Raw genomic sequence first — 121,896 nt, 5'->3', positions numbered from 1 at the left:
AATGTGGGGGAATATGGGGAGGTGTCAGCGGAATGAGGAGGGAGAGGAGGAATGTGGGAGAATACAGGGAGGTGTAGGCGGAATGGGAAGGGAGAGGAGGAATGTGTGAGAATATGGGGAGATGGAGGCGGAATGGGGAGGGAGAGGAGGAATGTGGGAGAATATGGGGAGGTGTCGGCGGAATGAGGAGGCAGAGGAGGAATGTGGGAGAATATGGGGAGGTGTCGGCGGAATGCGGAGAGAGAGGAGGAATGTGGGAGGAATGTGGGAGAATATGGGGAGGTGTAGGCGGAATGGGGAGGGAGAGGAGGAATGTGGGAGAATACGGGGAGGTGGAGGTGCAATGGGGAGAGAGAGGAGGAATGCGGGAGAATATGGGGAGGTGTAGCGGAATTGGGAGGGAGAGGAGGAATGTGGGAGAATATGGGGAGGTGTAGGCGGAATGGGGAGGGAGACGAGGAATGTGGGAGAATACGGGGAGGTGTAGGCGGAATGAGGAGGGAGAGGAGGAATGTGTGAGAATATTGGGAGGTGTAGGTGGAATGGGGAGGGAGAGGAGGAATGTGGGAGGAATGTGTGAGAATATGGGGAGGTGGAGAGGGAATGGGGAGGGAGAGGAGGAATGTGGGAGGAATGTGGGAGAATATGGGGAGATGGAGAGGGAATGGGGAGGGAGAGAGCGTCAGGGATCAGGGAGTGGGCGGGGCCTCAGCGTCGGCCTGACCCCGCCCTCCGCCCGTTACCAATTGGTTGACAGCCGCAGCGTTGCAGCCAATAAGCGAGCTCAATATTGGGTTGCCAAGGTTTGAAGCGTCAATGGCGGCGGAGGTGGAGACATCGCTGGAGAGAATGAGAGAGGAAGACAGATAGAGACGGGGGAAAAGAGAGTGTGGGACAAAGAGGAAAAGGAAGAGGAGAGGACCCGGGACATTTGACGGATATCGTGCGAAAAGCAGCTGATCTTTGTCCCTTGATGTTGATTGGATGATTCATCCGGTGGATACATTTCGATTGGTGGGTTAACATGTCAATCATGGATGATGCTGGGCCTAAACCTTGGAGCGATTGTTTAAAACAACCAGAATAACTAAAATAAAGAAACTTTAAACATCGCTGGATTTGATACCTTAATTCTACTTTTCTGTCGACAGATGCTGGTTGACCTACTGAGTTTCTCCATTTGTTTTCATCCCTCACTATCCCCATCAGACACTCCCAGGATAACAGCACGGGGACTAAATACGGAGTTCATCAACCTTTACTTTGGAGGGATATGGGTTGGCTGGTGGGACTAGATTGGCTTGGGATATCTGGTCGGTATGGACAGGTTGGGCTGAAGGGTCTGTTTTCATGCTGTACATCTCTATGACTCTATTCTTTGGCACAGTGTTGAGGTTTCAGTTTCAATCAAATACTCCCAGGACAGGGACAGCACTGAAACAGTGAATTGCATTGATTTATTAAAATAGAAATTGCTGGACAAACACGGCAGGGCTGATAGTATCTGTGGAGAGAAATCAGTGTTGACGTTTCATGATAAGTGACCCTTCCACAGAACTGATTGCATTGATTATTAGATATAATTATTGGGTAACGAGATTAAAGCGTAATGGGAAGAAAACAGGAACAGGCTGCAAAGATGGATGATAGGCGTGATCGTATTGAACAAGGGAGCAATATGAAACGCCAAATGGCCTACTTCTCCTATTTTGTTAGAGTCTGAGTCAGAAATGTACAGCAAGGAAACAGACCGTCCAGATATTTCTATTGACCTTATTTATGCAGATGCACAAGTATGGGTGGCACGGTGGCACAGTGGGCAGCACTGCTGCCTCGCAGCACCAGGGACCCGGGTTCAATTCCCGCCTCAGGCGACTGACTGTGTGGAGTTTGCACGTTCTCCCCGTGTCTGCGTGGGTTTCCTCCGGGTGCTCCGGTTTCCTCCCACTGTCCAAAGATGTGCAGGTCAGGTGAATTGGCCATGCTAAATTGCCCAGAGTGTTAGGTAAGGGGTAAATGTAGGGGTATGGGTGGGTTACGCTTCGGCGGGGCGGTGTGGACTTGTTGGGCCGAAGGGCCTGTTTCCACACTGTAAGTAATCTAATCTAATCTAATCTAATCTAAACCACACATCAGTTTATGACATTGCCTCTACTCACAACATTTCAAAGAATCAAAAGAAGCATGAAGAAAATCTTTTCTTTTACACAGAGAGTCTCTGGAGTGAACTACCTGAGAGTTTGGTGGAGGCAAATTCACGCAGGGCTTTGGAATTGAATAAATATTTGAAAAGTTTTGCACACCTGTGTGGAAATGGGATTAGCTAAATTGTGTTGGAAAGAGATGGCACTCATACAAATGGCTTCCTGCCTTGAAACTATTAGATTCAAAATATTTTATATAGCATATTTGACGTTTATAAGGAACTGAGAGTTCCAAAACCCTGCCTATCCTGAAAACCTTTGAGTAGGAATGAAAGGACAAGTAATGTCTATTTGAGTTAACCCTCGCCAATATCTCTTAGAGTTTGCAAGTTTAAAAATATGTTTTGATAGTTTCATCTGAGGGTATGACTCTCTGGTTCATTGGGTGCTTTACCCGAAATCTGTTTATAGTTTGTGTTGCCAGAAAAATGGAAGTAATGTGTGATATCAAAGAGTTTGATTGCTCTCTGCAGCGCTACACTTGGCTGAGTTTGCAACCTGTTCATAGCTTGATATCCTTTCTTTGCAGGGAGATGGCTGAGCTGCATATTATCGGACAGATTGTTGGAGCAAGTGGTTTCCCGCACAAAAGCCTGTTTTGTAAATGGGGGCTGCAGACAGGTAAGACCCTTGCTTAGGTGTGTGGAGGATGTTGGAGAACGTAGTGTACTGCATTTAATTTTTTACCTTGTCCTTTCATGAGATGGGGGTGTCATTGTCAAGGCCAGCAGTTTGTATCCCATCCCTAATTGCCCTTGACTGAGTGACTTGCTAGAGCCATTTTAGAGGGCAGTTAAGAGTTAATGACATTGCTGTTGGCCTGGAAACAGAAGTAGGCCAGATGGATTATTAATAGATGATCGTTTCATAGTCACCATCACTAATGATTAGTTTTACATTCCAAATTTATTAATGGAATTTAAACTCCATCGGCTGCTGTGATGGGATTTGAAACCATGTCCTAGATGGGGATGCTCTAGATTACGGGTTCGGCATTGCTATTGCTAGCATCTCCCTGCCAAACTGCATGTCGTGGTGGAGAAAGTGAGGATTTTATATGTTTCTGTGAGATCCCATCTCATTCTTCTAAATCCCAGTGAGTACAAGCCCAGTTGATCCAGTCTTTCCTCAGGTGTCAGCCCTGCCATCCCAGGAATCAGGCTGGTGAACCTTCGCTGGACTCCCTCAATAACCAGAATGTCCTTCCTCAGACTAGGAGACCAAAACTGCACCGAAAACCCAAGGCGTGGCCTCACCATGCCCTGTACAACTTACAGCAAGACATCCTCCCTGCAGGATTCCTGAAGAAGGGCTTATGCCCGAAACGTCGATTCTCCTGTTCCCTGGATGCCGCCTGACCTGCTGCGCTGTTCCAGCAACACATTTTCAGCTGCATGTCTTGGTGGCATAGCAGGGGTGCTGGGGATTTGCTGTGCTTGATTCCTGTTGGAGCCGTGGGTTTAATATGATTTTGTTCAGTAAAGGACATTAGTGTGAACCAATGGACTTACATGACCATGCGTTATAGTAGTCATGGAGATTGTTATTGACGCTAGCTTTATGTTTTGCGATTTATTAGCTCTAGCCTGTTTAATTTTTCAATAAGGAGAAAGTGAAGACTGCAGATGCTGGAGAATCAGAGTCGAAAAAGGGTGGTGCTGGAAAAGTATAGCAGGTCAGGCGGCATCCGAGGAGCAGGACAGTCGATGTTTCGGGCATAAGTGCTTCATTAGGAATTGAGCGGAACTGTCTCAGTTTCTCATTGTGTCAAGTCAGGTGCTTTCTAGACGAACTCATCAAGATCATTTAGAAGGATTAGTCTACAATTCTGTTATTGTCGGTTACCACGATAATTAAAGGTCTTTTCTTGTTCAGCAGGGAGAGATCTGCACAGTATGGTAATGCCACTGGGCTAAGATGCCATAGACCCAGGCTACCGCTTTGGGGACTCTGTTTGAAATTCTATCATGACAGTTTGTGAAGCTTGAATCATTTAATGAATCTGGAATATAAAAATCATCAGTATAATGCTGATTACTGTAATTGTAGCCATGACAATTATCCATCATGGATTGTTGTAAAAACTCAGTTGGTTCGGACTAGTTCTAAAGAAGAGTCATCCCAGTCTCAAAATATTAACTCCACTTCTGCCTCTACAGATGTGGCCAGACCTGCTGAGTTTCTCCAGCACTCTGTGTTTCGTTCACTAGTGTCTCAGGGAAGGAAATTTGCATCTTTGGCTGACCTACACATGACTCCACAGCAATGTGGTTGACTCTTAACTGCCCTCCGAAGTGGCTTGGCAACCCACTCAGTTTAAGGGCAGTTAGGGTTGGGCAATAAACGTTAACCTTGCCAGTGGCACCCACATCCCATGAATGATCAAAAAAAAAGTTAAGTAATTCCAATTCTCTCATTAACCAACATCTTTTTCTTTTGTAAAGCAGATTACTGGATTTATTGTCTCCTTTCTTCCCCCATCCCATGGTTACAGGCTGTGCTTGGAAGCTACTTTCTGGCTTAAGAGAAGGACAAACACAAGTGGACAACCCTGTAATCCAGGACATGGCCTACTGGTCACATCCTATTGATGTACATTATGCGACCAAAGGTCTCCAAGGTAACTACAATGTGCTCTAGTCTTATTAAGCTATACACTTCTTCCTCTGGGTTACTAGTCCAGTGACATTGCTCCTATGCCATCACCACCTCTAAAGATAAAGCGATTGAGGGGGGCAAGGCCATGGAGGAACTTGAAAAAAAAATTGAGAATTTTAAATTCAATACATTGTTTGACTAGGAGCCAAATTAGGTGAAGGAGCACAGGGGTGAGGCCAGAAACTCACCTTGCAGTAAAGTAAGACACCAAATGCCAAACAATCTCATTTAGTCTTTGTTGCCAGTAGCTGGGAATCAGAATTTGAAGCAGGCTTCAATTTTCCTAATGCTTAACCAGTTTCTGCTACCTTACAGGATGTCAGAAAAAGAGTCTGAGAACTGAACAGTAATAGAGGAGTTGAGAGAAGTGCTGGTGATTAGAGCTGGATGTTATTGGTGCATGATGTAGATGAGAAATAAGAGGCTTAGCAAGCTGCTTAGTCCAAGGGCAGTCAGGAATGATGCTGACCTTGCCAGTGATGCTCACATCCCAAAAACCCAAAAATAAAATCCCTGTTTCAGGGAGTAACCTGGGGTTCTTTACCTGGCATTATCCTACTTGTTGACCTTGTTCTATACCTGCTGTCTATTTTACAGACATCCTAGATTATTGTAGTCTAGACTATCTGTGCTTTTGTTCCTGGAATGGGATTTGAACCTTCAACCTTCCAACTTTAATGTGTGTGTTAGCACCGTGTCAAGGATGAGTGGTACTTGGTATCAGGACAGGGATTATCTTGCAGCCAACGTAAAGTTTTACCGTGTATGAAATCAGTGGCTGAAGAGCTGGTTAAGTTGTGTTTCTCTCTCTCGCTTTTGCTCACACACACACTTCTGGGTCCTCTCTGTTTCTGTCTAGTTGTAAAAAGAGCCAGAATTTCTGCACTGAAAATTAATAACCTGAATAGGAGCAGGAGTAAGCAATGTTTCCCCTCGAATCTTACTTTATTCCTTAAGTTCATGGCTGACCTACCACATCAGCTCCAGTTTCTTGTTTTAGCCTAATACCCTTTGATTCCCTCAGTGTCAAAAGATACATCTACTCAACCATAACAATGTTCAGTGACTGAACACTGGTGCTTTTAAAAAAAATTATAACTAATTGACAAATTTTAACTATGAAACAGCAATGACTTCATCATGTTGCTTCAAGATTTGTCTCTTAACCTTTGCAGGTTCAGTGGTGCCAGCAGGAAAAGGAGCCAGGACTGTAAACCTAATTAAACTTGTCACCTTCTATAACTAAATGGAGGTTAATGGGCTTTTGTGCTTTGTTCAGATTGCCTGAGAGAAAGTTTGTAATTATCGGCACTTTTTTTGGTTACAAATTCCAAAAGCACAGAAAGGATATTAATTAAAGGAAACATATAACAAGAGAGGCTTTCACTGAGTCTGGAACTTTGAAGTTTAGGTCTTTGTCTGTTCTTGTAACTATATCGAGGTGATACAATTACTTGGGTAAAAAAGGAATGCCTGTGGTTTGAAAAGGAAAACTGCGGGGAAATTAATCAAAATTGATGGGTATCTTGTGGAATGCTGCTGTAGAAAAGGAGGCCATACAACCCATCTTGTTAATGCTGGTTAGTTGGTCCCACTTTGCTTGCTCTTACCTCATAGTTTGGCATACATTTCCTTTTAGGGCTGACGTCCGATTCTCTTTGCATATTGTTGAACTTACCTCCACCCTTCCAGGCTGAGTTCCAGATGACAGCAACTCATTTTTTAAAACAGTAGAGCCTCTTTCTATTGTTTAACTTCTATGCCAGCGATTGAAGAACAGTGTTCTTTGGTTACTGACCCACATTTTTTAAAATAAAAAAGCGTGGGAATTGGGCATCACTGGCAAGGCAATCATTTCAAACAAAAAAAAAACAAGAATTATGGAAAGAATTCCTGTACTTTTCAAAGCAAGCTACAAGCACATACCGAATGTGCTATTTACATGGTTGTTTGCTCAAATAGTGAGGGAATCAGGTTGCAGATCAACTGGCGACTGGTTGTGTATAGGATGAGGTTCATCTGGCAGCAAGTAGCTGATTGGTTTGTGCAGTGGTGATCAGATGACAAACATGATTTGGAGATGCCGTTGTCGGACTGGGGTGTACAAGGTTAAAAATCACACAACATCAGTTTATAGTCCAACAGGTTTATTTGGCAGCACTAGCTTTCGGAGCTATGCTCCTTCAGGTGGTTGTGGAGTATAAGATCGTAAGACACAGAATTTATAGCAAAAGTTTACAGTGTGATGAAACTAAAATTATACATTGAAAAAGACATGGATTGTTTGTTAAATCTCTCACCTTTTAGAATGAACATGAAAGAACTGAAACCAACATTTTTAAAATCGATGACAAAGGCCTTCTACCCACCAAAAATTGTGTGACTGGCTTCCAGGAAGCTGAATAGCTTGTGGATGTGAATGAGATAGCCAGAAGCCTCAGACCTCTGGAAGGATGGAAATGTCCTTGTCCCTGTAGTTTAAAAAAAGCCTAAAGCCTGAAGAAAGTCAGTTTATCTTGCCCCACAAGTTGCTGTAAGCTTATGCTTTGAACTCGAAGTCAGAAACTTTGTAAATTGTGAACCAGTTGCTCTGTGCCTGCAAGTACCTGAAGAAGAGGTCAAGGAGTAGCAAGTCCTGACAGGCCAAAAGGAAAATCTGAATAAATCTCATGAACAGGAACTATTGAGCTGCCTTCTCAGTTTTCCCCTCCACCCATAACAACTTTTTTTTTTGTCTGGGATGAGGTTTGTAAGTGTTTTAGAGTTTTAACTGATAAAATTGGCACAGTGATTAGCACAGCTGCCTCACAGCACCAGAGACCCGGGTTCAATTCCCCCTTCAGATGACTGTGTGGAGTTTGCACATTCTCCCCGTGTCTGCGTGAGTTTCCTCCGGGTGCTCCGGTTTCTTCCCACAGTCCAAAAATGTGCAGGTTAGGTGCATTGGCCATGCTAAATTGCCCGTAGTGTTTGGTGAAGGGGTGAATTTAGGTGGAGGGGTGAATGTAGGGGAATGAGTCTGGGTGGACTTGTTGGGCCGAAGGGCCTGTTTCCACACTGAAGGTAATCTAATCTAATAAAATTATTTGTTGACCTGTTTACCTGTAACAATAATTTCTTTATTTAAAATAAATAGGAATTCTTGTTAAGAACTTCTTGACTTGAAAACTTGATTTCATGCTTTCTGTCAATCTAGGTTTAAAAGGCAGGTTAATTTGATATTTAACAGTTCGTATTTAACTTTTCTGACAATTCTCAGAAAAATGGCGCTTGATTTCTACTGGTTACCACCATACTGAAAGATTTACTTCCCTAAAGGACATGAATGAACTGGATGGGCTTTTACAACATTCAATAATAGTCATCTCTAAAATTAATGTTCAGTATGTTGAAATTCCAGATTGTATTAATTGAATTGAAACTTCACCAGCCCTGAGTATTTTGTTTTTGAAAGAATCAGCAATCAAGATTGAGACAATTATTTTATATTCCAGATTTGTTAACAGAGTTTAAACTAAACCAGTGCAGTGTTGGGATTTGAACCCCTGATCCCAGACCTTTATTATCCAGTGCCATTACCACTGTACTATTGTCTCATCTGTTCTGTTCAAGTTGATATCCTGATGAGGTGCAAGCGTCTGGTACTGCAAAGGTCGTGTCCAAAATGGCAGTGTCTCTTTTAGATGCTGCATAATGTACTGAGTGTGTCTGGCATTCTACGTTTCAGCTTCAGCTTTGTAAGGTCCGTCATTCCCACACCCTACTTTCAGTATGGTGTCTCCATTTTTGTTTGTTTCCAATATCATCACTTTTTGAAAATCTGGTTCTGCTGGTGTCTGTGTAGTTTTTTTTTAGCAAGTAACTGAGCCACCCAGGCCCAGAGGATTCGTGACTCTCAAGGTCTGATCTTCTTGTGTGTGTGGGTCACCCATTTTGTCAGTTGGACCTGCTGCAGTTGACTTCAGTGCCCAGGGTTGAAAAATCAGCCTGGGCCTGCTGCTGATCACCATCCTCCACATTCTCTGCTGAAATGTCAGGTAGATTGGCCCTGTGTTCTCTGGAATTTAGAGAAATGAGAAATTATCTCATTGGAACATCTAAAACTCTAGGACCGCATCCAAGAAGCCAATTTTTTCCCTACTGTGATGAGTTTAGAACTACGGGTCATGGTCTTAGATTGAGGGTTAGCCATTTTGGACTGAGATGAGATATTTCCACTCTTGGAGGTTTGAACTCCTTGGCATTTCTCTTTGGCCGAGGATTGTGGCACCTTGGTTCATCAGTGTATTTGGGACAGAAATGATAGAATTTTGGGCACTCGAAGACCTGACAGATTTAGGGTTTGGGTGGGAAAATAGAATATTAGTCATGATCTTACTGAAAGATGAGGCAGGTTTGAGGTCCAAATAGCCCCGTCTTGCTCCTACATCATATGTGATTGAATGCGATTCTCCTAATCGTGGCGGAATGGTTTCCTGACTGTGGGTACAAAGGGTGTCCAGTACATTTGGCTTGTATCTTTGTAAATCGGGAAAGGAAGAAGGGGAAGTCATGCCTTCACAGCAGTATTAATAATTCTTGCCTCCAACCAGCAAATCAAACTCATTCTGTCCCTATCTTTTGCACCAGGCTGGCCCAAACTGTACATGCAGGTCTGGCACCAGGATTCATTTGGCAGGAACGAGCTGTGTGGCTATGGTTTCTGCCACATCCCCAGCAGCCCAGGTACTCACGATATCCAGTGCGTCACCTGGCGGCCCCTGGGCACCTGGCAGGAACAGCTCTCCCAGATGTTTGTGGGCGGCGGTCCCCAGCTGAAACATAGTGACCTCATTTACACCGGGGCTGATCGCTATCGACTCCAAACCATGGCCATGGGCAAGGTCCACCTCCAGCTCAGCATCATTCTCCGTAATTTTGACCAGTATGGTGTGGAGTACTGAATGGATTGTCAAGGGACAGACTTCGTGGTGAACGGTGACTGGTGATCTTCAGTCCTCTCTCTGACTTTTTCCACCTCTTTCCTCATGCCTTCCAGAAGTTTCTGTCACCTTGGACTGCATGCAGAATTCCTGTTGCACATATTTGTCAGGCTCCAGCTTAGTCTTTTCTCCCTGCATTTATAAACAGGAATTGTCTGTATATCTTCCCAATGTGGGCTTGATGTCGGTTATCATTCCAACCTGATGACTGACTTGCATGGTAACATTGTGTTGGTGTTTTTCCCATTGGATACACTTCGTGCTGCAGCACATCAAGTTTATATATTTGGAAGATGTCACTTTTAAAATGTGGACAGTGATGGTGAAGTCTTAATCCTGTGATTTTATGAAAGCAGAGATGGCCATTTGTCAGCTATGCAGACTGGAATGTCAAGCTCCATGCAGAACCTGTGTTTGATTGCTGATATTGAGAGGGACCATAGCTTGTGTGGTATGGTTACCACTGGGTTAGGGGGTTTAGTGTGGGGATGGGGGCTAACAGTTCTTTTCGGGATTACTGGCAATCGTCTCTACTTGAAGAATGTCCAAGCAAAGACAGTGGAATGGGTAAGAGGTTGTGGGTTTGAATCCTTCTTTGGTCAAATTATTTAGTTATTCATTATTCTGACATCATTCAGAAACTGTCCCCCAGTGAGAGTCAGCTTCTTCAGGATTATTCATCCTAGTGAGAGTCAATCCCTTCAGGATTAACATCCCAATGAGAGCCAGCCCCTTCAGTAACTGTCTCCCCGTGAGAGCCAGCCCCTTTGTGAACTGTATCCCAATGAGAGTCAGCCCCTTCAGGAACTGTCCTCCAGTGAGAGCCAGCACCTTCAGGAACTGTAGCCCAGTAAGTGTCAGCATCTATGGAATGGATTGCAATGGGGAGTAAATATGGAACTGATGTAAAATGACTGACTATTGCCGTTCCAAACTAACACCCAAATAAGTCTCCATATGTGTCTTAGGAAGCTGATTAATTATCTTTGATTACATGATACTATAAAGCTTTTCTGAACAGAAATGTATTATTCTGCTTCGACTGCAAAACTAACTTATTGAAAGAGCAATGTGCATTTTATATAACTCAAGCCAATAAATCAATCGATTAATTTTTAAAACTTATTGAAAAATTAATTTCTTAAATCTGCTGTCCCTTTTTGAACATGGTTCAGACTGATGATTTGGAAGCTTCACTCTGCTGGTAATAAGTAAACATGGTAGGAAGTTTGACAATAGTTCCTGCTTAGTGGTAGGTGTGTTGTGTGAAATTACCTCTTTAATGCAAGATCAATTAGTGTCCTCATTTTTGAAATGGAAAGTCTCAAAGATACAACAAGTTGTGCTAATAGCAGAATATTGTGTACAGAACATAAGAACTAAGACCAGGTGTAGGTAATTCAATCCCTCTGGCTCTGTCAGTTGATCTCACTTCAGCTTTAATTCCACTTTTGTGCCCGCTTCCCATAACCCTTCAACCCATTACTAATTTAAAATCTTTCTATTTCCTCCTTAAATGTATTCAATATCCAGCATCTTGGGGTAGTGAATTTCACAGACTGACAACCCTTTGAGAGAAGTAATTTCTTCTCTTCTATGTTATAAATCTGTTACCCCTTATCCTGAAAATTATGTCCTCTCATTCTAGACTCATGAGAAAAAATCCTCTCCATATCTACTTCCCTTTAGCATCTGGTATATCTCAATTAGACCTCTCATTCTTTTAAATATAGGCCTAAACTGCCCAATCTCTCTTCACAAGAGCAATGGGGAAAGGGAAATAAATGTTACCCAGTCTATGGTGCCCACATTCCACAAATTAAAAATAAGACAATCTAGTGAATCATCTCTGAACTGCTCCCAGTGCAATTATATCCCTACTCAAGGATTATTGCAATACTCCAGGTGAATTTTAGTCTGTGTAGGAGTTTGAATGTTCATCAAACTTGAGTTACACCTGTTCTGGGAGAACTTGACTCTGTGTGATAGCAACTCAGCAGCCCACTTTACACCTCTCCCTGTTTTTAATTCTGCCGGATTTGTTTAGCAATCACCTGTTAGGTGCGTTCACCAATCCAGTTCTTCAGAGCCAAAATCTGTACTGATAATCCAGTGCCATACTGCTGTACTGTTACAGGTGCCATATTTTGAATGAGATGTTAAGCCAAAAGGATGTAAAAGATCCCAAGGCATTATTTCAAAGAGGAGCTGGGGGTTACCTCCAATGTCATGGCAAATAGTTATTCCTCAATCAACATCCCAAAACCAAAATATCTCATCATTATTATACTACTGTTTGTGGGAGCTTGTGTGCATATTGACTGCAGTATTTCCTACATTACAACAGTGACTATACTTCTAAAGTACTTTATTAGCTGTAAAGCTCTTTGGGACATAGTGATTTACAAAAAGCACAATAGAAATGCAAGTCCTGCTGGGGTTCTTGTGGTGCAGTCACTGTGTCTCTACTTCTGAGCTAGGAGCCCTGGGTTCAAGTGTCACCCCTGCTTTAGTAACATTTCTGAATGGGCTAATTAGTAAAATATCTAGAAAAACCAAGTCCTTTGTTTTACTCCCTGCGATTTTGATGCAGGAAGTCCAATGGCACACAAGGGGGCAGTCACACACCACAAATCAGTGGATTTTAGCCCCTTTCTATAACATGCCGTTTCCAAATACTGCATGCAGAAAGCGACCTGCACTTACCCGTCTGTATTTGCACTCTTTGCAGTGGTAATAATGTACCTCTTATACAAGTTACAAGAGAAACAAATCAATGAAGTAACTTTTTGAAACATAGTTGCTGTTGGAATGTTGTATTTCTGTTTGTAGCCCACTTTGAGCTATTACTGTTCTTGCCCTCTATTTTTCATAGAATCCTTACAGTAGGAAGCAGGCTCTTCAGTCCATCAAGTCGACACTGAACCTCCAAAGAGCATCCTACCCCATCCCTATAACCCTGTATTTCCCTTAGCTAACCTACCTGGCCTGCACATCCATGGTTAACATAGGCAATTTAGCATGGCCAGTCCACCTAACCTGCATATCTTGGACTTTGGGAGCCAACTAGAGCACCTGGAGGAAACCCATGCAGACGTGGGGAGAATGTGCAAACTCCTTACAGACAATAGTCCAAGGCTGGAATCAAATCCAGGTCACTGGGGTTGTGAGGCAGTAGTGTTAACCACTGAGCCATTGTGCCGTCCCACAGCCATTGCTGTAAATGTACCCTTGCCTCGTGTTAGAGTCATGTGGAAAGGTTTCTCTATATCATGGAGTTGCATTTTATCTCAGATTCTGGTCAGTCTAGTCTCTGTTTCAAATTCTGATGGGTCTCAACAGAGTATGCACTGAGAGACTGTTCTCTTTAGCACTGAGGTGAGGAGAAATTCCTTCATTCAGAGGGTTGTGAATCTTTGGCCTCTCATGGAACCAAGGGATATGGGGAGAGGGGGGGAAGGTAGACCTAAGCTGAGGATGTCATTATTTATGGAATGGTGAGATTTTTGTTCTCTCTAAGGATCCCTTTTGAGGATCCTTCAACGATACCTTCCAAACCTGCACTTAATGCCGTTTTAGAAGGGCAGCTGATACAAGGGAACACAAGCACCTACAAGTTCCCCTCTAAGCTACGTACCATAATAATTTGTAAATGTAATTGCTGTTCTTCACTGACTCTGGATCAAAATACTGCAATACTCTCTTTAACTGCACTGTAGGTGTCAATAAGCTACACAAACTGGAATGTGATTCATTGCCAACCTCTCTGGGGCAAATTGTAGTGGACAAGAAATGCTGACCTATCAAGCAATACCCACATGCCATGCATGGATAATATAACGGGAATGTGAAATTGAAGACAATATCAGCCCGATTGTATTGAATGGGGAAGCAAGCTTGGCAGTCAAATGGTCTACTGCTCTCTTATGTTCTAGTATTTGGTTCCCAGCATTTTAACAGCACAAACTGTAGGTGGTGCACGGGTTACATATAGCAGCTGTATACCTTGCAGCTCCCCTGAAGTTAGCACTTGTTTTAGCCAAACATGTGGGAATGCAATGATCACACTGGGGAAAATCTCGAAATGGATGGCTGTTTAGAGCATGCAGAACTAAGTTTTGCTCTGGAGTATCTACAGTTTTAGCTGCTGGCTTTCTGATTACTGTTTTTGGAAAATGTTTACAATGATTCCAGCCATTCCTCTCAATTCATGCATTCTCCACCCGCTCCTTCTAATAAGTTGATGCTGGTTCTTGTGTCCTGTGTTGAACTTGAGTTGCATGGTTTTTTCAGATTTTTCAAACCTATGTTTGGTGGCATCTAACTAATAATACGGCCTTAGAAATTCCACCTCACTTTCCACATTTGAAGGGCTCCTTAAATCCCACCTCTCTGACTAAGCTCATGATCACTTGTCCTAATATCTCCCCCTTTAGCTTACTGTCAGTTTATTGGACTAGACCTCTTATGGTGCAGTGGGTAAGGACCCCAACTCTGTGCCAGAGATGTAAGAATCGAGTCCCACTCCAGGACTTGGTGCCCTCGGAAAGTATGTTCTAGTTGGGGCCAAACAGATTGGTTAACAAGCTGCAAATTGTTCTGATGCATTAATGGCAGATTTCTCCCCACCCCCACCCTCCTCTAGCTTATCTCTCCACGCTTCAGGCTCTCTGCCTTTATTCCTGATGAAGGACTTTTGCCCAAAACGTCGATTTCACTGCTCCTTGGATGCTGCCTGAACTGCTGTGCTCTTCCAGCACCACTAATCCAGAATCTGGTTTCCAGCATCTGCAGTCATTGTTTTTACCTCTGGAGAGTTTCCTGGTTAGTCATAATCGTGTTGTAGCCTCTGTGTAAAAACAACCTCACGTTAAAAGACTCTACTGTAAATGCTTATTGTAGGCTGCACTCTGTAGCATGCCTCTTCCTCGTATGAAGGGACTGTCAGAAGATATCTGACTGATTATGCTTTTGTGAAATGCCAAGGGGCATTTGTCAATATTAAGAGCATGAAATGCAAATAGCTAACGGCTGATTCAAGCATTCTGTCTTTTGCTCATTTCATGCCCTTGTTGCTGCCTTGCGTGCTTGGCCTTCTTACACGACTTGATTTTCTCCAGCTATCTATAATATATTAAAAATATTGTATATTGCACACGCTCCTTCCTGTATTGTCTCACGCTTCCTGTCACTGTCACAATCTCTCAAGTAACACTCCCAGTTTACTTGTTAACACCTCCATTTGTTATGTGGTGAGTCACAGGATATACTGTTACCTGTGAATAATGCCTGAGTTGATCTACTGGTAATATGGGGAAAAATTAGTTTTCAAGGAGTCAGCCTAGATTGTAGACTGGGTAAGGTTTGGTAATTCTGTGGGCAATGGCCTATGCCTCTGGAGTCAGATTTACTCAAATGCCGATGCTACAAGTTGAACATTCAATCCAAAGCACCGGTTATAAAGGCTTGAAATGCTGCTGACTGTATGTTCCAAATGATGCTTGTCTCTAGGCAAAATAATGTAACATTTGTTAATATGGTTTGGAAAATAAAATGAGGACAGAGGGCATCTCCATATTGTGTTTCCAAAGACTCATGGCCTTTTTGAATAACAGGGTGATATTCCATTTCAGTGTAGACTGATGAGCAAAATTGATGACGGGCGGCACAGTGGTTAGCACTGCTGCCTCACAGCGCCAGAGACCCAGGTTCAATTCCCGCCTCAGGCGACTGACTGTGTGGAGTTTACACATTCTCCCCGTGTCTGCGTGGGTTTCCTCCAGGTGCTCTGGTTTCCTCCCACAGTCCAAAAATGTGCAGGTTAGGTGAATTGGCCATGCTAAATTGCCCGTAGTGTTAGGTGAAGGAGTAAATGTAGGGGAATGGGTCTGGGCGGGTTGCGCTTCGGCGGATTGGTGTGGACTTGCTGGCCCGAAGGGCCTGTTTCCACACTGTAAGTAATCTAATAAAAAAAAGCTTCTTGCTGTTTAATTACAAACTTCTGATGAGTCTGGTGCAATTGATACTCACTTTTCAGTTGCTGTTGGTCTGCAACAGAATTTAGTTGCCCTTATTTCTATCCACATGACTCTATTAAGATCATTAGGTCTAGGTGCAGGAGTAGACAATTTCAGCCTCTTGAGCCTGCTTCCCCAATTAATATGATAATGGCTGAGCTCATCTTGGCCTCAACTCCATTTTCCTGCCCTCTCCCATAACCCTTTAACCTGTAACTAATTAAACATCTGTATATTTCCTCATCAAATTTATTCACAATTCCGTATCTACCATGCTTTGTGGTAGTGAATTCCGGACATTCATGACACTTTGAGAGAAGTAATTCCTGTTTTAAATCTGCCATCCCTTAGCGGAAAAATATGACGTCTTGTTCAAGATATTCCTACAAGAGGAAACATCATTCTGCACTTACTTTGTCAATCCCTTTAAGCACCTTATACACCTCAATTATATCTCCTCACATTCTTCTAAACCCTGGCAAGTACAGACCTAAACTGCTCAATTTCTCCTCAAAGGTCAATCTTTCCATCTCTAAAACTAATCTAATGAACCTCTAAAATGGACTAGAAGTTGAAGAATTGGAGGATGGTAAGTTAAAGAAATGAAAAATTGCTTCACTTGCACATCAGAAGATACTTTTCTGAGGTTGAGATAAATTTCTGGAACCGCATCTGAACATGCACTGACCCTATCCTGGGTATGTTTGATGGAGACGATGTCGTGGAAATTTTCCTTTGAAAGTTTACTGAGTATTTGATAAGGACAGTGTTGAAGGAGCTTTGCTTTCAGTTAAAAAGAGTAGAGGACTCTTTATTCCAAATCTAATCCCATGCAGTCCCTATCCTCTGAATGTTTGATGGTTTAAAAGAGTAGAGGGAGCTCTACTCTGTATCTAGCCCTGTACTGACCTGACCCCGGGCTCACCAGTCCTGGGAATGGGTGATGGTGACGGTGAGGAGGGAGGTTTACTTTTCATTTAAAAATGTTGAACAACTTTTACTCTGTGCTGTGCCTGTCTTGGGAGTATTTGAGGCCAACACTTTTGAGGGAGCTTTACTATCAGTTTACTTTGAGTTTAAAAGAGTAGAGAGTACTTTAGCCTGTACCTAACCCAGTGCTGCTGCTGCCGAGAGAGTGTTTAATGAGGACAGTGTAAAGGGAGATTTACTCTATATCTAACCCTGAGCTATTGCTGCCCTTGAGAGCGTTTGATGTTGCTGTATGGTTTCCAAAGTAGACCATGGACATTAATCACATTTATCAACAGCAAATCAATTGACAACGGAAAAGGAACCACGAAACAATGTACTGCAAGGTCACTGAACCAGCCAAGCCAATCCCTCCTGTATGTTAACTTTCTAAGCAAGCCGATCCCTCTCGTACATAGAATGTATCTTGAAGCCCTTGATTCATTATGATTAACAACATACAACCTTTTCCCTTTATTTGTTTGTATTTAATTAATGTGTACTCTTGAAGAAAATAAGTTTTTACTGATAGTTTGATATTCACTTTCCGGATGCTACATAGATGGTCAGTGCTATGACACTCAGTCCTGTTTTTTTTAAACACACCCACAAACAGTGCTGTGACACTCAGTCCTTTTTACACGCATAGCTAGTGCTGTGCCATTTAGACCTGTTTTTCATACATTCACACACACACGCCATCAGTGTGGGAACAATCAGTTCTCTATTACACACGAACAGTCAATGCTGGGACACTCAGCCTTATACACATACAGTCAGTGGGACACCCAATACTATGTCACATATGTGGTCAGAATTGTACCCCCAGTCCTGTCTCACACACGGTAGTCAATGCTGGGACACTCAATCCTACTAGACACAATCAGTGTCAGGTCACTCAGTCCTGTCAAACACACAGTCAGTGTTGGGACTCCCAGTCCTGTTGCAAACACGAAACATAAGATTGAAAGCTGAATGTGTTTTTCTTCAACATGAACAAAATACTGTCCACAGACAGCAAGTGCAAGGATTGCACTAGTCTATTAATTGAATACGCTGCATAGTAAGGGCACTATGACCTAAACTGGTATTTTATAGGGTGAGGAGGACAGATATGTGGCAGACAGGTCCATGCCCATGGGATCAAGGATGCCTTGCTTCCAGTCTGGTTGATTGGGTTCTGAGATGGGTGCTAAATCCAACGTGAGATCTGCAGACTCTGCTACATATAGTCAGGTAGGTGAGTCATTTGGAGTCATTTCACTTCTGCCGTTCCTGATGAAGTCTTTGTGATCATCCCAGTTGAACCTTCTCCATTTCATTCATTCACAAGCTAGGGTCTCTTGTGAGTAAGAGGGGATATTTGTCCTCCTCAGGGAACCTTTGAGCATGTCCCTGAAGTGTTTCTGCTGTCCTCCAGAGAGTTTCCTTCCAAGAGCAAATTTTGAGTGGATTTGTTGCTTTGGGAGCCATGGTGTCAGACCTAAGAATACCTAATGATGCTGATTCTTTCCTGATTGGTGCCTCAATACTGAGAAAGGTGTATTTGGAGAGACCTGTGAAAGTGCCACTGGTGGGCTCTGCCAAGGCCAAGTTGTTTAAAACATATAGAGAGTGGATGCTACTGCTACCCAATACACCAAGTCCTTAATCTGTGGTGTGAGATCCTGGTCCTTTAATAGTCTTCTGCTCAGTCAGCTGACACTTAAACTGCAAAATTCCAGCAATGATTTGTTTTGACTTATTCGTGTGATGTGGGCGTACCTAGCTAGGCTGGCATTTATTGTCAAGTCCAAAGGATAATTAAGAGTCAACCATATTCCTGTGGATCTGGAGTTGCATATAGGCCAAACCAGATAAGAATGGAAAATTTCTTTCCCTATGGATGAGATTTTAACAGCAATCAACATTTATTTCATGATTGCCATTAAGCAATTTATTCCACATTTATTTAAGTTCAAATTTCACCATCCTCCATTGTGGGAATTGAACCCATGATCCCAGAACATTAGACAGATTAGCTGCATCTGATGCTAACCCAATGACATTACTACTACATCATTGTCATTTGTTATCTAATTTGTCATCTATGTGTCTAATCCCATTCTGTACCTGTCCTGGGAGTGTTTAATATTGATACCCCGGTCCAACACTGAAATGCTATCCACTCTGCCACTCCATTATTTTGCAGAGTAAATTTGTTTGAAAAATATATTGCTAGTGTTGGTTCAGTTCATAAGTGAAACCAGTAGCAGACATACAGGAGTTGAGTTGAAAGTGGCAGAAATAGTCTGTGATAATGAAATGGGTGATGTTGGAAAGCCCCTCATTACGTGAGGAGTCAGGAGTTTCAAAATAATTTGGGAGCATTAATTGGGAGGCACCTCCTGCTTCTGAATTTGTTCCGTGTCTGTTCAAAAACCACAAGTGAATCTCTGAGTTGGATCAGCAGCTTACCGGCAGCCAGAGCTCCTCATTACAGCAACCTTCCTGGAACATTCAAGAATATCGTGGAGAAATGGGGGGAAAGCAGGAGCGGGAGTATGTGAATCTTGACGTCTTCTGATGCATGCAATAGACAGTGGCATATTTTGAACCATCTGGTGGGGGTGGGAGTAGTTATGGAGGCATTTGTTACCCACAGGAAGATCCCTTAAACCGCATTAGGCTGTGAGTGACTGGCTACTCTAATCCAATGTTGTTCAAGGGATGAATATAAGCCTGTTTTGGGGCGGTGATTTTCACTTCTGTTCAGAGTGGACGACTGAGGTTTCCTGATTCTACAAACTCTGACCCATTTTCTGTGAAGTCAGTGTGGGTGAGGGTGAACTCATTCACAATTGTTAGGACAGTTACAGTATGAGGAGCAAAGCTTGCTCTAATATGATCTCCATTCAACACTCCCAGGACAGGGACAGTATGGGGTTAGATACAGAATAAAGCACCCACTCCTCTCTTAAACTGAAGGTAAAGTTTCATCTATATTGTCCCCAACAAACACTCAATGGTCAGGGACAGCATGGGGTTAGATATAGATGAAAGCTCTCTACAATGTTCCCCAAATGCTCCCAGGCCAAGTACAGCATGGGAGTACAATGCAGAAGTGATTTCATTGATTTTAATGTCTCATATAAAGAACAAGTCTCAATGGGGTGCACTCTCCACACTGCACAAGGGGCTCAGAGGGTGAGATATAATAATCAAGGATTTATCTGCCATCTCAGGTGATGTAAAATATCCCATGGCATGTTCTCAGGAAGCAGCAAGAACGTTCTCCTAGTTTTTTTAGGCCAATAGCTCAAAACAGATCATCTGCTCACTCTTACTGCTGTTTGTGGGAGCTTGCTGTGCACAAATCGACAACCGCGTTACCTATATTACACCGGGGGTGGCTGCACCTCAAAAATAAGAACTTAATTAGTTGTCGATCGTCCTGAGCTTGTGAAAGGCGCAGCAGCAATGTTGAATGTTCACTGACTGTTAACATGTAGCACTGGGCAGTCGTTAAAGTTGCTAAAAAGTAAAGGAAATACAGTCATTTGTGTAGAGAGAGACTGCTGGGCTCAGCAGTGCTGAGTCGCTTCCTGCCCTCCCTTCTCTGATCTGAGGGGCCTGTTTTGAGTCCAGCTTAGTCCCGGGTCCATTGCAGATTTAGGAGCTGCCTGAACACCCTTGTAGGTTGCAGAGTGTGTGGACTGGAGACGCATCACTGTTACGGGACATATCTACTGACTGAGCAGATCAGGCAAGCATCCGAGGAGGGAGAGAAGAGTTCAGATCTTCTATCAGAAAACAGATCAGTCTTTTCGACTAGCTGTCCGGAAGATTGTGTTTTTTTTAAAAAACAACATTATTGCTTCTGTACCGTTGAAGGAAATAATTTACAAATATTCTGAAATAGAGACGTTCTAAGTCAACCACAGCTGTTACACCACACCTATTTCCTGGGAGGAGTTACAGACCCGTAAGGCTTTATAAAGTCTCAACTTCTTGCCCACAACAGTTTCGAGTCCCCGGCACCAGTCTGTGACCTCTCGGGTGTGTGTGTGTGTTTTTTAAACTAACAAAACGCCGAGGCAACATTGAAAGAAGGTAGAAAAGAAAGTATCCCTTTTTTTGTATATCTCAAGTGCGTCTCAAAGTAAATCAAAACAGCAACAAAGTTGCATTTGCCTGAATTGCTTGGGATGAGATCGGAAGGTACTGGTTATAAGCCATCTCTATTTCAGCGAGTTTGAAGCCTGTTCCTCATTTCATCCTGGAAGCAATTAATGAAGATCTGATTTGCTGCTCTAGTTTGAACTTGTTTTTGGACTGCATCAATTATTTCTTTCCCCTTGAACTGCCGTTATAAACGTAACTGGTCAATTCTGAGCAAGCCCCAAGGTTTCACTGAGAAATTATATTTGTTCATAAAACTATAGGAAGTTTGACACTTTCTGCTGCCAAGTTCAACGGATGAGCTCCAGAACAAAAAAGATGCAGCTCCGGGTTCTTCTCAACCTGCTCCTTCTGTGGGACATTCTGCCCGTCGCGCTCTCCCTCTCCACTTGCAAGACCATCGACATAGAGCAGATCCGGAAGAAGAGAATCGAAGCTATCCGGGGCCAGATCCTCAGCAAACTCAAAATGTCCAGTCCTCCCAAGGCCGAGCAAGTGACAGTGACCAACGAGGTCATGGTTCTGTACAACAGCACCAAGGAGCTCCTGGGTGACCTGGTCAAGGAGCAGCAGCAGGTAACCACTGCGACTCAGTCAGACTATTATGCCAAAGAGGTGCACCGCTTTGACACTTTGGAGGTCAACTCAGGAAGCCGAGGAGGTCAAGGTAAGTGCCCCTTAACCACAGCATTCCAACATCCTTAGAATCTACATTAGCGCCTACTCCTTGGCAAATACCAGACCGAGTTCAGAGAGAAAAAACAATGCTGGGAATATTCAGATCTGGCAATAGCGCATCTTGAACTCCATTCTCTCCAACTGCCTGCTGAGTATTTCAAGTATTTTCTGACGTCCGTTTCCAACCCCGCGCCCATTTCAGCATCCGCGGTGTGTTTTTGATTTGGGATTGGGAGACCACAATGATGCATGTAAAAGGCTACAGGTACCCGGGGAAAGATTGGGAGCGTGTGCCACAGGTAACAGGGCTCATCCCACACGCTCGGGACCAACACCCCCCTCCCCATTTCCTTACGCCGGCCCCAGGCGCGAATGGCGGTCGTTTATTCGACTACAGGAGGCATCGCAGCCCGATCCCTCTATCTCCAACCCAGACGCATTTCGCAGCAAGCGATTCCGGGGAGGGGACGGTGGGTGACACTCTTCTTCCCCCGTCCCTTCCACACCCATCCTTTTCCTCTCAGTTCAGCTTTCTATTACGCCGTCCCACCCCCTCCATGACTCTGGCAATTCCCTCTCTTCCCCTACCCCCCACCTCTCGCCGAAATCAGCTACTCTTCCCACCATTGCCCGCCTCAGACCTCTCGAACAGAGGTTCAGTCCGACTTCAGATCCCAGAAAAGGAACATTAATTTTCACATACTCCAAATGGAAAGCTGTCCACGGCTGTTAAAGGCATTGTCCTTGAGCGACCCAGCCCCCCTAAACTCCCATCCGCTACATAACTGACTGGGACTGCAGGTTTACAGCTTCAGAAACAGAGGGCATATTCTCCTTTAGAATAATACAAATCCCTTTCTTAAAAAAAATGGTATGAGTTTTGCTGGTAAAACCAGAATTTGTTGCCGGTCCCAAATTGCTTTTGAACAAAGTAGTTTGTTTAGACATTTCAGTGGGCTATTATGAGTCAACCACAATACTGTTGATCTGGAGTCACATGTAGATCAGGCCAGGTTAGGACAGCAGATCGCCTTCCCTGAAGGGCATTAGTGAATCAGATGAGTCTTTATGACAATCAACAATGGTTATAAAATTGCCACTGGCTAGCTTTATATTCCAGAATTTATGCATTGAATTTAAATGTCAGAAATTTCTTCGCCCTGAGAGTGGTGAAACCATGGAATTCAGTGCCACAGAAAGCAGTTGAAGCCAAAACATTGAATATTTTCAAGAAGGAAATTTTTAGGGCTCAAGGGAGTGAAATAAGCAGGAGAAGGGGACTAAGTTGGATCAACCAGGATCATACAGAATGGCAGAGCAGGCTCAAATGCTGAACAGACAAGGGAGGCGCTGTGGCAGTTTGGCGCACTGACCTCTACACTGCTGAAGCACAGACACCTCCTCCTACTGCCTCCTCGACCACGACCTCACCTCCCATCACCAAACCATCACCTCCCAGATCATCCACAACTTCATCACCTCTGGAGATCCCCCATCCAAAGCCTCCAACCTCATCGTCCGCGAACCTCACATCGCCCAATTCTACCTCCTAACAAAGGTTCACAAACCTGATTTCCCCAGTCGACTCATTGTCTCAGCCTGCTCCTGTCCCACTGAACTCATCTCTGCCTACTTTGACATTGTCCTGTCCACCTTAGTCCAGGAACTCCCCACCTATGTTTGGGACACCACCTATGTCCTTCACCAAGACTTTCATTTCCCCAGCCCCCTACACCTTATCTTCACAATGGACATCCAGTCCCTCTACACATCTATCTGCCATGATGAATTTCTTCCTTTCACGCTGTCCAAACCAGTACCCTTCCACCAACACCCTCATCCTCCTGACTGAAATGGTCCTCACCCTTAACAACTTCTCCTTTTAATCTTCCGACTTCCTCCAAACCAAAGGGGTAGCCATGGGCACCCACATGGGCCCCAGCTATGCCTGCCTCTTTTTCGGGTACATGGAACAATCCATCTTCGCAACTACACTGGCACCATCCCTCACCTTTTTCACCGCTACATCAGTGACTGTATCGGCATTACCTTATGCTCCCACAAGGAGGTTGAACAGTTCCTCAACTTCACTAACACCTTTCACCCTGACCTCAAATTCACCTGGACCATCTTGGACACCTCCCTCCCCTTCCTGGACCTCTCCATCTCCATCTCTGGCAATTGATTAACCACGAACATCTACTGCAAACCCACAGACTCCCACAGCTACCTGGACTATACCTCCTCCTATCCTGCCTCCTGTAAAAATGCCATCCCTTATTCCCAATTCCCCCATCTCCGCTACATCTGTTCCCAGGATGACCAATTCCACTATAGCAAATCCCAGAAGACCACAGTTTCCCCTCCCATGTGATTGATGATGCCCTCCAGCACATTTCCTCCACTTCCCGCACCTCACCCCTCTTGAACCTCACCCCTCCCAATGCAACAAGGACAGAAACCCCCCCTGGTCCTCACCTTCCATCCCACCAACCTCCGTTGCATCATCTTCTGCCAACTACAAACAGATCCCACTACCAGGGCCATATTTCCCTCACCACTCCTATCAGTGTTTCGGAGGGACCATTCCCTCCACAACTCCCTTGTCAGATCCATGCCCCCCACCAGCCCTCACCCCATTCCAGGCACCTTCCCTTGCCACCGCAGGAAGTGTAAAACCTGCGCTCCCACCTCACCTCTGTCCAAGGCCCCAAAGGATCCTTCCACATCCGACAGAAATTTACCTGTACGTCCACTAATACCATCTCCTCTACACTGGAGAGACAGGACGCCAACGTGCGGATCATTTCCAAGAACATCTCCAGGACACCAGCACCAACTAACCCCACATCCCTCTGGCTGAACACTTCAACTCCCCCTCCCACTCCAACAAGGACATGCAGGTGCTGGGCCTCCTCGATTGCTGAACCCTAACTACCAGATGCTAGGAGGAAGAACACCTCATCTTTCACCTTGGAACCTTGCAACCACACGGGATTCATGTGAATTTCACCAGTTTCCTCATTTTACCTTCTCCCACCTTATCCCAGTTCCAAGCCTCCAACTCGACACTTCCAACTCTTGACCTCCCTTCTATCTGCTCCACCCTCCTCTCCAACCCTCCACCATCTACCTATTGCAATCTCAGCCACCTTCCCCCTACTGCACCACCTTCCCATTTATCTCTCAGCCTCCCTCCCCCAGCCCAGAAGCCTCATTCCTGATGAAGCGCTTATGCCCGAAACGTCAATTCTCCTGCTCCTCAGATGCTGCCTGACCTGCTGTGCTTTTCCAGCACCACACTCTCGACTGTGATCTCCAGCATCTGCAGTCCTCACTTTCTCCTCCTTTGACACCAGCTACCTTGGCAGGATTTAAACCAACATTTCTCCCGGAGAATTTGCTGGGGGTGGAATGGACTTTAGATTATTAGTCCAGCAACATTACCACTGTGCCACCATTTCCCTACCAATTTGCAATCAGACTGAATCCTATCGGAATTAGCAGTGTTGTTCGAAATCTGCAGGGATCAATATTTGTTTGAGCCCAGGGCTTAAAACCATTTTAAAACATCCAACCACCGCTTGCAAAAAGGTGATATGATTTGACAGGTTGGGGTTTTTTTCTGGATCTGTGGTACTGGCAATGAGCCTGAGGCATTCACATTATCAGTAATTCCCGAGACATGCACCTGCAGTTTCTGCTGTGAGTGTTCAGTTGCCAGTTTCAACTTCCAGTATCACTCCACTGGGAATTCTCAAACAACTTAAGTAATTGCCCAGAATTTTGGTGCCAGATGTTAAGTATCAGCTGTGACTCAGCAATGACCCTTAGCCAAGGACCAGAGAGTCATTGAGTTTTACAGCAGAGAAAGAAGCTCTTTAGCCCATCATGTCCGTCGATCACCTATCTACTCTAGTCCTGAAAATCTGTGAGATTATGTCCCACTTGAGAACAGAAGTCGAGGCTAATCCTGTCAGAGGTGTCATCTTTTGGATGAGGCATTAAATGGAATCCCAGTCTGCCCTTTGGGAGAATGTAAAAGACCCGAGGGGCCATTTAGAATAAGAGCAGAGGGGAGGTTCTCCCCTGGAATACTAAGCAATATTTACCCTTTAATAAATACTGCCATTATTATATTACAGTTATTACAGTTTGTGGGAGTTTGTTGTGTCCAAATTAGATGCTGAGTTAAGACTACATAAGTCCTTTACTGCCTGTAAAGTATTTTGGAACATCCTGTGGTTCTGAAAGGTGCTGTATTAATGCAAGTCTCTATTTCCTTTTGCATATAAAATGTTAGGGAAAATTGAACTGGTCTTTTTCTAACAGCAACAAGAACTTGCATTTATAAAGCAGCCTTATCATAGTACATCCTGCCCACCACTCAAGATGAAGCTCCTTCTTATGGTTCAGAGAGTGACACAACTCTCCTGCACTAAATCGAGTGTTTTAAATGACTCCTAGGCATTTCATTGATCAAATCTGTTTTTAGACTGAGGTACTTCCACATCTCCAGTGATTGGTGAGAGAAATGAAACACATTTACAAATTATAGCTGAGAAATTAGCCATTCTACCTATCAGGTTCACACCAATGTTTTTGCTCCTGAGGAGCTTCCTCTACGCCCCTCATCATCTGACCCCATCAGCATATGCTATTCATTTCTCCAGTGAGTATTGCTTTAGCTTCCTGTTTAATGCATCGAAAATCTTGACTACTCCATTGGGAGTGCAATCCATTCTCCCAGAACTTGGATTGGCTGAGCCCTTTGCTGTGTTTTATTGGTTAGTGAGGGATGAAACAGGACGCAGAAGCATATTAGGAGGAGCTAGTTGTTTGGAAACAGGAAGGATTGCACTTAGTCACATCTGTGAAATGCTGATGGTGAAAAATTCTGGGTGTTTGGCATGAATACATTCAGTGGGTAGGATGAGACTATCTTTTCCCACTGCCCTTGGCATCTCTGTGCTGAATGGTCAGATAAGGGTGGCAGAGCCATTTCAGACCTGGCCCGTAATTTGGCAATTCGGGGAATCTGCTCTCAAAAAAAAATTTGTATTGTGTTTATATAGCACCTGACACCAAGTCACATCAGGATATATAAGGGAAAATGTCTAAAAGTTTGGGGTAGATTTTAAAGACTGTCTTAAAGGAGGAGAGATGGAGTGGTTTAAGGAGGAAAGTTCAGAGCTTGCGACTACTGATAGGCGAGGGCTGAATGGAAGGTTATAAGGGTGAGAGCAAGTTTTAAGTTGGAGGATTGCAGAAATCTGGGAAAATTGTAAGGTTGGAGGAGGTTACAGACGGAGAGACAGAGATGAGGCTGTGGAGGTATTCAAATATAGGTGCACAAATTTAAAATTGTGAACTGCCGATCTGCTGTTTTTCTGTGGAATTTGGAATGGCAGCTGCCTCGGATGAGGATGTTTTGTATAAACATGCATTACATCGAACAGCTTGGGACAATCAGCGATGATCTTATGAAATGTATTTGTGTACATAAGGTATGACATTCCAAACATTCAGTAACTGCTCCAAGTGAACTGTAACTGAATCCTGCAGCTGGTGATAGTATGCGGGCATGACTGGCATTTAGAAATTTCTGTTTTTATATGTACGTATTAGTGTTTATGCATGCTTCTCCGAGTTTTCTGGGGTTTGGTGCTTGCATGCAGGTCCAGTATCCAATTTACATGGTCACTGCTTAGGTTTGTGAGTACCATCATGTTTATATGTACACGTAGTAGTGTTTGCCTGAGTTTTTAATCAGTGTTTGTGGGAAACGTCATTAATTTGATATGGAGCTGTGGGGAGAGAGTAGTGTTAGTCTGACCCATGCTATATTCTCTCTGAGAATATAGCTCTCTCTGAGAGTTTGATGACTCATTGCAGAGAGAGCTTTATTCTGCATGTAACCCCATGCTGTACTTCCCTGGGATGTTTGACAGAGACAACGTAGAGAAAGCTCAACACTGTAGCTAGACCTGAGAGTGTTTGAAGTGGACAGTGTCGAGGAACCTTTATTCTGTATCTAACCCTATCCTGTACCTATCCTAGGATTGTTTGATGGGGAAAGTTTAGAGGAAGCTTTATTTTCTGCTTTAAAAAAAGCAGAGGATACTTCAATTTAGTAAGTTTCCACTTCCTTGTATAAGTTTCCGTTAACTGTTCATTTGTATTATTTTACAGAGTATTTTAAAAAGAAATACAGGGAGTTTTACTTTCAATTTAAAATAGTAGAGCTTTGCTCTGTATCTAACCCTGATTAATGGGATTCTCCATTCTCTGATAATTCCCTACCTCTTTGTCTCACCTTCAAAGCTACCACCTTTCTCTCTATCACACTTGAAGCACAGACAATGTTAATTTTATCCTCGCAGCCCCCACAGCTTTTTACTTTGTGATATTTGGAGGAAGAGCTTTATCTCTGTCAAAAGCCCCGACCTGCCTGCTCCACCTAACCTCCATTCCGTTTATCCACTCCCAGTCGTATCTAGAGCCATCGACACTGGCACAAAGCCTGAGCTGAGATCATTTCTGCCATGAAAGTTTACGTAACAAAGCTGGTTCAACATTTTTGGCGCACCAATAGTCCTTTGATGTTTCTCTAATGAAATCAAATCTTCACTGAAGCATAATCAGACCAAATTTGACACTGATACTTAAAAGAAGATATAGCAGCAGTGATCAAAGCTTGAAAGAAATACCTCTGCAAGTAGTATCTTTCGCAATTACAGGGTTTTGCAAAGTGTTGCACACAGCAAAATATTTTTTGAAGTAGTCATTTAGTAGTACAGAACTCTTGTGCAATACAAATGTTGGTTTTCCTCTTGAATTGATATTCTTGCTAAGTATCCTGATGAGCGTAAGACAAATGTTTTGATAAAATGTGTCTTTTTTCAACAATATTCAATTTTTGAAGTGTTATACTTTAGGCATGTGGTGGGTATTAAGAAGTTTCTTAAAATAGCAGAGAATGCCCAGTAGTCAGAGATGGCTAGGGTGGGAATTCTGGAGGTTGGGGCCTAGGCAGATGAAGGATTACTCATCAATGAGGGTTGATGGAACTTAGATAAGGGGCAAGGATTGGAGAAAGACTGCAGGACTGAAGATGAGAAGGGATGACAGCCCAGAGGGATTCGAACACAAAAATAAGAATTTGAAGTGATTCTTATTCCCCTTATTTTGATGACCTTTCCTCCCAGACCCGTCGTGCTTGCCAACTCTTCTTGATTGGGTATTTGTACTGGCAACTGTCTGATGAAGGGTGTCAGTCAGTCTTCCCGCTTCAGTGACTTTTGATTCAGTTTGTGACTGATCAGTTTTGTCAGTAAGACTGAGTTGTGTTTCAGGGTGAAGACCCATTCCAGCAGCACAGACCCCTACGTCCCAGTCACCCCTCCTCTCCACAACCTGTTTCCCCCACAGACTCAGTGCAGTGTGAGAGCAGGCAGACCTGTGCCACTCTAAGTAACAAAACCGTGCCGGGGCGGTCTGGTGGTGCAGAAGTAGCATCCCACCCTCTGGGTTTGAAGCTCTGGGTTTGAAATTCCACAGCTGGACTTGTTGCTCATGGAAGGAGTGTTTATGATGTGGTTCAATGGGCTGTTAACGTCCAGCAAATCCTTCCCCAAATAAATAGTTCTGATACAAACACAGAGAATGCTGGAGAAACTCAGCAGGTCTAGTTGATTCTGTGAGTTAATCTTCTGAGTCCAGAATTACTCATCTTCAGAACTGAAGTTGGGAATTGTTTTATATAGTTTTGATAGAGGCAGAGACCATTGCAAAAGACAAAAAGGTTGCAAATGGTGGAGAAGAAAAAGAGATATAAAATGGGTCTAAATTGAGATGTGAAAGGCAGCGAGTGGGTTCTCTCTAAAAGTAAAATAACAAGACAAAAGCAAGATGAGGCAAGTAATTCTGATTCCATATAACCGTCAGTTCATTCTGTAACAAACCACATCCCACATTCTCTGTTCCCCGGACTCTGTGCATTTGTACATTTATTTCTGTTAGGTTGCCATGTCCTTGGCCCCATGCTCCATAAACAGCACAGCTTCTCCTCTGTTAAGATGTTCCTCAAAACCCAAACATTTCGATCATATTTGAAACTGCCTGGGGTAATAATGGGTGTTTTGTTTCTCACAGTCACAAGCTAGGTGGATTAGATTACATTACAGAGTGGAAACAGGCCCTTCGGCCCAACAAGTCCACACCGACCCGCCGAAGCGTAACCCACCCATACCCCTACATTTACCCCTTACCTAACACTACGGACAATTTAGCATGGCCAATTCACCTGACCTGCACATCTTTGGACTGTGGGAGGAAACCGGAGCACCCGGAGGAAACCCACGCAGACACGGGGAGAACGTGCAAACTCCACACAGTCAGTCGCCTGAGGGGGGAATTGAACCCGGGTCTCAGGCGCTGTGAGGCAGCAGTGCTAACCATTGTGCCACTGTGCCGCCCAGTAATATTGCACTAAATCTGGGTTCATTGTGTGAGAAAAAGATGGCGGTCTCAGGAACTGGAGTAGGCCATTCGACCTCCTCCACTATTCTGTAACAATCTACCTCAACTCCACTTTGATTCCCATTTCTATATTCCCAACAGATATGGTGTTAGCCAGATATGGAGTTAACATAGCGCCTGCCATGACACTAGGCTGTCCCAAAGTGCTCCTGAGTCAACAAAAGGCTTTTAAGAAGAACATCCACCGTTAGAATATCAGGGAATCTGCACAGAATGAAAGAATTGTTATGACACTGAAGGAGGCCATTCAGCCCATTGTGTCTGCACTGATTCTGTTACCTCATGCCAATTTCCCTTTTCCCATATCCCTGAATACCATTTCTATTCAAGTTATCATCCAATGCTGCCTTGAATGCCTCAATTAAATCTGCCTACACCACATTTCCAGGCAATGCATTCCAAACCCTAACTATGGCTGACTGAAAAAAGAGTTTTTCACATCATCCTTGTTTTGTTTGCACATCACTTTAAATCTATGCTGTCTCATTCTTTTTTTTTCCTTTTATGAGTGGTAACATCTCCTTCTCTACTCTGTCCAGCTTGCTAATGATTTTGAAAAATTCTGTTGAAACTCCTCTCTGTCTTCTCTCCAACAGTCCCAATTTCTTCAATCTATCTTCATAACTGAAGCTTCCCGTTCCTGGAACCATTCTTGTAGACCTCTTCTGCACTTTGTCTAATGCATTCACATCTTTCTCATACTGTGGCACCCGCAACTGTGCACAATACTCCAGCTGAGGACTAATGAGGATCTTTTACAAGTTCAACATCATCTCCTTACTATTATACTCCATTGCCCCTATGAGTGAGCTGAGAACACCATAGTTCTGAAGAACAGTCATATCCAACTCAAAACGTTAACTGGATTTCTCTCCACAGATATTACCAGATCTGCTGAGTTTGTCTGGTGTACTCTGTGTTTGTTTCAAATTTCCAGCATCCTAAGTATTTTGAATCACAGAATCTCTGCAATGTGGAAGCAGGCCATTCAGCCTATTGTGTCCACACTGATTCTCTGAAGAGTATCCCACTCACATCACCCAATCCTGTAACTCTTCATTTCCCATGGCTAATCCACCTAGCCTGGATACTATGGGTAATTTAGCATGGCTATCCATCTAACCTGTACATCTTTGGATTGTGGGAGGAAATCAGAGCACCCAGAGGAAACCCACGCAGATACGGGGAGAATGTGTAAACTCTACACAAAGGCTGGAATCGAACCCAGGTCCCTGGCGCTGTGAGGTAGCAGTATTAACCACTGAGCCATCATACCGGCTCCTAGACTTTGCTTTTATTTGAGAACACTATCCTGTCTTAAGAATGATCTGTGCACATATACAGCCAGATCCCTTTGTCCTTGCAAGCCCTTTAGAATTGTGCACCCTATTTTTTTTTTCAAAAACTTTAATTTTAAAAAATGCACAGTAAGATCCCAAAAGTGGCATGGTGGCTCAGTGGTTAGCACTGTTGCCTCACAGCACCAGGGTTCCAGGTTCGATTCCAGCCTTGGGCAACTGTCTGTGTGGAGTTTGCACATTCTCCCTGTGTCTGCGTGGGTTTCCTCCCACAATCCAAAGATGAGCAAGTCAGGTGAATTGGCCATGGTAAATTGCCCATAGTGTTAGAGCATTAGTCCGAGGTAAATGGGTCTGGGTGGGTTACTCTTCGGAGAGTCGGTGTAGACTGGTTGGGCCAAAGGGCCTGTTTGCACACTGTAGGGAATCTAATCTAATCAAGCAGCAAATGTAATAAAGGACCACATGAGTTGTGATTGACCAGAGGACAGCCTCCCTACAGTGTGGAAACAGGTTATTTGGCCCAACAAGTCAACACACACTTTCCGGACAGCATCCCACCCAGACGCATTCCCCTACTCTATCCCTGTAACCCTACATTTCCCATGGCTGAACCACCTAACTTGCACATCCCTGAACACCATGGGCAATTTAGCATGGCCAATCCACCTTAACCTGCACATCTTTGGACTGTGGGAGGAAGCTAGAGCACCTGGAGGAAACCCACAGAGACAAGGGGAGAATGTGCAACTCCACACAAATAGTCGCCTGCAGCTGGAATTGAACCCAGGTCCCTGGCGCTGTGAGGCAGCAGTGCTAACCCTTTGTAGAGGAGTGTAGAGTGAATATCCCTACTCGTTCTCCCTCATCCATACAACTGGAAGTGTAGATAGGATCACAGTTACATTAACACAGATGCTGGAGACCTGAAATTAAAAAAAAAGCTGGAGAAACTCAGCAGGTCTGGCAGTATCTGTGGAGTGAGAAATAGAATTAATATTTCAAGGCTGATGTCATTCTTCAGAACTGAGCCACAAGACGTGGCCAGAGCTGCAGAGTTTTTCCTGCATTTGCTGTGTTAATCCTAGTTTAACACCTTATTTTCGGGTGAAATACTTTGGGACAGTATTTAAGTAATTTGAGATGTGTAATTTGTGGAGGGTGCACAGAGGAGGAACAGGTAATTTTGGAACAAACTTTCCCAAAAGTTCCCCTCCACTGGGACTTTTCCCACCTCACGTCTTCTGTTTTTTGTCGACTGATTGCTAAATTGTATGATCACTGAGCCGTTTATCACGTGGCCATCAGTACAGGAGAACAGCAGCTAGGTTGACCTTGTCCTGCAAATTCCAAAGTTGCTTTGAAGTCACTGATGAGTCACATTATCTGAATTAACTGGAGGATGTTTGTGGATGGATTTGCTGAAACAAAGACAGTCCATGAGGAGATTACAGTTCAGCGCTTGAAGGAATTCATGTTGCTTGATATTCTGCCCACCCACAATGAGGAGTTCCCCAAGAATTCAGACCATCGACGCTGACTGTTCCTTAATGATCAGGGAGCTTTCCCCTACCGATTTCCTCATCTGTTGTTTGGGCACACATACTTGCTTGGTTACGATTCCACCTGCCTTTCTGGCATCTTGCCCATTTGAGATTTAGGAGCAGGAATTGGTCCAGCAGTGCCTCAGGTCTGCTCTGTTATTTGATGAGATCTTGGCTGACCTATCTATTCATATTTACCTGTGATTTCCCTAAGAGTCCCTTGGTTTCTTCTGCCATTTATTTTGCTTTAAAAATGTATACAAATTACCATATAGATATTTTCTAAACAATCTTCTCAGAAATGGTATTATGTACTTCAAGGGCAGGTGGGGTTTAAACCGAGGGCCTCTTGGCTCAGAGGCATGACACTATTGCTCTGCCACAAGGGCCCCTCCGTCGGACACAAAAACTGCAGACAAAAACTGAGTCTGCTCCTTTCTCCATGAAACATCTATGCGCACAGCTTGCCCAGAACTAGTTATACAGCTCTGGCAGATTTTTCTTTCTTCTAGTCCCAGGGCACAGAATGAAAATGGAATTCCTTCCCCCCTGCCACCTCCTTGGTTGGGTAGTGCTTTCAACATTGGGTCACAGGATTGTGGGTCCAGAATCCAATGTAACACTCTAGTACTACATTGTCAGAGGTGCTGCCCTTTGGTTGATGCATCAAACTGTAGGCCCCATTTCAGCTGATTGTCAAATTGTACAACTTTGGGGAAGTGAAGTGAAACAGAATTATCCTGAGCAATATTTATCCATCAACTGACATTCCTAAAACTGTTTATCACTTTGCTGTTTGTTGGATTTTGCTGTGCGCAAATCAATTGCTACAGGTTCTACATCACAACAGTGAGTATCTGCCAAATGTGGCTTCACTGGCTGCTTGTAAAGTGTTTTGGATGGTTTGAAAGGCAAAGTGTCTTGTGTGTTATTTGCTTATGTTTATTTGGAAAAGGATATCATTGTGTTAGAAGCAGTGCAGAGGAAGTTCTCTCAGCTCAGTCTTGAGATGAAGGGATTATCTTGTGGAAAAGGTTTGCAGATTGGACCTTTATCTGATGGAGTTTTGAAGAGCGAGATGACCCTGAGGGGACTCGCTAGGATGGACATTGAGAGGATCCCCTCATGGGAGAGACTGGAACAAAGGAATCACTATTTACAAGGAAGAGGCCCTCACTTTTAAAATGAAGATGAGGAGAGATTCATTTGCATCAGAGGATTCTCTGTCTGTGGAACTCTCTTCCCCTGACAGCAGTGGAGGCTGTGTCATTGAATTTATTCAAGGCTGAGATAGATTTTTGATAGACAATGAAGGCAAGGGTTATGGTGGGGATGAAGACAGGAAGGTGGAGCTGAGACCACAACCAGATCAGCTATGATCTTATTGAATGGTAGAGAGGGCTCGATGGGCCAAGTGACCTCTTCCTCATCCTATCTGCAACGTTTTTACCTCCTCAAACTCTGCTACATTAAATAAGTCAGGACAGACTACAGATTTGGCATGGGAAGGGCCTTGAAATGCTGACCTCAAACCCATGCTGTGAATGGGTGTTCCTCTTGAAATTTATAGATTAATTTATAGATTAATGAGAACTGATCTAGAAAAATCATGAGAATTAACAGTCCAAGAGGAGGTATAAAGGCATCTTTGTAAAATTGCCTGGAGTCATTGGCCAATGTGGAATACATAAGTATTTGTATTGAATGGCAGGAAATTTTAACTTTGAGAAGTTGTGGGGGGGTGGAGTGGTGCAATTCCTAATCAGCAAATTCTCTTGGAATTTTCTGTTTGTGTTCTGCGGCCAGTCAAAAACAGGAGGACAATGAATCAGCTGGTAAATGAGTGACAACTTCTGGGTTTTATTTCTGAAAACTTCTCCTGTTTGCTACCACAGGGGAAGTAGATCATTTTGGGAAATTGCATAGTAGCAACAACAATAGCTTGCATTTGTATAGTGGCCCAACAAGCTGCACAGGAGTAATTATTAATTCAAATTTGACACAATGTCAACCTTGGCATGTACCATATACACATCTCTCTCCCTAACCGCCAGATCTCTCTTGTCCCCTCTACTGCTGATGTCTGGTCAAACTGCTTGTATGGCATCCATTGTTGAACAAACAGGAATTCTTTTGGGTCCCACCCCACATTAGATGAGGAAGAGGTGGGGTAAAGGATTTTCTTTTGGCCAGTCTCCTATCTTCCATAATCTTGACAACATCAAAAACTCGACGGACCATGTCCTAATTTGGCCGCTACAAATCCTTTCACCTGCCACCCATCTAGTCACTGACCTGCTTTGGTTTCTGGACTTGCAAGGGCTCAACTTCAGAAAATTATCACCCTCGTCTTCAAATCTCTGCATCGTCTCAGTGCTTCTCTTCTTTCCCTGTAGCATCCTCTAGCGCAAGTACCCTCTGGCGTCTTGCATACTCCTGCTTTCCATCATTCGTTCAATTGGTGACCCTGCCTTCAATGACTGAGGGAATAAGGTCTGGAAGTCCACTTCTTTTGAGATGCCCCACAAAATAGAACAACTGCTGCCTGCCTTAAGAATAACTTTCATGGCTCAGTGTCTAAAACTATGTTTGCTAATGCTGCTGTGTAATGACTTGGGATGTTTCACTAGGTCACTGGTCCAGATATTTTCTAATCAACCTGTTCAGAGACACTTCCAAAACAAATGGGACTTAAATCTGGGCTTTCTATCCAAGGATATGTTACAATCACTACCATGGTGCAAAAGGGCCCTTGGTACACACCAATTTTTATTTATTCATTAATGGGATGTGGGTGTACCTGACTGCACAGCATTTATTACTGATCCCTAATTGTCTAGAGGGCAGTTAAGAGTCCAGCACACTGCTATGGGTCTAGAGTCATATGTAGGTCAGACCAGGTAAGGATGACATTTTATTCCCCAAAAGAACATTAGTGAACCAGAGGGCTTTATCCTGACAATTGGCAATGGTTTCATGGTCATCAATAAGTTCTTATTTCCAGATTATTATTGGATTCAAATTCCATGATCTGCACGGCAGGATTCCAACCCAGGTCCTCAGAAAATTACTTGGGTCTTCTGATTAATAGTCTAGCAACAATATCACTGGACCATCACCTATCTGATACCTATCTCAGCTGAGATTATTTAAGGATACTGAAATGAGCTTCAATAATGCTGGTTATGACAGATGTCATCAATGGTTGAAAAAATCCATCTCACTCCACTAATGGCTTTTTAAGGGTACTAATTTGCTGTGCTTACCCAGTCTAGTCTGTACATGACTCCGGACCTGCAAAAATGTAGGTGACTCTTGTCTGCCCTGTGAAATGGTCAAGCAAGTGACTCAGTACAAGAGGCCCCCTCTCCACTTTGAAAGCCATCTGCACCATTCAACATGATCATGACTGATCCTCTGTCACAATACATTTCCATCCCATGCCCATATACCTTGAATCCTCAAGAGATCAAAGAGCTATCTATTCCCACATTTATATGCTCAACACTGGAGAACTTAGCATGGCCAATTCAACTGACCTGCACGTCTTTGGATTGTGGGAGGAAACCCACACAGACACGGGGAAATGTGCAAACTCCACACAGACAGTTGACGAGGCGGGAATCGAACGTGTGTCCCTGGCACTGTGAGGCAGCAGTGCGAACCACCGTGCCACTTGCTTGATCATTTCACAGGGCAGTCAAGAGTCACCCACATTTTTGCAGGTCTGGAGTCATGTACAGACCGGACTGGGTAAGCACAGTAAATTAGTACCCTCAAAAGCCGTTAGTGGAGTGAGTTGGATTTTTTCAACCATCGATGACAGCTGTCATAACCAGCATTATTGAAGCTTGCTTTAAATCCCAAATTTATTCATTGAATTTAAATTCCATCAGCTGCTGTGGTGGGATTTGAACCCAAGTTCCAGAGCTTTAGTGTCTAGGTAACCAGTCCAGTGACATTGCCTCATCTCCCCTCCTGAGATTATGGCCTCCCTGTCTCTTGTTCCAGATTTCCCAGCCATGAGGGAACAACACCTTAGTGCCTAACTTGTCAAGTACCTTAAGAATCCTTGTTGCATGGGCTCATGTGGAGGATGAAGACTGTCACAGACCAGTTGGGCATTGGCTTCACCATGAGTTGTAAATTTGAAGTTATTCTCCATAGTCATGTCCTCAGAGGAGATTTGGGGATTGAGAAACTTGTGTTTTTTTTTAATTGAGCTGTCATAAAGTGACTGGAGTGTTTAATCATTGGGTATTTCCATTTCTGATCCTCAATTCAACTCATTGTTCCCTGCTTTCATTGCCTTGCCAGCAGACGTGTGAGAGAAATGTGCCCTGAGTATTCAGGCTCTCAAAAGCCACACACAGCTGGGCCTCTCAAAGTTATCATACGTTACTCTGCTTCCTGTTTCAAAGAGGGGGCTAAAAAAGAAACAGCACTTGGTTTATCATCCACAGCTATTCCCCTTTCACTGAGTGTTCGGAAGCACAGGAAACAAGGCTTTCATTTCGAATGTGCAGTACACAGAGAGAGACCTTTTGCTTGACAATGCTAATGTTGGGGCCTCTCCCACAAAAACCATCCAACTCATTCTTCAATATTTTGTTTTCAAGTTAGCACATAAATTAGGAGAGCATGTCAGAGGTTTTTACAGATTAGTAGGTATAGGCTACTTGATTGCTTGAAACTGCTCAGCTGTTCAATAAGATCCGAGCTGATCTGATTACTCCACGTTCCCACCTACCCCCAATAACCTTTCACCGCCTGCTTATCAATAATGTACCCATGTTTGCCTTAAAAGTATTCAGAGTCTGCTTCTATTGTTTTGTGGAAAAGAGATCCAACAATCCTCTGTGAGAAAGTAATTCACATTTCTGTTTTAATTTGGTGACCCCTTATTTTCAAAACAGTGACCCCTAGTTCTATATCCTCTCTTAAGTGGAAACATCTTTCCAAATCCACAATGTTGATGTATGAACAGCAGGGTTTCCTGAAGTGGGGGGTCAGGATCTCGAGTGGAGCCTTGACCTCTAAGGTAGTATTGTTCACTATGGAATTCTGGCTCTGTTATTAGAGCTGTAACAGCTCCTTCACTGTAACAGGCCCCGAATCTCGCTTTGACAGGGTCCACACCCCATTCTCACAAACTCCACTCACAGCCACTTATTGAATATCTAACCCTTTGTTGAACTTCTCCTGGGAGTGTTTGATGGGGACATGTAGAGGCAGCTTCACTTAAAATTTAAAGGTGGAGAAGGAGCTTTACTCTGGATCTAATATTATGTTGTACCTGTCCTGGAAGTGTTTAATGGTAACAGTGTAGAGGTAGTTTTACACTGTATCTAACCCCATGCTGTACCTGTCTTGGGAGTGTTTGATGGGGACAGTGTAGAAGAAGCTTCACGCTGTAACAAACTGTGAGCTGTACCTAGACTGCTCCACCTGGACAAGATTTGTGTTTCGACCGGTTATTTAACCTATTATATTGAATGGGCAACATAGCTACAGATATGTTATTATTTGGATATTTTGCTGACCTGCTCACTGTGCTTTCATGTAGATGCTGACTCTTTTCACAAAATCTACCAGTTCAACATTTCGTTGAATATTTCCAGTGAATACTCCCTGCACCGAGCTGAGTTCCGACTGTATCGAATGCCCCGGGATGTAGCAGATGTTTCAGAACAGCGGGTGGAACTTTATCAGGTAAATCCCAGGGATGTTCGCGTGTGCTGTACAGGAATCATGGAAAGTCTGTCATCTCTTTACTGTGCCGTGAACATGAAACATTGTCAGGGTCAGACTGCAGTGGAAGCAGTAAATACTGAAGTGGAGTGAGTGACTCCCTTTTACTGTCAGTGCGTTGTGTAGGAGTTGACATTGAGACACTCAAGCGCTGTATGCACGGGACAGGAGCAAGTCAGACCTGTTTACCTGCTGCGTGTTGTACAGGGTCAGGAGCTGGTGGAGTGGTATTGTCATTGGACTGCTGATCCAGAGGCCCAGGCTGAAGCTTTTGTGGGTGGTGGGGGGGTGAAGAACATGGATTCAAAACCGATCACAGCAGCTGGTGGAATTTAAATTCACTTCTTAAATTTGGAAGTAAAAGCCATGATCCTATAGAATGCTGGAGCAGGCTCCAGGGGCCGAATGGCCTACTCCTGCTCCAACATCTCTCATGATTGTGGTCTTAATAGTATCTGTGAAACAATCCTTAATTGTGTGGTTCACTAATGTTCTTCAGGGAAGGAAATCTGCCTACATGTGACTCCAGATGCAGAGCAACATGGTTGAGTCTTAACTACCCTCTAAAACGGGCTAGCAAGCCATTCAGCTGAGAGGTGGGCAACAAATGCTGGCCTTGTTGATGAAGCCTGCATCCAATCAAAGAATACGGAGGAAGAAAGCTGACAGGGAGTCATATATGGAGCATATTGTGTCAGATGATAGTGAGTCAAGGTTAATAAACAAGAAATACATCAGTGGTTTGCCTTTAAATCACATTTAAAATGGTGTGCAAATGAAGGAAGAGTTAAGTTTAAAAAAAATTTTTGCACAGCATATAGTTAGACTATGCAATGCACTGCCTGGAAATATGGTGGAGGCAGATTCAATTGAGGCATTCAAGACAGCACTGGATGATTACTTGGATAAAAATAATGTGCAAAGGTGTGGTGGGGGATAAAGCAGGAGATTGGCATTAGAGTCTAGAGATGTATAGCATGGGAACAGCTTCTTCGGTCCAACTCATCCATGCCGACCAGATATCCTAAATTAATCTAGTCCCATTTGGCAGCATTTGGCCCATATCCCTCTAAACCCTTTCTATCCAAATACTCATCCAGATACCTTGTAATTATTATAATTAAACCAGCCTCCACCACTTGCTCTGTCCGTTCATTCCATATACGCAGCACTCTCTGTGTAAAAAAAAGTTGCCCCTTAGGTCACTTTTATATATTCCCCCTCTCACCTTAAACCTATGCCCTTTAGTTTGGACTCTCCTACCTTGGGGAAAAGACCTTGGCTATTCACCATATCCGTGCCCCTCATAGGTAATGATGCTCATTTAACAATCGGTTGCAGGCAGAATGGCTTCCTTTTGCACTGTAATACTTGTGTGATTTTGTGAATTGTTTGTTTCTCCTGCTAGGTGCTCTGCAGGAGCTCACACTTGGGCTATACTATATCAGACAGAGTGAATTGTTCTCTTACTTTCATTGTGTGATTTTACACAGAGATGCTGACAGTGAGGTGTACATACACATGGCAATGAATTTTCCACTGCCCCTGGCTATTGCTACTCATCACTCAGGTTCCAATAGAGGATTATTATCTGAGTCACAGTTTGTCTTATTTACCTTCTGAGTGATATAATGATCCCTGGGACCTTCCCTTCAGCTCTCTCTGTGTTGAGAACTCTGAATGAGGGACAGGTTGGAACCTGACCAGAGTCTGATGAACGAGGGGCCTCCCTCTCTACTGTCAGACCCATGTGTTGCACTCACAGTAGCTACTCTCAACTGCTGCCGAATTTGGCAATAGTGTCCCACCTCACGCTGGTTTAGTCTTTGGGAGCGGCTGACTAGCTAACACAACATAGAATATAGAACATAGAACATTACAGCGCAGTACAGGCCCTTCGGCCCTCGATCTTGCACTGACCTGTGAAACCAATCAGAAGCCCATCTAACCTACACTATTCCATTCTCATCCAAATGCCTATCCAATGACCATGTAAATGCCCTTAAAGTTGGAGAATCTACTCCTGTTGCAGGCAGTGTGTTCCATGCCCCCACTACTCTGAGTAAAGAAACTACCTCTGACATGTGTCCAATATCTATCACCCCTCAATTTAAAGCTATGTCCCTTCGTGCTAGCCATCACCATTTGAAGAAAAGGGTTCCCACTGCCCACCCTATCTAACCCTCTGATTATCTTATATTTGTCAATTAAGTCACCTCTCAACCTTCTTCTCTCTAATGAAAACAATCACAATTCCCTCAGCCTTTCCTCGTAAGACTTCCCTCCATACCAGGCAACATCCTAATAAATCTCCTCTGAACCCTTTCCAAAACTTCCACGTTCTTCCTATCATGCAGTGACCAGAACTGTACACAATACTCCAAATGTGGCTGCACCAGAGTTTTGTATAGCTGCAGCATGATCTCATGCTTTGAAACTCATTCCCTCTACCAATAAAAGCTAACTCACCGTATGCTTTCTTAACAACCTATCAACCTGAGTGGCAACTTTCAAGGATCTATGTACCTGGACACCGAGATGTCTCTGTTAATCTACACTACCAAGAATCTTACCACTAGCCCAGTGCTCTTTCTTCCTGTTGCTCCTTCCAAAGTGAATCACTCCACACTTTGCCACATTAAACTCCGTTTGCTATATCTCAGCTCACTTCTGCAGCTTATCTATGAACCTCTGTAACCTGCAACATCCTTCAGCACTATCCACAACTTCACCGACCTTAGTATCATCTGCAAATTTACTAACCCATTCTTCTATGCTCTCATCCATGTCACTTATATAAATGACAACAGCAGTGGACCCAAAACAGATCCTTGCAGTACCCCACTAGTAACTGAACTCCAGGATGAATATTTCCCATCAACCACCATCTTCTTTCAGCTGGCTAATATCTGAATCAAACAGTTAAATCACCCTCAATCCCATGCCTCCATATTTTGTGCAATAGCCTACTCTGGGGAACCTTATCAAACCCCAGACTGACATCCACATACACCACATCAACCGCTTTACCTTTAATAAGGGCTTACAGATTGGCCTGTTTCTACATGGGGCATGGGGTTTTTTCCAGTCTTCCCAAAGTTGGCAGAGGATTGAATGCTCATGGTATTTGCTCTCTACCTTTGTTAATGCACTTTGTACCTGTGGCTGCTTCAGTTTCCGGCAACGGGCCCTGTGATTAGAATCTCATAAGCAAGCAATGAGGCCAACTTGTTCGTGGTTACATTGAAATTTGGTTTCAAAGGGAATGAAACCAAACAGTATCAAGATCAGGGACAGGACCGTAGACTCTGTGACCTTTTCTGTACCAGGTATCTTAAACAGCAGGAGCGGCTGTTGCCTTTTGATCTCTGAGACTCAGCTTCAAATGCACTGTTTGCCCATTGGATCATCTGGAAGTTCAGTTTTTCTCTGCTGGGTAAGTGCAGATGCTGAAGAAGCCACCGTGGAGGAAACGTGTTCATTTAAACACAGAAACATAGTATTGGGAGCAATTGGAGCCAGTGGCCCTTTGAGTCTGCTCCACCATTATATATGATTATGGCTAATCATACAACTCAGTATCCTGTTCCTGCTTTCTCCCAGTACCCTTTGAACCCTTTAGCCGTAAGAAATATACTTAATTCATTCTTTAAAAATATTCAATGTTTTGGCATCAACTACTTTCTGTGGCAGAGAATTCCACAGGCTCCCCACTCTCTGGATGAAGGAATTTCTCCTCATTTCAGTCTGAAATGGCTTACTCCATAACCTCAGACTATGACCCTGGTTCTGGACTCCCTAGTCATCGGGAACATCCTTCCTGCCTTTACCTGTCTAGTCCTGTTAGAATTTTATAGGTTTCTATGAATCCCCTTCCTCCCCCAGAGGAAGTGAATATAATCCTAATCGAGAGGACAGGAGCCCATTATCAGAGCCCTTCATGATATTCAAAAGCACTTTGTGGCCAACTAAACACTTTTGATGCATATTCCCTGTTGTCATGGAGGGAACATGACATGTGATTTGGTCACAGCAAGACCCCACAATCAGCATTGTGGTAATGACCAGATCACCAATTTTGCTTTTGATGTTGGATGAAGCTATGACCCCTGAGAGGTCTTCCCTGGTCATCCTCAGAATACCATCACAGGATTTTTTTTTTAATGCCCACTTCAGATGGCCAACTTTGTGTTGGTTCAATAGCATATCTGAAAGACAGGCCTCCAACAGCACAGTGCTGACTATGCCTGACTCAGGTTTTGTGCTCAGGTCAGTGGCATGGGGCTTGAACCCATGACATTCTGGCTCCCAATACAGATGCTACCTGCTCAACTGCAGCTACAGGACTATGTCGTGGGATGTTTGAGGATTATAGTGAGGAGGAAAATTGGCAGACCCACCATCAGAATTGACCTGTGCCATTCCTTGCATGTGAAGATGGTGCACATCACAATATTGCAAATATCTGGTGCCCATGGTGCGGAGGTGACAGGCTGCAATATTTACTCAGGATTGGAGGGGATGGATGGGGGAAGTTCTTAATGAGATCACCAAATGAAAGGACTTTTGAAGCAAATTTCAAAGTCCAAGACCCAGTGTGTCCATACAAAACACTCATCCACTGTGCCTCCAATATATACAGGATAACTGGCAGACACAAGCCCTAGTCTTAGCCATCTCCAACCCTTAGATGGGGAGGCTCCGCGCCCAAGTTCTATTTATAACCTACACAGCACGTCTTGTTAGAATGTGTTCCATGCGCTGTCAGCAATCCCAGAACCATCAGTGTGTCCTCTACAATCCCTCTTGACTTCAGTCGAGCTTCTGTTGATATGGAGAAGCTTTGCACAGAAGCTGTTGGCAAGCATTCCATCTTGGAACAGACTGGGCTTACAAACTGCAAATGTCAATCCAGGAGGGAGATTCCAGGTTTAATCACTTGGCCCATACAAAGTTAGCTGGAACCCAGCTGGGAACAACGCAAGCTGTTTTCATTCATGGATTTAATGCATCACAAAAGACATTTGTTGTGTCTGTGCCAGCCCTTTTGAGAAAGTTATCCAATTTGTACCAATCCCCTCATAAAGCCTGGAAATTATTTTCCCACTTTTTCATGCATTTATCCAATTCCCTTTTGAAAATTATGTTGAAAGTCCTTGTACATCACTCTCTCAGATCTGTAATCTAGATCACAGCAATCCGCTCTAGCAAAACATTTCTCCTCATTTCTTCTCCAATGCTTTTGTCAATGGTCTTAACTTTCTGTCTACTGCTTGGAACATAGGAATGGGCCACTTATCCCCTTGAGCCTGCTCCGCCATTCAACTAGATCATTTAAAAAATATTTATATGCAGTTGTGGTATTGCTGATTGGGCTAGCATTTATTACCCTTGAAAAGATGGCGGTGAGCTGCCTTCATGAACTGCTGCAGTCCATGTGTAAATGTTGGTTAGTGGGTACATAGAACATAGAACATTACAGCCCTCTGTTGCCCTGACCTGTCATACCAATCTGAAGCCCATCTAATTTACACTCTTCCATGTACGTCCATATGCTTGTCCAGTGACGACTTAAATGTACTTAAAAAATAGGCGAATCTACTCCCGTTGTAGGCAATGGTTCGATGTGGATGATTACTGTGATATTGAGTATTTGCATCAGATCTAGATGCAGGTCCTTAGAATTGTAGAAGCTTTGGAAAGATTTGGAAAGACTTCAGTACGGCACCACATTTCTTTCGGCACAGACATAAATATTACAGGAATAAATCATCCCCATTATTAGTCCCAGCTTCATTCCTAAAATATTAGCCTTGAGTCATGAAACAGAAAATTTCAAACACATTTTTAATCATAAATCATTTCATCCACTTTTTATCTGGTAGAAAATGCTGAACTATACAGCAGCTCATTCTGTACTTTGTGCCTAGGGTGTGAAGTTTCAGAATTGAGAACATTTACAAGCAGTCCCTGATTTACGAACACCCGACTTCAGAATGCACATACTTATGAACTTGATCCCTTACAAGGGTATATTAATATTAGTTATAAAGATCCAACATGTGAACATTTCCTCAAATGCATGAATGGCTATTTTATACCATCTTGTATTGTGTTCCAACTTGTGTAAATTCTACTTGCGAACAGACCTAGAAATGGAACCCATTTGCCACACGGGGATTGCCTGTAGATGAATGAGCAGGAGAAGTGGGTGAGAAGCGATGTGCAGGAAGTTTGCCGCACAGAATCACAGTGCAATTCTTGATCAGAATAGAGATCATTTTCCTGTCAAAGTGGCTAGAATTGCTCCAACCCCCAGAATTTGTATTGCTTCCTGCATTTACTGTATTTAGCTAGAGTAAATGATTAAGAAAGCATATGGGAAACTTGCCTTTACTACTTGAGACATAGAGTTTAAGAACAGGAAGGTTATGCTGGAAGTACTGTATATAAAATGTTGAACATGCTACAGCTAGAGTATTGTGTGCATCCTGGAATCCATACTATATGAAGGATGTAATTGCACTGGAGAGGGTGCAGAGGAGAATTACCAGAATGTTCCTGGGCTGGAGAGTTTCAGTTATGAAGAAAGTTTGGATAAATTGGTGCTGTTTTTCTTAGAGGAGGGGAGATTGATTTGAGATGTATAAAATTATGAGGTGCATAGACAGAGTAGACAGGAAGAAACTCTTCCCTTGGTGGAGGGATCAATGACCAGGGCTATAGCAGGAGATTTAGAGGGGATGTGAGGAAAATGGTTTCATCCAGAGTGTGGTGGGTATGTGAAATTCACTGCCTGTAACGGTGGTACAGGTAGAAACCCTCCTAACACTTAAGTATTTAAATGTGCCCTTGCAATGCCAAAGCATATAAGGCTGTAAACCTATAGCTGGAAAATTGGAATAGAATATTAGGTGGTTCTTTTTGACCAGCACAGATTTGAAGGGGTGAGGGGCCTTTTTCTATGCTGTAGATCTCTAAGACTAAATAAGCCCTAATCAGGAAAGATTGCTGCAGTTTCAGTCATGAACGCCGTTTACTGTAGTCCACATTGCAATCTGTAAAATCTATTTAAAAGGCAGCTATGTCATTTGCGTTTTAGCATTTTGTTTGCTGAGTGAAAGATTGCATTCACTGGAATATAGACTGCTGCGAGCATTCAAAGGGCACACAGGATCTGGAAATGGATCTTTAAATCTTGACACTGCTTTACAGAACTCTCCAGTATTGTGCAACCCCAGCAGTTGCCATGAAAACATAAAACATTGTCAGTGGCCATTCAGCCTCTGAAGCTTATTCCATTATTCAATTAGATCATGCCTGATATGTATCGTAACTCATCTACCCAACTTGGCTGTTACTCTTAAATGCCCTTCCTTGGATGAAATTAGAAACCACAGATGTACAAGTATTAGAATATATTTAATTAAGTAATTACAGCTCCAAAGGAAGTCATTTAAGATGGTCTCTGTGGGCCAAATTTCCTCCTTCTGGGCCCTAATGAGTACGTCCAGGAATTGTTGGGTAAAAACGCCATATGCAAAAAATCCATGACATTGGAAGTCTTTTTAAATCTACTGATAGCAAATATTATTAAAATAAGGTGGGGAAACCGTCGAAAGCAACCACAATTGCAAGAATTCTTCACCCAGCATTGCAACTGCTGATAACTTCATCATTCTTAACCAGTTCCAAATGCATCAAGCATAATACTGTTAGTATAAGTTTGAACAAAATAGAAGTGGCATTTCTCATTCTGTGCAACCACAAAGGAAGCTGGTGCACATTTAGTCTTGTTACTGTAAATGACCTGGAGAGGCGCGCTCAGCACTGCAGCACATATTTGTGGCATTTCCTTTGTAACATCCCTCTGTATGTCATGCGATGGTGTAACCCACCAGCATTAACATCACAGAGGATTGTGAGTCAGTCATTCTGCTGTTAAGTTTTTGCATTTAGAATCTAAATACAGGGAAGACTCAGAACCATGAGTTAAAGTTGAGGAAATTAGAAAGCAAAGGCTTGTGAGCGTATATTCATTTTGGTGATGGTCTTTGATGGATAATTGCCCAGAATATATATTTCTTTCAAGAGCTCCATGGGTTCTACTGCGATCCAAGAAGTCCATAGGGCTCTGGTTTAATGTCTCACCTGAAAGACTGAACCTGTGACAGTGATTGCACACACTTCGCATTACGGTGGAATGTCTCAGCCCAGATGTTAACTATTAACCCAAGAAAGAAGGGTAGTCCAGAGACCTTTACAGACAGAATTGCAGGATAACTTTCCAGGGCAGGAATTGGGAGTGACTGTGTGGGAGCATTTGAGGCACAGTTGGATGGGGTTCCAGAGAGGGAATGGATGGAGGAATTTGTCATCCCGGGCTGTGACACTGAGGACAACACTGTCACCTCTCAGTCACAGGTCAATGAGTCAGGTCCTGCCTCAAAGACATGAGCATATCATCTAACTGGACATTCCAGCATAATTGAAAAGAAAAATTTGTATTTGTATAGCTACATACATGACCACTAGACATATCAAAACACTTTGCAACTACTTTGAAGCATAGTTGCCATTAGATTAGATTAGATTTCCTACAGTGTGAAAACAGGCCCTTCGGCCCAACAAGTCCACGCCAACCCTCCGAAGACTAACCCACCCAGGCTCATTTCCCTCTGACTAATGCACCTAACACCATGGGCAATTTGGCACGACCAATTCACCTGACCTGCACATCTTTGGACTGTGGGAGGAAACCAGAGCACCCGGAAGAAACACATGCAGACATGGGGAGAACATGCAAACTCCACATAGACAGTAACCCGAGGCAGGAATCGAACCCAGGCCCCTGGTGCTGTGAGGCAACAGTGCTAACCACTGAGCCACCATGCCATCCCATTATAATGTTGGAAATACAGCAGCCAGTTTTCACACAGTAAGCTCCCACAGTCAGCAATGTGATAGTGATCTGATGATTGAGGGGACACCTGGGAATTACTCCCTTGATCCTCTTTGCAATAGTATCATGGGATCTTGGACATCCACACAAGAAGACAGGTGGAACATTGGTTTTAGAGCCCTTCCAAAAGCTGACACCTGCAGCCATGCAGCATTAACCTGGATGTGTTTGTTCTAGTTCTGAAGTGGGATTTGTTCAGACTCAGAAGCAGGAATGCTACCCACTGAGCCACTGCATGTCATACTGTTTGGAATTATCTTTCAGCTGTTATGTTAGACTGATGTTACACCTCAGCAGATAAAAAAGACCGCAAGATACTTATGGAAGTTCTTACCAATAATTAACTCTCGACCAGCATCAATAAAAAAAGATAACCTAGTTGTGATCAGGCTATTGCTTGTAAAGCTTGCTGCATGCAAATTGAATACAGTGACAACATTTCTGAATTACTTAATTGGCTGCAAAGGTCTTTGGACATTCTGAGATTGTGAACAGCTCTACAGAAGTTCAAGATCTTTCTTTCTCTAAGTGATGTTGACTAATGGATAGAGTTTGCATACCTTGAGTCATAGATCTCGATAGTTGGGTGTGAGGTTATTTTGATGACTGCTGAGTTGTTTATGCTAATTGAAACTCAAGATCTTTTTTTGGGATTGGGACAGGTTGATAACTCAGAGTGGTTTCTCCGTTTATATCAGTTTTGGGAGCTTGTGACCAACAGCGAGCCAGGACTACTGAATTACAAACATAGGAAGTAAGAGGTAGGCCACTCAGCCCCTCAGGGTTGCTCTTCCATTTGATAAGGTCATGGCTGATTTGGTGACTCCATGTTCCTATTCATCCCTGATACCTGTCTACCCCATTGCTTAATGAGAATCTATCCACTTCTGCCTTAAAAACATTCAAGGACTCTGCTTCCACCACCTTCTGAGGAAGTGAGTTGCAAAGACTCAAGACCTGTTAAGAGAAAAAATCGTCCTCACCTCTGTTTTAAATGGAAGACCTCTTATCTTTAAATAGCTGTGATTTTGTCATAAATATCTTCTTTGCATCCCTGTATTGAAAACACCAGGGTGTTATTTATTTAAATAGAAACAAACGAGTATGATTTAATGCTCAAAAATTCATTTGGACCATCTGTTCTATACTAGTTCTATACTTTATGCTTCAATGCTTGAGCCACTTTAATTATTACATATTCTTACATATGTGTAAAACCTTTTCTTCCTTTTTCCCTTGTGTACATAGCAAGCTTCCTTTACATGTTGTTTTGCTATTCACCTCCTTATGATAAGGAGACCCATATCTGACTACTTTCCGAGAACGACTGTTTTCCTGAATTTATTAGTTATTATTATCTTTCATGGCCCCTTCACTTCAGATACCTTCTCCCATGAGTAAAAGCAGGTTTTCTATGCCCACCTCTTCATGATTTTAAGGAACTCTATCAGATCATTCCTTTACAACGGAAAAGGGGTCCCAATCTATTTTTTTTATTTATCATAAGACTGGCTGCCGCCAGCATTTACTGTTTATTTACTGAACTTGTGGTGGTGATGTTCCCATGTATTTGGTGCCCTGTCGTTATATCAGGGTAGAAGTGGCAGGTTTGGAAGGTGTTGTCAGATGAATCTTGGTGAGTTGCTGTACTGCATCTTGTAGATGACAAATCTTATTCAGATCTGTTCAGAAATCAATTTCAAACATTTGTTCATGGGAATGTGAATGTCACTGGCAAGGCCAGCATATGTTCCCTATCCCTAATTGTGCTTGAATTGATTGGCATGCTCAGCCATTTCAGGGGGTAGTTAAAAATCAACCACATCACCGTGGATCTGGAGTCATATGTAGGCCAGACTGGGTAAAGATGGCAGATTTCCCTCCCTGGAGGACATTAATGAACCAGGTGAGTTTTATAACAATCGGCTGTGGCTTCATAGCACTATTACTGAGTTTAACTTTATATTCTAGATCTGTATTAATTATAATTAGTAAGTAATTTAAGTTAAATTCTCCTCTGGCGGAATGTGAACCTATGTACCTCTGATGAACTAGACTGTGACATTACCATTGTGCCACCAACTCCCATTGTCTAATGGATGGGTGATGAAGGGGTTCTATGGCCTTTATGCTACAGACAAGACTATTCTTGATGTTTCCATACTGTTTAACTCAGGTTGATTCACATACCAACACATATCTAGACAACCGCCTGCTGAAAACCAAGGGGGAAGAAGAGTGGATCTCATTTGATGTAACAGAGACAGTGAAAAAGTGGCTGTTGAATAAAGGTAAGAGGAGACAGAGATGAACTCCAGTTTCCGGAGAGAGAATAAAAGAGGGAGCATTATGTTCATACTGTGTATTTCATGACCTCCGCATATGCTGAAACACTTGTTGACAAATGGAGTAATTATTTTGGGGTTAGTCACTGTTATCAAGTAGGACCTGTAGCTATTTTGCACATAGTTGACCTGCTACACTGGCTAGGCTCCTAAATGCTTTACAGTCCCCAGACACTTATAGGAGGAAGAATCCGCTTCTAGTTGATGTTATGACTTTTTTTCCTTAAAGAGAGTGGTCACCAGATTTCAGTGCAGAAAAGATTATTAATCTTGTGGATCCAGCATGAAATGGGTTTGGAGAGTTTCAATGCGTCACTTTCATAGATCACCTGTACTTAACTACAAATTGACAACAAGCCAACATCTCCCCTAGAGTAAGAAAGACCAGCATAGCACATTGTAACATTAAATTCAGTGTGGGATGTGCCTGTGAGATTGGGGAATCAGTAGAAATGATTAGAGCAGAAAAGAGAGAGCTTTGCACTCTAAATAACTCCGTGCTGTCCAGGTCCTGGGAGTGTTTGGGACAGTGTGTATGGAGGTTTACTCTGTATCTAACTGTATCTGCTGTACCTGTGTAGGTATGTTTGATGGGGACAGTGTAGAGGGAGCTTTAATCTATTTTCGACCCTATCTCTGCTGTGGAAGTGTTCGATGAGACAGTCTAGAGAGAGTTTGTGCTGAAATTGGGCATTTAATTGTGTAGAGCTGGCTTTACTCTGTGGTAGTCAATATTGAGAGTTTGTTGCTGGGAAAGCACAGTGGGACAGGCAGCATCCAAGGTGCGGGAGAATCAACATTTCGGGCATAAGCCTTTCATCAGGAATGAGGCTTGTGGGCTGGGGATGAGAGGGGGCTGGGGTTGAAAGGAAGGTAGCTGAGAAAGCAATAGGTGGATGAATGAGAGGGAGAAGGTGATAGGTCGGGGGGGGGGGGGGGGGGAGGAGGAGGTGATGGACAGGTCTGGAGGGCAGTGCCGAGTTGGTGGCTTGGGACTGGGATAATTTGGGCGAAGGAGAAATGAGGAAGCTAGTGAAATTCACATTTATCCTGTGTGGTTGCAGGGTCCCGAGTGCTTTCCCAGCAACACACTCTTGACTCTGATCTCCAGTATCTGCAGTCCTCACTTTCTCCTCTGTGGTAGTCATTAACAGGATATAGAGATATATTAGTTATGTCACTGGTGTAACAGTTCATTTGAAATCTGATTAATGATTTAGTTATAATTTTGTATAAAACACAGGTAACAATAAAATTCATGGTGTGTTGGTTTGTTATTGTAGCCATTTGAAGGAGATGGGACACTGGGGAATCAGAGAAGATAAATAAATGTGTTTTTGCATCTGAAGAATGAGTTTTAAAATTTAAAAAAAGGTCAGGTTTGGTCTCCAACATCTGATGAAGACTTCTGAGCCCTGCACTTTAGACAGAATGTGAAGGAATTAGACCATGTTCAGAAAGGATTTACCAGAATGGTTCCAGGAGTGAGGGACCGGCTGCAAAGAGATGCCACTGTGGGGCAATGACACCATGCTTAATGATCCATGTAGTCCACAGCACCTTCATGAAGGTTCACCAAAGTCATTATGGGATGAAGCTATTGTCTGATGAGGGAAGACTAAGTAGACTGGGCCAGTATTCTCTGGTTCCTGATGAAGGGCTTTTGCCTGAAACGTCGTTTTCGCTGCTCGTTGGATGCTGCCTGAATTGCTGTGCTCTTCCAGCACCACTGATCCAGAACCAGTATTCTCTGGAGTTGAGATGAATGAGAAATGATCTCATTCTCAAATAAGATTCTTTCAGGGATTTACAAGATAGATGCAGGCAGAATGTTTCCCTCTAGGCTGGGTGGCTAGAATCAGAGGAGACAGTCTCAAAAAAAAAAGGAATAGGCCATTTAGGATTGAGCTGAGGAGGAATTTCTTCATTTTGAGGATCTGGAATCTTTCAAATTCTGCACCCCAAAGAGCTGTGGAGGATCCATCATTGAATATGTTCAAGACAAAGATCAATAGATTTCTAGATATTAAAAATAGCTAAGGATATGGGAGAGTGCAGAAAAATGGTATCGAAATAGAAGATTAACTACAATCACATTGAACTCGAGGGGCAGCACGGCTTCTTGTTCTTATTTATTCTGTTTTATGTTCACTCCCAAGCGCAGATGAGGATATTGGCTTAGGAGTCAGGCGTCTTCCAAATCCAAGTGCCATACTCGCATTTAGTGTGTGAATCTCTGTGAGTTAATATGTTCTGTGGTTTGTGTGGATCAATAATGCTAACTAATTCTTGTTTAATCCCTAGGATTTCTGCTTCCCATAGAATGTTAGAAACCCTGTCATTTGAACTAAAAGTTTCCATCTGCTGAGTACAGCTGCAGACTGTGTGATGAAAGAATGTTCATAATACTTTAAATATAAATATTCTGAACCCACAAATCAACCATTTGTCCTTCTGTAGATTCAAGAATTTCCACATATGTGAAAGGTGCACAGGAGCGGATTATCGGATTAGAGTTGAATGACAGCCCCCACTGCAGTGCAGTATTGAGGGAGTGCTGCACTGTCACAGATTCCAACTTTCAAGTGAGACCCTATTTGCCCTTAAATCAGATCTGCATCTAAAAGATCCTGTGGGCAGTTATCGATGAGAAAGAAATGGGGAGAATCCTCTGATGTCCTGGTCAATATTTATCCCAGCAACTGGAATCACTAAAAACAGATTTTCTGAATATGATTTCACTGCTGTTTGTGGGAGCTTGCTGTGTGCACATTAGCTACTGCATTTCCTGGATTACAAAAGTGAATACAATTCATATGCAATCTCCATTTCCTGAGGTTAGAAACAGCACTATACAATACAAGTGCTCTTTATTATTCACCGATAGTTTGGGGTTAATGCTGGAGTTTGATTGAGGGCACCATGTCTTTTTCATAGAGTCATACAGCATGTTAACAGACCCTTTGGTCCATACTAATCCATGCCAACCACATATCCTAACCTGATCCAGTCCCATTTGCCAGCATTTGGCCCATATCCCTCTAAACCCTTCTGATTCATTTATCCATCCAGACGCCTTCTAACTGTTGCAATTGTATCCACCTCCACCATCTCCCCTGGGAGCTCATTCCATACATGCATCATTGGGTGAGAAAGTTGCCCCTCAGGACCCTTTTAAATCTTTCCCCTCTCACCTTAAACCTATGCCCTTTAGTTCTGGACTCCCTTACCCTGAGAAAAAGACCTTGGCTATTCACCCTATTCATGCCCCTTTGTAAACCTCTATAAGGTCACCTCTCAATCTCCAACACTTCAGGGAAAATGTCCCGATCTATTCAGCCTTTACCTATAGTTCAAACCCTCCAATCCAGCAACATCCTTGTAAATCTTTTCTAACAGCACCTTTCCTATAGAAGGGAGACCAGAATTGAATGTGGAAAGTTGCTTCATCTGTGGTACTGGACTATCTTTGATCACCAATAAAGTCTGTACATTTCTGATGAACTCCAGGATGTTGACAGTAGGGAATTCAGTAATGGCAAGGGACAACGGATACAATATCTCTTGTTGGAAATGGTCAATTCTGTGCTACAAACATTACTGACTAATGTGATCCAGTTCTTGCCTAATATGAGTGCAGAGTGCTTCAGTATGTGAGAAGTTACACATGGAACTGAATACTAGTGTGGAATTGTAACGGGATTGATTGCAAAACACCTCAGTTGGTTTACGCTGTTGGCTGTGCTGTAATAATTTTCGTTAAGTGTACATTGTGACCCAAAATAAAATCTTTTATCCAATGAATTTGACTTTCTCTACACAGCGAACAACAGCCTCCTCCCTCACCCTGTCTTTCCTTGCAGAGACTGACCAAAGATTGAAGATCAGCGTCCACTGCTCCTGTGAGTCTTCCAACCTGAAGAAAAGCCTTCAATTGAAATTCTACGGTAATAAGACCATCCAACTGTAATGTAGCTTTGTCCCAGATAATGTGGATCATTTTACTTTTCCAATAAACTGTTACTTTGTTCCTCATAGAGACTAGCAACCTGAACCCTTCAATTAGCTTTCTGTCTGTAACTCATTCCTAGGTATCGGTTATTCCATAAAAAATCTAAACTGAGCGATTAGATTCAAGTCTGTAACACACTCCCAGGTATCTGTTACAATTTATATAAAGCCATCAAATCCTTGATTAGACTGTAGTCTGTAACTCACTCCTGGTTATCTGTTACTTTATATATGGAATCAGGGATGTAGAAAGAGCATGGGAATGGGAACAAGAATGGGGAATGGGAATGGAAATTGGGATAGGGATAGGGCAGGATGTATGATCTCTCAGGAGGATTCCATCACTTTCTTTTGTTTGACAGAGTCACCAAGGGGGGACTTGCAGGCCCTGGCAAAGCGGAACCGGAAGATGGCACACATCCTTATCATGTCCACCCCTTCGACCAGGGCTGACACTCACAGTAGAAGAAAACGGGACCTTGACACAGACTACTGCTTCGCGTAGGTGTCCCTTTAACTATCCGAACAATAGTGATGGTGGTGATGGTGCGTTCAATTCAATCCAAACAGATGGCCACGGCTCCAGTCCCTAGACTCTGCTAGTCCTGGAGTTGGAGAAGGCCAGTCAGCTCCTCAAACCCATTCTGAGAGTGAACTGGATTATACCTGATGTGTTTTTCTATCCCTTGAAACCCTTACCCCCCATTTAAAAAAGTCTCATGTTTGAAAATTGCTGTTGATCATACAGCCCCCTCCTCCTCCTAAACAAAGTTCCAGATCCCAGAATTAGCTGATCTCAGCCCCAACCTGAGGACCACAGTTGGCACTTGTGTTGTAGGGGAGCCAACTGGTAAGTACTACAACAATAATTTGAATTTACATAGCTTCTTTGGTGGAGTACAAACTCCCCAAGGTACTTCACTGCATTATGATTGGATTATATTAAACCTTGTGCTACATGTGGAGAAATTAGTATAAGTGGCTAGAATTTCGAATTGGACAGAGAAAGAAAGAAGGCGCAAAGGTCTGAGAGAATCCCAAGTTTAGGCTCCAGGCTACCAAAGAATTTTTAAATTCAATTCATGCAAGTCCAGCGTTCATTGTTAAGGGGAAAATCAAGAGTCAAACACATTGCTGAGGGTCTAAAGTCACATGTAGTGCCAAACTGGGACAATCATGTAAGGACAGCAGATTTCCTTCCCTAAAAGGCATTAGTGAACCAGGTGGACTTCTATAACAAACAACAGTGGCTACATTGTCACTATTAGACCTGCTTTTCAATACAGAATTGTATTGAGTTCAAATTCATCATCTGTCATGACAGGATTTGAACCATATTTCTTAGGGTTCTGCACTACTAGTCCAGTAACATTACTACTACTGCACCATCACCTTCTCTGAAGCAATGATGGAGCAATGAAAACTGATGATGCACAAAGGGTCAGCAATGGCAGAGTGCAGCAATCTTGGTGGATTGTTGGGTTGGCGGAAGTTTCGGAAATAGGCAGGAGGTGAGGTTTTTTGGATGAGGACTAGATTGAAGAGTCTATCATTCTCAGACCATGCAGTTGATCTGGAGGACGAACTGAGAAAAGCATTTTGCTAAAACCCTCTATAATATGCACCATCATAGGTCTGCTGAGGAGAAGAACTGCTGTGTACGGCGCATGTATATTGATTTCCGAAAGGATCTCAACTGGAAGTGGATCCATGAGCCTAAAGGCTATTATGCAAACTTCTGCATGGGACCCTGTCCATACATATGGAGCTCAGACACCCAGTACAGCACTGTAAGTATCAGGAGAATCTCAAACACATATACACTGATACACTGGAATATCAAAAATAGGAGCAGGATGTTCCATTTTGCCCATCAAGTCTACTCTGCTATTCTTGGCTACGAGAACCTACAAAATTCACACGTACAACAGCTCACTACATCAGTTTTGTTCTGCCTTTAGTGTAATTAATAGCAGCAGTTCCGGTACACAATCCCTTAACACTGTTTCGACAAACACTCCCCCACCGTCATACTCACTCCCCCACACACTCTCTCAACATCATGCTCACTCCCCCGCAGACTTCTCCACAATCACACACAGTGCTCCACACACTCCCCCACCGTCACATTCACTCTGCCACATGCTCCCCCACCGTCACAGCACAGAGCAACATTCCAGTTGGATCTAGGTGATTTTATGGACCTCATTTATTTCCACATATTTTTTGAACATCCACTTAAGATACTCACATGGTTCTGCCCTTCCACAACTTTGAAATGTGACACTGATTCCTTCCAACCTAATAAGTTGAAAAGGTTATCCATACCCACACAATGTTTTCTCATCATTATCTTACAAGTCTCAATGAAATCGCCTGGTGTCAGGTCCAAGTCGATGAGTCCAGCTGGCAATTTTAAATTTGGGAATTAATCCTGAGGCCTCCTCTGCACCCGTTCCAAACTCTTGTGCCTTTTGCAGATAGTGAGAAGAGTGAAATGGGTAATGGTACAATATTTAACTGATGTCCAGCATTTTTGATTGACAATATGACATCTTCAGCCTGCAACAGAAGGCTATAAGCTGGCCTCTGCAAACAGCCACTGCTGTGAACAGGAAGGATGGGCTCATCCTGAAACCTGTAGATAAAATAATGAAGGCTGATTCGAGCTGACTAGGGGTTAGACACTGAGTAGTCAGGCATCTGAAAGGGAAGGCCTGTGGTGAATGGAAATTCCCTATTGATTAATTTCCATTCTGAGCATTCAAAATTATGCTACTCAGAAAGCTTAAACTGCTGAATACTTTATTTTCGATAAAGATTTGGGTTTGAAACCCCTTTTTTAATTATGGCTTTCTCGGGGGAGAGAAGAGGTTTGTTTCAATGCAGAATGATGATGGGTGGTTTATATTCCTTCAATGTGATGGATGGACACACAGAAATCTGTACACACTGGCACAGAGCCACTTGTCCACAATAAAAGGATGCACTGGCACAGAGGCACACATCTACACTGATACATTGAAACATCAAAAATAGGAGCAGGATAAGTCCACTTGGCCCATCAAGTCTGCTCTGCTATTCTGTTCCCTGGATGCTGCCTGACGTGCTGCGCTTTTCCAGCAACACATTTTCAGCTCTGATCTCCAGCATCTGCAGACCTCACTTTCTCCTCTGCTATTCTTGGCTACTTTAATCCAAAACATTTTGCCCAAATTATCCTGTTATCTTTAATATCTTGAACTACGTAGTTAAAAACACATACGCGCACACCCTTACAGAGGGTCATGAACACACTGGCACAGAAACACATAGAGACATTTTTATTTGTGTTGAAAGGAATATTGTGACCATGAGTTGCATAAATCTACCGTGCATGTAGCTTTTATGTGGCTTTGAAACAGAATGATAGGAGTCGAAGCTGAGAGCTAAATGTTAGCAATGATTCAAGTGGAATTTGAAAAAGCAAATGACAGATTGATCTTTGTAACCTTGACATTAGTCTGTCAGCACTTTGGCCTGGATATGTCTAAATTTAACAAGTGCACCAACTTTATACTGCAGATATACGGGGGCTTTCCCCACACTGAAATCCCTAGGAATTTCTTCGACTATCATTATTGTATTTGATTTTCCTTAGCGTAGTCTGTTTGAACCAAACTGCCTTCTGTTTCTGATGGAGCTGGGGTTTTCCAGCTGGTCATGAGCATCTTTCTGTTGCCAGGCACCAGCTTTGATAGCCTGCTGCACAGAAACAGAAGAATGCCATTTAGACACTCCAACATGTTACTCTGTTCACTGAAATCATTGCTCATTTGCACTGTCACTCCCTTTATCTTGTTGGCCCCCTGTTGCTAGATACTCCCCGATCTGACAGACATTTATTGGGATCAGTCTTTAAAGTTTCAATTGTCCCCAGATTTTGGAGGGACAGGGTTCCAGATTCTCATTACTGTGTGAAACGAAATGCTTCCTGATTAACTGCTTAATTCTAAATTTAAAAATTATGCCCAACTCCCAGAACAGGTACAGCAAGAGGTTAAATACAGAATGAAGATCCCTGTACACTTTTGCCATCAAACACTTCCAGGATAGGGAAAACATGAGGGTGGATACAGAGTAAAGGTCTCTGTACACTGTCTCATCACTCTCAGGACAGGAACAGTTTGGGATTGGATACTTAAACTGAAAGTAAAGCTCTCTCTGCACTGGCCCATGAAACGCGCCAAGGATAGGAAAGATGTTAAACTTGAAAGGGTTCAGAAAAGATTTACAAGGTGTTGCCAGGATTAGAGGGTTTGACCAAGAGGAAGAGGCTGAATTGACTAGGGCTTCTTTCCCTGGCGGGTCAGAGGGTGAGAGGTGACCGTCTGGAAGTTTATAAAATCATGAGGGGCATGGATAGGGGATAGCCAAAGTCTTTTTCTAAGAGTAGGGGAGTCCAGAAGTAGAGGGCGTAAGTTTAAGGTGAGAGGGGAAAGATTTAAAAGGGAACTTTTTCACGCAGTGAAATGGTACATGTATTGAATGAGTTGATAGAGGAGGTGGTGGAATTGGATACAATTACAATGAAAGGAAGGATTTAGAGGGATAAAGGCCAAATGCTGGCAAATGGGACTAGATCAGTTTAGAAATAGATGAGTTGAATTGAAGGGTCTGTTTCCGTGTTGTATAACTCTATGACAAGTACAGCGCCTGGTTAAATACAGAATAAACATCCCCTGTTGTTTTAAATTGAAGCTAAACCTTTCTTTCCAGTGTCCCCTTAAACACACCCAGGAGATGGACTGCATGGGGATAGATACAGAGTAAAGTACCCTCTACACTGTCCTCATCAAACACCCCAAGGACAAGGATAGCACTGAGTTAAATACAAGACTGTTTACAAAGTTGAGAACCAAGATCAGAATTGACACTGCCCAAAAGTATTTCACACAGTGCTCTTACAGCCATGACAGCTTGTTAACTATGTGATAGGTAAACTGCATTTGTTTTTGACAGAGTTATAAGGAAACAGGCTATTCAGCCAATCTGGTCCATTCTGCTGTTTATACCCACATATACTTTCCACCAATCTACTCCTTTCACCCCTTGTCTCTCCACCGTCCCCATAAATGCATCAATATTACTTCACCACATTCTCATCACTTTTTGCCTGATGGATTTTCTCCTGAATTCCCAATTGAATTTACTGTTGACGTTCATAGCTGCTATTTGTAGTCTCTCCACTATTGGAAACATCTTCCCTACGTACAGTCATTGCAGGACAAATGAAAGCCATTCAGGTGCAGCATGTTGGAGGCCACTCTGGTCCTGGCAGTGTCATTGCCAATGCTGGCCCATGTGCTTGTGCATATAAAAAATTAATGAGGTTCCCACCTCTCTCTCTCTCTCTCTCCCCTTCTTTTACAGGTCTTGGCTCTGTACAACTTGCACAACCCTGGAGGCTCCGCATCTCCTTGCTGTGTCCCCCACGTCCTGGAACCTCTGCCTATTCTCTACTATGTGGGTCGGCAGCCCAAAGTGGAGAAACTCTCCAACATGGTTGTGAAGTCATGCAAGTGCAGTTGAAGGTCCAGCCGAGCAAAGAGGGTCCAGTGCCAGCAAAATCTAGAGCCAAAGTCGAACCAACTCATAAGCCTCCAGGTGGATTACATCTGCACGAACATATTCAGCACACGTCAAATTGTGAAAATAGAGGCTTTCTGTTTGTCTTTTTATATTCAGAATGTTGTCCACTAATTCCTGCCAGACCACACTGGACAATCTGACTCATGTCTACACCGTTCCAGGCTCCAGAATTCCAGCTCCAGCTAAGTTGGAGACTGCATTTCAGTGTTTTTATATTTTTAAATGATCGGTGTTCTGATAATTTATAAATCTAGGGGTCTTTTCAATCTGGTTTGTCCCAGAATCTGCTCCATGTAGTTCAATTGATTGCCACCTTCTACACTAGGCCCTGATCTCTTGACCTTGAACGCAGCATTGAATCACGGGCCGATAATAGAAGTGTCTTCACAATAGAAGTGTCTCATTGTGCTTTTACATTTTAAAAAAATGATTCAGCTGCCTCCCAAACTGGTTCAAAAACTTTAGGCAGCTGATTAAAAGGCAGAGAGTCATTACATGAACTTTATAATTCTCCCCTGGGCAGCATTTTGATGAGTGTGTTGCCTCAAGGTTGGGCCTTAGGCCTTAGCCTGACAGGAGAAAAGATTCAAAAAACAAAAATAACAACAGGAGAAAAGATGGTTACACCATGACAGACTAAATACTTCCAACATTAACTTGAAGAGGACTGTGAAGCCATTTCAAAACATACCAAAAGTGGATTTCATCAAGACAACAAGGACTTGAGGATGGGCCTATTCAGGAAGATTGAAAATCAAACTCCTGGTTAACACCATCTATTCTGAGTATTTATTTCTGGGTCTTAGGCTGCAAACAGGATAAAGGCCTCAATCTGGCATGTTGACTCAAGAAATACGTGCTGCCAAATAAGCGTATGTGTTTCTAAAACTAATTGTTTCTTGATGAAATTGTGCATCAGTTCTCCTTTTTATACAGTATTTTTTGGGTTGAAGGATGGAATTTGTTCATGATTAACTTTCCTCCATTATTCTTATTCTTGGATGTTCTGATAGAATTGAACATTGAGAAGATTAAGTTGGTGCACGGACAACACCCTCAACAAGTTGTCCTCCATCTCCACCACTTATCCATGCAACTTCATGTCCTTCATGTGACGATATGTAGGGGCATCTTAAAATGATTGTTTCAATGTTTGAACTTTGCAGGGAGATGGTGGCACTGATACTGGGTTAGTAACCAGCCAGCCCCGGTTAACTGTTTGGGGACATCGGTTCAAATCCCACCACTGCAAGTGGTGACATTTAAATTCAATCAATAAAACTGGAATTGAATGCTAGTCTCAGCATCAGTGATTGTAAAACTACTGTCAGTTGTTGTTTTAAAAAAAAAACCCATCGGTTTCATTAATGCGCTTTAAGGAAGGGTATATATCATTCTAACAGAATCTGGGCCCAGATTAGGTAAAGATGGCAGATTTCCTTCCCTAAAGGACCTTAGTGAACCTGACAGGTGTTTACAATAAACAATGATTTCATGGTTGACATTACTGATGATTAGCTTTCAATTCCAGATTTTATGAAATGAATTTAATGTTTTAGTGGAAATTTGTTCCCAGCACTGGTCCCAGCCTCTGGATTAGTGGACGAGTGATGTTACCATTACATCACCATTTCACTATTTTTTGTACTATGAATTTCTCACTGTCACTCAGAACCAGCTGCAAATGGAAGGTTCTGGATTTATCTCCCATCACAGGGCAGCAGCAACAAGGGTAAAGAATCTGAAGATCTCGAGTTTCTGCTGTATGGTCAAAAGTCAGAAACCAGAGGGCAGGAGCCTTCCAAGGACATAGGAGAAGCATCAGGGACTTTAGACAGGCAAATAGATAATCCAGACAAGGACATAGGAGAAGCATCAGGGACTTTAGACAGGCAAATAGATAATCCAGAAAAAAAAATGAATTTGATCAGTGAAAATGAACTCATTGGCTAATAGCTTTTTGGGTTGCCAACAATGATTAATATTAGTCCTGGAGGTTTCACACATGACTTGCCCTTGCTCCCAGGCTTCAGCCATTGGTGGTCCAACACATCCATCCTCATTGCAGAAAGGCCAATCAGAAAGCAAAAAAGACTCAGCCATTTGGATGAAACCTGACAGTCAGCCAAACAGCTATTTCCCATGTTTTCAATATTTTTATATCTGGTAAGGTGAAACGTGCCAAGACAATGACAAAAAAAAACCCCACAATCTTCCTGATGTATCAATGATTTTTCTCCAGATTTGCAAACAACAGTGTCCTGGAGATTGATAATCACATCCTGGAAGCTCCAGGCATCAGAGGGTTGGCATTTGGCAAATGGCTTTGTATTTGGTGTGTGTTGAGGTCTGAAGTCATTGGAACTGATGACATATGTCATGTCCAGTGTTCAAGGTGGAATGAGGTGAATTCTTTTTCTCCATGTAGGTCATTCACTTTTGGAATTCTCTTCCCCAGACATCAGTAGAGACTGGGTCATTGAATATGTTCAGCGCAGAGTTAGACAGATTGTTGATTGACAAGAGAGACCCAGTTTATGAAGTTGTACACAGGAAAGTAGAGTTGATCTGCAATAATCTGATTGAATGTTAGAGCAAACTTGAAGGGCTGAATGGGCTTCTGCTCCTTTTTCTTGTCTTCTTGAGTTAAATAATTGAATGATGCAGTTGTAGAACTTCGCCCTAACCACCGGCAATCCTTTAGTAACATGCCTCTGTTTATCCCCATTAGTGGAGATATGTAAAGGATTTAATTACTTTGACTCTCATCCCCGCCTATTCCCACACCATTCAATCTAACCAAGTGTAGGTGTTGTAAGAGAATGTGATGACTTTAACAGTGTGTAACCCAACATTACTTTGTGTTGCTACTGAATTAGCTCAGTTGCTACTGTTACCAAGATCTCACCAAGAGGACGGAAGTTTGAATTGCTAACCAAAGTATATTGAGAGTACCACATTGCCCCCATTTTATTTGTCCATCCAACATGCAGCTGCTAGTTCCTGTTTGGCACCATGTCCCATGCGTTTGGTTTGGTCAAGAGTTGGCTGTTTGAACTCAAAAGTGACTGTAAGAGTAAAATCGCATTATTTGATGATTTTCCAAGTATATAACCCTCCAAGACCTGGGCCCTCCCAATGTCTGTACCTCCTTCAGCTGTAGAATGTTCCTAAATCTTGATGTTGCTCCAAGTTAAGCCTCTTGCACATCTCTGATTTCTTCTGACCACCATTGAGGCTTGATCCTAGATTCTGGAACACATTTCTCCCAACATTTCTTAAAACCTACCTCTTTGACCAAGCCTTTGGTAACTCTGCCTAGTCTCTTCCCTCTGACTTGGAATCAGTTGTTTTTAATGCAAATTCATTCATGGGATGTGAGCATCACTGTAAGGCCAAGATTCATTGCCCATCTCCAATTACCCTTTGAGGAGGGTAAAGAGTCAGCCACTGAGTCACATGTAGACCAGACCGAGTAAGGATGGAAGATTTCCTTCCCTAACTGGCATTGGTGAACTAGGTGGGTTTTAATAACAATTAATTATACTTGCCATGGCCACCATTATTGAGGGCAGTTTTTAATCACAGAACCTTTTTAAAAATTGAATTTAAATTCCAGTAGATGCTACAGTGGGATTTGAACTAACGTCTACAGATCATTAGCAAGACCTCCTGGATTACTAGCTCTGAAGATACGAAGATATCATCACTTTGCTATTTTGTTGTTGTTCTCCAAGTTTCTCTATTAATACTTCAGTGAAATACCTCAGGACAGTTTTACTGTGCTTAAGAAGTGCTATATAAATGTAGTTTGTTATTGTTATGTGATCTCAAAGATACCAAAGTGAAAAGCATCAAATGCAAGGGTCAAGGCCTGCTGAAGTGCAAAAGCAGGCCCTGGTCAGTCAAGTTTCAGAGACCATTGTGACCCTTTAACATATACAGAACCCAGGTGACACTTCCAGTAACTGAAGGATAATTGCCCTGCAGATGCACTTTCATTTCAAGGCAGAATGTCAACTATTTATCGGCAACCTAAGCAAACTAAACTCCAGATATAACATCAAAGATTCAAAAGTGGGGTCAGTCTATTGCTACCTAGTCTTCCTTGGATTGTTAGATTATTTATAATCAGTATCTCTAGCAAGCAATCAATAGCTGGAATGTGGTTTACCAGGACAAGGACAGCACTGAACTATTAATGACAAGTGTTTAATGATCTATGGTTTGGTGTCTCAGATTATGGATAGCTCAGGCCATGACTGATGTCAACTAGTTACCTTTTTCCAAATTTGATCTTTCACGACCATCACTGACTGGCAATGTCAACATTTGTAGCCCACCCCTATTGCTTCTGAACTGAGTGCTTTGCAAAGACCATTTCAGAGTGCAGTTAAGAGTCACCTAGATTTCTGTAGATCTGGAGTCATATATAGACCAGACCAGGTAGAAATTGAGATTTCCTTATCTAATCTCCCTAAATGAACCAGATGTCTCTCCCCACCCCAACAATTGGTAATATTTTAACCTAAGATCAGGTTTCATTCAAATTCACCTGCTGGTTATGAACTCAAGACCCACAAACAATTGTCTGAACCTCAGGATTAATCGTGTTATAACCTTATCACTAAGCCATTCTTTCCCCTGCTTTAGGAAACCTAGCACAAAACCTCCACTAGTACACAGCATCTGCTTGTATGTGGAGGAAGGTGGTAAAGTGTTTCATTTTAAAAGCAGTATCGGTGTTGTTTACCTTGCCAGCTGTCTGCCCTGTTGGAGAAGGTGTGGGTTTGTTCTGATGTAGACAGATCATTTTAGGGGTGTGAAAAAATGTCCCAGATAACTGCAAGCTCAATTATAATACCCAGCAAACAGGCATAACCTTACTTTTATATTTGAATCTTATTGAAACAAAATCTCTGACACCCTTGGTAAATATCTTTAAAAAGAGGGCTGGTGGTATACAGGCAGGAACTGCACATATCCACCATCTGAATACTGTGATGTAGTGCTGCTTTCACTGCAAATGAACAGTAATTGGGTAGATATAATGGAATCCTTTTTACAATAATGGGTCATGACAAACTTTCTTGACAGTCTCATTATTTGACAACACAACCAGAAATCTCAATATTTTCAGTAGGATGTGAGCTGTGGTTCGGTTGGTAGCAACCTTGCCCCCAAGTCACAAATCTCTGGTTTCAAGTCGCACTTCAGTTTACAAATTAATGCTGATTCTCCAGTGCAGTACTGAGGGAGCACAGCGCTGTCCCAGGTACCGTCTTTCAGTTTAGACATTAAACTGAAACTGCATCTACCTGCATGCTTGGCTGGATATTTCAGCTCTCCCCAATGTCCTGGCTAATATCTATTCTATGACTCTATTCCTTGAGTAACATCATAATGGAGTATCCGATCATTCCCCCATTGCTGTTCATGGGAGCTTGCTGTGCACAAATTAGCTGCCTCATGTCCTATATTTCAACAGTAACTCTACTAAAACATACCTCAATGGCTGTAAAATGGTTTGAGAAGTTCAGTGATCCTTGCAGACTCAATTTAAATGGAAATTCTTCTACCATCCACAACATGAACCCAGGAAAGACCATAAGCGAGAAAATCAGTGGACACAATACATCAAGCTAGATTGTATCTCTTGAGGTTTCTTTACTACTTTGATTCCATTTATAGGTTGTTTCAATTGATATGATTACTGAGACAGGAACTCGATGTGGAAACAATATTGAGTGCAGCTGTGAACTAAGGGATATTTGAGGGAAAAGAAAGCCCATATTGGTATCTTGTGGCACAGCAGTTGTGTCCCTCCCTCTGAGCCAGGAGGTCTGGATGTATAGAGCTGTATAATAATATCACTGAACAGGTTGGTCAGAAATTATTTTTTAAAAGGCCCATGAAGAGGATTTCTAATGTGGCCCCTTTCTAGAATGTATGGGACAGCAGCACTGTACCCAATATGTATTCTCAATGTTAAAGTCATTTTTAGTTATAGAATTCTGAAATCTAAAGCATCATTTTTAAGGTTCAAATCCCATCATGGGAGCTTGGGTTGGTCTTGGGGCTGTGATAAGAAAGTCAGTGTTGATGACTTAGTTGAGCTCAGAGCCCATCCAACTCTTCTTTTTCCTCACTGTTTAGTTTTAATGAGTTCAAACTTTGATCCAAGTATTGAGAGCTGTGAACATTTTTCAGAATTACAGAATTGTTACAGTGCAGAAAGAAGCCATGCAACAGCTCATTAAATAAGCATCACTACCTAGAGCTAATCCACTGCTTTTTTTTCCCCTTGCACACTATTTCTATCCAAATAATCATCCAATGCCTTCTTGAATGCTTCAGTTTTTGTGCCAAAATGTCTTGGCATGATATTGTAAACAGAGAATAGGATGAGAGTCAAATTTTCGATTGTCTTGCGGAAGTGCTTCTTCAGACTTTCGGTCTGGCAGTGTTTCCCAAGCTGCTGTAGTGGCAAAGAGGCAATTTCAGTTGGTCATAAAAGCCAATGAGCAGTTGGGACACATAGTCAGGCTCAAGGCTCAATGTGCACAGCTTATTGGGCAAGGGAACGTGGTTGTTGGTGTTGGTGTTGGGGGGCAGAGGAGGGTAAAAGAGCCAACAACAAAAAAGTAAATGTCCCTTCTTTAATCTGATCGTGCTGGGTGAATCAGAGGGAATATTCCTCATTAGGTCTCTGACCTAGCCAAAATTTTGATTCTTTTAGAATTGCACTAAGAGTTTGACATGTAGTAATATTTTTGAAATGAGGAAATTCTGAAAACTTTTATAATGCTGTACATTTGTTTGGGGTGTGTCTGTGTGTGTGTGTATGTGTGTGTGGCTGTGTGGCTTTCTCATGGGGTCCAGACAGCCAGTGACTGCACAGAAAGAGGCTGATCTACTGTATTTGCTCATACATAAACCACACCCCAGATGTGAGCTGCCTTTTTTCATCTGCATCCCCAAATTAAAATGATTTGTGTTTGTATTCATATAGCATAGATGATTACTGAAGGTTTATAGACTTTAAAAACAGTGTCCCCACCCATCCCCACTTGATCTAAGATGCAGTGGTTTCTTTGCAAAAATGTACACCCTGACTTTTGATTTTTATTTTCCAAGAATACACAGTGGTGTTTCATGACTAACCAAACACAGTCACTGGTTTGTTTAGATACTCAGTGTAACCAATCTTTGATCCCTCAAGTTGTGCATTGGTTCAGTATTATCAAAGTTCCTGTCGTCTCATGTCAATGGTATTGCCCTCTGTGTTTTGAATGTTTGCAATGTATAGAACCACAATGTAAATAGTGAATAAAGAATTTTACTAATGCCTCCAGATACCTGTCTTTATTTTCCAAACACCACACATGTCTCCTACACTCAACATACTGACTTTCTGCAAGTAAAACTTTTACAGATACTTTACCTGAGACTTCATCAAGGCTCTGTCTAGGCTTGCGATGAAATATCCACCACTTCATTCTGCATATACATCCTACCAGTTTTCTTTCCTTATAAATTTTTATATCAATATTTATAATAGTAACTACACATGTAAACTTGTCACACTTTTCTTGCACACTCCAAACAAGCAGGGGCACTGTAGTGTAGGAGTTAATAAGAGCATAATCAGCTTACATGGGGTGACTTCCTGAAGAAGGGCTTATGCCCGAAACGTCGATTCTCCTGTTCCCTGGATGCTGCCTGACCTGCTGCGCTTTTCCAGCAACACATTTCCAGCTCTGACTCCATAACACACATGGAAATAGAAACACAAACATAAATTGCTGGAAAAACTCAGCAGATCTGGTAGCATGTGTGGAGAGAAATCAGAGCTAAAGTTTTGGGTTCAGTGACCCTTCTTCAGAAATAAAATTTGTTATGGAAATATGTCAAAATGAGCTCAGAATATATGACCTTAAAGTGGGCCTTGAGTTCTCAGAGCTATATAGGCCTTTCAGTCCATCAAATCTGTTCTGTAATGGAATGAAATTATGCTTGCTGTGTATCTTAACACCATTTAACTACCTTGGTTGCATAACCCTTATCAATGGCTTAGAAAATTTGAACTGGAATACAGAGGCATGCCTAATTGCTCTTTTCAAGGGATAGATTTCCAGATTACCACCACCTTTTGCGTAAGCGTGCTGCTTGACATCAATCAGGAAAACTAATAGGGTGGCACGGTGGCTCAGTGGTTAGAACTGTTGCCTCACAGCACTAGGGTCCCAGGTTTAATTCCAGCCTTGGTCTGTGTGGAGTTTGCATATTCTCCCTGTGTCTGTGTGGGTTTTGTCCGGGTACTCCGGTTTCCTCCCATAGTCCAAAGATGTGCAGGTCATAGTGTTAGGTGCATTAAGGAAATGGGTCTGGGTGGGTTACTCTTCGGAGGGTTGGTGTGGACTGGTTGGGCTGAAGGGCCTGTTTCCACACTGTAGGGAATCTAATCTGATAGAATATTATTCTTTATTCTAATTAGAATTGAATACAAAAATAGGGAAATCAAATCTTGAATACAGTATTGTCACCTTATTAAAGAAAGTGTGTTGGAAGCAGTTCAGAGAAGATCTGCTAGACTAATATTTGAAATGAATGGCTTGTCTTTTGAGGAAGGGTTGGACAGGCTAGGCCTGTATCCACTGGAGTTTAGAAGAGTAGAAGGTGACTTGACTGAAACATATAAGGTCATGAGGGGTGCCCACAGGGAGGAAGTGGAGAGGATGTTTCCTCTTGTAAGAGAATCAAGAATGAGGGGTCAGAGTTTAAAAGGGATTGACCATTCAATACAGATAAAGAGAATATTTTCCCAGAGGGTCACAAAGTTTTCTAACTCATTTTCTCAAAAGGGTGGAAACAGAGTCTTCAAATATTTTAAAAGCAGAGATGTATAGATTTTTGACATGCAGCGGAGGAGCAGGCTGGAAGAGAAAAAGTGGCCAACTTCTATTACTAATTCTTTTGTTTGTATCACTCAGCAGACTAATTCTAATTTTATGATTTAATTTCCTGTTCTTGGCTACATGCACCGGAGGAAATAGTTTTTCTTCACCTTAAATTCATTCATTAAATTACCCCAGAATCTTCAATACTTGAAAGAACTCAAGCTAAGTCCACACAATTTATTCTCATGATTTAATTGTTTTAAGTGATGGGCTGAATGGCCTCCTCTGCACTATAACACTTCTGTAATTCTATGTTTATATGGGTGAGTCTGAACTGCACCCTCTCCAAGGCCTATATATGCTTATTGAACAGAACTGAAGGCATTGCTTCAGAGCTGGTCTGATCAGAACTCCATCTTAAGGAATGTATGCTAAACCTATATAAAACACTGCTTCAGCATGAACTGTAATATTGCATTCAGTCAGAAGAGGTAGTGGTAATGTCATTGGATTAGTAATCCAGAGCCCCACATTAATGCTCTGGGGACTTGGTTCAAATCCCACCACGGTAGATGGTGAAATCTGAATTCAATAAAAAAAACTGGAAAAATAAGTTAGTCTAATGTCAACCATTGTCAGTTGTCATAAAAAACCATAAGATATAGGAGCAGAATTAGACCATTTGGCCCACCGAGACTGCTCCATCATTTGATCCTGGCTGATATGTTTCTCAAACTTATTCTCCTGCCTTCTCCCTGTAACCTTTGAAACCACTACTCATCAAGAATCTCTCTATCTCTGTCTTAAATACACTAAATGACTTGGCCTTCACAGCCCTCTGTGGCAATGAATTCCAAAGAGTCACCATCCTTTGGCTGAAGAAATTCCTCCTCATCTCAATTCTAAAGAATTGTCCTTCATTCTGAGGCTGTGCCCTTGGATCCTAGTCTCTCCTACTAGTGGAAACATTTTCTTATGTCCAGTCTATCAAGGCTTCTCAAAGTTCTGTAAATTTCAATGAGATCCCTTCATTGAATACAGACCCAGAGACCTCAACACTCTTCATATAACAAACCCTTCATCCACAGGACACCTCCAACCCCAGCACATCCTTCCTTAGATATGAGGCCCAAAACTGCTCACAATATTCCAAATGCAGCCTCAGCAATACTTTTATATTCTAGCCCTCTTGTAATGAATGCTCATACTGCTTTTGCCTTCCTAACTGTCAACTGAGCCTGCATGTTAACCTTAAGAGAAGCCTGAACCAGGACTCCCACATCCATGTATGCTTCAGATTTCCAAAGCCTTTCCCTGTTTAGAAAATAGTCTACATTTCTATTCTTCCAATCAAAGTGCATAATCTCACACTTTCCCACATTGTATTCCATCTGCCTCTTCTTTGCCCACTCACCCAATCTGTCCAAGTCCTTTTGCAGCCTCCCCACTTTGTCAACCCTCCATTCATTTTTTAAATCATCTGTAAATGTAGCAACAATGCCCTCAGTTCCTTCATCCAGATTATTAATGTAACATTTGGTTCAGGGAAGAAAGGCTGCCAACTTTACCAGGTCTGATCTTCACATGACTCCAGGCCCAATGTAATGTAGCTGACTGCTAACTGGACAATTAGGGATGGACAAGCCAATGACGCCCAATCCCATGAATGAATAAAGTTGTATCCGCTTCATTTTAAGAGAGATGTGACAGCATTAGAGATTTCCGAGAATGTTTCCACAGATTAGAGAAGCTGGGACTGTTCTCCTTGGAGAAGTCTGAAAGGAGATTTGATCCCAGTGTTTGAAATCATGTGGGGTTTGAAAAGAGCAAGCAGGGACAAACTGTATCTATTGATAGAATAGTTGAAGGCACAGATTTAAGTTACCTGCAAAAGAAGCAATGTAGACAGGAGTAAAAACATTCTCATGCAGCGAGTGGTTACGTCTGGAATGCACTGCTGAGAGTATGGTGAAGGCAGATTCAGTCGAGGCTTTTGTGAGGAATGTGGGCCATTATCTGCAAAGGAATAATGTGCAGTGGGGAACATAAGAGAATGACACAAAGAGAATTTTTTCAGTGCAAATATGATAGACTGAATGGCCTCCATCGATGTGGTAACTTTCGATGAGTATTTTAAATTATAATTGTGTACTTAAGGAGGTATTATGGTATAGTGGTTAATGTCCCTGCCTCTGAACTAGATGCTCTAAGTTGCAACGCCACTCCAGAACTTGACAACTTAAGATAGTGTGTTCATAGAAGTTTTCTAATCAACAAGACATTATGTGACACCTCTGGAGAAAGTGGGGCTTGTACCCAGGCTTCGTGGCACAGAGGTTGGACACTACCACTGCACAAGAGCCCCTATGACACTTTCACAACTCATAAGTTGATTATCATCAATAGCTGGAGGTAGAGTGATATTTCTGGGGATGGAAAAATTGTTGGAGCCACCACTATCACTGTCCAGAGCTCCAGACTCTTAGGTGCCCTCTAAAACAGCTGAGTAACAATCCCCAACCCCACCCCCGCCCAAGGATGGGCAGCAAGTGATGGCCTTGTCAGCGATGCCAATCTCTCATGGAAGAATCAAAAAAAGGAGGGACTCTTTATCTTCGGCTGCAACCCACCTTGGAGCTGCAACTGGGATGAACAAAATCTTGAAGAAGGCCACTTGAATCCACTGTTGTTGCTTCTCCCAGGGAGGTGTTTCAGTGCGTAAGAGACTGCATGCAGGACTGTCACTGGGAAGCAGAGCCTAATGACTGCATGAATACGAGATTGTAAGTTTAAAGAAAAATTACAGGATTTGATGTATTGGAGGCCAGCTAATATAAAAATGAGAGTTTTGCATTTCTATAGCAGTCTGTCACATTCTGAGGATCTCCCAAAGTGCTTTGCAGCCAGTGAAGTACTTTTGCAATGTAGCCATTGTTGTCATTGCAGGAAACCAATGTTTGGACAGCAAGCTCCCACAAACTGCACTGCTGTAATGATGCAGAAGGATAAATATTGGTTCAGGACGATGATCAGCATTTTTTGAAAAAAAATCATTCATGGAATGTGGGCATTGCTGGCTGGGCCAGCATTAATTTACCATTCCAAACTGCCCTTGAAAAGTTGGTGCTGCAGACCATTTGATGTAGGAAGACCCACAATGTCATTCGAGAGGGAGTTTGAGAATTTTGATCCAGTGTTATCAAAAGAACGCTGATTATCTCCAAGTCAGGATGGTAAGTGATTTAAAGGAGAACTTGCTGGTGGTGGTTCCCGTGTATATGTTGCACTTGTCCTTTTGTATGGTAGAAGTCATGAGTTTGGAAAGTACTGTCTAAGTCTTGGTGAATTTTTGCAGTGGATCTTGCAGCTGGTATACATACTATTGCTACTGAGCACTGAGTGAATGTTGACATGGTGCCAATCTAGTGGTTTCTTTATCCCAGATGGTGTCAGCTTCTTGTGTGCTCTTTGAGTAGTGCCAGTAAATCTTATAGGCCGTCGTGAGAAGATAGACAGGATCTTGAAGGCTGATGATGTGATTTGGATCTTGTCATGACTTTCATCATGGATCAAGGCAGAGATCCCCCAGTATAAGATCACAGACTTGTTAACAGTACAGAATCAGGCTGGTTGGCCCATCTTGGTTCTTGATCTGAATTCTGACACTGTGTTTGGTGCAATGTATCCCTTGTGTTCGGAATAACTAATAGCCCCACCAACAGACTGTGTATTCATTGTGTTTGTTGAGAATCAGTTTCTGCTCACATTCCCAAACGCTTGATTCGAAATATCAGATCTCGGCCAGTACATGACCTACACGGCCTTTCCTGAGAAGATCTGGCCCATGGTGGAATCAGGTGGAAGCCAAGGAGGAATTGGCAGCTCCAATGGTGCCTAGAGGAGAAAAAAAAATGAAGAATTTCCGATGGAACAGGGAGGCAGCTCGTCTCCCAGCCCAGAGGGGAATTATCTATTATAAAGCAAGTTGGGTGAAGAATGGATCGAAGGGCGTTTAGCCTGTCCTCGGGGTCAAAGGTGTTAACGGTCCGCTGACACGCGGGAGCGGTCACGCGAACAAAATGGCTGCTGCTCCAGGTGCTTTCCCGGCGGTTGGCGAGTGAATTATTTCTGGTGAAAGTGGCAGTTATTTACTGCAGGTAACTGAGCGGCTAGTTTATATTTAAATATTGGGGATCTGATTAATGTCTAAAATGTTTACCTAGGATATACGGTACGGAAACAGGGCATTCGGCCCAATCAGCCTGTATCGGTGACATGTTCCACCCGGGCGTTCTTGTATTTTTCTCCTATTTGAATTTATCATATGAACCCTCTATTCCTATCTTCTCTCAACTGCTTGTCTTGCTTTCCCTGAAGTGAGTCCCGATTATTTGTCCTCGTCGTTCTCTGTGCTGGCAAGCTCCAGTCTTTGAGTGTGAACATGTGATTTGGATCTTGTCCTGACATTCAAGGCAAAGATCCCCCAAGACAAGATAACAGATCAGTTTACAGTGTAGAAACAGGTCGCTTAGCCCTCTGAATGAGCAATTTATCTGGAACCATTCTCCCAGCCTTTTTCCGGTAATCCTGCGCGTTCTTCCATTCCAGATTACAGTCCATTTCCATTTTGAAAGTCTTGATTGAACTTGTTTCTTCCACACATTCAGGCAGTGCTTTACCACACCCTGCATGAAGGATATTTCCCCTGGTATCCCTTTTGCTAATTACGTAAATCTGTGCCCCCTCTTGAAGAAAGACCATCTTCTAAACAAAGTTGCCTGATTGAGAATCTGTATAAATTAGGAAGCTCAGGCACGTGAATGAACTTGTTAGCAAGCTGGCACAGGAGCCAATATAAATTAGTGAGTTCAGGGGACATTTAGCCGAATGAGACTTGGTGTGAGCTAAGACACAAGTGACAGAGTTTCTGCTGACCTCGGGTTTATAGAGTATGTGTACTAGAGCGCTTTTGAATAATCCAGCCTGAAGTAGCTGAGGAGGGGGTGGACAGTCATCGGGTAGATACAAGCTATTCAGTTGAAGGTGTGTATTTGTGAATGTAGGGTCATCATGGGACCAGTTACGACTCCAAGGTTGCAAATAGGCTGATTCTTTTGCATCAGACAGTTGCTGGGAAGATGGAGTCAATGGTTCGGGAGTAGATTTTCTGGCAGGGACCCAAAATAATGGTTTCCCTCCTCCCAAAAGTTAATGGGACTGAGTGGGGGGAAACTTTGCTTTTGCAGAGCTGGATGTCTAAACGCCTATATGGTACTTGTTTATTATATGTACATTGACGCACATAATTCTTTTGTATATATATTTATAGCTATATATATATATAATTATAATTGTTTTCGCTCTTTCTCAACTTGTTTGTTATCTGTCTGTTCCCTCAATGCATACCAAGGCCCTGCCAACAAGTTACATTCTGGTCCTCTTGTTGCCAGAACAAGCTGCTGCTTGCCCCGAGCTCACTCACTGATGTGAGGTGTCATCATAGGACTGCTGGTGTCTCTCTCACTAATTCTGCACAATCTGATGCACTGAAGTCCCATTCTGCATTTCAGATTTTGGCGTATTCTGTGCCTTTTAACCCCTTGAGTGGATTCAGCAGCGAATGGCTGTGTAAGGCATCTCAATTTTTTTTCTAAGATTGTCCACAGAGATTTCCCCTGCAGACTTAAGAATCCAATTCTTTACCCTCTTGTGGGTACATATAGATATTTACAGCACTTGGCCACTTCCAGATGGTGGCGGAGTAGGGCTCCTGTGCCAGAGATTGCCCACTCAGTCTATTTTTCTTGCTCTTTTCGTTTTTTACTGTCTTTTATTTTCCTTACTTACCTCTTGAGCTCAGATGGCAACTGCGGCAGACCTTGAGCGACACCAGTGCGGAGGAGAGTAGACCCAGCATGAACCTCAACAAGCCCAGCATGGAGGAGAGTAGGCCCAACGCAAAGGAGAGTTGGCTGAGTATGTACCTCGAGCAACACCAGTGCAGAGGAGAGTAGGCCTAGCATGGACCTCAAGTGAGCCTAGCGTGGAGGAGAGTTAAGCCAAGTGTGGAGGAGAATAGATCAAGTGTGACCTCAAGCAAACCCAGCGGGGAGGAGAGTAGGCCGAGTGCAGAGGAGAGTAGGCCAAACGCAGACCTCGAACATTTGTAAAACTGGAGCTGTGGAGCCAGAGCTTGGTAGTGGCTGGGGCCTAGTGTGAGCCTTGATGGCAGCGTCCTCGATTGGTGACTGGCATTAGCAGTGGCCAACGGCGAAGGATGACGGCTGCGAGGAATGGGGAGAGTGACAATCAGCAAGTGGTGAGTGGCAGCGAAGCCTGGCATGCCCAGACAGGTCTTAGCCCAGCATGGATGAAAGCATGCCCAGCGTGAGGGAGAGAGAACCCTCTTGGAAGGTTTGGAGCATCATTAGAGCCACAGCTGAAGAAAGGACTGTAATGTTTGACATTGAGTCATAGAATCATAGAGATGTACAGCTTTATTTCTCTTCTTTTTACTTTTATGCTGAGAAGACTATAGTGCTGCATGTTATTACTTAGTTACAGAAATAGAGAAATAAGAAATAAGATTTGTACCTGGGTACTTTGTACCTAAGATGGCACCATGTATGGTGACATTGTATACTTTTCATTGTATTCTTGTACCCAGTACTTGAGTAAATATAACAATAAAACCTAGATCTAAATCTTGGCCCATCTGGTCTTGCTGGTCTTTATACTCCATGTGCTTTGAGTACAAACAATGTTTTCCTTTCCACTCTGTCCAGACGCCTCAAGATTTTTGAATACTCAATAAATTAAAGGAGTGCCTTATATTCCAATCATTCATTGACTTTCTATTGGTTTGTGGTCCAGCTGCACTTTCATTTTGGAATCCTAATCTTAGCTTTCAAATTTCTGTGACTTTGTCCATTCCCTACCTTTGTAATCTTCTCAAGCCCGGGAATATTTTAAGCTATCAGCCTTCATTTAATTCTGCCCTCTGGTATATAGGAACATATATCAGGAGTAGACTATTCATCCCATCGAACTTACCCCCCCCCATTCAATACAATTCGGATTGATCGAGCACTTCAATGTCTTTTACTCATCTCATCTCAATAAAGTAAAAAGTGGGAATGTTTGCCAGTATTTTCATCATGTTCACCACCATTCATCACTCCTAAGGTACTAAAGCAGTCTGCACCCAAATGCAGCAAGGCCTTAACCATATTCAAGCTTGGATTGACAAGTGCAGGTAACAGTCATGCCACACAAATGTCAAACAATGACAATCTCTAACAAGAGACAATCTAACCATCACCCTTTGATATTCAATAGCATTACCATCACTGAATACCACACTATAAACAGCCTGCGATTACCATTGACTAGAAACTGAATGGGGCTAGCCACATAAATACGGTGGCAATAAAGGCAGGTCAGAGACTAAGAATCATGCAATGAGTACCTCATCGTCTGACTCCCCAAAGCCTGTCTACCATCTACAAGGCACAAATCAGGAGTGTGAAGGAATAACCCCACTTTGCCTGAATGAGTACAGCTCCAATAACTCTCAAGAAGTTTGACACCATCCAGGACAAAGTAGCCAGCTTTATTGGCACCACATCTATAACATCCATTGCCTCCATCACCAATGCTGAGTAGCACTGTGTACCATCTAGAAGATGCACTGCAGGAATTCACCAAGGCTTTTTAGACAGCAGCTTCCAAGCCCACGACCTGTACCATCTAGAAGCACAAGGGCAGCAGATAAATGGAAGTACCACAACATGCAGGTTCCTATCCAAGCCACTCACCATCCAGACTTGGAGATATATCATTGTTCCTTCAGTGTTGCTAGGTCAAAGTCCTGGAACTCCCTCCCCAAAGGCATTGTGGTTCTACCTACAGCAAATGGACAGCAGTGGGTCAAAAAGGCAGCACATTACCACCACCTCATGGGCAATAAAGAGTAGACAATAAATGCTGGCCCAGCCAGCAATGCCCACATCCCATGAATGAATTAAACAGAGTAACCACTCTTGACAGGAGTCAATTTTGGAGATGGCTCAAATTGTCCTCCTCACGTAAACAAAACTAACCATAATTATTGTCTTGTGGGTTCTGTCCATGGCTGGTGTTTAAGAAGGAGGTTCGCCTCTAACCTCCTCAAGTGCACTGAGGGGGTGGGGCTATGAATACTGGTTTCGTCCACATTTGCTCACATCCTAAAATCCAAATTCAGAACTGCCACCAGCTGCCTGTGTGACAAAGCTCAAACTGTTGGATGGCGACAACAGGAAATGATTATTCTCCTTCCCACCCATGGGACCTCCTAAACGTTACATTTCAGGTTCTCAGGTGACACGTTATAAACACATCCTGTGACGACCTCCTGTTTATGAGGATCTAACTAGCTTAGTCATCAGTTCTGAGTCACTAGGAGGTGTTCTCCACTAGTTTGGGCTTGCCTCATGCTTTGGAAACCATGAGTAGGTCCTTGTGGATATTGTTTGTATTATACCAACTCCAGTAATTACATACTCATTACTCAGGAGGAGTTGTGGTTTGCAGCCTCAAATCATTCAGCTACTTCACCAGTTGTTCAATTGCAGCATGATGGTTTGTTCCAAGTATTTACTTTTGCACCAAAGGCAATTGTTTTGTTTTTATTCACTCTCATTCTTTGACTTTCACTGGCATAGTCAGATACAGAGAGTCTGAACTGAATTGAGGGTCAGGTGAGTGAAGCCAGACCCTCTACCTTGATAGGTTCTCCATGTCGCTGATATTTGCTCACTGATCTTCTCTCGATTGGTGACTGATATTGCGCTCTCTCTAGATTCCACATAACCTTCAGCTCACATCCACACTCCATTCTCTCCCCCACATCTACATTCTATCCTCTTTCCTATATCCACACTCAGTCTTCTTCCCCTATATTAACAATCCGTTCACTCCTCCCCATTCACACTCCATCCTCTCTTCCATATCTATATTCAATCCCCTCTCCCATTTCCAAACTCTGACCTCTTCCCCATTTCCACATTCCATCTTCTTCCCCTTATCCACATGATATTCAGTCTCGCATATCCAAGCCATCCTCTCTTCCCCCATATGCACTCTCTATCTGCTCCCTCAAGTACACATTCCTGATTCTTCCTTCAAATCCACTTCCCATTCCCTGATACCTTCTCCTCTCCTTGATACCATGCAGGATAAATCGGTTGCATTGGCAGGTGCTGAGGAAGGAGACATGGCTGTATTAGTGGATTTGCTTCAGGACGAAAAGCTTCATGGCAGAGGAGATGACCTGGGGAGTGCAGTCGGTGAGAGACTCACAGATCCTTGTGGAGGGAGGAGGAGAATGTCAAGGTGGGCATCCTTGAAAGAGGCTTCACAGTAAGGTTTCAGCAACTGGGAGAAAGTGAGGACTGCATATGTTGGAAAGTCAGAGTCGAAAAGTGTGGCACTGGAAAAGCACAGCAAGTCAGGCAGCATCCGAAGAGAGTCGATGTTTCGGACATAAGCCCGTCATCAGTTTCTCACTTTCCCTCTCGCCTTGATACCCTGAGTATTGTTGCCCTCAAGGGAAAGAGTATGCCCATTCAAGGACAAAGGAGGGAAGTTATGCAATGAGCCACAGGAAGTGAGAGAGATCCTTAATGAATACTTTTGTATCATTATTCACTGAGGTGAAGGACATGACTGATGTTCAGATCAGGGATGAGTATGTGAAAACTCTAGAGAATATCAACATATTGAAGGAGGAAGTTTTGGGAATCCTAAATTGCATTAAGGTAGCTAAGCCCTCAGGGCCAAATGGAAACTCTCCCAGGTTACTGCGAGAAACAAGGGAAGAAATAGCTGGGGCATTAGCAGGTATCTTCATGTCCTCTTTGACCACAGGTGAAGTTCCAGAGGACTGGAGATTAGCCAATGTTGTTCCCTTGTTAAGGAAAGTAGGGATAATTCAAGAAATTATAGGCTGGTGAGCCTGATGTCTGTGGTGGGGAAGCTCTTGGAGAAGGTACTGAGGGACAAGGTATATGCACATTTGGAAGAAAGTGGATTAGTAAGTGACAGGCAGCATGGTTTTGTATAGGGAAGGTAATGTCTCGCCATCCTGATTGAATTCTTTGAAGAGATGACGAGGATTATTGATGAATGAAGGGCTGTGGATGCAATTTAGATGGACTTCAATCAGGCATTTGATAAAGTCCTACAAGTATATAAGTGCAAAAATAAAAATCATATGGGATTTGGGGTGGGCTGGCTAGCTGGATACAAAACTGGCTTGGTCCCGAAGACCGAAGGTAGTGGTGGAAGAGTGTTTTTCAGAATGGAGACCTGCAATTAGTGATGTTCCACAGGGATCAGTCTTAGGTCCTCTGTTGTTTGTAGAATATATAGATGATCTGAAGGCAAACGTGGGTGGTCTGACTAGTACGTTTCTGATAACACGAAGACTGGTGGAGTTGCGGATAGTGCTGACGACTGTGAAAGGATACAACAGGATACAGATAAGTGACTTTTAGAATTAGAATCTCTATTGTGTGGAAACAGGTCCTTTGGCCCAAAAAGTACACACTGACCTGCCAAAGAGTATCCCACCTAGACGCATTCCCTGACTTTTACCCCTGACTCATGCACGTAATCTATACATCTTTGAACACAGCCAATTCACCTAACCTGCACATCTTCGGATTGTGGGGGGAATCCAGACCACCCAGAGGAAACCCACGCAGACACTGGGAAATGTGCAAACTCCGGAAAGTCGCCTCAGGCTGGAACACCAGGCAGCAGTGCTAACCACTGAGCCACCGTGCCAACCATGGGCACTGAAATGACAGAGGGGGTTTAATCCAGACAAATGCGAGGTGATGCATTTTGGAGGACCAGACTTAGGTATGAAATGTACTGTAAATGGCAGAACCCTTAGGAACAGTAACATTCGGACAGATCTGGGCGTGCAAGTCCACAGTTCCCTAAAAGTGGCAACACAGGTGGCCAAAATGATTAAGGCGGCATATGTCATGCTTGCTTTCATCGGCCAGGGCATGAAGTACAAGAGTCAGCAAACCATGTTGCAGCTACGTGAAACCCTTGTTAGGCTGCATTTGGAGTATTGTGTGCAGTTTTGGTCGCCACACTACCAGAAGGACGTAGAAGCTTTGGACAGAGTGCAGAGAAGATTCACCAGGATGGTGCCTGGTCGCGAAGGCTTTGGCTATGAGGAAAGATTAAAAAGACTAGGATTGCTTTCACTGGAAATATGGCAGCTAAGAGCAGACCTGATAGAGGTCTACAAACTTATGAGAGGCATAGATAGAGTAGATAGTCAGACTCTTACAATTACAAAGGGGCACAGGATCAAGGTGAGAGGGGGAAAGTTTAAGGGAGATGTGCTAGGGAAGCTTTTCATGCAGAGAGTGGTAGGAGTCTGGAACACACTGCCAGAAGAGGTGGTGGAAGCAGGCACATTGGCAACATGTAAGAGGCATCTAGATGGTTACATGAATAGGGAGGGAGTAGTGGTACACGGACTGAATAAGGGCAGAACATTTGTATTTTAGTTTAGTTAGTGCGTGATGATCGGCACAGGCTTGGAGGGCCAAAGGGCCTGTGCCTGTGCTGTACTTCTCTTTGTGCTTTGTTCTATTTGTTTATCCCCCACCTTCTCTGAGGTGAGTTCTTTACTTTATTACTGTGAAGAACTAAATGGTATTTCTGGGTACTGAATGGTATTTCTATAAACCAATACCTCCATCTGCTCATTGGCCTACAAGTAGCCCAGGTGTAGCTACCTGTTGGCAGCAATTCCCAGTTTCAAGAGTGAAGGGACAGAGTGGGGCCTCTGCCACTGTCAGGCACAGTCACACTAGGAGTGTAATTAGCCACAGGTGAACACTGCAATCTGTTCAGGTGCAGTGTTCCAGAAGATACTTTATTCACAGTTCCTGCAGGGGGATTTACACCACTGCACAGATCACCAAACATTTATGGAATTTTTTCATTCAAACATAGAATCAAATGTACTTCAGAGCTGGGTGAAGAGCACCTATCCTATTTCTGATCTTATGTGAGTGCATCTGTCTGTCTGTTCAGTTTGAAGTGAGCGCAGGTGTATGTGATGAAACGAGCTCCATTAGTGTGAGTGAGTTTGTGGATGTGGAAGTGCTTGTTTGTGCCACCAAGTGTGTAAATGATTGTGTATCAAGGTATTTATTTTTATCTGTGAGAGTAATTGTGCGCATGTATATATGTGTATGGGTTTGCCTTTTCTTTCACTGTCTCGCTCTCTTTTCTATCTTGCAGCCTGCCTCGAGCATTAACTGTGAATTCTTTCTTTCAGTCTGCTTCTGTCATTCTCTCCAATATTCCTTTTGCTGTCTGACTGCCTGTGTTTCCTTATTTCTCTCTTTCTCCATCTCTTCACTTGCATCAGACTCTCTGTCTTTCTCTGCCTCTCACTCTCCTCCCTCCACTTATCTCTCTCTGTTTCTTCATCTGTCTCAGCTTTTGCTCTCTCTCTCTCGGGAGATGAAAGAATAGGGGAGGAGGGGGAGGACGTTGTAAGAGTGTTGGGTGGGGCAACATAATTGTGGAGAGGGAGGGTTAAGAGTTCAGGAAAAGGGACATGTAAGAGTGGGGAAGGTGGAGCACCTATTAGAGTTGCGGAGGAGACATCAGTAAGTGCAGGGGAAGAGAGTTACGTGTAGATGAGGGGGAGGGGAGACCTGTACGTGTGGGAGGCGTGCAAAAAGACACTAAGTGGGAGGAAGTAAGGATCTGCAAGTATGTGGGAAGGGGATGAGGACCTGTAAAAGTGGGGAGAGGACCTGTTTGGGCTTTTGGGGGTCTGGCTAATTTGGGAATCTGTAAGAGAAGGGGGTTGTGGGACAGAGAGCATTATGACAAGTGTTTTATAGGAAGATGTATAACATCCACTGTTGAGAACTTAGTTGACATCTTCCAGATTCCAACTCCATGTGATCTGACATTGCCAATGACGCATTTTTACAATGACCATCAAACCCTTCTATTACACAGGAGACTGGAGTTTCTTTCCTCACGTATTTGGATGATGACAAGAGCACTAAGCCTACTCAATTTTCCTGCTCATGTTAACAACACCTAGGATTTAAAATCGGCATGGCCTCTGCCACACTGCAGTGTGTCCAGGAAACAAAATAAGGACGGTGCCTTTCTATCAGAAATCCCACTATGACACCCTCAGTCCTGTGTTGACTGCCCCCCTTCTCATCGTTGTCCCTTTATCTGCTATGCCTGAAGTTAGATTCCTGACATTTACTGTACTCTCTATTGTATTACTTGTTCTGGAACTAGAGTCATAGAGATGTACAGCATGGAAACAGACCCTTCGGTCCAACCCGTTTATGCTGACCAGATATCCCAACCCAATCTAGTCCCACCTGCCAGTACCTGGCCTATATCCCTCCAAACCCTTCCTATTCATATACCCATCCAAATGCCTCTTAAATGTTGCAATTGTACCAGCCTCCACCACTTCCTCTGGCAGCTCATTCCATACCCATACCACCTTCTGTGTGAAAAGGTTGCCCCTTAGGTCTCTTTTATATCTTTTTCCTCTCACCCTAAACCTATGCCCTCTAGTTCTGGACTCCCCGACCCCAGGGAAAAGAATTTGCCCATTTATCCTATCCATGCCCCTCATTATTTTATAAACCTCTAAGGTCACCCCTCAGCCTCCGACACTTCAGGTAAAACAGCCCCAGCCTGTTCAACCTCTCCCTATAGCTCAAATCCTCCAACCCTGGCAACATTCTTGTGAATCTTTTCTGAACCCTTTTAAGTTTCACAACATCTTTCCGATAGGAAGGAGACCAGAATTGCACGCAATATTCCAACAGTGGCCTAACCAATGTCCTGTACAGCCACAAAATTACCTTCCAACTTCTGTACTCAATACTCTGACCAATGTCTTCTTCACTATCCTATCTACCTGCGACTCCACTTTCAAGGGGCTATGAACCTGCACTCCAAGGTCTCTTTGTTCAGCAACACTCCCTAGGACCTTACCGTTAAGTGTATAAGTCCTGCTAAGATTTGCTTTTCCAAAATGCAGCACCTCGCATTTATCTGAATTAAACTCCATCTGCCACTTCTCAGCCCATTGGCCCATCTGGTCCAGATCCTGTTGACATCCAGCACTTTCTCCTATGTAATCATTTTGCAAGACGTCACCATCTGTTTCCCTACAGTCTATATCTTCCATATCTTTTTCCACAGTAAATGCTGATGCAAAACATTCATTTAGTATCTCCCTCATTTTCTGTGGCTCCACACAAAGGCTGCCTTGCTGATCTTTGAGGGGCCCTATTCTCTCCCTCGTTACCCTTTTTGTCCTTAATATATTTGTAAAAATCCTTTGGATTCTCCTTAATTCTATTTGCCAAAGCTATCTCATGTCTGCTTTTTGCCCTCCTGATTTCCCTCTTAAGTATTCTCCTACTGCCTTTATACTCTTCTAAGGATTCACTCGATCTATCCTGTCTATACCTGACATATGCTTCCTTCTTTTTCTTAACCAAACCCTCAATTTCTTTAGTCATCCAGCATTCCCTATACCTACCAGCCTTCCCTTTCACCCTGACAGGAATATACTTTCTCTGGATTCTAGTTATCTCATTTCTGAAGGCTTCCCATTTTCCAGCCATCCCTTTACCTGCGAACATCTGCCTCCAATCAGCTTTCGAAAGTTCTCGCCTAATACAGTCAAATTGGCCTTTCTCCAATTTAGAACTTCAACTTTTAGATCTTGTCTATCCTTTTACATCACTATTTTAAAACAAATAGAATTATGGTCGCTGGCCCCAAAGTGCTCCCCCACTGACACCTCAGTCACCTGCCCTGCCTTATTTCCCAAGAGTAGGTCTAGTTTTGCAACTTCTCTAGTAGATACATCCACATACTGAATCAGAAAATTGTCTTGTACACACTTAAGAAATTCCTCTCCATCTAAACCTTTAACACTATGGCAGTCCCAGTTTATGTTTGGAAAGTTAAAATCCCTACCATAACTACCCTATTATTCTTACAGATAGCTGAGATCTCCTTGCAAGTTTGTTTCTCAATTTCCCTCTGACTATTGGGGGGGTCTATAGTACAATCCCGATAAGGTGATCATCCCTTTCTTATTTCTCAGTTCCACCCAAATAACTTCCCTGGATATATTTCCAGGAATATCCTCCCTCAGCACAGCTGTAATGCTATCCCTTATCAAAAAAGCCACTCCCCCTCCTCTCTTGCCCCCCTTTCTATCCTTCCTGTAGCATTTGTATCCTGGAACATTAAGCTGCCAGTGCTGCCCATCCCTGAGCCATGTTTTCGTAATTGCTATGATATCCCAGTCCCATGTTCCTAACCATGCCCTGAGTTCATCTGCCTTCCCTGTTAGGCCCCTTGCATTGAAATAAATGCAGTTTAATTTATCAGTCCTATCTTGTCCCTGCCTGCCCTGACTGTTTGACTCACGTCTGTTCTCAGCTGTACCCGTCTCAGATCAATCTCTTTCCTCACTATCTCCCTGGGTCCCACCCCCCCCACCTTACTAGTTTAAATCCTCCCAAACTTTAATGATGTCTGCTGAGCCTTACTCCACTTGAACTTCTTCTATAATTTTCCATGTAACTGAATCCATCCATCAGCTATTTAGTTTAAAGCCCTGTCCACAGCCCTAGTTGTGTAATTTGCTAGGACTCCGGTCCCAATGTTATTCAGATGGAGCCTGTCCCATCCAAAACAGCTTCCCCAGTTCTGGTGCCAGTACTCCAAGAATTTGAATCGGTTTCTCCCACCCCAATCTTTGATCCTAGTGTGAATAGCAGACAGGTCCTACATTGAAATGTGATGTTAAAAATGTGTGTTAGAGTCACATTCTTTCTTTAAGTAAAGTCCTAGTAGTGACATCACTTCTGCAAAGTTGTCCTATGGACAAAACTCCCACTTTCACAAGTCCCCAATGGTAAAATTCCATCTTGGAAGAGACACCAGGATTCATTTGAAGAGATCCAAGTGGTCAGACTGTCGCTTTACAAGGATCTGGTTGTTTGGGTTGTCATTCTGAAAGACTCCAGATGTTTGGACTGTCATTTTAAAGGGATCCAGGTATTTGGACTGTCACTTTGATGGGTTCCTGTGAGAGATTATGAAGCATAATTCCGATTGGGTGATGATTTTGCAACATTATCATCAGAGGCAGACAGTAAAAATAATAATTAAAAGACAAGTTGGAATTATCTCTGTAATTATGATTATAATTATGAAAGTGATACTCTTGTGCATCAGATCCAATATCACAGAAAACTAAGTGATGTTTCAGGGAGTCAAACACAAGGAGCTCCCGAGGTTTGTATTGAGTCTTTCATTGTTTTGTGTGCAATTCCCATCAGGGTCTATGGACAGATAAAGCCCTCTTTCATCGAAGCACTATCACCAGCGTCTCATAACAACACGCCCTTGATCTGTAATCATTCACTTTCTTGTGTTCCTTTAATTCTCTCCTAGTTACAGCCACATTCCTTTGGAGACATATGAATGGATTCTAAGTGCACAGGTTAATCATTGCCACTGCAGTGGTGGCTGAGGAGTGGTGGAGGAGGGAGAGACCGCTTGCTGGGAGGTCAAGGACGAAGGCAGGATTGCCTACTCCACGGATACCTGAACACAGCTATGACTACATAGCTCAAAGGGAAGTGGGTCCATTTTTTATTCAATCACAGGATGTGAGTATCGGTGGCTGGGACATCATTGGTAGCCAGTCCCTAAGTTTTCCTTTGAGCAAGTAGTGGTGCACCACTTTCTTGAACCATTGCAATCTGTTTGGTGTGGGTAGATCTACGATGCAGTTAGCGAGGAAATTCCAGGTTTTTCAGCCAGTAACACTGAAGGAATTGCGATATATTTCCAAGTCAGGATAGTAATTGTCTTGGAGGAGACCTTGCAGGTAGAAGTGTTCCCATGTATCTGCTGCCCTCTTCCTTCTGCATGAAAGTGGTCATGGATTTGGAAGTCCAAAGTTCTCTTGGTGGGTTGTTGCAGTGCATTTTATAAATGGTACACAATACTGTGAATGAATGTCAGCGGTGAAGGGAGTGAACAGGAGTGAAAGATGGTGGATGGAGTGCCAAACAAGCAGGCTGCTTTGACCTGCATGGTGATGAGTTTGTTGAATGTTGTTGAAACTGCACTCATCCAGACAAGAGGGAAGTATTCTATCACACTCCAGACTTGTGCCTTGTCGATGATAGACAGGGTTTGGGTAGTCAGGAGGTGAGTTATCCACTGCAAGATTTTTAGCCTCTGACGTGCTGTTGTGGCCAAAGCATTTATATAGCTGGACCACCTCCTGCAAGCACCCTCCCAGTCACATACAATCCTTGGAAATATATCACCATTTGTACACTCTCTGAGTCAAAATCATTGAACTTGCTCTCTATCATCACTGTGCGTGTCCCTACAACACATAGACTGCATGGGTTCAAGAAGATGGCTCACCACCACAGTCTCAGAAACATTTAGGGATGGGCAATAAATTCTGGCCCAACCAGTACGTATCCAAGATTAAAAGTAATTGTGCACTTGTATAATGTCTTTCACAACCTTGAGATATGCGAAAGTGCTCCCTCTTCATTGGACAATCTGGAACCAAGCACATGGCTTTGTTCTGCATGTATGTTCTTGACATAAAAAGCAGGATAAATCCAACCTGGCCAATTACTGTAAAGTGATGGAAGTTGTCATCAACAGCATTATCAAGCAGCGCCTGCTCAGCTATAACCTGGACAGTGATGCCCAGTTTAAGTTCTGCCACAGCCACTCAGCTTCTGACCACATTACATCGTGACCTTGGTTCAAACATGGACATAAGAGCTGAATTCTAGAGTCAAGGTGAAAGTGACAGCCCCTGACATCAAGGCCACATTCAACTGTGTGAGGCATCATGGAGTCCAAGAAAAACTGGAATCAGTGGGCATCAGGGAGAAAGGTCTCTGCTGGTCAGAGTCAACTTGGCACATAGAAAGATGGTTGTGGATTTCTGCAGCAATTCTTCAAAGTTGTGTCCATCAGGTGCAACCATTTTCAGCTGCTTCATCAATGACATCCCTCCAATATAAGGTCAGAAGTGGGAATATCCATCGATGACTGCACAATATTCAGCACTATTCACAACTCCTTAGATACTGATGCAGTCCGAATGCAACAAGATCTGGACAATCTCCAAACTTGGCTGACATTCATGCCACACAAATGCCAGGCAATGACCATCTCCAATAATAGACAATCTAATTACTGTCCTTGACATTCAATGATGCAACTATCACAGAATCACTCACTGTCAACATCCTTTGGGTGCCATTGACCAGAAAACTCAAAGGACTTACCACACAAACATAGTAGCACAAGAGCAGGTCAGAGACTAGGAATGCTGCAGTAACTCACTGCCTTACTCCCCTAAGCCTGCACACCATCTAAAGGTACATGTCAGGAGTGTGATGAATGCTCTCCACTAGCCTAGATTGGTACATCTCCAACAACATTAACGAAGCTTGACACCATCCAGGACAAAGCAGCCCACTTGCTTGGCACCACATCCACAAGCATTCATTCCTTCCACCACTGACACTCAGCAGCAGGAGTAAGCACTATCCACAATGCACACTGCAGAAATTTGCCAAAGATTCTTAGAAGCACTTTCCAAACCACGACCATTTCCACTGGAAGGTCAAGGGTACCAGATATGTAGAAACATCACCCCCCTTCAAGTTATCCCCCAATCCATTCACCATCCTGACTTTTCCTATACCTTTACTGTTGCTGGGTCAAAATCTTATTTCCTCCCTAAAGGCAGTGTTGGTCAACGTATGGCATGTGGATTACAGCGGATCAAGAAGCATCCATCACCATTTTCCCAGGGCAACTAGGAACTAAATGTTGGCCACGATACCACGAGTGAATAAAAAAGAAATCATATAATACAGTCATGAAGTGGAATTTCTTCTCGAGGGTTGTGAGACCTTGGAATAGGGGTGTCACTGAAAATACCCAAGGTGTAGGTGGACAGGCATTTGATTCTAGAAGAGTCAAGGTGATGGGAACAGGTTGAAGTGGTGTTGAGATCAAGATCAAATCAATCATGATCATATGGAATGGTGCTACAGGATCATATGGAATAGTGCTACAGGCTCAAGGGGCCAAACAGCCTACCCCTGCTGTTATTTCTAATTTTCTTTTATACCCTACACCCGGCATCTCTTGTAACTCTCGCCAGTGTAAATCCTACTCTCTGGTGACTTTTGATCACACAACTCTCACACTTCCCACATAATGGTCCCCTCCCATTTCTTTACGATGATCTGGCCCTCAGTAACCAGAGAAATCTTCAACTTGTCAAACCACAAAAGAAATGTAGGTAAAAGGTAAAGAGTGAATTGGACACCACTGCTAACATTCTATCTTGATCAGAATCTAAGAGCCATTTGTTTGAGCATTTGACAGCAGCAGCTGATGTGAGCAGATACACAAGATGCTGCTTTGACTCAGCTGTGTCAGGTGTAGACAACTGATAAGGTACTATAGTTTACTGCTTTTGAAGACCTTTGAAACCAATGCACCATGACAACTCAAATACAGGGTGTTCACCAATTCCCACCTTACTGAGAACATTTGGAAATTATTTCAAAATTCAGTTGAAGACAAGCTGCAGAGACAGAGGATTCTGTTGCGGAACAGAGAGAAAAAGCAAGAAAGGAGAGACTAAGTAAAAAAGATAGTGAGAGTTGGGGGGGGAAGCATGAAAGGAAGAATGGACAGGGGTGAGAGACAGATAAGCAGAGACACGGAAAGAGAAGGGAGATGGACTTTTAAGAAGTGCAGACAAACTGACAAACAGCAAGAGAAAAAGGAACAGGAAAAGGGAGGGAAAGAGACGGAGAGAGCAAAAAGCTGAGAGACAAATAAAGAAAATGAGGGAAAAGAATAGGAAAGGGCAAGAGAGATACGGGAAGAGTAAAAAAACTGAGACATGAAGAAATAAAGATAAGAGGAGGGGAAGTGAGAGGCAGAGAAAGACAGAGTTTGATGCAAGTGAAGAGATGGAGAACGGGAGAAAAAAAAAGTACAGGCAGTAGAGCAGTGAGAGGAATATTGGAGACAATGGCGGAAACAGAGATTGGAAGAAAGAGTTCACATTTAATGCTAGAGGCAGACAGTGAGATAGAAAAGAGAATGAGATAGTGAGAGAAAAGGAAAGAGTAAGCAGACAGAGGTAAGGCAAGAAAGAAAGAAAGAATCCTCATTTAAATTAAAAAACAAACCCAGATCATAAACATCCAAGAGCACAAAGACTTCAGAAACGTTTGGGTTGCCATGAGGTCCTGAGAAAGACTGGAAAAGATGTGCAGAGGCTGACGTACAGATCATTCCAATATTCAGACTCAGTGTTATTTTCTGATATTGACCTCTATTTGTCCTATGAAGTTCAACTCTGAACTTCCTTTTTGGTGGTTAATTGACAGATAGCTTGGTTTTTGGATCAGTGAGATTGGAGAGCGATAGGGAGGAGACGGTACTACCGATAAGCACATACCTTTCAGATCTTTATATCTTGATCAACATCATGATTTCTGGAAATCCACCAAGTCAAAGTGTGATCCATTTTAATAAAGTCTGATTCTGTATGGATACACCGTGAGTGACCCATACCCTGCTGAATAAATACTGACTCTGTACAGTTACACAATGAGTATCTCTTACTCTGCAGAATTAATACTGACTGTATACAATTACACAATAACTGATTCTTACCCTGTTCAATAAACAGTGATCTGGTAGTTACACAGTGAGTGACCCTCATGGAGGTCTACAGCACAGAAATAGACCCTTCTGCTTATCAGGAAGAAGGGCTTATGCCCGAAACGTTGATTCTCTTGCTCCTTGGATGCTGCCTGACCTGCTGCGCTTTTCCAGCAATACATTTTTAAGCTCTGATCTCCAGCATCTGCAGTCCTCACTTTCTCCTTCTACCTATTGAGTCTGCATCAGTCAAAAATTGATTTGGAGATGCCGGTGTTGGACTGGAGTGTACAAAGTTAAAAATCACACAACACCAGGTTATAGTCCAACAGGTTTAATTGGAAGCACTAGCCTTCGGAGCGCTGCTCCTTCATCAGATAGTTGTGGCACCACCTGATGAAGGAGCGGTGCTCCAAAAGCTAGTGCTTCCAATTAAACCTGGTGTTGTGAGATTTTTAACTCGGTCAAAAACAATCGCCTAACTCTGCAATTCTGGTCTCCTTCCTATCGGAAAGATGTTGTGAAACTTGAAAGGGTTCAAAAAGATTTACAAGGATGTTGCCAGGGTTGGAGGATTTGAGCTATAGGGAGAGGTTGAATAGGCTAGGGCTATTTTACCTGGAGTGTCAGAGGCTGAGGGGTAACCTTATAGAAGTTTCTAAAATCATGAGGGGCATGGATAGGATAAGTAGTCAAATTCTTTTCCCTGGGATGGGGGAGTCCAGAACTAGAGGGCATAGGTTTAGGGTGAGAGGGGAAAGATATAAAAGGGACCTAAGGGGCAACTTTTTCACACAGAGCGTGGTACGTGTATGGAATGGGCTGTCAGAGGAAGTGGCGGAGGCTGGTACAATTGCAGCATTTAAAAGGTATCTGGATGGGTATATGAATAGGAAGGGTTTGGAGGGATATGAGCCGGGTGCTGGCAGGTGGGACTAGATTGGGTTGGGATATCTGGTCGACATGGACAAGTTGGACCAAAGGGTCTGTTTCTGTGCTGTACATCTCTATGACTCTATAACTAATCTAATCCCACTTCCCAGCACTTGGTCCACAGCCATGAATGCTATTGCATCAGAAGTGTGCATCTAAAGACTTCTTAATGTTATGAAGATCTCTGCCTCTACCACCCTTACTGGCAGTGAGCTCCCTCTGGGTGAAAACGTTTTTCCTCACATCCCCTCTAAACCTCCTGCTACTTACCTTAAATCTATGGCCCCTGGTCACTGACCCCTCCATCAGGGGCAACATTTCTTTCCATCTACCACATCTATGTACCTGATAATTTTATACATCTCAAAAATGTACTCACCCCCCCCCCAAACTCCTCTACTCGAAGGAAAACATTCCCAATCTAATCTCTTTTCATAACTAAAACTCTCCATCCCAGACAACACCCTAGTTAATCTTTGCACATTCTCCAGTGCAGTCATATCCCTCCTTCAATGTGAAGTCCAGAACTGCACACTGTACACTAGTTGTGGCCGAAACAACATTTCACGCAGTTCCAGCTTAACTTTCCTGCTCTTCAACTCTGTCCCTTGACTCATAAAGGCAAATATCCCACATGCCTTCTTCACCACTTTAGCTACCTGTCCTGCTTCCTTAAGGCTCCTCTCATCCTTTGTACTTCCCAGGATCCCACCTTTCATCATGTATTTCCTTTCCTTGTCTGTCCTGAGCAGGATCATCACCTCACACTTGAGGTTTGAATTACATTTGCCACTGACCAGCTCATTTATACCCTCCTGAATAAACAATGACTCTATACTGTTACACAGCGAGTGTCCCTTATCTTGCTGCATAAATGTTGACTATTTGCACTGTAGGCTGCTGTCAAAAAATGTCTTCAACTGGAACTAACTGTAACTATTCAATTCCAGATGTCAGCGAGGAGGCAGTTGGATGCACTAGCTGCATAAAATGGATAATCTTTGGGCCCAAAAGTCATTTCAATTGGTAAAGCTTCTTCTGTGCCTTTGTTATAATCTCTCCCTGGTCCCAAACTTCACTGTCAGACTCAATCAACTCGTTCCCTGCTGACTGATCTGTCCTGAAATCTGCCCACTCCTCATTTGTTGGTGATGGGAGGAATGTGAAGTTGACCAGAGACTGAGCTTACCTGGCAGTAGAGACTGAGCATGTCCTGTGCTAGTGAAGGGAAGTCCAAACCCCTTAAATGTTGCACTGATCTAAGTCAGATGGTGAAGAATAGATCTAGACACCAATTCTTTTCTCAATAGTACATTTACTGAATGCAGCATTATGTATGTCTGCCTTGTATACACCAATGTGCCAACCCAACCCTCTGCATAACCCAGAAGTATTTTTTTGTGTGTGCTAAGATACTTATTCAAACAGTACTCTCCACCTGTTTACTCTTAACCTGAAAAATACAATTAACAAGCATCTGGTGATCAAAATGGTCAGTTACACAAACTGGCCAAGCAGATACATCTGCACACAAGCATTCACATACACAAACATAAACATGTACACAGGTACACAGACAAGAAATATTCTCACAAACACACACATGTACAAACAACCATATACTCAAAAACAGAAACAGAGCAAGAGAAAAAGGAACTATGACTCTATGGTGGGGGGGAAGCGGAGAGAGAGAGAGAGATGGAGACAGCAAAAAGCTGAGAAACAGAGGAACAAAGCAAGAGGGAAAGAGAAAGAACGAGGACTCTTGTCTCCCAACTCTGCTGTTTATTCACCCTTTTTGCACTCCTACAATTTCCTCGCAGTGCCCACTCAATGTAACCCCTCCCCCTCTCTTCTAGGTCCTCCCCGTACCCCTATTCTTATACATCACCCCCTCCTTCCCACCCCAACCTTTACTGTTTGCTCCATTTCCATCCCTCCTCTTACTGGTCCCTCACATTGTGTTCCCTCCTCTTACCTGAATCCTCACCGAGGAGTCCCCACAGTTTTCCAGCCTTGAAATGGTGGGAAATTAGTTTGGGAGCCCCGGTCTATTTTCTAAATGTTCTAATTTTTCCCTCCAAAAAAATTTTGTTCATTTATATCTGCATAGTGCTCACTGCCTTCTATTGAAGGCCCCAGAATTCAGCAGTGATAATAATGCATCCTGTGCTATGAAATGAAGTGAAAGATCTGACTAAAATCATCCCTATTTTCCAACTGTCTTTGCTCTGGTCAATTTGGAACCGGACTGTCATTTTTTAAAAAACTCATGAGACATAGTATGGCGGGATATGATAATTTTACTGAATTGTAATCCAGAGGCCTGGGCTGCCTTGATTCAGGCATGTTTCTGGGAACGTCAGGATTTATTCTCCAGTCTTAATTGCCCTTCAGAAGGTCATAGTAAGCCATCTGCTTGAATGGTTTGCTGAGCCACTGCAGAAGACAGTTAAGAGCTAATTACATTACATTGCCTGATGGTCTGGAGTCTGGTATTCTCTTGACCAGGTAAAGATGGCAGATTTCCTTCCCAAAGAGGGGCTTTACTTCCATTCAGCGGTTTCATGGCAACATGTGCTAGCATTTATCTAAGTCCCCAAATGTATTTAACTTATTGAATTTTAATGTTTCTGAAAGAAAAAGGAAACAGGCTGTCAAGGTTTTCTGTCTTGCAGTCATCAGGACAGACGCAAGAATGCCACATTTCAAAGGGAACAACATTTACACTGACTGCAAAAAGGTTTGTCGAATCTACTCCGATTGATAAAGGTGTTGCCATTGGAGACTGCATTAGGGATACAGTTGCCAGGTTGTGACTGGAACTCATTGATTCATTATAGACCAATCTCTGAGTTACTCTTCAAGGAACATAACCCATCTTCTCTAATATTGTTGCAGTTGGAGTGAACAGCAGCACAGGCCCAATGGGTCAAAAGGCCTTCTATTGTATAAAGTTCTTTCTCTGATTCTGTACACTGCCTCATCACCTTTCCTAGGATAGTTAAAGTGTTTAGCATGATGAATTGCTCTGAAGTGCATTCATTTATTGCAGTGTGATGAAATCTAGCATTTAGCATGTCGATATCTTAAAAATTGGTTTGGATTATCTGCATTGCTGCAACTCCAGGTTTGATCTGTCTCTTTTGAACCTCTGTTGTTTAGCCACCATAGGTAGGCTGCTTGACATTAAAAACTCATGAATTTGATCTTGCATTGCTGAGAGACTGCTGCCTTATGCTGTTCTGATGCACATCCACTCAAGAGTAACAGATGAGGCCTGAACGTGACATCTCATCGGTAAGGTGGCATTTCCAATGGTGCAGCACTTCCTCAGGACTGTCACCTGAGGCTGGAATTGAACCCAGGTCCCTGGTACTGTGAGGTAGTAGTGCTAACCACTGAGCCACCATGCCACCTCAAATGTTATTACACCTGTTAATGATAACTGTTTAACAATGGGTTAATACTTCCATCATGTCCCTGGAGTGGGGCTTGATCTCTTCACGTCTTGACTGCATGGGGAGGGAGAGTTAGGAAGGTGATGGGCATCTACCTTGACTTCAGTGGTGATGGAAAGAAAAGTGGATTTAATTATTAAATGAGCTTACTTTTATTGTATTACATTATCACAGAAAGCCAAAACCTACCTCTGTTATTTTGATTGTAGACTTTCAACTGGACAAATACAGTGGCTGTAATTCGAGAGGCAGAGTGGGGATCTTGCTTGTGAAACATAAATAAGCCAGAAACCCACAAAGTGGAATCTTTGAGTGTTTAGACTAAGTAACTTTGATTATAGAAACCTATTTATTTAAAGGGAATTTTAGAAAGTGCAACAAACTGATACAGACTTAAGCCTGCTTCATCAAGCTCTTGGGTTTTGTGCAGTGGACTGGGGCTTTGGGTTCTAGTAAGGCTTTGAATAGGCTGTATAGTGTATTCAGAGTCAGGAGCTGAGAGTACTACTGCTACCCCAAGGGGTGGTGAAATGGTAATGTCATTAGACTAGGAGTCCAGAGGTGAAGGCTAATGCTTCAAAGACTATAGGTTCAAATCCCACCAAGGTGCTGTTAGAATGGAAGTTAAATTAATCAGAATTGAAAACTACTGTGATGATAGTTCTCAATCTGTCATTTGATCATTTAGATTCTAAGGTGAAGGGAGATTAGGTTTTCAGTTCTGTGTAAATCTGATTTGTTATTTTGCTTTAAGGATTAGAGATTAATTTTGAGCAGCAAGATCAAAACAACATTTATGAGAGGTCCTGTGGTTTCAGCTAAATGACCAGCAAGCTTGGGGAGGTAATTGTGAAGATGTTACTGACTTGGGTTTTATAAGTCAGAGAGAGAGGGTGGGGTCCAGAGCAGGTTCATGGAGAAAGAAGAAGTCCAAAATAGAGGTGCTGTTGTTAACAGTCTCCAAGTAGGCAGGGTAGGGGGAAAGTCCTGAGAAGAAAGTTCCAGAATCAGAAGCCTATGCAAGTATCAGAGTGGAAGATACTGTACAAGCATGTTGAAGATATGGGCTTAGGGAATCTATGTTAAGTAATAAGTGAGCTGAGTTATCAACTTGTTTCAATGGTCTAGGGAAAGATGTTACTGAGATAAAATTGCATCTAGTGAATGCTGAGAGATTTGTGGAAGGAAAACTGATAGAAGTCATAGCAAGAGTAAAGAGTTTTTAATATGGGAATAGGGGCTGAGTCTTCACCAAGGTTTGAGTGTCTGTATGGTTGTTGCTGGGGTTAAAGGAGTGAGTTTTTCCAATGTTTGGACTTCAGTTGTTCTAATAATTCTTTTCTCATGTATATAGTTTATGTTTTTCTTTTGTGTAATTAACTAGTTTTTCTTGTTAAAAGTATATTGACAATCTCTTATGACTATGTTCAGTGACTCACTTCTACAGTAAAGGGGGTCATTGAGCTCAGTTGGCTGTATGACTGGTTCACAATATAGAGTGATGCCAACAATGCAAGTTCAATTTCCACTGACTGAGCTTACCATGAAGGATTATCCTTATCAACCATTGCCATTGCCAAGGTGTGGTAAACCTCAGGCTAAACCATCACCAGTCACCTCTGTCTAACGAGAGAATAGCCCATGGTCTGGTAAGACTAAGGTGACATTACCTTCACAGTATACAAAAAGAAACAATAAAACTATATTGTCTATCAAGCCAGTTCTACTTTGGAATCTCACTTGTCTTAGATGACCAAACATTCGGATTAAAATATTAGTCTTATTAATGGTGAATGATAATTATCATTGATTGTTGTAAAAGCCCATCAGGTTTACTAATGTCTTTTAAGGAAGGAAATGTGCTGTTCCTTGTTCGGCCTACGCATGCCTCCAGACTCATAGCAGTGGATTGACGTAGCCATGATTGAATGGCAGAGCAGACTTGATGGGCTGAATGGCCTAATTTCTGCTCCTATGTTGTATGACCTTATGGACTGTTCACAGCCCTGAGGTCAGTTAGGGGCAGACCCACATATTCCCTGACAGAATAAAGGAAATAAAAACATTATTGGAGAAAGTTTGACTGTAACTATATGCTTGTGATTTTACTTCTGGGAGTTTGACTGTGAACCTGGTTATATAAGACCATAAGAAATAAGAGTGGAAGTAAGGCCATTCGGCCAATTGAGTCCAATCCGTCATTCAATCATGGCGGATGGACATTTCAACGCCGCTTACTCACACTCTCCCCTATCCCTTAATTCCTTGTGAGATTAAGAATTTATTAATCTCTGCCTTGAAGACATTTAACGTACCGGCCTCCACTGCACTCTGTGGCAATGAATTGCACAGGGCCACTACTCTTTGGCTGAAGAACTGTCTCTTCATTTCCGTTCTTAATTGACGCCCTCTAATTCTAAGGCTGTGCCCATGGATCCTAGAATCCCTGCCTGACAGAAACAATTTCCCAGCGTCCACCCTTTCTAAGCTATAAGTTATCTTGTAAGTTTCTATTAGATCTCCCCTCAATCTTCTAAACTCTAGTGAATACAATCCCAGGATCCTCAGCCATTCATCATTTGTTAGGCTTATCATTCCAGGGATCATCCATGTGAATCTCCGCTGGACACACTCCAGTGCCAGTATGTCCTTCCTGAGGTGTGGGGTCCAAAACTGGACACAGGATTCTAAACGGGGTCTAACCAGAGCTTTATAAAGTCTCAGTAGCACATCACTGCTTTTATATTCCAACTCTCTTGAGATAAGTGACAATTGCTTAGGCTATATACTGCATTGGGTGGTGAATATGTTTGTGATTATTTCTATTATGATATTATAGTTATTTTTAATCAACTTATTCCCACCCACATCTGGGACATGAACCTGGACTTCCTGGACCCCAAGGTAGATACATTAACACTATATCACAAAACTCTTTTGTAAATTATTCTCTCTATTTTGTACATTAGACAATCTCTTAAAAGTTTCTAGAAGAGACTATCTAAGCAGCTGATTCTGACAGGTTATGACACATGGCTGGGACAGATGGGACATGAACCTGGACCTCCTGGCCCAGAGACAGGAACATTACCACTGCTCCACAAAAGCATTAATATATTAGACATGACCAGCTACTATGGTGGGATTTGAACCCATTCTTCCTACCTGAGATACCACAACATCACAGTCTTTTTTGGTTAGGTTTGTGAATTTGCATTTTAACCATAATCTTCACTTGTATTGTAGGGTTCTTGTGGCACAGTGGTAGTGTCCCTAACTCTGAGCTAAAAGGCCTGGCTTCAAGTCTCATCTGTTCCATAAGTGTATAATAACATTTCTGAACAGAATGATTAGAAAATATCTAAGACTGGCGTTGACCAGCAAGCAGATTAATGAGTAGGCCAGCAGTTCTCCTGAAGTAATTTTTAAACTGCATCTTTTGGGTACGAGTCTGGATTGACACTCAGTCACCAGTGCCCTGTCATTAACCTAGGGATAAGTTAAAGAGGAGAGAGTAAAAGACACTTTATTCACTGCAGGTGCAATGCTGCCTCTGTCAGCTGACAGGATGTGCCACATGAACAGACGTGGGGCCTATGAGCTCTCCCACTTCCTGTTGTACTATTGTTAGACCCTGCACGCAGTTTGGAAATGGACCTTGTACACTTCCTTCACTTGTGTTTTGTTTTTTGAAAGCAAGTGGTCAGCTGATTACTGAAAGGCTGGGGGTGGGGAAGCACAATGCGAACATCTGGGTGGTGTGTGCGCGTGGCCATTTGTGGGGATTTCTGGGAGGGTTTGGGGTTTGTAGCATGCCTTCCCAGTGAAATCACATCAATAATGACTAACAGCTCTGTATTTATAGCACACTGTTGTTGATGACCAATTCGGAAACTGCCCAACAAGGAACAGGAGGAGGCCATTGAGCCCCTTGTATCTGTTTCCTATTTCAATTCAATTACGGTTGCTCTTTGTCATATTGACTGCCTTCCTAGAAATATGAACTCTCTAATACAATAGGCTTGCTTTCATAACTTTCAATTGACCTTTCACCTCAATATTTTTGTGGGTACATGGATGGGAATGGAGTTAGTGTTTCACTCTCTTATGTGAATAAGTGTTTCCTGACATCAGCTACATTTAATATGAGGCCTTAATCATTCTGGACAGCTTCCTGCCCTCTATCCTCTCCCCTTAACAGAGGGAACCATTTCTCCATCTCCTCCTGATGGAATCCTTTCACCTCAATTAATTCATTGTTAGTCTCTCAGACTGTATGCAATCCACCCTCATAACACCATAAAATCTAGGATGAGAAGGTGGCCATTTGGGAGGAGGGCCCCTTGTATTCTTAGTGCACGCCGCGTCCGAATTAGATTTGTTTGGCCATAGAGACACTGGAATTTCTCTGTGATTGGGGGAGAGAGGGAGGCATAAACAGAGGTTAAACCTATTTTTGGATCTCAAACCTGAGCAGGCCTGGGATGGGTAGCGGGGAGGCTTGGGAGAAGGCTGCATAGAAAGCATCTGTCTTCGTGGATTTTCACAGGGCCTTCATCCTTCTCCCCCTTTGTTGACCTGGAGACCATCCAATAAAATGTGACAAGTGGGCCCTGAAAGCCAGATTTTGGAAGCAACACATTGCTCCAGTGTAAAGTAGGGGTCTGTTGTGGTGTCCTTATCTGTGATCCAAGAGGCTTGTGTACAAGCCCCACTCCTCCAGAGACACATTTGGACAGGTTGATTAAAGATATCTTGAGTAGAAAGTAGAAGAGAAGATGCTTCAAGATGGAAGTGTCTTCTCTCCAACTTTATTTAAGTTTTTAATGGTTTATTGCAGCCAGGGTGTAAATTTGAGAGGGTTTTGGGGCTAAGGGTTGATTAGATTCCCTACAGTGTGGAAACAGGCCCTTTGGCCCAGCAAGTCCACACCAACCTTCCGAAGAGTAACCCACCCATTCCCCTACCCTATGCAATATTTACCACGACTAATGCACCTGACAGTATGAGCAATTTAGTATGGCCAATTCACCTAACCTGCACATCTTCGGATTGTGGGAAGAAACCAGAGCACCCGAAGGAAACCCATGCAGACACGGGGAGAACGTGCAAAGTCCAGACAGACAGTCACCCAAGGCTGGAATTGAACCCGGGTCCCTGGCATTGTGAGGCAGCAGTGCTAACCACTGAGCCACCGTGCCACCCCCAAAGATTAGATTAGGTTCCCTACAGTGTGGAAACAGGCCATTCAGCCCAAGTCCACACCGACCCTCCGAAGAATAACCTGCCCAGACCCGTTTTTCCCTCTGACTAATGCACCTAACACAATGGGCAATTTGGCATGGCCAATTCACCTGGCCTGCACATCTTTGGATTGTGCGAAGAAACCAGAGCACCCGGAGGAATCCCACGCAGACACATGGAGAATGTGCAAAGTCCAGACTGACAGTCACCTGAGGCTGCAATTGAACCTGGGACCCTGGTGCTGTGAGGCAGCAGTGCTAGCCACTGAGCCACCGTGCCACCCTCGTCAAAGAGCTCCTTTCAAGGACAAGATTGTGGTTACTCCTACACCCAGTCAGGCTGCATGAGCCTGGAGGCCCAATTGAAAATAGTCAGTGTTCATGAATAGGCCTTAAGCTTTCAAGTGGCTTTAAAGACTATTTATAGGGTGTTAGGCAAGGCTTGCTCCTCCCCATCTGGCATCCAAGAATAAAGAATTGGCAGAATTTCACAACTGTCTTTGCTTTCTGGTCCTGCCCCCTTCCCAATGGGACCAAGAATCCAATATGTGTTTTGCCCATATATACCCCTGGCTAAAGTATATTCTTAAATAATTTTCACCCCACCAAGTGTTGCAGGAAATATAGAATCCTGAAAATGAAATAAAATTATTCAAACACAGAAGAGGTGTTTCAAAACCAGAGACAAGTTTAAACATTTTGACAGCCGACTGCCACGTGGAGCTGAGAAGAATAAAAACGAACTAATCATAAAACCTGCCTTACTGCAGAATGTCCCAGAATGCTTTTCAATCACCGAATTGTCATTGTTCCAGATACAATAAGATTCCACAAACCACAATGTAATACATGATCATATTATCTGCATCGTGTATTTGTTAGGGGGATAGATTTTGGTCAGGAAATGGGTAGAGAAACTTGCCTGCTGGGACATCAGAGACAGGAGATGAGCGGGGGTAATGTACGTACAGGGAGGCCACGGCTTGACATCTCATCTGAATCAGTGTTGACCTAGACGATATGGTCCAGACTCTGGAGAGGAGTTTGAGCTCATGACTGTGAGATTTTGACTATGGAAGGGTAGTTAGAAGGAGTTAGGAATTTTTTTGGAAAATAGTCAGTCACTGAGCCCCTCAAGCTGTTCTGCAACTATAGTCACTTGTCTATTTGTGATATGGGACTTGGTTTGATGATTTGAAACCAAATTTGTTTCTGGGTTGTGGTGAAACCTCAAGTATGTGGCTTATAACTCTGAACCCTGCTCTGTGGGCTTTGATGCTGTGTCAAAGGGAGATACAAAGCTGACATAACAGACAATTTTGGTTGCTTCAGGAGCCACATCATGGAACACGACTGGGGGGCACGAGGATTCTTCACAGGTTCAAAGTAATGTGCCACTCGTGTTACTCCAATGAGGCAGTGACCTCACCATCCCACTGAGATCTCAAGCATTTCCAACTTGTCCCAAGAGGCCACTCATGGTCATGACTTGGCTGTGGGAGTCCTTGATGTGGTCCACTCTGGGGTAAACAAGACCTCCTCAGCTCATGTCTCCAAAATAAACGGATTATTTTCTGAACATAAATCACTGCCTTGCCACAAGTGAAAGATGTTGTTTGAAAACGCCAAGTGACCTTTCAGAGACAACTGGCATGGCTGCTGTCTTTACCAATAACTTCTCAGGGTCACCATGCCTGACAGCTCAGAGCTGGTGCAGCTTGTCGCCTCCCACAGCTGCCAACTGCCATCCGCACACTAGCTGTTGTCTGAGGTGAAACTAGAGGGGGTTTTGCACAGAATCCTCTGTCATCACCCATCTACACCACTTGTGGGTTAACTATCCCTGGCTCCTGGGAAAGCTAGTAATGCTCCAGGCTTTGTCTCCATATCACCGTAGGGGCAGATCAAAGTAGGAGTGGGTAAGTGGAATAGATGAGGGGAGCAGAGAGGAGTAATAAGCCAAAATACCCCAGCATACTGGTCCGATATATGTCTCAACAGAGGTTCAGTATGACAAGTACATTCTTTCTATTCACATGTGGGATGTGGACATTGCTGGCTAGGCCAGCATTTATTGCCCAACCCTGGTGCCCTTGAGAAGCTAGTGGTGAGCTGCCTTCTTGAACTGCTGTAGTCCACCTGCTGCAGGTTAAAGCACAGTAGCATTAAGGAGGGAATTCCAGGATTTTGACCCAGAGATAGTGAAGGAGTGGTAATATATTTGCAAGTCAAAATGGCGAATGGCTTGGAGCGGAATTTGAAGGTAGTGGTGTTCCCATGTATCTGCTGCTGTTTTATTAAACCTTTTTTCCTTACTTCTGGAAAGGAGGGAAGAGGTTGTTGTGGTTCTGTTCGCCGAGCTGGAAATTTTTATTGCAAACGTTTCGTCCCCTGTCTAGGTGACATCCTCAGTGCTTGGGAGCCTCCTGTGAAGCGCTTCTGTGGTGTTTCCTCCGGCATTTATAGTGGCCTGTCCCTGCCACTTCCGGTTGCCGGAGGAAACACCACAGAAGCGCTTCACAGGAGGCTCCCAAGCACTGAGGATGTCACCTAGACAGGGGACGAAACGTTTGCAACAAAAATTTCCAGCTCAGCGAACAGAACCACAACAACGAGCACCCGAGCTACAAATCTTCGCCCAAACTTTGGAGGGAAGAGGTGCTAAAAGATAGTTGTGTGAGAAGATCCAATTGGGCCATATTCATAAGTTATATGCAGTGCAGAAAGAGTCCCTTTGGCCCATCATGACCATGAAAATGGCATTTTCCAGCACTTGGCCCATAGTCTTATATTCTGTGGATTTCAAGTGCTGGTATAAATACTTCTTAAATATTGTGATGGTTCCTGCCTTCTGTACCCCTTCAGGCAGTGGGTTCCAGATATCCACCACTTGTGGGAAAGAAAACTCTTCCCAAAATCCCTTCTGAACCTTCTGCCCATTACCTTAAACCTATGTCCCCCCTGGTTATTTATCCCTCTACGAAGGAGAAAATTTTCTTCATATCTATCCTCCTCATGATTTTGTATACCTCAAATCAGATTCCCCCTCATTCGCCTCTGTCCTAAGGAAAACAGCCCCAATCCATCTAGTCTCTATAGTCTTCATGTCCTTGGTGAGTAAACTGGAGAAAATGTTCTTGTTGATGTCAGAAGGAGGCGTTGTATCATTGGTACAGTTCACCTTGTACAAAAATACAGATGAGGATGAGAATTAGGCCTAGGAGGCTAGAGGCATGGCTGCAGCTGTTGGCTGAAGGGAAGATTCCTGAAGATGCCTTAGATCCAGCTTGCAGCCTTGGTAAAGTTGAGCACACTTAAGACCCTGCTGAATGTGTCATGACTGGCACCAAATCTATTGTCCCACTGAGCTTGCCTCCCTATGTTGGCTCCTCATCTGACTTTGCCTCAAATTCTTACCTTTGTGATCAAATCCCCCTTCCTTTCCTCCTCCAGTTCTACATCCTTCTGAGATTCTGTGCCTGCAGTGATTGGAAGAAGGGTCAGGTGGATCTCATCAAATATGCAATCCCTGATTGGCCCAGGCTAACAACCCCAGTCAGTGTTCTCATACTCACAGATGCACCTGGCCCTCATTCCAATCACTGCAGCACCTCTCCAATTTTGGCTGTTGGTTTTGATCACTCTGCCAAAGGCTATCTTGCTTACAATATGGGACTTCTATTGCATTAAGTGCACTATAGGAATGCAAATTGTTTTTGTATGTTTAACATGATGAAATCTTTGAGGAGAAAGTGAGGTCTGCAGATGCTGGAGATCAGAGCTGAAAATGTGTTGCTGGAAAAGCGCAGCAAGTCAGGCAGCATCCAGGGAACAGGAGAATTGACGTTTCGGGCATAAGCCCTTCCTGAAGAAGGGCTTATGCCCGAAACGTCGGTTCTCCTGTTCCCTGGATGTTGCCTGACCTGCTGCGCTTTTCCAGCAACACATTTTCAGCTAACATGTCCAAGAACTCTTTGTGGTCGGGTGGGGTGGGGTGGTGTTGCTCATCAAATAAACTTTGTCACCCAGTCAGATAGGTGTTATGTGATCAAAAAGAAAGGTTTTAAGGAGCTTCCTTAAGAGAAAGTTTTAGGAAAAGATTTCCAGAACCTAGGATCAAGGTATGGACATATGGCCACCAAATAAAATGATTAAAATTAGGGAAGATGAGATGCAAGAAGGAGTTGACCATTCAGCCCAACTGAGCCTGCTGTGCCATTCAGTATAATCATGACTGACCACAGGCTTCAAGACCACATTCCTACCCACTCCCCATGTTCATTGATTGCCAAATAGACAGTTGATGCTTCAGAAGGAAACAAAAATCAAACTGGCAGATGAGCTATCAGAATCACAGAGGTGTTATGATGCAAAAGGGGGCCATTTGACCCATTGTGTTCACTGTGTCTCTCCAAATCAGCATCATGACATAATGCCAAGCTCCTGCCTTTTCCCTGTGACCCTTGCATATTGTTTCTTTCCAAATAACAATCAAATGCCCTATTAAATGCATTGGGGTGAAGGCCTAGTGGTATTACTATTAGACCATTAATCAAAAATCCCAGGTAATGTTTTGGGAAACAGGTACAAATCCTGCCATGGTAGATGGTGGTATTTGAATTCAATAAAAATCTGGAATTAAGAATCTAATTGTGATCATGTAAGCATTGTTGATTGTCTGGAAAAGCTCATCTGATTCACTAAAGTCTTTTAGGAAATTTGCCATCCTAACATGGTCTGGTCTGTGTGTGACTCCAGACCCACAGCAATGCGGTTGACTCTCAACTGCCTTCTGGGCAACAAGGGATGGACAATAAATGCTGGGCCTAGTCAGTAATGCCCACATCCCGTGAATGAATTTAAAAAATCCTGCCTCCATCACATTTCCAGGAAGTGCAGTCTAGACTTTCTCTATGAAAATGTTTTATTGTCATGCATCACATTTGCAAATTATTTGAAATTCATGCCTCATGTTCTTGATCCTTTCGCAAGTGATCTGATTCAGCTCGTACTCTCAAAAGTGGAGCACCAGTCGATTAGTATGTTCATTTCTCTGTATTACCATCTTTGTATTGGCTTAATGGAAGGTGATGACTTAGGCAACATCGATTTCCTGGAACTCAGAGCTGAAAATTCAAGTCACGTTATTGCTGTCTTGATGGGAACTTGATCTATCAGCCTCTTTTCAATGACACTCTGTTATTTTATCAGACAAAAACATATTGGAGATGAGACTAACCACAATAATATCGATCTTAGAGCTCCAAATGGCTTTTGCATGCTGCAAGGGCTGTCAACATCAGGCAGGAAATGGTTTCATTACAGAACATGTTAATTAATCATAGATTTGGGAGTTGGGTTCTCCATGCAAAAGTAACTCTGAGTGTCAGGGAACAGGGAGTCATCATCATCATCATCATCATCGGGCCCAGAAACTTTTTATGAGGAGAGGATGGATAAAAACATTGTAGACTAAAACCATGAGTTACCCAATGGAAAGGCAGTCATTCCTATCATTGGGCAAAAGTTGTGCCCACTTGACTCTCAAAAATAGTGTAAGCTTTCTGTTTGGCACAAACTTATTAAAAACGCCTGTATCAGAATTGGCATTTACATGAGTAGCCTCAGAAGTTCCAGAATCACAATAGGAAATGTCCAGTAAGTCAACGAGACAGGGAAGAGATCTATATGGGCTCTCATTTCCTTCCGAACTCGAGAATCTGATGGTTTTGTAAATGTCTGCGTTGTAGTGTTAGGTGAAGGGGTAAATGTAGGGGTATGGGTGGGTTGCGTTTTGGCGGGTCGGTGTGGACTTGTTGCGCCGAAGGGCCTGTTTCCACACTGTAAGTAATCTAATCTAATCTTAATTGCAACACTCCGTTTCTGTTCCTTGTCTACAGGAAAGAAATTAGGGATTCAAAGCCGATGAGTCACAGCAAGCTATAGTTATTTATCAACAACCTGTTATGACACAACTCTGGAGCACATGGAACTTGAATCCAGACCACTAGGCACAGAGGCAGGGGCACCACTATTGCACCACAAAAGCCCTCCTCTTCCACATCCCAAATTTTTCGAGCAATCAACAATGATTACATGGTCACCATTTGGTGAGCTTATTTCTTCTTAAAATTCCAGCTACATGTTGCATTCAAATTTCACCATCTGCACGGTGGGTTTTGAAGCCGGGGCTCAAACCATTAGTCTGGGTTTGGGATTATGAGTCCAGTAACATTACCATGACAACACCACCTCTCAATCTTGCATGAAGCAACTTTTCAGAGGAGTCAGGGTACTCACAGAAGTAGCAAACACACTGGCAGGAATCAATACTACTATTCATCTTCACAGAATTGTTGAAACATAGAAGGAGTCCATTTCACCTATCGTGCTTGCACCAATTCAATTACCTAGTGCCAATCTCCTGCCTTCCCCCATATTCCTGCACACTATTTATATCCAAATATTTATCCACAGTCCTCTTGAATGCCTCAGTTGAAACTGTCTCCACCACCAGCAATGCATTCCTTACCCTCACATTTGCTATTTGAAAGAGTTTATTCTAATTTCAACCTAGTTTTCTTTGCAGATCATTTTAAGTCTATGCTGTCTCATTTTCTTTTATGAGCAGTAACAGCTTCTCTCTCTGTACTCTATCCAGCCTGGTAATGATTTTGAAAACTTTTATTGAAACTCCGCTCAGTTTTCTCTCCAAGATGAGCGATCCCAACTTCTTCAATCTATCCGCAAAACTAAAGTTGGATGTAAATTCATCCTAGCCTCATTCCAGATGAAGGGCTTTTGCCCGAAATGTCGATTTTCCTGCTCCTCGGATGCTGTCTGACCTGCTGTGCTTTTCCAGCACCACTCTATTCTTGACTCTAATCTCCAGCATCTGCAGGACCCTCTTCCGCCTATAAATTCATCCAGCCTCTGGTCTCCTGGCTGACATCATTCATCATGGGGTCATAGAGATGTACAACACGGAAACAAACCCTTGGGTCCAACTCGTCCTTGCCGACTAGATATCCCAACCCAATCTAGTCCCACCTGCCAGCACCTGGCCCATATCCCTTCCTATTCATATACCCGTCTAGATGCCTTTTAAATGTTGCAATCATACTAGCCTCCACCATTTCCTCTGGCAGCTCATTCCATACACGTATACCACCCACTCCATGAAAAGGTTGCCCCTTAGGTCTCTTTTATATCTTTCCCCTCTCACCCTAAACCTTTAGTTCTGGAATCCCCCACCCCAGGGAAAAGACTTTGTCTATTTATCCTATCCATGCCCCTCATGATTTTATAAACCTCTATAAGGTCACCTCTTAGCCTCTGATGCTCCAGGGAAAACAGCCCCAGTTAATTCAACCTCGCCCTATAGCTCAAATCCTCCAACCTTAGCAACATCCTTGTAAATCTTTTCTGAACTCTCTCAAGTTTCACAACATCCTTCCAAAAGGGAGGAGACCAGAATTGCATGCAATGTTCCAAAAGTGGCCTAACCAATGTCCTGTACAGCTGCAATATGACCTCCCAACTCCTATAATCAGTACTCTGACCAATTAAGGAAAGCAGACCAAATACCTCCTTCACTATCCTATCTACCTGCGACTCCACTTTCAAGGAGCTATGAATCTGCACTCCAAGGTCTCTTTGTCAGCAACACTCCCTAGGACCTTACCATTAAATGTATAAGTCCTGCTAAGATTTGCTTTCCCAAAATGCAGCAGCTCGCATTTATCTGAATTAAACTTCATCTGCCACTTCTCAACCCAGCTTTCTTCCACATATTTCAGAACGAAAATATCACAAAATGCTGTTAAAAAAGGGGGCAGGATTTATACAGACCTCTCAACAAGAGCATTCTGCAAACAACTTTCCTGATCAGACTCTGTAGAGTCAGTTATTTTCCTCTTCAGGCACATACTGCCTCCATACATATTCCAGGACAAGTACAGCATAGTATTAGGGGTTTAGGGTGTAGGTTTGCTCGCTGAGCTGTAGGTTTCATATCCAGACGTTTCATTACCTGGCTAGGTAACATCATCAGTGGCGACCTCCAAGTGAAGCCTCCAAGCTTCACTTGGTTAGCTCAGTCATTAGCACTGCTGCCTTACAGTGCCACGGGCCTGAGTTCAGTTCCAGCCTTTGGCGTCTATGGAGTTTACATGTTCTCCTTGTGTTTGCATGGGATTCCTCCAGGTGTTCCAGTTTCCTCCCACAGTCCAAAGATGTGCTGGTTAGGTGGCTTGGCCGTGCTAAATTGCCTGTAATGTGCAGGCTAGGTAATTAGCCATGGTAAATGAAGGGTTAAAGGGATAGGGTAGGATGCTGTTCGGAGGGTTGGTGTAAACTCAATGGGCTGTAAGGCCTCTTTCCGCACTGTAGGGATTCTATGACTAGGTACGGAGTAAGGTTCCAGGAGAGGTACAGCATGGGGCTGGAAACAGAGTAAAGCCACAAAGTGGTGTGTTTTAATTCTAACTTCACTTAAGTTTCTGCTCTGCAGCGACACTTTTCCAATTTCCACACTTGCCATCCTTTAAGCTGTGCTGAAAATGTGTTGTTGGAAAAGCGCAGCAGGTCAGGCAGCATCCAAGGAACAGGAGAATCGACGTTTCGGGCATAAGCCCTTCCTTTAAGCTGACCAAACTTTCCTTATTAAGAGCCAGATACATGAAGATGAAGTCATGGAGTCATAGAGATGTACAGCATGGAAACAGACCCTTGGGTCCAACCCATCCATGCTGACCAGATATCTCACCCAATCTAGTCCCACCTGCCAGCACCCGGCCCATATCCCTCCAAACCCTTCCTATTCATATACCCATCCAAATGCCTTTTAAATGTTGCAATTGTACCAGCCTCCACCACATCCTCTGGCAGCTCATTCCATACACGTAGCACCCTCTATGTGAAAAAGTTGCCTCTTAGGTCTCTTTTATCTACCTGACAGATCTAACCAACTGAAAGATAGTGTTAGACAAGGATGGAGTGACTCTGCTTTTTTGGCAAAATAGGGGCTTAACTTAGAAACAGTGGTGAGACCTGGCGTGCATGCCACGATCCCAGCCTAGCGTCACTGTCTGTGTAGAGTTTGCACTGAGATGTGGAAAATCCAGAGTTGGATGGTCTAAAAAAGAATGGGTAAAAGCAGGAGAAGGGTAGGAATAATTCATCTTCAATGAGATGGAGGGAGAAGAAAGAATGTTGTTCTGACCAAAGTTGGAGGGGTCACTGTTTCCTTTTGTAGTCCTATTCCTCCCCTGATCACAATAAATATAACCAGATTAGAGGTATGACCAATTATATAGGTGTCAGACTGTGTCAGGTTCAATGTTGACAACATTCAACCAGATTTGTTGAGTCAACACCAAAAACAAATTTGCTCAAAGATAAAAAGATTACTGTCAAATTGTTTATGCAAATGTGTATGTATGCTTTTTAAGGAAAAAATCTAATATTCACATGCAAATTAAAGAAGCAGAGATGGAAATGGTGTTGACTTTAAAGAACCTTGCTCCAAGTAATAGTTACACTCATGAGAAAAGAATAACTCACAGAGCCAAATGGAGTTCCAATCCTTTAGTTAGTCTGCACTCACTTTAGTTATTCTTCACAACTCAGCTGACACCGAGCTGTCTTCCTGGAGCATGAGCAGCTGAATTCCTTTTGCTTTAGATGATGGAGTAGGTTGCACTGTATCCTTCCCAGGAATCTCCCATGAATGGTAAAAATTACTTTTGGTGGGTTTTCAGTTCATAAACTTTATTGAGAGAAGGTACTAAGAAAGAGAGAGAGAGAACAATGGACTGTTGCTCTTCACACAAGTCAAAATCTCTCCCTGAGTTTAAAAATATGATAGCTTTATCACACTGACAAACTAGGCCATGTGACCTCTCTCTGAGATACCTCCAGATTGAATGATTCATTGGAGATCCCTGGTCTTTGCAGCACAACTGCTGTACTCAGTGCTTTATCCTCAGCATATGTCCTGTTAGCCAACATTTGCTGGATAATCCTGATTGCACGAATAATTATGATTGTCAGTTGGGTTCATGGTGTGGTGCACTTGTGTGGAGTGGAAGCTATATATATATTTTTTAAAATCTGTTCACAGGATGAGGGCATCCCTGACTTAGCATTTATTGCTGATCCCAGAGAGCAGGTCAGAGTCAACCACATTACTGTGGGTCTGTGTTATGACACAGGGTAAACCCCTCTGCTTATTTAGACCAGCAACACAGAAAAAAATCACCCCGTGGTGTAATCTGTTAAAAATCGAAAGGCAAAGAACTATCCCAAAAGTCACTATTTAAAGTAAAAATTAACAACTTTATTCTGTAAGTCTAACAAAGAATATTAGCTAACAACTATTTACAACTCCTTTCTCTTAAACCTATCTTTTACCTCCCACTCTCCAGTAATAGTCCAATTTAAAAAATCCCCATTACGAATTAAAAAAAACACGTTTCAAAACCAGTCAGCTTTGCCGAGTTTTCTCGGTAGATTTTCCTCTGTAGATTCTCTCTCCATGGCCGGCCTCGACGTTCTGCTGCACAAACTTATAGACAGGCACCTCTCAGAGAGCAGTCCTGCTGGCAGTCTGCACTTGTTGGTGGCTTGGCAGTTCTCCATCAACTGTTCAATTTTTTTCCAGTTTTATACCCCAAAATACCGGTTCATTTCATTGGTTTTAATACTGTCAAAATACTAAATTCAAACTTGATTGGTGTTTGGAATCTTGGGGCATAACTTAAACTGATTGGCTGAATTTGAATTTGTTTTTGTCTCATAGCAACCCAGCTACTGCTAGCTGTTTGACCAAATGTTACATTTTAAATTTTCCAGTACTCTGTGTGCTTGCTAAGTCCTTGCCAGCCTTTCAACTCTCTTAAAGGTACAGGACTTGTACACCTTCATAACAGTCTGGAATCACATGTAGTTCAGACCAGATAAGGATGGCAGTTTCCTTTCCTAAAGGACATTTTAATGAACCAGATAGGTTTTTCTGACAGTCAACAGTGGATTCATGGTCATCATTAGACTCTTAATCCCAGATTTTCTTTTTGAATTCAAATTCCACCATCTGCCAGGATTTGAACCGAGACCCAGAACATTATCTGGGTCTCTGCATTAATAGTCAACTGATAATACCACTGGATCATCAACTCTCCTTATTAATACATGGGGTCCTGTTCTTTTCAGACAGAAATAATATATACAGATGCTACAACTATTTAAACTCAATGAAATAAGTGACTTTTCTCAGGCTGGTTCATTTCTCAGGCAATGCCCTGACTAACCAGAGTTTAACATTTAATACCCAGTTTAAAATTTGAAGAAAACCTGAGAGTAACTACCAATCATCATTCATTTGTGCCTCTAACAACCCACTCAAGAAATAATGAGCACTTTCCAGTCTTGCAGTAAAAGGTTGGTTATCCCTATGAAATGGTATTCTCATGAATTGTCCTGAGGAGTGCAAGCTGAAAAACTTTGACAAAAGTTTTCTCTTAGCAATTTGCAGGTTCTGTCCTTCCAAAATGAGTATTGAAAAGTGTCTTCTGTTAAAAAATTCAAAATATATTTATATGGGTCCACAAAACCCTTCATAAAGTAATATCTCGATCACACTTATTTGTTACAGTGTGTTAGGATGTGAGAAAGATGGTGCTAAGAAGGCAATAAGGGGAGACTTATTGAGACTGACTTTTGTGATGAAGAGTTGGGGAGTGGGGGCACAATGGTATTGTCACTGGACCAGGAAGCAAAGTAACCAAAGCAATACCTGGAGGTATGCATTCAAATTGTACCATGAAATCTGGCAGCCTTCAGAAAAGGAAATCAGCCACCCTTTGCCAGTTTGGTCTACACATGACTCCAGACCCACCACAATACAGCTGTCCATGACCTGCCCTTGCAAATGGCCAAGCAAGCCACTCAGTTCTGTTAAACCACTGCAGGAAAAACAAAACTGCGAGTCAGCATACACTAGGTTGCAGCAGTTCAAGCAGGCAGTCAGCACCTTTCCTGAGGGCAGTTAGGGATGGTCAACAAATGCTGGCTGAGACAGCAATGCCCACATCCCAATAATAAAAGAAGATCAAACAGAGGGAGGTGGTGCCAAGGGTGGCAGAAGGAATGAGGGCTGGGTGAAGGTTTAGCATCTCTATTATTGTGGTAAGCAGAAATGTGGAGTTTAGGTTAAAATCAGGTCATCTGTTGAATGTTGGGGTAGATTTGAAGGACCAAATGGTCCACTCTGGATTGTATATTTGTATCCATGTGTAGCTTCTTGAACCCGATAGCTGGAGACGTCTGGGCAATGCAAAGGGTTAACAGCACTTCTGCCAGTGAACAGGCAGCCAACTCGGAGTGGCCTGAAACTTGGGGCAGCTGGCAGGTCAAGGTTGACCCAGGATCCAATTTGAAATGTCCCGAAGCATTTAGCTGGATCTCTTCTAAGTAATTGTCTAACTGCAGCTTCAGCCTCATCTGAAACTCTCTGATCTCTGCTAATCACTTCTTCCTGCCTCCTCCCCACCCCCTCCAAGACCCTAGCAAGCTGGAACAATTTTACTTGCAAACCATCAACTGGACAGAACAGCAAGAAAGCAGAGTCACCACAACAAACAAAAGCCCCTCTTTACAATGTGGGACAGTAGTGAGATGAGAGAGTTGGAACAGAGTGAGCAGCCTCAGGCATGTGTGGATGAGGTGAATCATAATCTATTTTATTCCGAAAACTGATTTAACTCTGATCTCCGCTCTTGTGATTCAGTCTGAGATTAGCTTGGCCTCCATTTCCTGTGTACTCCAAGGGAAGACAAATCATTCCTTACTTGTTTATGAGTCGCATGTTTGTGCAACCAGGGGATTGCCGGTGGGAAAGGATATTCAGGCGTCACGATAACCTGTTAATAGAACGTGCCCAGCTTTGCTGTTTACAAAATGACGCAAATGGAATACATGGCTTTAGAGCTGGCTGACAGTGTCCAGATTGATTCCTGGGATGGCAGGACTGCCATATGAAGAGAGACTGGACTAGTTAGGTCTATATACACCGGAGTTTAGAAAAATGAGTGAAGGATTTCATAAAAATCTATAAAATTCTAACTAGAATAGACAGGGAAAATGGTTGCTTCTAATGACTGGGGAATCCAGAAACAAGGATCACAGTCTAAAGATACATGGTAGGCCATTTAAGACTGAGACAAGGAGAAATGTCTTCAGCTAGAGAGCAGTGGGCTTAGGGAATTCTCTGCCACCAAAAGTGGTTGAGGCCAAAACACTGAATATTTTCAAGAACGAGTTAAATATAGTTCTTCAAGCTAAAAGGATCAAAGGGTATGGAAAGAAAGTGGGAACAGAGTACTGACTTGGATTATATTAATGGTGGAGCAGGCTGGAAGGGCTGAATGGCTTACTCCTTCTATTTTCTGTGCTTTCAAGATAGCAATGGATTTGATGCTGCGGTTAGGAATGAGAGAGTTAGCATTTATGTAGCATTTTTCACCATCTCCCAAAACTTCCTGCAACCAATAAAAGCACAGTATGCAATCGAGTCACTGCAATTAGGTAGGGGTCCATAGCAAGCATTTTGCATAAAGCAAGCTCTCCCAAACAATAATAAAAGGATAGCCAGATTATCTCTGATGTGTTTACTCTGACATAGCGCCAGGGGATCTTCATCTTCACATATGCATGAGGAGGCCCAACGCCTGATATCTCATCTGAAAGACAGCACCTCTGTCAGTCTGTCACTTCCTCAGTATTGGAGCTGGGAATATCAGCCCAGATTCTTTTACATATTCCCCCCCATCTTGTTCATTTTTATGTCTTCCATATTGTTGTTTTCTCTTGTATCTTATCTCATCTTGCTCGCCTTCACTTCTTCCCCCCGTCTTACTCTCCCTTGCATTTTCCCCCATCTTGCTCTCTCTTTCATTTTCTGCCATCTTTCTCATAGACTCATGCAACGGTTTCCGAAAGAAAGTGAATGTTTTCCTTTCCTCAGCAGCCTCTGTAGCAGGACAATGGGATCAAGAACATGATTGTTCTGTGTTTCAGTCTTCAGAACAGGGCTTCCAAAGCTTGACTCTGAGTGAGGCCCCCTCAGCTGACATATAGAAGATTGGAAAATAATGGGAGATTAAGGACATTCCTTCAGTCACAAAAGAGAGAGGTGTTATGATCAGAAATGATTTTGAAAATTGTTGAATAAATGTCAGTTAAATGATAGAATAGCGATTAAAACCTACAGATCGTCGGAAAGGATAAGGGAGGGACCTTAACTTGTGATAAATCTCCTTGACTTCATTAGAAAAAAATTCCATTCAATTCATAAGTAGGAATGTCACTACCAACACTCTGATCTTCTGACCTTTGCCTTTCAAGGAGTTCAGAAAGTCATTATCGCACAAAAGGAAACCATGCAGCTCATTGAGACCATTCCAGCTCTCTGCAAAATAATTCTCTCTGTCCTAGTGCCCCAACCCCACCCCATCACCCTGAAAGCTATTTCCCCTAAAGTACCTCTTCTTTGGTAATCATGTTGATAAGTGATTATCAAACTCCTCATGGGCAGCAGAGTGTTCCAGCTGTTGAATGCTCTCTTCTAATGTTCCTCTGAAACCTGTGTTCCTATCTAGTGATGTGGGCCTAACCCACTCAATGACAAAGTAATGGCAGGAGTGGGATTGACCACATTTAATGCATCATGGAGTGTCGGTGACACTGGCTGGCCCAGCATTTGTTACCTGTACTTAATTGTCCTTGAACTGAATGGCTTGATTGGCTGTGTGAGAGGGCAGTTAGGAACCAATCATATTGCTGTGATTCTAGAGCCACATGTAGGCCAGACTAGGTAAGGATGGCAGATTTCCTTCCCTAAAGAGAATTAGTGAACCAAGCATATTTTATGACAATGGTCACCATTGGTTGACTTTTAATTTCATCTTTTTAAAATTGGATTCCAGTTTCACCATCTAACAGGGTGGGATTTAAACCCACGTCCCACTATATTAAAGTGGGCCTCTGAATGGGTTCAATGACATTACAACTGTGCTATTGTCTCCAAAGTAGACCCAAGGTTAGGTAAGCTGCCCTAGGAATCTGCCAACCCCATAAAATGGGAGACTGGGTCAACGGTGAGTGGAAAGCAATGGGAAGACCACAATGTTGCACTTTATGGTGCATTGCCCTCCTTTAGGCTTCTGATAGGGGGAACTGTAAACCTACCAGTTTATTACAAAATGCCTTCAGCTCTAAATTCCCAGTGAGCCATGATCCCGCCATATAGTTTGCACTCTGACATCACCACCTTCAACATGGCTCTAGCCAATGTGAAAGGAGGGCCCAGATTGAGGCAGCAGTGTCAATTCCTCAGTTTTGATCGCCTCTTCAGTATGTGAGGTCCTTATTGCCTGTCCATAGAGCCTCTTCTGCCGTTTATAGTGAACACCTCTTGACAGATCTCACCCTAAAATGAAGGACCATGTTTATACCAATGAGAATGCGGAATCTGCCAACCCCATAAAATGGGAGACTGGGTCAACGGTGAGTGGAAAGTAATGGGAAGACCACAGTGTTGCACTTTATGGTGCATTGCCCCTCTTTTAGGCTTCTGATAGGGGGAACTCTAAACCTACACCAGTTTATTACAAAATGCCTTCAGCTCTAAATTCCCACTGAGCCATGATCCCGCTGTATAGTTTGCACTCTGACATCAGAAAAGAGCTGGTCATTAGAGGGGGGTGAGTTTGATATTAGTTTGCTCTGGTGAACCAGGGCTGTTGAGGAGAGTGTGGCAGGGTGGGCACTACTATAAAAGAGGGTTCCCAAGCACTTTGGCTATCACCCCTTCAGGTTATCTCCCAATAACCTCCATTGCAACTGGGCGAATTGAAACTTTAACCGAGAGAGAGAGAATTGATAGGTCAGCTGCCAGCACTTGCAGCTAATGAAATGCTTTTGAATGTGAGAAATACAGACCCAATTTGTGCTTAGCAATCTCCCACAAACAGCAACAAAGGAATGGTCAGATAACCTGAACAATCAAGGGACAAATATTGAGCCAGACACAGGAGAATAACCCAGGCTCTTGTGTGGCAAATTCCCAAATGCTCATTAGTTTTCATGCTATAGGGCAGATGGAGTCTCTGCTTTAACATCTCAACCTAGAGAGACAGCACCTCCAATAGTACTGGGCTCCCAGGGGAGAATCAACCTGGATCTTGTGCTCAAGTCTCTGGAGTAGGATTTGCACCCAAAAACATTGTGACACAGAAGCCTGCATTATGACTGAAATCTGTTAGTGAATAAGCCCCTGCAGCCCAGTGATGCTGCCGAGCCCTGACATCTTTTTGGTTGGTCCTCAGTGAATTAGGAACTTCACCTGCCTGAAGCCTAGACTTGCTCAGAAACAAACATGAGTGTTTGTCCAGACTACACAAAATCTGGCAGGAGTTCCCTTGTGAGACATCAAAATATCATGATTTCTTCGTCAGTTAATGAATCATTCCCCAGTTCTTTCTTTTTATTCCCAAAAAAAGAGATAAAATAACCCAGAACTTTGAACACCAAAAGCTAATTCCAATTAAGGACCGGGTGAGTGTTTGGTGGTGGGGATGCGGAATAAAGCATCTGCCAAGACACACAGGAAGTGTGTGACATGGAACTCAGCAGCTGTGAGTTCCGACTAGCAGTTTATAACCTCCTATGCGATCTGGACAAAATCTGGTTCCAATGAGACTAGCTGTGAATGAGAAGCAATTACTTATGTGATTATGTGAGGGCACGACATGGGGAAATAAGATTCAGGGATATTTTATGTTCCAGGAGAAGCCACGCTAAGAAATGCTTCTGTACTCAGAGCAGATGGAAACAGTCACCACACATTCCAATGTTAACTCGCTTTTAACTTTGATTTTAATCGCCGTCCTAATTGGTGCCTGCATTTTATCTTGCAGTATGGGTGTGGTGTATATAAGGCAAAGTAAAAGGCAAGTTGACGTCACGCACCAGGGCAATTTTAAGCCATCCCCCTGCTACACCCTTGCTGACCCCCGATCCCTGACCACACAACCACACCAAAGGCTCATCTGCATCCTTGGTTTCCAGGGTGTTGGGGCAGAAGGTCTTTAATGTGAGTGGGCAGGAAATACTCAATTACCGGGGGTTAAAGTAGACCAAAATGATACTTGGTGAGGGATGGAGCGGGAAGGGGGAGAACATACTAAGAAAATCTCAGTTCTCAAATGAGATGATGGATCATCCTGTCCCACAAGCATTGATCCTGAAACAGTGGAACCACTGATCCAAATAAACGGTGGAGCTGTTTCACTGGGTTGCATGGATTTCTATGTTCCTAGACCAGTGGAGGATTGCTTTTCAGACTGAAGGCTCGTGACCAGTGATGTGCCAGAGGTGTCCACTACTTTTCATCTTTATATAAAATGATTTGGATGTGAACGTAGGCGGTATGGTTAGTCAGTTTGCAGATTACACCAAAATTGGAGGTCGAGTGGACAACAAAGAAGGTTACCTCAGTGTACAAAGGGATCTTGATCAGATGGGCCGAGGAGTGGCAGATGGAGTTTAAGTTAGGTAAATGTGAGATGCTGTATTTTGGAAAGTCAGATCAGTGCAGGACCTACATACTTAATGGTAAGCTCTTGGGGAATGTTGCTGAACAAAGAGTTCCTTGGAAGTGGAGTCTCTGGTAGATAGGATAGTGAAGAAGGCAATTGTCATGCTTGCCTTTATTGGTCAGTGCATTGACCATAGGAGTTGGGAAGTCATGTTGCACATTCACAGCTTTCACAGGACATTGCTTAGGCTACTTTTAGAATACTGTGTGCAATTGTAATCTCTCTGCTATAGAAAGGATGTTGGGAAACTTGAAAGGGCTCAGCAAAGATTTACGAGGATGTTGCCAGGTTTGTAGGGTTTGAGCTATAGGGAGAAGCTGAATAGTTCGGGGCTATTTTCCCCAGAGCGTCAGAGACCGAGGGGTGACCTTATAGAGGTTTATAAAATCATGAGGGGCATGGAGAGGATGAATAGCCAAAGTCTTTTCCCTGAAGTGGGGGAGTCCAAAACTAGAGGGCATAGGTTTAAGGTGAGAGAAGAAAGATTTAAAAGAGACCTAAGGGACAACTTTTCATGCAGAGGGTGGTGCTTATATGGAACGAGCTGCCGGAGGAAGTGGCAAGGATGGTACAACTACAACATTTAAAAGGCATCTTGATGGGTACATGTATAGGAATGTTTTAGAGGGATATGAGCTCAATGCTGGCAAATGGGACTAGATTAATTTAGGATATCTGGTCAGCGTGGACAAGTTGGATAGACGGCTGTTTTAGTGCAGTACATCTTTCTGACTTTATAACAAGAAAACTGCAAGAATAGAGTCATAGAGTCATAGAGATGTACAGCATGGAAACAGACCCTTCAGTCCAACCCGTCCACGCCGACCAGATATCCCAACCCAAAGTTAAGTTGAGGGGTATCAGATGTTAAAACTAGGATGAACATTAGCAAGCAAAAATCAGGAATGCTCATCTCTCTTTTATTCTCAATCCTTCTGCATAAATTGAGAAAAGACAGACCATTAAAACTCCTGAATTTCTTTCTGGAAAAGCAGAATCAGAGAGAAATGTACAGCACAGAAACAGACCATTCGGTTCAACTTGTCCATGCTGACCAGATATCCGAAGAATGTTTAAAAAAAGTTCAACCTGGCTATAGGGGACCTCTGACTTTGAATCAATCGCTTTTCCCTTATTTGCATTGTTCTCGTGTCATGAATGGTGCAGATTAAATGCCACTTTTTAATTATTATGAGAACGTTTTATTACATAAAGTTCATTATATACAAAATAGCAGCATGATTAGGCCTTTCAGTCCTTTGGGCTTGCTCTGCTATTCAGTATGATCATGGCTGATAATCCAACCCAGTCCCTGGTTCCCAATTTCTCTCCATTCTCTTTGATCCCTTTAGCCCTAAGAACTATACTTAACTTCTTCTTGAAAACATTCAATGTTTTGGCCTTAAAGACTTTCTGTGACAGAGAATTCTGCAAGCTCGCTACTCTTTGGTTGAAGAAATTGCTCATTATCTCTGAAGTAACTCACAGAGACCAATATCCTGTCACCAAATTATTCTTTATTTTACATGAATGATCCTTGACTTTTGTACTGCCTCATTCCGAGCCAGCTCTCTGATTGGACCAGATTAACAGCCCCAATCAGGGAATTCATACTCTGAGGACCAGCTGGCTGCCCTCATTACAATCACTATATCCCTCCCCCTCTGAGTCTGCGGACATAGGCTGTTCGGTTTTGTTGGAGAGCCTTCTGGGCCGTTTTAGCACCAGGTCAGGTTCTTCCAACTCAGTATGCAATGCAGGCAGCCTGTAACGCTTGGAAGCTTGCCTCTTGTGCCAGGAGCGTCATGGTAGAATTTCAATCTTCTTCTGGTGGCAAAGGCATTGAGGCAGCTACATCCGTCATGTCCATCTCTCATTCAGAGGACTAGAAAATATTTGACAGGGTGAATCCATGGGTTCTGGCAGCATTTTCGAAAGTTTCAAAGGACAGAGCACATTTTACTTCTGCACCATTTGCGCATTAACAGCTTTCATAGGATCCACATGCTTATTCAGGAACATGGCACTACCTGAACTTTATATACATCATTGGTCCTGACCTTGCATTGACTGTGCCTGTTACACATGCAGGACCATTTCTGTGATTCTTACACCAAAGGTATCAAACTGTCTCTCTCACTTGATGGCATCTTGTGTTTGGCATTGGAGTTTATGATGCTGTTTAACCCTCCTGGTATCCTGTCATCAAGTCCCCTTTTATTTGCACATGGGCAGTCATTGACTTTAGTATTGCCTCACTCAGAGTCAGATACCAGAGGGTCAGTATCTCTGACACTCACCCTTTTTCACTCCCTGATTGGACCAGATTAAGAGCCCCAATCAGTGAACTCATATCCTATAACGTTAAGTTGGCTGACCTCGTTACAATCATACAATCTCACTTCTAAATGGCCTACCCTGTATTCTTAGATGGTGATCCCTGGTTCTGGAATCCCGGTCATTGGGAACATCCTTCCTACATTTACCCTGTCTGGTCCTGTCGGAATTTTATAGGTCTGTATGAGAATCTCCCTCATTTTACCAAATTCTAGTGAATTTGGTCTTAACTGAACCAGTCTGTCTTCATACATCAGTCATGCCATCCTAGGAATCAATCCAGTAAAGTTTTTTTGTTCTCCCACCATAGCCAGAACATCTTTCCTCAGATAAAGAGATCAAAGCTGCACATGATACTCTAGGTGTGGTCTCACCAAGGAAATGTACAACTGCAGTAAAGCATCGCTGCCAGACTCGAATCATCTCATCATGAAAACCAACATGCCATTTGTCTTCTTCACTGTCTACTGCACCCTCACGCTGACTTACAGTGACTGGTGTACAAGGGCACCCAGGTTTCATTGCACCTCCCCCTTTCCCAATATATCACAAATCAGATAATCTGCTTTCCTGTTTTTACTATTAAACTGGATAACATCACGTTTGTTCACATTATGCTTCATCCGCCATGCAGTAACATACTCAATCAACTTGGGCAGAATTGGAGAAGGTGAGGGAGAGGATGAGGCCATGGAGGGATTTGAACACAACAATCAAATTTTTAAACATAACATCACGGAGATTGGGAGCCATTTTAGGTAAATATGAACAGGGGTGATTGGGAGCAGGGTTATTGTGAAGGATGGGATGTCAACCGAAGGAGAACGTCTTCATGAGAGAGCTTGTAGGTGAGAAAGGGGTTCAACAACAAGTGGACTGAGGCTGGGTCAGAGATGGAGTATGACATATAAGTAGCTTGTAAAGTAGAAGATCTGTGGTCGCAATTTCAGCTTGCAACAATTTGGTCAGGGAGAGTAAATGACCAGGGAATAGGAATGAGATTGATGATGAAAAGATGGAGTATTTCTGAGATGTCAATATAAGGCCTTCAGATTTCCCAAGAAATCCCTGACCCATAAATGTTTGTTAGGGAAGATGGGCTGATAACACCAAGGTCATTTTTAAAAAAATAATTATTTCTTGGGATGTTGGTATTTATTGGCCTTCTTGAACTGTAGCAACCCCATGTGTTGTAGGTAGATCCACAATGCAGTTAGGGAGGGAGTTGTAGGATTTTGACCCCACACCAATAAAGGGAAGATGATATACCTCCAAGGTAGGATGATGAGTGGCTTGAAGGGAAACATGCAGGGGGTGATGTTCCCATGTATCTGTTCTCTTGTCCTTCTGCAGGTAGTGGTCATGGGTTTAGAAGGTGTTGTCTAAGAAGTCTGGGTGGTTGCTGAAGTACATCTTGTAAGATTGTACACATTATGAGTACTGAGAATTGGTGGTAGAGGGAGTGGATTTTGAAGATGGTGGATGTGGTATCAAACAAGCAGATTCCTTTGACCTGGATGGTGTCAAGATTCTTGAGTGTTGTTGGAGTAGCACTCATGCAGGCAAATGGAGAGTACTCCCTCATGCTCCTGACTTTCAAGTTGTAGATACTGGATAGGGAGTCAGGGGGTGGCTTACTTGAGGCAGGATTTCCAGCCTCTGACCTGTTCCAGCAATAATAGTGGAGAGGCAAGAGAGGTTGGGGACAATTCATAAGACTGAGTGAAATCCTGCACTCTGAGCAAATGAGCTGAGGTGAATGTAAGGCACTTGGAACCTGAATGACAGTTTGTATACGCTCTCAGACTCTGGCCTCCAAATAGTGGGAGACTATGGAAAACTTGCGAGGGAAGTATTTATGCGTAATTATTGCCCCTACGCTTGGAGCCATCATTTAAAAACATTAAGACAAACACAGAAAGTGTCTGGGCAGGATGTTGAAAACACCCTAACATTAACTTTCTATTCTTGGATGATCAGTCAGCTCACTGATTGTTCTCGTTATCAGGGGCAGGGCCCATGAGACCTGTCCAGGCAAGTTTCACCTGGAAGCAGCCACATAAAACATTGGGTGTTTGTAATGTTTCAAATTAGGCAAAAAGCTGCTACAATGGGTTCAGTATGAGCCAGATTCAGGTGCAACCTTGCAACTCGCAACTGATCAGCTTCAGAATTGTCTCCATTTCAGGGTGTATGGTTGATGGCTTGATTTGATTGACGTTCTCATTAGAGATTTTGAAAGGTTTTAGTAAAGAAAATGGAGAGGGACATTTCCTGTTTGTTGGAGAGTCTAGAACATGGGAACCTATCTTTCAAAACTGTGCATTGCTGATAAAGAGAGATGCCGTTGAAGCTTTGCAATTTGCATGCGATCAGGACAATTATAAGAATATCAAATCTGAAAGGGAACAGGAATTTACACAGCAGGAAAAAAAGGGTACTGATTAGTTGGCAAGTGAGCTGTGGTTGATGAAGATGTTGCCATGGAGAATTCACTAAGGGAGCGTTTAACTACCAAGATTTTATTTAAATTCAAGCCAGGGAAGTCAACTCTTGTCAAGGCATCTCCATGGGAAGTGAACCAGGCAATAGCTACCCTCAAACTATTGTTTAACCGAAAAAGGTGCAAAACGTAGATACTTTAATTCTGGTTGCAAAGAACAGGGCCTTGTATCTGGATATCTATCAAGCAAAAGTAAGCCACATTGAGAGCCTGCCTTGTGCAATACTGGACTTCAGCAATACACAAGTTCTGTGGCACCTAGCCATAAGCCT

The 121,896-nt window shown here is 43.1% G+C and overlaps 2 protein-coding genes and 1 long non-coding RNA gene across 3 annotated transcripts; all 3 read left to right on the top strand.

Annotated features, from left to right (window-relative positions):
• Nucleotides 1-800: 800 nt before the first annotated feature.
• Nucleotides 801-15,411, top strand: b9d2 (B9 domain containing 2). The gene is made up of 4 exons (XM_043680933.2): nucleotides 801-1,014; nucleotides 2,734-2,825; nucleotides 4,699-4,824; nucleotides 9,492-15,411. The coding sequence occupies exons 2-4, from the start codon at nucleotides 2,738-2,740 to the stop codon at nucleotides 9,803-9,805; spliced, it is 528 nt and encodes a 175-aa protein (XP_043536868.1). The 5' UTR covers nucleotides 801-1,014; nucleotides 2,734-2,737; the 3' UTR covers nucleotides 9,806-15,411.
• Nucleotides 15,412-20,465: 5,054 nt separating this feature from the next.
• Nucleotides 20,466-67,106, top strand: LOC122542842 (transforming growth factor beta-3 proprotein-like). Its single transcript, XM_043680932.2, has 7 exons — nucleotides 20,466-21,658; nucleotides 38,619-38,764; nucleotides 49,942-50,056; nucleotides 53,974-54,057; nucleotides 54,484-54,622; nucleotides 55,755-55,911; nucleotides 59,534-67,106. The coding sequence occupies exons 1-7, from the start codon at nucleotides 21,289-21,291 to the stop codon at nucleotides 59,690-59,692; spliced, it is 1,170 nt and encodes a 389-aa protein (XP_043536867.2). The 5' UTR covers nucleotides 20,466-21,288; the 3' UTR covers nucleotides 59,693-67,106.
• A 5,623-nt stretch (nucleotides 67,107-72,729) lies between these two features.
• LOC122542946 (uncharacterized) lies at nucleotides 72,730-75,361 on the top strand. The gene is made up of 2 exons (XR_006309891.2): nucleotides 72,730-72,809; nucleotides 74,513-75,361. It is a non-coding gene; the product is annotated as an uncharacterized LOC122542946 (long non-coding RNA).
• The last annotated feature ends 46,535 nt before the right edge of the window (nucleotides 75,362-121,896 follow it).

This window comes from Chiloscyllium plagiosum, unplaced genomic scaffold (genome assembly GCF_037043375.1).
Source record: "Chiloscyllium plagiosum isolate Xiang-an unplaced genomic scaffold, Cpla_swu_hap1 HiC_scaffold_47, whole genome shotgun sequence".
In the NCBI taxonomy this organism is placed as follows: Eukaryota; Metazoa; Chordata; class Chondrichthyes; order Orectolobiformes; family Hemiscylliidae; genus Chiloscyllium; species Chiloscyllium plagiosum.
The sequence above is the reverse complement of the archived record's forward strand: the minus strand, read 5'-3'. Positions and strand labels throughout refer to the sequence as shown.

Excerpts from the sequence above, each read along its gene's own strand:
- b9d2 (XM_043680933.2), top strand. The coding sequence starts at position 2,738 with ATGGCTGAGCTGCATATTATCGGACAGATTGTTGGAGCAAGTGGTTTC. Across the intron at positions 2,826-4,698 it reads TAAATGGGGGCTGCAGACAG|GCTGTGCTTGGAAGCTACTT; the intron begins GTAAGACCCTTG and ends CCATGGTTACAG. Across the intron at positions 4,825-9,491 it reads TGCGACCAAAGGTCTCCAAG|GCTGGCCCAAACTGTACATG; the intron begins GTAACTACAATG and ends CTTTTGCACCAG.
- LOC122542842 (XM_043680932.2), top strand. The coding sequence starts at position 21,289 with ATGAGCTCCAGAACAAAAAAGATGCAGCTCCGGGTTCTTCTCAACCTG. Across the intron at positions 21,659-38,618 it reads AGGAAGCCGAGGAGGTCAAG|ATGCTGACTCTTTTCACAAA; the intron begins GTAAGTGCCCCT and ends GCTTTCATGTAG. Across the intron at positions 55,912-59,533 it reads CAGACACCCAGTACAGCACT|GTCTTGGCTCTGTACAACTT; the intron begins GTAAGTATCAGG and ends CTTCTTTTACAG.